The sequence below is a fragment of the Mobula birostris genome, chromosome 3, assembly GCF_030028105.1.
Source record: "Mobula birostris isolate sMobBir1 chromosome 3, sMobBir1.hap1, whole genome shotgun sequence".
Taxonomy (NCBI): Eukaryota; Metazoa; Chordata; class Chondrichthyes; order Myliobatiformes; family Myliobatidae; genus Mobula; species Mobula birostris.
Window position 1 is genome coordinate 181143074 of NC_092372.1, and position 144179 is coordinate 181287252.

General features: G+C 42.1%; 1 pseudogene; it reads left to right on the forward strand.

The window, feature by feature from the left end:
* Window positions 1-51037: 51037 nt before the first annotated feature.
* LOC140195718 (alpha-N-acetylneuraminide alpha-2,8-sialyltransferase-like) lies at window positions 51038-110934 on the forward strand (annotated as a pseudogene).
* Window positions 110935-144179: the final 33245 nt, after the last annotated feature.

Genomic DNA, 144179 nt, shown 5'->3' on the forward strand with positions numbered 1-144179 from the left:
TCTCTTTGCCAACATCAGGATGTCACAACAGGAGCGTTGGTGTGACCCAGATGCAAGTCACAGACATTCAAGTACTAGGGACAGGACTAGGCATGACAAGGAAGCAAGGGAAGGGGGGAAGAAATGACGCTGGGCATTGACGCAGACCCTGGACAAGACAAGGATTCAGGGCCTGGGCTAAGACTTGGACAAGAGACATGGGGCCTGGACGTGGAACTAGGAACAAGGAGCCTGAACTAGTGACACGGAACTCTGGAACCAGAGCCTGGACAGGGACCCAGAACCTAGGACTTGTTTGGGACTCAGAACCTGGGTCTTGACTCGGAACTGGAACCCGGGTCTAGGCTAGGACTTGTGACTAGGATCTTGGCAAGGACAGGATGTGTCTACAGAACAGGACGTGGAACTCCTGCACAGGACGAGGCACATGGACAGGACAAGAACATAAAGCCGTGGCTTGGACAGGACGAGGTGCTTGGACGTGACTTGGACAGTACAAGGTTCTTGAACGTGGCTTGGACAGGACGAGGTTCTTGAACGTGGCTTGGACAGGACGAGGTTCTTGAACGTGGCTTGGACAGGTCTAGAGAACCCCAGCACTGGGCTGGGCAAGGCACATGGACAGGACAAGAACACAAAGCCTTGACTTGGTCGAGGGAGAGACAGGAACACAGAACACATAGCCTTGGTCTTGGCAGACAGGAATGCAGAACACAGAGCCAGAACCCCTCCTTGGGAAACAGGACATAGGGCCGGGATTCATACACAGAACACAGAGAGACAGTTCCCAGCACAAGGTAGCGGCAAATGGCCAGACCTACCCAGCAAAGGTGTGGACACAGAGACGGTTATTAACACAAGGTAGCGGCAAACAGCCAGACCTACCTAGCAAAGGCATGGACACAGGGATGGTTCTCAACACAAGGTAGCAGCAAATGGCCTGACCTACCTAGCGATGGCATGGACACCGAGACAGTTCCAAACAACAAAAGACAGTTCCTTATCTAGGCACAGCAAGGCTGCGGTCATGCTCCAGCGGTAGAACTTGACAGTGACACAGGCGAGGACACAGGCAAGGCAAGGCTTCAGGCACAGGTTGCAGGGCAAGGCTTCAGAAGGCAGGGGCAGAAACAGAATTCATACAGGGGGTTAAGACAGGAACAATCCAGCAACTGAAGCTGAACCAAGGAGCTATTTATGTAGCCAGCCCAAAATGTGAATCAGCTGCCTCAATTAGAGTATTCAACAGAAAAAGGGAAAACCAGAAAACTTGGAATAAGGAATGATGGACCGGACCATGACACAGGAAGGAGTACAGAAGGCTGAAGGCACACACTCAATAAAACAAGAACAGCTTCTTCCCCTCTGCATCCGATTTCTGAATGGACATTGAACCCATGAAGTCCACCTACTTTTTAATTTCTATTTTTCATGACTTATTTAACTATTTAATATACTGTATATATACTTACTATAATTCATATTTTCCTTATTATTATGCATTGATTGTACTGCTGCTGCAAAGATAACAAATTTCACGGAATATGCCAGTGATCTTAAACCTGATTCTGATTCTGAAATCTCTTCTGCACCCTTTATAATGTCCTTCCTCCAAAAGAATGGCCAAAACTGTTCACAATACTCCATGTAACCTCACCAAGGATTTATAATTTATAATATCCCCCAATCCTAACCTTGCTGCCTTGATTGATTGAAGCCAGCATGCCATCATGTCTATTTGTGCAGCCACCTTGATTTCCTTTTCTACTCGACACTGCCCTGCCATTTCCTGTCTCGGCTCCACCCTGATTTCACTGTCCAAAATGCATCAGCTCACACTTATTTCGATAAAAATCCATTTGCCATTCTGTAGCCCATCTTGCTAATTGATCAAGATCTCCTTGCAATACATTATAACCTGCTTACGCCACTGATGTACGATTTTCGAATGAACAACTCGTTGGCGCGTACAATTGAAGGCTTTGCAGGAGATGGGTGGAACTACTTGCTGAAACACACTCAGTGAATTTTCTTATTATCAAACTATCACTGTTGTGGAAGGCGAGCGAAATGAAACTGTTACTGGCGTCTACAAAATCACCAGCGCAAATTTGGGTTTAGAATCTCTTTCTCAGACATTTGAAAGATTAACCATGCAAAGTATATTATATTTCATGATTCTACTAGTTTTTCTATTTTGCTTCAGCTGGATTTCCTGATTGGGATGACAGAAGACTAATTACTTAAGGCATGAATCCCAATATTTGCGAATATTTTATTGTTGTTGAAAACCTCACATGAACAATTTGAAAGTAAAATCCAAAACATAAATGCATTTAAGTAATTTGGCTTGACGGCTCTATGCTTCTCCACGAAGTAGTTGTTCGAGTGATGCTCAATCATTCTTGTTTTTTTCTAATCCCCTCAAATATTTTAATTCATTCCAATATTGTTTCCAATACACATGGTCCTTTCTGACCGTGGAGTATAAGCGAACAGAGCAAAGAGTTACAATACAACAGGAGATCATGGAAAGAGTCAATACGTTTTTCATTATCATGCAACCCATAGGTTCAGACTTAAGTGTTTAGTACTGTGCCAAACTAACATATAAATAAAGTTCCCTAGAATATAAACAAATGTTTTCTGTGTCGATATTACACAAAATTGCAAGAAAGCACGGCAATAATAATCGGGGAACATTGGAAAAGGAAGCCGAGTTTCCTTGTTCATGGGCCGCTTTGGAAGGGTTACTGTGATTGGGTAGAGAAGCACAATATGATAGGGTTAATAAATAGCGTCGTAGTGAGCAGCAACAATTATAATATTATTAAATTTTACATTCCGAGTAAGAAAGAAACAAATGGATACAGGAATAGCATTTCAAAGAGGATTAATGATGTAAGCCTATAAGCAGAGCTAGCTAAAATGTGCTGGCAAATTAAGTTGAGGCATTGGCAAATTAAAATGAGCGGGAGACATTCAAGATGATTTTTCAGAATACAAAATAGAGATAGCTTTCAGTGTTGATAAAAAGTTGTGGGGGGGGGGGAGTGGTGTTGGACGACCCACATCTGCTTTAAACGTACAAAAAGGTGTGTGCAATGTCAGAAGATAGCACAGGTTAGTAAAAAAAATCCTTAATGACTAGCTAAAAGACAGATACGAGACTATACAAGCTAGAAATATGAATTGAATTGACTTTATTACTTACATCCTACACATACATGAGTAAAAATTCAGTTCTTTTGTCTGTTTGTGCTGAACAGTTAATTGCATCTTACATAAACAGTACAAAATCCTTCTTACTCATAATTAGTGTAACCTTATTTATTATATTACAACCCTCACAGTTCACCGGTTTACTATTCCCTGTATTTGTTTGCTTGATAGCCTTCTTTTTTCCAGCAAATGCTTTCACTGCCTCGACGTAACTGATCTCTTGAGTTACTTTTACATATTGTATCTCAGCTTCTTTCTTGCTAATAATGCACCCTTGATAAGCTGCACTGTGTTCCTCACCACAATTGCAGCATTTCAGCCTAGCTCCGTCCTCACACTTCCCATATTCATGTTCTCCAGTGCATCTTCCACATCTTTGTCTCCCTCTGCAGACTGCCGCAATATGCCCGAATTTCTGACATCTAAAGCATGTTAAAGGCAGTGGTATATATATTCTGACCTCATAACACATATACTCTAAGTAAACTTTATTTAGGAGGAGGGGTGGCATTAGTGGTCAGGGATACTATTACAGCTACAGAAAGGGTGGGTAATGTAGCAGGATCCTCTTTTGAGTCAATATGGGTGGAAGTCAGGAACAGGAAGGGAGCAGTTACTCTATTGGGGGTATTCAATAGGCCCCCTGGTAGCAGCAGAGATACAGAGGAGCAGATCGGGAGGCAGATTTGGGAAAGGTGAAAAATAACAGGGTTGTTATCATGGGTGACTTTAACTTCCCTAATATTGATTGGCAACTGATTCATTCCAATGATTTAGACGGGGCAGAGTTTGTTAAGTGTGTCCAGGACGGATTCTTGTCACAGTATGTGGACAGGCTGACTAGGAGGAATGCCACACTAGATCTAGTACTAGGTCATGAACCGGGTCAGGTCACAGATCTCTCAGTGGGTGAGCATCTGGGGGACAGTGACTATCACTCCCTGGCCTTTAGCATTATCATGGAAAAGGAGAAGACAGGAAAATTTTTAATTGGGAAAGAGCAAATTATGAGGCTATAAGGCTAGAACTTGCGGGTGTGAATTGGGATGATGTTTTTGCAGGGAAATGTACTATGGACATGTGGTCGATGATTAGAGATCTCTTGCAGGATGTTAGGGATAAATTTGTCCTGGTGAGGAAGATATAGAATGGTAGGGTGAAGGAACCATGGGTGACAAGTTCGGTGGAATATCTAGTCAGGTGGAAGAAGGCAGCATACATGAGGTTTAGGAAGCAAGGTTCAGATGGGTCTATTGAGGAATATAGGGAAGCAAGAAAGGAGCTTAAGAAGGGGCTGAGAAATGCAAGAATGGGGCATGAGAAGGCCTTGGCGAGTAGGGTAAAGGAAAACCCCAGGGCATTCTTCAATTATTTGAAGAACAAAAGGATGACAGGAGTGAAGGTAGGACCAATTAGAGATAAAGGTGGGAAGATGTGCCTGGAGGCTGTGGAAAAGAGCGAGGTCCTCAATGAATACTTCTCTTCGGTATTCACCAATGAGAGGGAACTTGATGATGGTGAGGACAATGTGAGTGAGGTTGATGTTCTGGAACATATTGATATTAAGGGAGAGGAGGTGTTGGAGTTGTTAAAATCCATTGGGATGGATAAGTCCCCGGGGCCTGACGGAATATTCCCCAGGCTGCTCCCTGAGGTGAGGGCAGAGATTGCTGAGCCTCTGGCTAGGATCTTTATGTCCACGTTGTCCAGAGCAATGGTACCGGAGGATTGGAGGGAGGTGAATATTCTCCCCTTGTCCAAAAAAGATAGTAGGGATAGTCCCGCTAATTATAGGACAGTGACCCTTGCGTCTGTGGTGGGAAAGCTGTTGGAAAAGGTTCTTAGAGATAGGATCTATGGGCATTTAGAGAATCATGGTCTGATCAGGAACAGTCAGCATGGCTTTGTGAAGGGCAGATAGTGTCTAACAAGCCTGATAGAGTTCTTTGAGGAGGTGATCAGGCATATTGATGAGGGTAGTGCAGTGGATGTGATCTATATGGATTTTAGTAGGGCATTTGACAAGGTTCCACATGGTAGGCTTATTCAGAAAGTCAGAAGGCATGGGATCCAGGGAAGTTTGGCCAGGTGGATTCAGAATTGGCTTGCCTGCAGAAGGCAGAGGGTGGTGGTGGAGGGAGTACATTCAGATTGGAGGATTGTGCCTCGTGGTGTTCCACAAGGATCAGTTCTGGGACCTCTACTTTTCGTGATTTTTATTAACGACCTGGATGTGGGGGTAGAAGAGCGGGTTGGCAAGTTTGCAGACGACACAAAGGTTGGTGATGCTGTAGATGGTGTAGAGGATTGTCAAAGATTGCAGTGAAACATTGATAGGATGCAGAAGTGGGCTGAGAAATGGCAGATGGAGTTCAATCTGGAGAAGTGTGAGGTGGTACACTGTGGAAGGGCAAACTCCAAGGCAGAGTACAAAGTAAATGGCAAGATACTTGGAAGTGTGGAGGAGCGGAGGGATCTGGGGGTACATGTCCACAGATGCCTGAAAGTTGCCTCACAGGTTAGTTAAGAAAGCTTATGGGGTGTTAGCTTTCCTAAGTCGAGAGATAAAGTTTAAGAGTCGTGATGTGATGATGCAGCTCAATAAAACTCTGGTTAGGCCACACTTAGAGTACTGTGTCCATTTCTGGTCACCTCACCGTAGGAAGGATGTGGAAGCATTGGAAAGGGTACAGAGGAGATTTACCAGGATGCTGCTTGGTTTAGAGAGTATGCATTATGATCAGAGATTAAGGGAGCTAGAGCTGTACTCTTTGGAGAGAAGGAGGATAAGAGGAGACATGATAGAGGTGTACAAGATGATAAGAGGAATAGATAGAGTGGATAGCCAGCGCCCCTTCTGCAGGGCACCACTGCTCAATACAAGAGGACATTGCTTTAAGGTAAGGGGTGGGGAATTCAAGGGGGATATTAGAGAAAGGTTTTTTACTCAGAGAGTGGTTGGTTCATAGAATGCACTACCTGAGTCAGTGGTGGAGACAGATACAGTCGTGAAGTTTAAGAGACTACTGGACAGGTATATGGAGGAATTTAAGGTGGGGGGTTATATGGGAGGCAGGGTTTGAGGGTCAGTACAACTTTGTGGGCTGAAGGGCCTGTAATGTGCTGTAGTATTTTATGTTCTATGTTCTTTCCATTGTTTTGCTATCCTATTTTTTCCCCTGACTCCTTAGAATTTGACATCTCATACCTTTGATTCCTTTCCTCACTCTCTTCACTCCATTCCTCCATCTCATACTCACTTTCACAATCTGTCAACCTGTTCATCCTGCAGGATATTTGCTTCTTCAACTCAGCAGTTGCAGCCTCCATGCTCTTTTCCAACTCCCAGGCAGCCAGCAACCAGCCTCCTCTGGTGCTCTGGCTTCCTCCCACAATTTAAAGACATACTGGTAGATAGGTTAATTGATCATTGTAAATTGTCCCATGATTAGGCTAGGATTAAATCAGGGATTGCTGGGAGGCATAGCTCGAAGGGTCTATTCCATACAGTATCTCAATAAAGTTGTGATCCATGGGGTGGGGGATTGTCGACGGCCCGACCCTGCATTCCTAGTGGCAAGCGCTATTAATTGTTCTTGTTTTAAAATACTTCCGTGGAATTATGGTGGGATGTTCAAGCTCATTTATTGTTACATTTTAGCTTGGGTTATGCAGTTATTTACATGTGTGTTTGTGGGTCACCTTGACTGTAACCGGGAGAGGTTTGGAAAGGTCGACAAAGGCCATAAACAGGCTCCCGGCACTGTTCCTGAAGCTGTTGGGCTGTGAAGATCATGTCGATTGTACTTCTGTTCGTCCTAAGTCCACACTGCGATTCAGGTAGCATTGACTTAGTGATGTTGCTGATGAGTGTCTGAAGGATCACCTTAGCCTGGACCTTTCCAGCAACAGAAAGGGTGATATGCCCCTACTATTGCCACAGATGGTCTTGGCACCCTTGTCTATATCTAACTGAGTGGGTTCTCTCCCTGGGTCTGAGTGTTTGGTTTTCTTGTGTTTGTTGCAATAAAACCGGCAGTTCTGAATGAGCTTCTCTCATTTGTCTCCATGGACCAAATGCTCACCATTATAATAACATTATTAAACATAAGGAATATACGCCACTGAACTTAAATGAGACATCAAACCAGAAAAATGAAGACAATTTGAAAAAAAAGTTAACCAATGGAAGTGGATGACCCTCCTTGGAAGACATCCCCATGATCTGAGCAGACTAGATGTCGATGAAGGAGCGACCAACACCTGTCTCAGAGTTAGACTTCTTCTCAGAAATAAAGGGTTTCTTGGAGAAATACAAGACCAGGTGTTTAACACACACACAGTCACACTCACACTCAAAAATCTTCTTTGGTTGTCCATCAAAATCCAATGACAACGTTCACTCCTTTAATGGTGAGATCTTTGATGACTATCCTGAACCCACAAGCTCTATTGCAGGAGGGACATGTATATGTGGTAGTGGTGGCAACCATGGCTGCATTTCTCTTGGCTCTCTTCTGCTGTCTTCTGGTTGTTCTTTCCATCTCCAGAATATGAACCCCATCCCTACACAGCTGTCACCAAGTGGTACAGTCAGGAGCAACATCCTCCAGGTCCTCGGGTCTGATCTTGTATTTCCTTAAAGCATTCTTCATCTGATCCTTATAGCGCTTCTTCAGCCCTCCAGCTGAGTGTCGACCATGATGTAGTTGGCCGTATAACATTCTGTGCGGTAGCTGACATGGGGGCATCTTTATCACGTGCCCCAGCCACTGCAGCTGACGCTGGGTGACCATGGCCTCAATACTCCTGCAGTTGGTCTTTATAAGTATTTCAGTGTGAGGCACCCCCTCACGCCAGGTAATTCCCAGGATGTGCTGGAGGCAGCTTATGTGGAAGCGCTCCAAGGACTTGATGTGATGGCTGTAGGTTACCCAAGCTTCACAGCTATAAAGGAGGGTGGTGACAAAGACCGCTTGGTATATGGTGACCTTTGTGGAGGGACGAAGTCTCCTGTTCTGAAAGACTCTATGCCGAAGTCTCCCAAAGGCAGCTGATGCCTGTTTAATGCGGATCTGGATGTCATTGTCAATCTCCCTATCCTCTGAGAGAATGCTCCACAGATATTTGAAAGATAGCACTACTGACAGCTCTTCATTACCAACAGTGAAGGCAGGTAGACTGGGTGGGGCACTGGTACTCCATTGGCAAACAACTTCTGTCTTGGTGGCATTGACAGTTAAGCCTCATCCTGCTGTACACTCTCACCGCCACAGCAAGGACAGTCTGAAGATCCTCCGGAGTGTGGGCCACAAGAGCACAGTCGTCTGCATACTGCAGCTCCAGGACCCACTCTCTACGGAGTTTGGTGGTTGTGTGCATCCTCCTGATGTCAAAGAGGTTGCCATCTAATCTGACGTCCACTACCACACTGCTGCTGTCTTCAATCTCGTTGTGGAGAAGCTTGGTGACACACAGGAGGAAGATGTTAAAGAGTACTGGTGCTGGCACACACCCCTGCCTCACCCCTGTGCGTACAAGGAAGGGCTCAGACTCTTGTCCTTCTATGGTCACCCGAGCAGGCATCCCATCGTGGAATTGGTGGAGGATGTTAACAAAGTTATTGGGACAGCCAAATCTGAGGAGGACATCCCATAAGAGCTCTCCTTGCAGTGTCAAATGCTTTGGAGAGGTCGACAAAGGCCACAAACAGGTCCCAATGTTGTTTCCGGCACGTTTTCTGCAGCTGTTGAGCTGTGAAGATCATGTGAATTGTACTTCTGTTCTTCCTAACTCCACACTGCGATTCAAGCAGCATTGACTCGGTGATGTTACTGATGAGTCTCTGAAGGATCAGCTTAGCCAGGACCTTTCCAGCAACAGAAAGGAGTGATATGCCCCTACAATTGCCGCAGATGGTCTTGTCACCCTTGTTCTTATAAATGACAACAATGTTTGCATTTCTCCATTGCTGTGGGATGTTCTCATCAGTCCAGACCTTGGTGATGTACTGGTAGAGGGTGCACATACACATGTACCCTCCGTTCTTCAGCATCTCAGCAGGGATATTGTCACTGCCAGGGGACTTGTTATTCTTAAGGGAATGGACAGCTGATAGAACCTCCTGGAAGGCTGGTGGTAGACTGAGTTCATGGATAGGAGGAAGTTCAGGCAGTTCATCCAGGATGGTGGGGTCTGCGTCAGAGTCCTGATCAAGCAGGGTGTTGAAACGCTCAGCCTACCTCAGCAGCATGGAATTTTGATTCTTCAGAAGTGTTAGACCATCTGCTGTTTTCAGGGGAGTAATGTATCGATTTATTGGGCCTAAGATGGTTTTGACAGCATTATAAAAATTATGCATATCACTATCATCGGCAAAGGACTGGATTTCATGTGCCTTTTCAGTCTACCACTCAATTTGTATGGCCTGTATTGCCTTTTGCACTTTCTTCCGAGCAGCCTGATGCTGGTGGATGAAGGATTGTCTAAAGTTGTCCGGTGTGCTTTGTGCATGTCCTTAAACAAGTTGTGGACGATGTCTGAGTTACTGTCAAACCAGTCTTGGTGGTTCCTGCTCTTATGGCCGATGGATTGGGCTGCTGCCTCATAGAGCACAGAGCTGATATAGGTCCACTGTTGTTCCATGGTATTTTCTAAACTCAGACAAGGTACCAGCTCCCTTAGTTTCTCAGTTAGGATGCGTCGAAACTCACTTCTTGCTTCTGTGTTTCTCAGTTGGTTGCAATTTAGCTGCTTTTTATTGGGTTTTTGCAGCTGCAAGGGAGTACGCTCTTTCATATGGAGCTTGGCCACAATCATACGGTGGACAGTCCAGCACTCTGCACCTCTCATGGCACGGGTGATGAGAACATCCTTGATGCCACTACGTCTCACAGTGATGAAGTGAATCATATGCCAATGTTTAGAGCGAGTGTGAATCCACGAGGTCTTATATTTTGCCTTCTGCTGGAAGATGGTGTTGGTTATGGTATGCTTATGCTCAGAGCAGAGAGTAAGTAGCCTCATGCCATTTGCATTCACCTTGTCAATACCATGCTTACCTAGCACTCCACTCCATATCTTGTTGTTCTGTCCCAACCTAGCGTTCAAGTCCCCAAGCAAAAGGACCTTATCATTCTTAGGGATCCAGCAAAGAGCTTCATCCAATGTCTGGTAAAAGCATTCCTTGGCCTCATTCAGATGGCAAAGTTGGTGCATAGGCACTGGGAAGCGTGGCATAATGTTTCTTTGCCAGGGGATATAGAGGGTCATTTGTCTTTCACTAATACCAACAGGTGTTTCTGTGAGACTGGGTAGAAAGGTGTTTTTGATGGCCAATACTACTCCATGGAGATGTTGTCCACTTGGGGGGAAACCTTTCCAGAAGAAGGTGTAACCCATCCCTTCCTCTGTTAAAGAGCCTTCATCCAGGAGCCAGGTCTCACAAAAATACATAATGAAAGACCAACAAGTCCAAGATGATAAATGTAGAAAATGCCGAGAAAAAACAGAAACAATCCAACACATTACAGGATCCTGTAGCAGTTTAACACAATTTGATGTACTTACACAGGCACAATCAAGTATCAAACATCATTCATCAAAAACTCACTTTAAAATACAAACTCATTAACAAAGTCACACCTTACTATAAGTACAAACCTGATCCATATTTAGAGTCAGAATGCCACAAATTATATTATGGCTGACCAGTTATTACAGATAGGACAACCCATAATAACCATCTGGATATAATAATACAGGATAAACAAGCAAGGACAACTTATTTAATAGATACTGCCATTCCAAATACACATAACTTACAGAAATCATTAAGTGAAAAACACCAGGAATATGCTGAATTAAAATGTGGAAATTAAAAGACTTTGGAAAACAAACAGTGTATACATTATCCCAATAGCAATATCTACAACTGGTGTTATCCCAAAGGCATTACACAATAGCATTAAACAATTAGGGCTACACAGTAATATCTATGTAAATCTTCAGAAAGCCACAATACTAAACACTGCAGGAATAGTCTGAAAGTTCATAGTAATTGACAAATGAGTGTGCTTGGATATACTGTACCTCAGGTTTTACCAGCTTGAGCTGAGAAAAATTAAAAATGATAATAATAAAATGGAAGGAGACAGAAGGCAGCAGAAATATCAGAACATTTGTTGAAGATGTATCAGCAGGACACTCAGAATTATTGTATGCTGATCAGTCCTGATGAAGGGTCTCCGCGGAAATGTCCACTTTTTATTCCCCTTCATGGATGATGCCTGACCTGCTGAGTTCCACCACGTTCTAATCCTTATTTATCAATGATCCTTTTCATGTGTTTGTGAAAGAATAATTTTAAGGGAATTATTTAGAGATGTAACTTTACAATGGATAAAGGGGAACTTATTCATGTACAAGGAATGTCAATAGATGTTCAATAGATGCTGCATCAAAGGTTAATATGGAAAGTAAAAAACTAATCTAGAATCATGCAATGTTTATGCTACAGAAGGCAACCGTTATTTCCATAATGTCCATGCTGGTTCCTGACCACAGCGCTCCACCACCACTACTCCAGCCTTGCAAACTTATCTTCACCATAGACAGTCTTAACATTTCCCTCTGGAAGTGGATAATGAAAACTACTTCCACCACATTTATATTCCAGGTTTCAGGTGCACATAAAAAAGTATTTCCTCATTTTGCTTTCAATTTCGTTCCCACTTACTTTGAGTGGGTGGACTGGACATAATTCACAGATTCGTCTTCAAGTCTGAATGAATACACCACAGTTGTCACTGAGTTCATTAAGAACTGTCTGGCTGAGTGTGTGCCCATGAGAAAATGCTGTACATAACCAAACCAAAAGCCTTGAATGATCCAGGAGATTCGTAGTCCACTAGAACTGTAGCATTCAAATCTGGTGATCCAATACTATACAAAGAGGTCAGGTACGACTTATGGGGGGCTACTTCGAGAAAAAGAACAATTCCAATTGAGTTTAGAGGCAGAATCAGATGTATGCCAACTTTGTCAGGGTTTGCAGGCCAATACGTCCTATAAAACAAAACCTAATGTTATAAATGGCAGTGATGCTTCACTCCTAGATGATCTCAAAGCCTTTGAAAAGGAGAATAAAACTACAGCTATGAGGATCCCTGCAGTACCTAATGACCCTGTGATCACTGTCTAGGAGGCTGATGTCAGAACGTCTTTAAGAGGGTGAACCCTTGCAAGGTGACTGCCCTGATGTTGTACCTGGTAGGGCTGAATACAATAAGTCCACAGTGGATCTGATCTCAATAGCTCTTCTCAGAGCCTAGGATCACTCAGACAATACTAATACATATGTCAGGCTGTTGTATGTTTACTACAGCTCAGTGTTTAACACAATCGCTCCTATAGTTCTGGTCAAAAAGCTCCAAAACCCTGTGCCTCTGTACCTCCCTCTGCAACTGGATTATTGACTTACACACCAGAAGACCATAGTCTGTGTGGATCAGAAATAACATCTCCACCTCACTGATAATCAACGCTAGTGCACCTCAAGGATGCATACTTCGTGCACTGCTCTACTCTCTCTACCCTCCCAAAGCTGTGTGGCTAGGCACAGCTCAAACACCATCTTTAAACTTGTTGATGGCACAATTATTGGCAGAAATTCAGCCGATGGTGAGAAGGCATGCAAGAGCGAGACAGATCAGCTGGTTGAGTGGAGTTGCAGCAAAAACCTTGCACTCAATGTCAGTAAGACCAAAAAACTGATTGTGGACTTCAGAAAGGGTAAGACAAGGAAACACACACCAGTCCTCATCAAGGAATCAGAAGTAGAAACAGTGAACAATTTCACGTTCCTGGGTGTCAACGTCCCTGGGGATCTATAGAGGCCCCAACATATTGATGCAGTTATAAAGAAAGCAGGACAGTGGCTGTATTTCATTTGGAGTTTGAGGAGACTTGGTTGTCATCAAAGTCACTCACAAATTTCTACAGATCTGCCGTGGAGAGCATTCTAACGGGCTGCATCACCATCTGGTATGTAGATGATGTGGTTGTTGCCACTGCGCAGGATCAAAATAAGCTGCAGAAATTTGTAAATTCAGTCAACTCCATCATGGGCACTAGTATCCCCAACATCCAGGACATCATCATGGAGCGATGCCTCAGAAAAGTGGCATCCATCATTAAAGGACCCCCATCACCAAGGACATTGCTACCATCAGGGCCCTGAAGGTTCAGGAACCTGAAGACTCACACTTAACATTTCAGGAATTGCTTCTTCTCTTCTGCCATCAGATTTCTATATGGACATTGAAGCCATGAACACTATCTTACGACTTTGTTTTTCTCTCTTTTTGCACTGGTTATTTAATTTTAACTTAAAAATACATATATATACTTCTTACTGTAATTTACAGCTTTTACTGTTATGTATTGCATTGTCCTGCTGCCGCAGAGCACCAAATTTCACAACGTATGCCAGTGACATTAAGCCTGTTTCTGGTTTAATTCTGATTCTGATTCTGATTGACTTATTTCATAATTTTTCATATCTGTGGCATCTAGCTGTTAACCCCTCTACCAAAGGGAGCAGCCTGTTCATGTCCACACTGCTTATACTTCAAAGGTTTCAATACGTACATTTAATGTCAGAGAAATGTATAAAATATACATCCTGAAATATTTTTTGCTCGCAACCATCCACGATAACAGAGCAGTGGCCCAAAGAATGAATGACAGTTAAATTTGAGATCCCCAAAGCCCCATCAGCTGCTCCCCACCAGCAAAAAATAAAGCATCCAAGCCCTCCACTGAGCACTGAAGAACCCTGAAAGGGAAAAATAGAGATATTAAAGATAGAAAGAGAGCTGTTTCTAAAGATTCAAGCGAAGGAGTCGCCGCTACTGTCTCTCCTAAGCTCCTTCTCAGCTAACCCTCTTGAATTAGGAGTTCTCAATCTATATTAGGGAAGTTGAAGTCACCCACTATGACAACACTGTTGTTTTCGCACCTTCCCCTAATCTGCCAGCATATCTGTCCCTCAGTGTTCTGATGGCTTCTTGGTGGGGAAGTGGGTCTATATATAACCTCTTCAGAGTGAAGTGACTGAATAATTCTCTCAGAGTGCAACTGTGATATTGTTTCTGACTGGTAGTGTAACTGCTCTCCCTCTTCCCTCTCTGTCTCTTCTAAAACACTGAAAGCCTGGAACATTAATCATTTAGTCCTGAACCTCTTTCAATCAAGGCTTTAAAATGGTCGGAACATCATAGTTCCCCGTACTGGTCCATGCTGTAAGTTCATCTCCTATATCCTCAATAGAAATAAGCTCACTTCGGCCTTTCTAGCCTATCATAAAGCCTGCCTGTCCTTCCTTACAGACTGAATCAAATGTTGATCCACATCAGTGATGGTAAATACCCATTATTCAGTAGAGGTAAAAATTGATATCTTATCCTATGATGTTCAGAAATAATCGTGTCTAGTTGTTTTAAGCATAGAACCATAGAACCATAGAAACTACAGCACAGAAACAGGCCTTTTGGCCCTTCTTGGCTGTGCCGAACCATTTTCTGCCTAGTCCCACTGACCAGCACACGGACCATATCCCTCCATACACCTCCCATCTATGTATCTGTCCAATTTATTCTTAAATGTTAAAAAGAACCCGCATTTACCACCTCGTCTGGCAGCTCATTCCATACTCCCACCACTCTCTGTGTGAAGAAGCCCCCCCAATGTTCCCTTTAAACTTCTCCCCCCTCACCCTTAACCCATGTCCTCTGTTTTTTTTTTTCTCCCCTTGCCTCAGTGGAAAAAGCCTGCTTGCATTCACTCTATCTATACCCATCATAATTTTATATACCTCTATCAAATCTCCCCTCATTCTTCTACGCTCCAGGGAATAAAGTCCTAACCTATTCAACCTTTCCCTGTAACTGAGTTTCTCAAGTCCCGGCAACAACCTTGTAAACCTTCTCTGCACTCTTTCAACCTTATTTATATCCTTCCTGTAATTTGGTGACCAAAACTGAACACAATACTCCCACTGGGCCTCACCAATGCCTTATACAACCTCATGATAACATTCCAGCTCTTATACTCGATACTTCGATTAATAAAGGCCAATGTACCAAAAGCTCTCTTTACGACCCTATCTACCTGTGACGCCACTTTTAGGGAATTTTGTATCTGTATTCCCAGATCCCTCTGTTCCACTGCACTCCTCAGTGCCTTACCATTAACCCTGTAAGTTCTACCTTGGTTTGTCCTTCCAACGTGCAATACCTCACACTTGTCTGTATTAAACTCCATCTGCCGTTTTTCAACCCATTTTTCCAGCTGGTCCAAGTCCCTCTGCAGGCTCTGAAAACCTTCCTCACTGTCTATTACACCTCCAATCTTTGTATCATCAACAAATTTGCTGATCCAATTTACCACATTATCATCCAGATCATTGATATAGATGACAAATAACAATGGACCCAGCACTGATCCCTGTGGCACACCACTAGTCACAGGCCTCCACTCGGAAAAGCAATTCTCTACTACCACTCTTTGGCTTCTTCCATTGAGCCAATGTCTGATCCAATTTACCACCTCTCCATGTATACCTAGCGACTGAATTTTCCTAACTAACCTCCCATTGCAGGACCTTGTCAAAGGCCTTACTGAAGTCCATGTAGACAATATCTACTGCCTTCCCTTCATCCACCTTCCTGGTAACCTCCTCGAAAAACTCCAATAGATTGGTCAAACATGACCTACCATGCACAAAGCCATGTTGACTCTCCCTAATAAGTCCCTGTCTATCCAAATGCTTGTAGATTCTGTCTCTTAGTACTCCCTCCAATAACTTACCTACTACCGACGTTAAACTTACCGGACTATAATTTCCCGGATTACTTTTCGATCCTTTTTTAAACAACGGAACAACATGAGCCACTCTCCAATCCTCCGGCACCTCACCTGTAGACAGCGACATTTTAAATATTTCTGCCAGGACCCCTGAAAGTTCAACACCAGTCTCCTTCAAGGTCCGGGGCAAGACCCTGTCAGGTCCCGGGGATTTATCCACTTTAATTTTCCTCAAGACAACAAGGACCTCCTCCTTTTCGATCTGTACAGTTTCCATGATCTCACTACTTGTTTCCCCTAATTCCATAGACTTCATGCCAGTTTCCTTAGTAAATACAGACGCAAAAAACCTATTTAAGATCTCCCCCATTTCCTTTGGTTCCGCACATAGGTGACCACTCTGATCTTCAAGAGGACCAATTTTATCCCTTACAATCCTTTTGCTCTTAATATACCTGTAAAAGCTCTTTGGATTACCCTTTACTTTGACTGCCAATGCAGCAACAGATGAATGAGCAACAGATGAGCTGAGGCAAGGGCATATGTGGTGAAGGTGACATGGCAATAACATAGAAATGCAGTACAGTAATAGCATCAATTGTTAATTTACTAGTCTATTGTTCAATGCCTTGAACAACTAAACCAGCAATCCATGTTTTCACCTGGAAACCTAGTTCCTTGATAAATATTGCAAAACAAATTTAGAGTTTTGCTCAGTATAATTGCAGTAAGATTCAACATTAATGGCCATAATAATGTAAAATATGATCCTAAAAGCTCTGCAAGTCCATGTTTTATTGGTTGACTCTTTTTTTTTCTTAACCGGACTTTTGTAGAATCTCAAAACAGACAAGAAAGCAACAACCGAAGCGTATTTCACCAGAATGTATGGAACTGAGCAAAATCTTTACTCTTAAACCAAACAGGTAACAGTTCTTGCAACACACATCAAAGTTGCTGGTGAACGCAGCAGGCCAGGCAGCATCTCTAGGAAGAGGTACAGTCGACGTTTCAGGCCGAGACCCTTCGTCAGGACTAACTGAAGGAAGAGTTAGTAAGAGATTTAAAAGTGGGAGGGGGAGGGGGAGATCCAAAATGATAGCGGAAGACAGAAGGAGGAGGGATGGAGCCAAGAGCTGGACAGGTGATTGGCAAAGGGGATATGAGAGGATCATGGGACAGGAGGTCCGGGGAGAAAGACGCGAGGGGGGGGGGACCAGAGGATGGGCAAGGGGTATAGTCAGAGGGTCAGAGGGAGGAAAAGGAGAGTGAGAGAAAGAATGTGTGTATAAAAATAAATAACGGATGGGGTACGAGGGAGAGGTGGGGCATTAGTGGAAGTTAGAGAAGTCGATGTTCATGCCATCAGGTTGGAGGCTACCCAGACGGAATATAAGGTGTTGTTCCTTCAACCTGAGTGTGGCTTCATCTTTACAGTAGAGGAGGCCGTGGACAGACATGTCAGTTCTTATTCTGTAAGAATTTCTATCTTTACTAATTATACAAAATATGCCATTGTGTTGCAAAGGGGTGAAACAAGCTTTTGGTGTATTGATAGCACTCTCATGTCAGGCGAAGTTTGAGTACTTGCCTGGAACTGAGATAGAATCATCAAGATTGAAATCCAATTAAACACAGAGTCTAATGTCTTAGGATGGGAACCCCTCATGGGGTTCCAGCCCAAAACTTTGACTGATTGTTTCCACCGTTGCTGCCCGACCTGCTAAGTTCCTCCAGTGTGTTGTGAGGGTTGATTAAAGATAATCAGTATGGCTTTGTGCAAGGGAAATCATGTCTCACATATTTGATTTAGTTGTTTTTTTTTGAAGAAGTAACCAAGAAGGAGGATAAGGGCAGTGAAATAAATTTAGTCGGGACCGCCCCTGTCTGCTAATGGAGTAGCAGTATTTTTCTGCTGCTCTTAGTTTCCTTTCTTTCCCCCTAGTTTAAGCTTTGAATTTAAAATTTTTACTTGTTGATTCTTGAGGGTGATCAATATGTCTATGTCTACAAGGAGTGGAAAGAATTTACCTGAACCTAGTGATAAATGTGATGGGAAAGGTGCGGAAGGAAAGATCTGATGAAATGCCATCGTGGGCTGAAGATATCGTTCGGACACAATTTAATTAAGGATCAGAATGGATCAATTAAAGACCATCTGGAAAAGAATAGTAGTGAAATGGAGTCATTTCTGGAAAAACTTAAATACCTGGAAACTCAGGTTATTTCACATGAAGAGGAATTGAAGATAACTAAGCAAAAGCTGTCTGAAGCTATAACGCGTTTGGAAAGATATCAAAATAAGATTATAGACCTGGAAACTAGGTCTCAACGAAGGAATATAAGAATTGTTGGGCTGCAGGAAGAAGCTGAAGATGCAGATCTAACAGCTTACTTTGGTAAGCTTTTCCACACTTTATTTCCTCCCATTCTAACAAAGCCGCCTGCTATAGAAAGGGCACACAGGGCGTTTATCTCAAAATCGAAGGACTCTAGTAAACCAAGATCTATTCTGGTTTGCTTTCATCAATTTAAAATTAAAGATCAAATAATACAACAGGCAAGAAAACAGATACTTTTTAGATTTATGGAATCTGAGCTCCACTTCTATGAAGATTATCCAAGAGAGATAATGGAACAAAGATCAAAATTTGCCCTGGTAATGAAACAAGCACATGATAAGAATCTTTTCCCGTCTCTGAGGTATCCAACAAAACTTAAATTTTTTCCTCCTAATTCCCCTCCTCGTACTTTTTTTGATCCAAAAGCTGCACTAGATTTTGTTCAGGCTTTGCCTGCCGCTGTCACCGACACCACTGTTACCGACACCGCTGTTGAATGATCCATCTGAAAGGCTGTTTGGCTATTTCTATATTATTCGCATTTTGGAAAGAAGATTTATGAAGGTCACTTGTATATTTCATTGACAGACTAATTAAAGAACACGGGAGTGGTTTTTTATTGCATATTATTGGTTTTCCTTTGGAACGATTTATGGTTTAAGCATCTCTGCTCAAATGATCTCTGGACATTTTATGACTGAGGGAAGAAGATAAGGCGATTTGTTCCTTTAATTTAATACTTCGTAGCTAATTGGTAGTTTTTCCTACTAATAGGGCTTTTTATATATTTTTCTGTTCTATTATAACATTTTGTAACTGAATTTAAAGCTTTTTTAGGGAATTAATATTAAACTTAAACATGGTGCTGGTTTTTCTCTCTAAGAGATAATACTATTTTGGTTCTTTCTTGTTTATCAGTCAATGGGATGTAAATACCTTTTTTTCCTGAGACTTTATTGTCTTTCTCACAAGGTCACTCTACTTTTTTACTAACTGGGGGAGGGAAAGAACACAGACAGAGCAGTCAGCAGCTTTGAATTCTGTCGTAGATCGCTTGCCTTTTTCGGGTTTCCGGGTGTGGGTGGGTGGGTTTAGAGTTAGTTTTTTCCCATTGGGTGGTTCCGGAGCATGCATGTTTTTTATTTGGTTGTATTCTTCATCGCCACCATCTTTGATCATCCTGCATTGGTATGTGCTTTGTGCATGTATATAGTAGAATGAAATTATAGTATGCTGTTCAAATGGATTAATATAATAAGTTGGAATGTACATGGTTGGAATCATCCTATTAAGTGAAAGAAGACTTTTAAAATTATTAACCGATTCCAACCTGATATAATTTTTGCTCAAGAGACACATATCAGGGCGGGAGATCAAAATAGATTTTTTAGCTGGTGGAATGGTTTGCAATTCCACTCCACTTCTCAGAGTAAAACAAAAGGCATGCCTGTTTTCATTAAATCTAATATGTTTATTCAAGAGGATATTCAATCAGATTCCAATGGTAGATTTTTAATTGTTAAAGGAACAATCTGTAATAGAAAAGTTGTTTTGGTTAATTTGTATGGTCCTAACTTAGATAATCCTTTTTTTTTTAAAAGGTATTCACTTTACTGCCTGACTTAAATGAATATATGCTCATAATGGGTAGGGATTTTAATTGTTGTTTAAATCCTATGATTGATAAGAGCTCAACCAATCAGTGACTTCCAAATCGATCCACGTCATTTATTAATTCCTTTTTGATTGATTTTGGGTTGATTGATTTGTGGAGGTATCTTCATCCTGACAATAGAGAATATTCTTTCTTCTCACACATTTATAAAAAATATTCAAGGATCGATTATATTATAATCGATCCCCATTTCTTGCCTAGTGTTAAAACCTGTGAATATGACGCTATTGCTATATCTGATCATGCGCCTCTGAGTTTGTCTTTTGAATTTGATGATGTCACTCTTGCCCGCCCACCTTGGCGCATGCCTCAGACATTATTGCAAAACTCTGACTTTGTCACTTTCATTGAAACCCAGACAAAGGATTTTTTTTTTCTTTTTAATGATATAGGGGGTATGTCTAAATTAGTTATATGGGATACATTTAAAGCATTTTTACGCGGTCAGATTATTTCTTATTCAGCTAAACTTAAAAAACAAACTAAAGCAGAATTAGATAGAATTTCAAAACAAATTAAAGATTTAGATAATATTTATGCAATGTCCCCCAATACTGATTTATTTAAACAAAGGATGGAACTTCAATCACAATATAACCTGTTATTAACTCATCCCATTGAAGGTTATTTGCTTAAGTTAAAGAGCAAATTTTATATGTCTGGAGATAAAAATAATAAACTGCTTGCATCTCAATTAAAAATGGCTGCAGTCAAAAGGCAAATCATGAAAATTCGTAGGAAAGATGGTACCCTAGCTCAGGAATATGAGGAAATTAATAAGATTTTTCAACACTTTTATGCTGAGCTATATAAATCTCAATGTCCGTTAGATTCCTCTAAAATGAATGCTTTCTTATGAAAGGTTGTTTTTCCTAAAATCTTGGCTGAGGATCAAAAGATTCTCGATGCTCAAATTACTGAAGCCGAAATTCATAAAGCTATTTTTCAATGCAATCTGGTAAGTCCCCAGGACTTGATGGCTATCCCATAGAATTTTATAAAAAATTTGGAAAGTTGCTCTCTCCGTATATGTTGGAAATGTTTAAGGATTCTTTTGTGAAAGGTGACTTACCCTTTACTTTTTATGAGGCCTCTATTTCTTTAATTCTTGAAAAAGATAAAGATCCTACTGACTGTGCTTCATATAGACCTATTTCAGTACTGAATGTTGACGCTAAGATTTTGTCAAAGATAATGGCCAATCTGTTGGAGAATATTTTGGGTAAAATTATTTGTAAAGATCAAACAGGCTTCATAAAGGGTCGTTATTCCTTTTCAAATGTTCGGAGACTACTTAATATTATATATTCATCCTCTTCTAAAATTCCAAAATGTGGATGCCGAAAAAGCATTCGACTGAGTCGAATGGAAATATTTATTCAATGTTTTAGAGAAATTTGGCTTTGGTGTTAATTTTAATAATTGGATTAAAATGATATATAAACCCCATATTGCTACTGTTGTTACTAACAATTGTAGGTCTCCTTTTTTTCAGCTTTCACGGGGGACAAGGCAAGGCTGTCCATTAAGTCCTTTGTTGTTTAATTTAATATTAGAACTCCTTGTTATTACTCTTCGTGAGGCTAAAAATATACATGGGATATTTGTGAATGAGACCATGCATAAGGTCTCTCTTTATGCTGATGATTTATTGGTTTATATATCTAATCCTGATGAATCCATTCCTGCCCTGTTAAAATTATTTAATGAATTCAGAGGTTTTTCAAGATATAAAATTAATTTTAGTAAAAGTGAATTATTTCCTTTAAATGATTCTGTTTCTATATATGATAATACTCCTTTTAAAGTTTCAGACTCTTGTAGATATTTAGGTATTGTAATTACTAAAAAAATATAAAGATCTTTATAAAGCAAATTTTGTTCCCTTCGTAGACTCTATGATGTATTTATTTAGTAGATGGAATCCACTTACATTTTCACTTGTCAGTCGTATTTATATAGTTAAAATGATGATTCTACTGAAATTTTTATATTTATTTCAGAATATTCCTGTTTTTTAGACGAGGAAGTTTTTTGATGGGATTGATTCTATTATTTTATCTTTTATTTGGAATAATAAAAGACCAAGGATTAGTAAATGTCATTTACAAAAATTGAAAAAGGATGGAGGTCTTGCTTTGCCTAATTTTAGAATGTATCATTGGGCTGTTAATCTGCGATATATGTCTTTTTGGTTATACTGGGTTGATAAGACTGATCGACCAATTTGGGTAGATCTGGAACTAAAAGTTGGAAAACAGTTTTATTTAACTTTGTTATTGGGGGCTCCTTTACCTATGTAATTAGGTAAAGTTGTTAATTTAAACTTATATCCTGTGATTCTTTACAAATTTGGCTCCAGTTCCGCAATTCTTTTGATCTTAAAAAATTTAAACTTTGTAGTTTAATTTACCGAAATTACTTTTTTAAGCCTTCTTTGAGTGATCCAATTTTTCTCCTTTGGAAAAATAAAGGTATTAATCTTTTTTGGATTTATTTAAAGAAGATACATTGATGTCCTTTGAACAATTAACTGATAAATATTCTCTTTCATATTCACACTTTCTGCAATACCTTCAAGTTAGACATTTTTTACAAAAATATTTAATTTCCCTTACATATTGGAGGCTGACCTGTTAGATATTATTATGAGATGAATCCTTTGATTAAGTGTTCTATTGGAAGAATTTATAATTTATTATTACAATGGGATAAGCGTCCTTTATCTAAGATTAAACAGGATTGGGAAAAGGAACTTAATTTGACTTTTATGACGGAGGATTGGATGCGGCTATTGAAGTTGGTTAACTCTTCTTCAATTTGTGCTAGCCACTCATTGATTCAATTTAAAATTGTACATCATTATCATTTGACAAAGGAGAGACTTTCTAAAATCTTTCCTAATATTGATAGTCATTGCGATAGATGTAAAACCGAGATAGCTACACTGACACATATGTTTTGGTCTTGTTCTATATCGTAACAGTTCTGGAAGTCAGTTTTCTCAACAATTTCTAAAGCATTTAAAATTAATTTACAACCTAATAAATTAACTGTGCTTTTTGGAATAATTCCTCAAAATATTCATGGTATTTCTGTGTCTGACCAACATGTTATTGCATTTGTTACATTGATAGCTAGGAGGGCCGTTTTGTTGAAGTGGATGGATACATCAGTTCCTACTTTGTCACAATGGTTTTCTCAAGTGATGCTATGTCTTAGTTTGGAGAAAATTAGAAGTCAAACCTTTGAACCTTTATTTTGATTTTGAGAAAAGGTGGGGCTCATTTGCTTGTTATTATCATTTGAGTTAATTGATATAATTTTTCCACGATCTAATTGTAAATTCTTTTAGTATATTTCCTTTTCTTGCTGGTAGTTTGACGTTTATTCTTAGAAGCTTTTTGTATGATGCATGGCTCCGGGGTTGTACACCTAATGGGTTCTCTTTTTTTTTTCTCACTTTTCTGCTCAGTAGGTTTTATTTTGTTATCACAAAATTTTGTTTTCAATCTTTAAGATGATGGGTTTTTTTTTGAGGCATGTTAATTGTTGTTACTTCGATGTACTCAAGTTATTTTTCCTATATATATATATATATATATATATATATATATATATACTGCTGCCCCAGCACACAATGGCAAACATGATCGCACTGGCCACCACAGACTCATAGAACATCCTCAGCATCATCCGGCAGATGGTAAAGGACCTCAGTCTCCTCAGGAAATAGAGATGGCCCTGACCCTTCTTGTAGACAGCCTCAGTGTTCTTTGACCAGTCCAATTTATTGTCAATTCGTATCCCCAGGTATTTGTAATCCTCGACCATGTCCACACTGACCCCCTGGATGGAAACAGGGGTCACCGGTACCTTAGCTCTCCTCAGGTCTACCACCAGCTCCTTAGTCTTTTTCACAATAAGCTGCAGATAATTCTGCTCACACCATGTGACAAAGTTTCCTACTGTAGCCCTGTACTCAGCCTCAATTCCCTTGCTGATGCATCCAACTATGGCAGAATCATCCGAAAACTTCTGAAGATGGAAAGACTCTGTGCAGTAGTTGAAGTCCGAGGTGTAAATGGTGAAGAGAAAGGGAGACAAGACACATGGCCAAACTTCCCTGGGTCCCATGCCTTCTGACTTTCTGAATAAGCCTACCATTTGGAAAATGTCAAATGCCTTACTAAAATCCATATAGATCACATCCACTACACTACCCTCATCTATATGCCTGGTCACCTCCTCAAAGAACTCTGTCAGGCTTCTTAGACATGATCTGCCCTTCACAAAGCCATGCTGACTGTCCCTGATCAGACCATGATTCTCTAAATGCCGATAGATCCTATCTCTAAGAACCTTTTCCAACAGCTTTCCAACCACAGACGCAAGGCTCACTGGTCTATAATTATCTGGACTATCCCTACTACCTTTTTTGAACAAGGGGACAATTTTCACCTCTCTGCAATCCTTTGGTATCATGCCCGTGGACAACGAGGACATAAAGATCCTAGCCAGAGGCTCAGCAATCTCTTCCCTCGCCTCATGGAGCAGCCTGGGGAATATTCCGTCAGGCCCCAGGGAATTATCCGTTCTAATGTATTTTAACAACTCCAGCACCTCCTCTCCCTTAATATCAACATGCTCCAGAACATCAACCTCACTCATATTGTTCTCATCATCAAGTTCCTTCTCATTGGTGAATACCGAAGAAAAGTATTCATTGAGGACCTCGCTCACTTCCACAGCCTCCAGGCACATCTTCCCACCTTTATCTCTAATCGGTCCTACCTTCACTCCTGTCATCCTTTTGTTCTTCACATAATTGAAGAATGCCTTGGGGCTTTCCTTTACCCTACTCGCCAAGGCCTTCTCATGCCCCCTTCTTGCTCTTCTCAGCCCCTTCTTAAGCTCCTTTCTTGCTTCCCTATATTCCTCAATAAATCCATCTGATCCTTGCTTCCTAAACTTCATGTATGCTGCCTTCTTCCACCTGACTAGATTTTCCACCTCACTTGTCACCATGGTTCCTTCACCCTACCATTCTTTATCTTCCTCACCGGGTCAAATTTATCCCTAATATCCTGCAAGAGATCACTAAACATCGACCACATGTCCATAGTACATTTCCCTGCAAAAACATCATCCCAATTCACACCAGCAAGTTGCAGCCTTATAACCTCATAATTTGCCCTTCCCCAATTATATATTTTCCTGTCCTCTCTGATTCTATCCTTTTCCATGATAATGCTAAAGACCAGGGAGCGGTGGTCGCTGTCCCCCAGATGCTCACCCACTGAGAGATCTGTGACCTGGCCCGGTTCATTACCTAGTACTAGATCTAATATGGCATTCCCCCTAGTCGCCCTGTCCACTTGCTGCGACAGGAATCCATCCTGGACACACTTAACAAACTCTGCCCCATCTAATCCCTTGGAACTAATCAGGTGCCAATCAATGTTAGGGAAGTTAAAGTCACCCATGATAACAACCCTGTTATTTTTGCACCTTTCCAAAATCTGCCTCCCAATCTGCTCCTCTGTATCTCTGCTGCTACCAGGGGACCTATAGAATACCCCCAATAGAGTAACTGCTCCCTTCCTGTTCCTGACTTCCACCCTTACTGACTCAAAAGAGGATCCTGATACATTACCCACCCTTTCTGTAGTATCCCTGACCAGTAATGCCATCCCTCCTCCCCTTTCCCCTCCTCTCTATCCCTTTTAAAGCACTGAAATCCAGGCATATTGAGAATCCATTCCTGCCCTGGTGCCAGCCAAGTCTCTGTAATGGCCACTACATCAGAATTCCATGTATGTATTCAAGCTCTCAGTTCATCACCTTTGTTCCTGATGCTTCTTGCATTGAGGTACACACACTTCAGCCCTTCTGCCTTACTATCTTTACACCATTTATTCTGCTTCTCTTTCCTCAAAGCCTCTCTATATTTTAGATCTGGCTTTACTCCATGGACTTCTTTCACTGCTCTAGTGCTCTGGGTCCCATCCTCCTTGAAAATTAGTTTAAGCCCTCCCGAACCATGCTAGCAAACCTACCTGGAAGCACGGAAACAGGCCATCTCGGCCCTTCATAAATCTTTCCCTTCTTCCCTTAAACATATGTCCCCTAGTTTTCAATTCCCTTTTCCTGGGAAAAGACTGTGACTCTCTACCTTATCTATGCCACTTATAATTCTTTTTTGAAAATTTTATTTTTATTGAAGGAATAACACAATACAGAATATATAATGGATTACATTTTCCTCCATTTTGCTTTTATATTGTACCCCCAAACAAACCTCCCCCCACCTGCCCTCCCCGAACATATTATGGCAGCTAATATATTTACAACACAACAATTCACAAATACAAGTACGGACATTTCACAACCATACCCCCACACTACTTCAAGTTGACGGCTCACATGCATCTGCAATATGTCAGATGATCCAAAATATACTCATATTTACAATTCATCAACCACCCTGTGAGGGAAATTATAAGCGTGTTAAATGGCAGGCAACTTCCCAAGTACAATCAAATGCCCTCAACTGGTAGGTAATTCCTTAAGACTCCCGAAATATGATAAGAAAGGTCCCCATTTTGAATAGAACTTTTTCATAGACCCCCTCAAAGTGAATTTAATCTTTTCTAATTTCAGAAAAAACATTACATCTTCTAACCAAGCAGCAGCAGTTGGGGGATTGGCACATTTCCAAACTGGCAAAATTCTCCTACGGGCCAATAGCGATGTAAATGAAATGATATCTGACTGGCTTGCATTTAAACCGAAACCATTATCTGCCACATCAAATACAGCTTTAAGCGGGCAAGGTCTCAGTGTCACCCCCAAAACCTCACTGATCATTTTAAAAACCAGTGCCCAATACTCATCAAGCCGAGGGCATGACCAAAATGCATGTACTAAACCAGCCGGAGAGAAGGAACACCTGTCACAGCCAGCGTCTGTCCCAGGGTATATGTCTGCAAGTCTGGCTTTACTTAAATGTACCCTGTGTAAAACTTTAAATTGTATGAGCCCCAGTCTAGCACATGATGATGAGAAATGAACCCTATTCAATACTTTTGCACAATATTCCTGAGCCAGACCCATACCGAGGTCATCCTCCCACCTACTCTTAGTTTTGTTTAGATCTTAAACTCCCAAAGACATCAGCTGAGAGTATAGTTCAGAAATCAGCCCTTTATTGTTAAAGCTAAGGGTAAGTTTTTCCCATAACATAGCAGGTGGTAGATCAGGAAAAGAGGGAAATTTTTCCTTGACAAAGTGGCGAATCTGCAGGTATTTAAATAAATGAATATGCGGAAGGCCATACTTACTGCGCAGGTTATCAAAACTATCAAATATGTTATCAGTATACAATTCCTTAATGTGCATAAGACCGTTCAAACCCCATTGTCTGAAAGCTGATTCGAATGTGGAGGGAGGAAATAAATGGTTTTTATGAATGGGGCCCAAGACTGAAGCTGATATGAACGTATAGTGGCAGCGAAATTGATTAAAAATTTTGAGGGTGGAGAGCACGACCGGGTTAGATGTGAATTGAGAGGATTTCGATGGTAAGGAAGAATACACCAAAACTGGGAGAGACAAGGAGTGGCAAGACCGTGACTCAAGCAGGCACCAGATTATATCTGGACGATGGAGCCAAAATAATACTTTTTGAATGTTCAATGCCCAGTAATAATGAATAAAGCTGGGAAGTCCCATTCCACCTACGTCACAGCCTCTTTGGAGAGTGTGCTTATTAACCCTCGGGACCTTATCATCCCAAATAAAGGAGGTTAGAGCTTGGTCAACTGATTTTAAAAATAACTTAGATAAGAAAACTGGCAAACACTGAAACAAATAAAGAAATCTAGGAAGTATAGTCATTTTCACTGATTGAATTCTCCCAGCTCTAGTAAGGGGTAAACTGTGCCATCTCTCGAAATCAGCCTTCATTTGGCTAACCTGAGGCCTGTAGTTAGCTTCAAACAGAGATGTAAAAGAGCGAGTAATATGTATTCTGAGGTATTGTGATGAAAAACCAAGTTATCAGAAGATTGATGCTAATGAGAGAGAGATAAGTGAGACAATGGAGAAACATTCAAAATGCTAATAAGAGAGAAGAGCGAGATTAACGAGAAAGAAGCACATTTCAGAATATTGACAGACTGGTTGCTTTGAACCTGAACTGTTTGAAGTTTGATGGACAGGCGATACCCCAGCAGGGTGATAAAAAGAACAGGTTCACTAAGGCACGAGACACCACGAGATCACAAGATAACAAGACCCTGGAAGAGCGGTGTGCCCCCACAAGTTGGTGGAAGTTTGGAGGTCTGGTTCGAGGGAACCGACCATAGACTGACAGGGTGAAAAGGGACGATTGGCGGGTACCTGGTGTGTGTGTCCGCCCTTGCCTGAGTGCCGGCTTCACCGCGGAAGAACGGTTGTATCCAGAACGGAGGGGTCACAGTCGGTGACCACAGAAGACATAAAAGGGTTCGCCAGAAAGCTAACTGCAAAGAACATCAAAGATCTGTTTGAATCAAAATTTGCACTGTCTCTCTCTCTCCAATGACACAACAGCGATTACTGCGAACTGTACTAAGCTGACCTGAACTCTGCATCACTTGAGACTGATCATTTTATCTCTAGACTGCAATCGAGCTTGGTTGATTCCTATTACCCTAGTTCTGTGTACATGTGTGTTTTATCATTGCTAACCTGTTGCATTTATATCCTTACGGTTGGAGTACAATGTTACTTACTTCTTTAATAAAACTTTATTAGTTTCTGTTAAACCAGACTCCAACTAAGTGGTCCATTTCTGCTGGTTTGGCAATCCAGTTACGGGGTACGTAACATAAGTGGGGATCTCGTACGCGATTTTGAACGCTAAATTTGAGACTGGGCAAATTGATTGGGTTAAAATTCCCGAAAGAAAGAAAGGGCAAACAGCAGAAATGGAAATTGAGGAATTTCTAAAGGCGCCAACCTTGGAGGTATTAGAGGATGCCAGGAAATCAGAATTGGCAACTGTGGCCAAACGGTTGAATCTTTTTAAGGGGAAGTCGACAATGAGGAGAGCGGAGATGCACAGAGCTATCATTGAGCATTATGTATCTAAAGGTGTGATTCCCCAAGGGGAGCTGGAGGTGGTATCTATGGGCAAACCTGGTGGAGAAGCAGTACAGCTGCAGATGGAAAAATTGAGACTCGAGCACGAGTTCCGGGTAAAACAGCTGGAGCGAGAAGAGAGGGACAGGCAGTTAGAACGTGAAGAGAGAATAAAACAGCTGGAACAAGAAGAGACGGAGAAACAGAGGGAAAGGGAATTTGAGCTGGAGAAGTTAAGGATGATGCTAGCGCTGGGGCCCATGCCGAACCAAGGTGAGAGTTCAGGGCGACCCAAGAGGTTAGGCTGGTTCCCCCATTTGAGGAGGCCGATGTTGATCGGTACTTTATACATTTTTAAAAAGTCGCTGCAAGTCAGGACTGGCCGAGGGATAAGTGGGCTGTTTTGCTTCAGTGCGTACTTAAAGGAAAAGCCCAGCAAGCTTACTCGGCATTGTCCGCAGCAGATGCCCAGAGGTATGATGTGGTGAAAGAGGCTATACTCAGGATTTATGAGTTGGTCCCGGAGGCATACCGGCAGAGGTTCCGGAGTGCGAGGAAGGAGTGGGGCCGCACGTATTTAGAGTTTGCCCGTGAGATGCAGATGTATTGTGAGCGTTGGTGAGCCTCGAAAGAGGTCAATGGGGATTATGACAGACTGCTACAGCTAATACTGATTGAGCAGTTTAAAGGTTGTGTCCCTGAAGGTATGAGACCCTACCTAGATGAGAAAGAGGCAGACACTTTAGCCGCATTAACACACAAGGCGAAGTTTACCCCTAGTAAAAGCTACCACAAGGGTAGCCGAGAGGGCAGAGAGAGTCTGTAGGGAAAGTCAGAAAGTAAGCCAGGGACTAGTGAGAAGGATAAGGAACGCAGGAAGCAGTTTGGTAGGAAGGCTCCTGGGGTCATATGCTATAATTGTGGGAAAGCCGGTCACTTTGCGTCCAGGTGCTTTGCCCCAAAGAAGGAGACAGGAAAAGGAAAACCGACGGTTTCCACTGGCTGTATTGAGCTCACAAACAAACCGCTAGGGGAGAAGAGGTCTCACAGAGTTCAGGAAGGGCGCGAGAAGTTTATTTCGGCCGGATTGGTGTCGGTGAAGGAGGGGTCAAACCCAGTTCCAGTGTGGATCTGGAAAGACACTGGAGCTTGTCAGTCACTGATCTTAAGGAGTGTTTTAGACCTTAGTTCAGAGACCGAGACTGGGGAGGTCAGTGTGATAAAAGGCATTGGGAAAAGGACTGAAGCAGTACCTTTGCACCAGATACACCTAAAAAGCAACTTGGTCTCCAGATCAGTCACGATTGGGATGAGGCCCGAACTACCGATGGAAGACATGGAGGTCTTACTCGGTAATGACCTCGCCAGTGGAAATGTGTACTCATCAGTAAAACTGACAAGCCAGTCCGCCAGCATTGAGGCCCTGCCCATGGACTCACAGGTTTATCCCGTTTGCGCAGTGACTCGGCGTATGTCCAGGAAGACTGCCGAAGTGAAAGTAGATTTAGCTGAGACGTTTTTACCAGCCTTGTACCAGGAGGGGTTAGAAAGTGAGAAGAAGGGGCGTAGTGAAACGGAAGTTGAGGTAGACTTATCATTAGCAAGGAAGGAATTTATACAGGCACAGGAACGAGACGAGAAGCTGATGGTTTTGACGGAGACAGCTCTCTCCAAAGCAGAATTAAAAAGGGAGCCAGTGGGCTATTATGTGAAGGAGGGAGTACTAAGGAGGAAATGGAGACCAAGTACCGTGCCCGCAGATGAGGAATGGGAGGTGGTACACCAGGTGGTAGTGCCGAAAATTTATGGGGATGAGATTTTTAACCTGGCCCACAAGATACCCCTCGGTGGACATTTTGGGGTGAGGAAGACAGTCGATAGAATCATGAAAGAGTTTTACTGGCCGCACAGGAGGAAGGATGCTGTGACTATTGTAGACGTGAGCTAACACAGTTACAGGCTATTGATGTGCTAACAGCTTGCCACAATTAGCGAGCAGACCTAGTCGGTGTTATCACGAAAATTATTGAGGCTAGGGTGCCACCTGATAAGGGGAAAACCCATTTTGAAAAGATAAATATGGTGCTGACCAGATGGGACAAATATAAACCTCAAAATGTCTATTGTTCTGGCCAGATGGGACAAATATAAATCTCAAAACCTCTATTGTTCTGGCCAGCTTTGCTGATCAGGTCTCTCCTTTAACCCCCGAACAGAGCGAGCCACTGAGAAAGCTAATTCACCAGCATGCACACGTATGTCCGGATGTCCCGAGGCGATGCAAAGAGCGGTACATGGTGTTGTTGTCACATCAGGTCGGCCTAGTAAGCAACGCCCCTATAGCATGATATAATTCAGTGATAAAAGGGCTAAAGAACGCAGAAGCGTACATTGACGATTTAGTGGTCTGGGGTGACACGCGGGAGGAGCACATTGTGGAACTGCTTAAACGGCTGTTTGAAGCCAACCTGACAGTGAACCTTGCAAAAAGTGAATTTGGCCACACGAAGGTCACTTATCTGGGATTTGTGGTAGGACAGGGGCAGCCGGCTCCGATGCAGGCTAAGGTGCGGGCTATCTCTGAAGTCCCCGCCCCGACACACAAGAGAGCCTTGAGAAGGTTCTTGGGGATGGTGGGGTACTATCGGAAGTTTTGCAAAAACTTTGTGGATATTACCCTCCCTCTTACTAAGCTCTTGCCAAAGAATGCGAAGTTTGTGTGGAACGACCTTTGTCAACAAGCCTTCGAGAGTCTGAAGGCGATTCTGTGTCACCATCCTGTGCTGAATGCGCCTGACTTTTCAAAACCCTTTTCCCTAGCAACAGATGCTAGCGACGAAGCAGCCGGGGCGGTGCTGTTGCAGACAGACAAAGAGAGGGTTGACCACCCAGTAGCTTATTTTTCTAAGAAATTTAATATCCATCAGAGAAATTATTCCACTGTGGAGAAAGAGTTACTGGCCATCATCCTAGCATTACAACATTTTGAGGTTTATATTTGTCCGGCATGGAAACCACTGGTAATTTACACTGCTCACAACCCATTAGTGTTTTTGACCACTATGAAGGATAAAAACAAAAGATTGCTAAATTGGAGCCTGGTCTTACAGGAATTTGATATCAAAATAAAACATATAAAAGGAAAGGAAAATGTGATTGCTGACTGTCTGTCAAGGTGTTGAAAATTTAAAGTTCTCTGTATTAGCTGAATAGCTGATGACCATGTATATTAGTGTGTATCTAATAATGTATTCATGCCCATAATTTTTAACTTGGTAAAAATCCTTTGAAGGATAGGGGTGTGACGAAAAACCAAGTTATCAGAAGATTGATGCTAATGAGAGAGAGATAAGTGAGACAATGGAGAAACATTCAAAATGCTAATAAGAGAGAAGAGAGGGATTAACGAGAAAGAAACACATTTCAGAATATTGACAGACCGGTTGCTATGAACCTGAACTGCTTGAAGTTTGATGGACAGGCGATACCCCAGCAGGGGGATAAAAAGAACAGGTTTGCTAAGGCACGACACACACCACGAGATCACGAGATAACAATACCCTGGAAGAGCGGTGTGCCCCCACAAGTTGGTGGAAGTTTGGATGTCTAGTTCGAGGGAACCAACCACAGACTGACAGGGTGAAAAGGGACGATCGGCGGGAACCTGGTGTGTATGTCCGCCCTTGCCTGGGTGCCGGGTTCACTGCAGAAGAACAGTCGTATCCGGAATGGAGGGGTCACAGTCGGTGACCACAGAAGACATAAAAGGGTTCGCCCGAAAGCTAACTGTGAAGAACATCAAAGGTCTGTTTGAATCAAAATTTGCATTCTCTCTCTCTCTCTCTCCAATGGCACAACAGTGATTACTGCGAACTGTACTAAGCTGCCCTGAACTCTGAGTCACTTGAGACTGATCATTTTACCCCTAGACTGCGATAGAGCTTGGTTGATTCTTATTACCCTAGTTCTGTGTACATGTATGTTTTATCATTGCTAACCTGTTGCATTTATATTCTTACGATTAGAATACTGTGTTACTTATTTCTTTAATAAAACTTTATTAGTTTCTGTTAAACCAGACTCCAACTAAGTGGTCCATTTCTGCTGGTTTGGCAACCTAGTTATGGGGTACGTAACAGTATACAAAACCACCTTGAGATAAAGGAAAAGGCAAAGATTCCTGTCGGATCTGTAGGGCCAAGTTATTAATGAGAAAGCATTTGCTTTTTTGAAAATTCAGTATATAGCCAGAGAAGGCTCCAAATTGACCTAATAATGACAGAATAGCAGGACTGCTACGACTAGGGTCACTACCATAGAGTAAGAGGTTATCAGCATAAAGGGATACATGGTTTTCCATGTCCCCTTTTCTAACACCTTGAAATAATGTAGTTGACTTACGTGCAATAGAAAGAGGCTCAATTGCAATTGCAAAAAGAAGAGGGGACAATGGGCAGCCTTGGTGAGTGCCACGTGTTAATGGGAAATAATCAAATCGAAAATAATTTGTCTGTATACATGCTAAAGGCGAGCGGTATAATAGCTTAACCCAAGCTACAAATATTCTGCCAAATCCAAATTTCTCCAAAACACTAAACAAGTATACCCACTCCACTCTATCAAACGCCTTCTCCGCGTCCAAGGAGATAACAACCTCCGGACTTGGAGAATCACTGGGTGAATAAACCACATCAGCCAGTTGACGGATATTAAAAAAAGAATGGCGAATTTTAATAAAACCTGTTTGATCGTCTGAAATTATCTTGGGAAGGGGATGTTCTAAATGGCATGCAAGCACTTTAGCCAAAATTTTCACATCTACATTCAAAAGTGAAATGGGGCGATATGATCCACATTGAGTCGGGTCCTTGTCCTTTTTAAGAAGTAGTGAAATAGCTGCCTGAGAAAGAGAAGGGGGTAAGGAGCCGTTCTCCAAAGATTCCTGAAACATTTCCAGAAGGACCGGTATGAGCTTATCCTTAAATTTCTTATAAAATTCTATTGGATAACCATCAGGACTTGGGGACTTACCACTCTGCATAGCCATAATGGCATTATTAATCTCTTCCTGCCCAAGAGCCCAAACTAGGTTCTCCACCTCCTCTGGTTCAAGAGTTGGTATTTCCAAATTATCTAAAAAATGTTCCATATTTGTTTTATCTGAGGGGAACTCTGAGGCATACAGAGAGGAATAAAAAGTTGCAAAGGTGTTATTAATCCCTTTTGGATTGCTTGTCAAGTTTTGGTGCATGGCTCTTATCTGGGGAGTAAGTCGTGATGCAGTTTGACATTTCAACTGATGAGCCATAAGCCGGCTTGCCTTGTCACCATATTCATAATAGAGGCCACGTGTCTTAAGAATTAATTGTTCTGATAGGTTTGTAGATAGAAGATTAAACCTCGCTTGCAAATCAACCCGGCTTTTATATAATTCTGCAGTGGGTGCCTCAGAGTATTTTCTATCCAGGTCCAAAATAGATTGCAATAACACTTGCATTTCCTTTCTACGCTCTTTATTGGCTGTGAAGTATAAGATATTATTTGACCCCTCAAGTAAGCTTTTAATGTTTCCCAAAGTAAAGAGAACGATACCGACTCAGTTTTGTTAATCTCGAGGAATGTGTCAATGTTAGCCGATGCATAACTACAAAATTTCTCATTAGAAAGCAAAAGGGGATTAAGTCTCCACAGAGGCCATTCTCTAACATTTAAAGGAAAACATAGGTCCAGTTTCACGGGCGAGTGATCAGATATAACTATAGCAGTGTACTCAATTTGTCTAATCATAGGTATCAAGGAGTTATCTATAAAGAAATAGTCTAACCTGGAACAGAAGTGGTGAACATGAGAAAAGAAAGAGAATTGCCTAACTGATGGATTCAGAAATCTCCAAGGATCCATATCTGTGGTGGCCAGTGCTATCATGTTTGCTGTTGTGTGCTGGGGCAGCAGGCTGAGGGTAGCAGACACCAACAGAATCAACAAACATATTTGTAAGGCCAGTGATATTGTGGGGATGGAACTGGACTCTCTCACGGTGGTGTCTGAAAAGAGGATGCTGTCCAAGTTGCATGCCATCTTGGTCAATGTCTCCCATCCACTACATAATGTACTGGGTGGGTACAGGAGTACATTCAGCCAGAGACTCATTCCTCCAAGATGCAGCACAGAGCGTCATAGGAAGTAATTCCTGCCTGTGGCCATCAAACTTTACAACTCCTCCCTTGGAGGGTCAGATACCCTGTGCTGATAGGCTGGTCCTGGACTTAATTGATAATTTACTGGCATAACTTACATATTACTATTTAACTATTTATGGTTCTATGACTATTTATTATTTATGGTGCAACTGTAATGAAAACCAATTTCCCCCGGGATCAATAAAGTATGACTATGACTACTATGACTACTATGACTATATGACCATTTTGTTGCATAAACATCAAGAAGGCCTTTGCCATACCAGAAAATGTTCCCCTAGGGCAAGACCTATCAAGCAGTGGGTCAATAGCACAGTTCAAATCTCCCAAAAAGATTAGCTTATGTGTATTTAGGTTAGGTATTAATGACAAAACCTTATTTGCAAATTGGACATCATCTCAATTAGGGGCATAAACATTTACCAAAATAACAGGTATCTGGAAGAGAGAGCCAGAGACTATAATAAAGCGACCATTAGGGTCATTGATTACATCAGATGGTGTTAATTGCATTCTTTTGGTGATTAATATTGCCACCCCTCTGGTCTTACTATTAAATCTGGAATGAAAAACCTGACTAATCCATGCTTTACGAAGTCTATTATGGTCCTCCACTCTTAAATGTGTTTCTCGTAGAAATAGTATATCTGCTTTTAATTGTTTCAGATGAGAGAAAACTTTAGCTCTTTTAACCATTGAACCCCTTTACATTCCAAGAAATAAACCTCACAGGGTGGCCTCCATCAGCAGCACTCATGTTAACCATATCAAAAGACACACAGGGCCTACAATCCAAAACAGTGCGAGGGCATAAGTTGCACACAATAACGCACAATGAAAAGATAGTCTAATCAATCCGTAACAGACAAAAGAATAAACTGCCATGGTAATCCCCCAAAACACTCCCCCCACCCCTTTACATAAACAACAAAAAAACCCAATTAACCCCCGAAACCGAGATCTACCTCCCCAATTGAGGATGATTGCAGGCAGTACCCAACAAAAAACTTCCAAGGCATTCCCCATACAGCCCAACTTTCAATCTAATCTCGGGTGGCTCCCCTCCTTAAAATTTATCCTATCACTTATACTACCTTTAATATAACATATAGGCTAAAGATGACACAGGTCAAGCTAAGCATTAAAACCAAAAAAAAACACACTGGGCAACTTAAACGCCCGAGATACAAACCCCAAATATTTACATTTTGCTGGTTCGAAGTTTTTGTTAATCAGTTTTGGCAGCATAGCAGTTCGACCTGATCGCGTTCGACAAATTAAACTGGAAAAAATGAACAAAGAAGTGGATTGTGAAAATTAACAGTTTGCCTTGGCATGAGGCCCCTTCAATGCTGCATGAATAACCTAAAAAAAAGTCATTGCTCTTCTCGTTCTTCTTCTCCCCAGCGCGAATGGTAAAAGTCTTCGGCCGCCTCTGGTGTATGGAAATAATGCCTTTTACCTTCATGGGTGACCCGGAGCCGGGCAGGATACAAGAGGCCAATCCTGACCCCTTTCCCGTAAAGCAGGGATTTCACCTCCTTGAAAGCTGCTCGTTTTTTACCCAGCTCCGCACTAAGATCTTCATTAAAAAACACGCGGTGTCCACGGAAAGACAGCTCCTGCTTCCGTCTATTGATGATGCGTTGCTTATCTTGAAAAGAGTGAAAGCAAACCAGGAATGTTCTTGGTCTTGTTTGCTTGGCTCCAGAGACACTGGATGGTTTACGTCCGACTCAGTGAGCATGCGAAAGTACGAGAGGCCTTGGGAAAAAATTTGTCCCTAGCACTTCATCAAAAAACTCGGTCATTAATTTAACAGGGTCCGAACCTTCCAAATTTTCAGGAATGCCAAATCGGATCTCCGCGACCGATTTTCGAGGTCATCTAGCTTTCCCTTCAGAAATGCGTTTTCGCTCTGCAACACTGCAATGGCGGCTTCGGCACCCACCAGTCGGTCACTGTAATCATTCAGGCCGTCTTCAACCTCACGAATGCGTTAGTCGTGCGACATGTAAGAAGACATAATTTGTTCCATGGTAGCATTCACTGGTGATAATGCATCCTCATGTTCTCTTTTTAGGGCAGAATGCACCGCTTGCGTCATGTCAGTAATAAGTACCAAACAAAGTCTCTCCAAGTCATCGGATAGCGCAGGTCCGGGGCCAGGTCCAGCAGCGTGCAACGCCGCCATTACTGTAACATCTGCCTTCTTGCTCGAGGCTTCGCTATCTTTTTCCCCAGTTTTACTTGGAAGGTACATTCTACTTGCCATTTCAATGTCCAGCTTTGTCCCGCGTTGTTCACAATGGTAAATATTCAGTTATCTCGAGCATACAGCAAAGATAAACAGGTAGATTTTCAATAAAAATCGGGAGCCACACTCACACACACCGACTCACGCCATACTCAACCCCGGAAGTCCCACTTATAATTCTATAATCTTTGAAAAGCCACTTTGTTTACTCTAGGGAAAACAGTCCCAATGTTCTCAGCTCTTCAAAGTCAAGCCCTCCAGTCCAGGCAATATCCTTGTGAATTTTCTCCTTCCCCCCCTGTAGTGTTCTTGTGCAGTGTCTTGAAACTCTAAACACCAAGTTAAACCGGAGCCAATGAAGACAGTCGTAGTAAGGTTAAGCATTTACTGTGCACTCTTCCACATTAACATTGTATGGTGAAAACTGTTGATAAAAAATACAAACATATATAGCGTCTGTTTCATTCTGGAGACCAGGCGCTCTCTCGTCTTTTAGCGAGTGTCTCCAGCCGCCCCGAGTCGCGGGTGAGGGGTTCACGTCAAACCGCCATCGGGCTCGAGCACACCCCGCGTTTGACCCCGCGTTTGAAATTGAAAAGCCGACACGTGCGTCGCCCCAACCGCCACTTCCTTAACAGAAACCGCGTTAATATCTTTACTTCAAATATTTTCTTATGAACTTACGGCGATGCTTTTATAATGTTTCTTTGTGGGTAGAAACGGAGCTCTTCACAACCATGCCGCACGCATGGCACCCACCTTCACACCTTCCCGAGGTGACACACAAGACGCGGCGAAACCGGAGGTGACGTCATCACATGCCGTGATATACCATAGACAATGAATTTACCTTTGTTAAACTGTAACATAATTATCAATCTTTAACTTTAACTAGAAAATAGTTACAAACAAATCATTTAAAGCATAGACCCAACAAAGTCAAACAAATACATTAAGGGCAACACACTCCCCGCCTGACCTTTGTAAGGTCACTATAAACATGGTATAGAACTTTAGTCTCTAGATCAGTCTTTAGGTAGAAGTAGACTGACCTCTGTAACTGGTCTCAGGTTTCTTTTTCAGAGTTTGTTGTAAAGATGTGAGTCGGTTGACTGGCTGCACTTTGTTGTTTGGCAAGCGCTGACGTGGTTGTCTGAATGGTGGTGGGGTGACCCAATTGTTTGCTTTGTCTCTAAAGACCTTTGTGTTCATTATTTTTAAGGAGATGGGGTTTTCCACAGATGGAGCAAGTGCTTAGTTTGAGCGAAGACTGACTGTCCCAGTGTCTTCTCAGTTCCTTTACTATGCTTGTGCCTTTGTTGTGCTTCCATGATACATGTAACACTTGTGGAGGGCTGAGAAATTGAATCACGGCCTCTCTCTAGCATGTTAGTCTTGAGCATGTTAACTGTCGGTTTGTGTACGTTGCCAGGGCACACCTCTCCTATCACCGCCCAGCCCAGATCCAGACGTTGGGCGAAGGAGGCGTTGTATGGTCCATTAACCTGCTGCCTGACTTTGTGCACCCTAAGAACGTCTCTTCCGAGTATCAGGAGTATTTCTGCTTCCACATCGAGTTCTGGGATGTGCTTGGCAAACTAGTGGAGATGGGGCTGGTGTAGCACTGCGCTTGGCGTCAGAATCTCGGATCAGTTAGTTAAGATCTCATTGCACTCTAAGTGTGGAGGGAGACTGATGACGACTGTGCCATCCAGCGACTCGAACTGGAAGCCTTCTGCCTTCCTGCCATATGTTTCTGCGATGCCAGAGCAAGTTCTGAGGTGGTATGGGAATGGATTACCCTTTACGCTGAACAACTCAAGGAACTCTGATCTCACTAGTGAGCGGTTGCTGTGGTTGGCAGAATTACGTCCACTTTGATGCCCTTGTCTTTGGCTCTCTGAGGGTATACCTTAGTGAGGCAGATCTTTGAGCACGAATGGCTCAACCGACCTGGACTGCAATCTTTAGTGAGGTGGGAGGTAGACCAACAGCACTTAAAACATATTCTTTTTTCCTTGAGAAGGGCCTTTCTTTCGTCAAAAGGCTTGTTTAGAAATATTCTGCATTTTTGAGGGGGTGGAGTTTGTTGTGCAATGGACAATTCTTGCTAGGGTCATCGTTGATTGCGGAGACTTTGGTTTTATGCACTGAGACAGGTTTATTGATGACAAAATTGTTCAAAATGGGTTTGACTGGCTCGGTGTGAGTTGTGCTGCCTTGATTCATGAAGCTAGGGTCATTTCGCCTCTTCACCTCCTTGCGCAAAAAACCTACTGGAATACTCAAAAGGAGGGAATCGACCACCGTTCTCTTCCTTGTACTCTGAGCCAATAGACACCCATCTTTCCTGCACCCCAAAAGGAAGTTTGTCCACAATTGGTCCAACTCCACGTGAAGTATCCAGATCCGACAGGCCAGTTAAATAGCTGTCTTCCTTAGCACCTTGAATCTCCATGAGTAAATCTCCGAGTTCTCGTAATTTAGTGTGGTCCTTGGCTGACACCCTAGGAAAATTGTCCAGCCGTTGAAATAGCGCCCTCTCAATAATTTCAGGGGCCGCATAGCAGTCCTGAAGTCTCTCCCATGCTTTGAGTAAGGCTAGCTTTGGGTTGTTGACGTACACTGAGTGTATGCGTTTCACCTGTTCACTTGATTCCTTTCCCAGCCATTTAATCATAAGGTCTAACTCTTGGGTTGCTGTGAGCTGGACTCTACTGGTGGCACTGGTGAATGAGGAGTACCACGCTCGGTAATTTTCAGGCTTATCGTCAAACTGGCACAGTCCTGAAATGATGAGGTCTCGTCGCGCTAAATACTGTGCCAAGGGTTCTGCTGCAGGTGGTGTGGTAACTGGGGGAATATGTTGGAGAACATATGAATGAGCGTGTACGTACATGATGGGATTTGATGTTCTGACTTTAGCCTTTGTCTCTGATCTCGCCAGATCTGGAAAGTTTGGTGTCGGGAAGTATTTGTAATCAGCCCTTTCATACTTGGGTTTGTGGCAGGGTTGCAATTGTGAGTTGTTTTCCCCAGGTGGACGTGATGCAACAAAGCTTCCCAGTGATTTCACACATGATGGGACGCCAACAGGCAAGTATGGAGAGGGAGAATGAATCTGCAGGTCAATTTGAGATTGGACATATTCGCTGGTGCGTTCCAATTTGGCCCTTTCTGACATAGATTTTCCTGCTTCGTCTAGAACGTGCATTTCTTCAGCGTTTTCCAACACTTGTGCTTCCACCGCCGCCGCATCAGCTTCTCGTTGTAGCGTCAGCACTTCTAACTCTGTATCTATCCTTGCCTTTTCCAATTGGTTTTCTGCTTCTCTGGCAGCTTTTTCCATTTTCAGCTTTGCTTCTTGGTTAGCGTATGATGCTCGCATCTTGGCGGTTTCTGCTTTAGCTCTTGCGAGGGCAGCCACACTTGTCGACGTCCTACTGCTCTTGGCGCTGAGTGCAAGCGACTTGATGCTTGATCGCGAAGCCATCATACCACTTGTCGAAACACCGAATGATTTCACCTTTTCACTGTAGTATTCTCATGCAGTGTGTTTAAACTCTTTGCCTAAACACCAAGTTAAACCGGAGCCAATGAAGACAGAGTCGTAGTAAGGTTAACCATTTACTGTGCACTCTTCCACATTAACATCACATGGTGAAAATTGGTGATAAAAAAATACAAACATATACAGCATCTGTTTCATTCTGGAGACCACGCACACTCTTTTCTTTTAGCGAGTGTCTCCAGCCACCCCAAGTCGCGGACAAGGGGGTCATGTCAAACCGCCATCGGGGTCGAGCCCACCCCGCGTTTGAAATTGAAAGCTGGCACGCTGCCACCCCAACCACCGCTTCCTTAACAGAAACCGCATTAATATTTTTACTTCAAATACATTCTTATGAACTTACGGCGATGCTTCTATAATCTTTCATTGTGGGTAGAAACGGAGCTCTTCACAACCATGCCGCACGCATGGCACCCACCTTCTGAACTTTCCCGAGGTGACACACAAGACGTGGCAAAACCGGAGGTGACGTCATCACATGCCGCGGTATACCATAGACAATGAATTTACCTTTGTTAAACTGTAACATAATTATCAAACTTTAACTTTAACTAGAAAATAGTTACAAACAAATCATTTAAAGCGTAGACCCAACAAAGTCAAATAAATGCATTAAGGGCAACACACACTCTCTTCCTTTAGTCACACCTGTCTTGTAGTGTGGAAACCATAATTACACATATTACAACAAGTATAACCATAGAAACCATAGAAACCATAGAATCTACAGCACAGAAACAGGCCTTTTGGCCCTTCTTGGCTGTGCCGAACCATTTTCTGCCTAGTCCCACTGACCTGCACACGGACCATATCCCTCCATACACCTCCCATCCATGCATCTGTCCAATTTATTCTTAAATGTTAAAAAAGAACCCGCATTTACCACCTCGTCTGGCAGCTCATTCCATACTCCCACCACTCCCTGTGTGAAGAAGCCCCCCCCCCAATGTTCCCTTTAAACTTTTCCCCCCTCATCCTTAACCCATGTCCTCTGTTTTGTTTTCTCCCCTTGCCTCAGTGGAAAAAGCCTGCTTGCATTCACTCTATCTATACCCATCATAATTTTATATATCTCTATCAAATCTCCCCTCATTCTTCTACGCTCCAGGGAATAAAGTCCTAACCTGTTCAACCCTTCTCTGTAACTGAGTTTCTGAAGTCCTGGCAACATCCTTGTAAACCTTCTCTGCACTCTTTCAACCTTATTTATATCCTTCCTGTAATTTGGTGACCAAAAGTGAACACAATACTCCTACTCGGCCTCGCCAATGCCTTATACAACCTCATCATAACATTCCAGCTCGTATACTCAATACTTTCATTAATAAAGGCCAATGTACCAAAAGCTCTCTTTACGACCCTATCTAACTGTGACGCCACTTTTAGGGAATGTTGTATGTATATTCCCAGATCCCTCTGTTCCACTGCACTCCTCAGTGTCTTACCATTAACCCTGTATGTTCTACCTTGGTTTGTCCTTCCAACGTGCAATACCTCACACTTGTCTATATTAAACTCCATCTGCCATTTTTCAACCCATTTTTCCAGCTGGTCCAAGTCCCTCTGCAGTCTCTGAAAACCTTCCTCACTGTCTACTACACCTCCAATCTTTGTATCATCAGCAAATTTGCTGATCCAATTTACCACATTATCATCCAGATCATTGATATAGATGACAAATTACAATGGACCCAGCACTGATCCCTGTGGCACACCACTAGTCACAGGCCTCCACTCGGAGGAGCAATTCTCTGCTACCACTCCTTGGCCTCTTCCATTGAGCCAATGTCTAATCCAATTACCACCTCTCCATGTATACCTAGCGACTGAATTTTCCTAACTAACCTCCCATGCGGGACCTTGTCAAAGGCCTTACTGAAGCCCATGCAGACAATACCCACTGCCTTTCCTTCATCCATTTTCCGGGTTACCTCCTCGAAAAACTCCAATAGATTGTCAAACATGACCTACCACGCACAAAGCCATGTTGACTCTCCCTAATAAGTCCCTGTCTATCCAAATGCTTGAAGATTCTGTCTCTTAGTACTCCCTCCAATAACTTACCTACTACCAACGTTAAACTTATTGGCCTATAACTTCCCGGATTAGTTTTCGATCCTTTTTTAAACAACGGATCAACACGAGCCACTCTCCAATCCTCCGGCACCTCACCGGTAGACAGCGACATTTTAAATATTTCTGCCAGGGCCCCTGCAATTTCAACACCAGTCTCCTTCAAGGTCCGAGGGAACACCCTGTCAGGTCCCGGGGATTTATCCACTTTAATTTTCCTCAAGACAACAAGGACCTCCTCCTTTTCGATCTGTACAGTTTCCATGATCTCACTACCGATCACATCTTTGCCAGAGAACAACCTGTCCCAATCCACGCTTTTTAGATCCTTTCTCATTTCTTCAAATTTGGCCTTCTTCCAGTTCAGAATCTCAACCCTAGGACCAGATCTATCCTTGTCCATGATCAAGTTGAAGATCTATCCTTGTCCTTGATCAAGTTGATTGTGGTTGTGATTGTGGTTGATTGTGATTTTGGTTAGTTCACCTAATCAAAGATTTGTACAGTTGTATTTCTTCCAGAAACTAGTTTCAAATTTTGTACTTTTAAGAAAATGCTTTCGTCACTCACCTCATTGGATAATCTTGTTTGTTTTTACCATTGAGATTTTACCTTCTAAGGTCATTAACTGATTTAACAAATATCATAATCTTGAAAGTTGGACACTCCTTTCAGTCACTCTCAGAAAAAAAAATGAATTTAATAATTATTCTGGGTTACACTCCATTGATTAAATCTTATTACAAAGCCACCTGCATTTGGGTTCACCCTCTGTACTAATGACACCTTCCCATCCATCAATCCCCAAACTCCCAGCTTGACACAAGTCTGAAACTCCTGCATCTTACCACTGTCCCAAACCAACCCCAGCAACATCCGTCTGTCATTATGCTCCATATTATTTATATAAGCATCCGTTAGTCTCGTGAGACCATGGATTTGTGCCTTGGAAGGTTTCCAGGGTGCAGACCTAGGCAAGGTTGTATGGAAGACCGGCAGTTGCCTATGCTGCAAATCCCCCCTCTCCACGCTACCAATGTTGTCGAAGGGAAGGGCAGTAGGGCCGATACAGCTTGGCACCAGTGTCGTCGCATAGCGATGTGTGGTTAAGTGCCTTGCTCAAGGACACGACATGCCACCTCAGCTGAGGCTTGAACTAGTGACCTTCAGATCACTTGACCGACGCCTTAACTACTTGGCCACGCGCCAACACATATATGCTCCATACCTCTGAGTTCTGACCCCAGTGCCCAACATAGTAGTTTCATGTAAAAGTTCCTCACAGCATTCCATGATATGTTAACTTGCCTTGTATGGCAAATGTCAATTTGTAGGGATGGTTAATTATCCCTTTGCTTCCACAAATGCTGCTTAACCCATTGAGTTCCTCCAGTAGTTTGTCTAGACGTTCTGGACACCCAGTAATTTCAAAGCAAAGTTTTATGCAACTCTAACAGGATTTTCCACCTTTTATATTCAATGCCCCAACTGATGAAAACAAGTATTCCCTATCTTTTTTATTTATTGCACCATCCCACCTACTTGCAGGGAGGTATGGTCTAAGCCAAGATTACTGTCCATATCACTGCTCCCACAGGAGCATTTACTGAATATTTTGCTCTTGTGTTTGACCTCTGAATCTTCAACTCCATCTGCTATTTTTCTGCCTAATTTTTCCAACTGATCTATATTCCTTGACTACCTTCTTCACTATCCACAATTTTCTCAAATTGCTGATCTCTTGGGATATTCACACTACAGTCTGTAGATTTGAAAGAGCATAGTGTGAAAACAAGAGAAAACACTGAGTGAGTGGCAGCTTTGCAGGTGAAAATACCTTGTTAATGAGAGAAGTCAGAGGAGAATGGCCAGACTGCTTCAAGCTGTTAAATAACCATGCGTTTTAACAATACATGGGAATTTACAGCACATTACAGACCCTTCTGCCCACAATGTTGGGCCGACCATGTAACCTAATCTAGAGACTGCTTAGTTTTTCCCTAACACAGAGCCCTCTATTTTTCTAAGCTCCATGTACCTGCCTAAGAGGCTCTTAAAAGACCCTGTTGTATCCGCTTCCACCACTACTGCTGACAATGCATTCCAGGCACCCACCACTCTCTGTGTTGTGACAGGATCCTGAATTACCCCTACGAAGTGTGCTTTTGAAAAGAGAGAGAGAGAGTTATTTAACACTGACATGTTTCTTTTGAAGAGAGAGAGAGAGATGAAGACTAACTGTGGGACTGTCACTTTAAGGCACTGGAAGTAACTTTGGATTTCTACTGCGTTGGAGTTGGAGACAGCACCGAGCAGCTCATAAGTTGCTATGGTGATCAAAGGTGGTGTTATTTAATGGACACTCGATGTTATGAATTTTGGCAGGTTGTTGATACTTCTCCAAGGACTTAGCCTGCTTGCATTTCTTTCACAGAGAGGAAGGAGGAGTTATTTGAATGATAGTTGATGCTCAGCACGGGAAGATAAAATAGGAGGTCAGGTGATAAACTGGAGACACATCTTCTGGACACTGAATGAGCATTGTTGTGCCTGCAGGAAAAGTGGGATTTGGAGGATCTATCAGGTGGATTGATCCATCGCTCTTGCAGTGCAAAGAGGAAAGGGGCTGAGTGGTGGGGAATTATCCATGTGTCCACCCTCACCTGGGGGATAGCTCCACCACAGAAAACCGATCCTCTTTGTTAAAGTCACAGTCGGTGACTTTTAAAGGGCTTCGAAGTACAATGAGAACATTGACCGTGCCAGCTCACCTGAAGACTCAAATCTCTCCCTCTCTCTCTCTCTCCATCACTACTGAACTCAATGCCACGAACTGAACTGAACTGAACTTCACTCATCATAGTAAGACTATCTTTTTACCCATAGACTTACAGAAGCTTGGTTTTTCATACATATATTTACCACACTTACTGATATACTTACTTATATATATAATCATTGCTAACCTGTTTGATTTATCTACATTTATATTACTGTATTGCGTAGTTACTAATAAATATTATTAGTTAATGACAATACTGGATTCCGAAGTGTTTTTTATTTCTGTTGGTTCTTTATTCCCGTCACGGGTGCGTGACAGCAGTGTTCATGGGTTCAATGTCCATTTAGAAATTGGTGGCAGAGAGGAAGAAGTTGTTTCTGAATCGCAGAGTGTGTGCCCTGGGAGAAATCTCTGGCTATCTACATGATCAATGTCCCTCAACATCTTATACAACTCTATAAGGTCACCCCTCATCCTCCGATGCTCCAAGGAGAAAAGGCCAAGTACACTCTACCTAGTCTCATAAGGTGCACACTCCAATCCAGGTAACATCCTTGTAAATCACCTCTGCACCCTTTCTATGGTTTCCACATCCTTCCTGCAGTGAGGTGACCAGAACGGAATACAGTACTCCAAGTGGGGTCTGACCAAGTTCTTATATAGCTGTAACATTACCTCACAGCTCTTGAACTCAATCCCACAGCTGATGAATGCCAACATGACATACGTCTTTTTAACAACATTGTCAACCTGCGCAGCAGTTTTGTCTGCCCTATGGACATGAACACCAAGATCTCTTAGATCCTCCACACTGCCAAGTGTCTTACCATTAACATTATATGCTATCCTAAGATTAGTCCTACGAAAATGATCCACTTCACACTTATCTGGGTTGAAGTCCACCTGCCACTTCTCAGCCCAGTTCTGCATCCTATCGATGTCCCGCTGTAACTCTGACAATCTTCCAGACTATCCACAACACCTCCAACCTTTGTGTCATCAGCAAACTTACTAACCCATCCCTTCTACTTTCTCATGCACATAATTTATAAAAATCACAAAGAGAAGGGGTCCCAGAACAGATCCCTGTAGAACACCACTGGTCCCCAACTTCCATGCTGTATGACTCTATCTCAAACTGAAGTCTCAGCACCAATCTATACTGAACAGTCCTGGTCACAGAACTCCAATCAGAATAACATCCCTCCACCACTATAACTAATCTATCCACTCTACATAGATCTCATGTGCCTTAAACTTCTGTCTTGGCCTACCATGAGGGACCTTTTCTAATGTTTTATTATTATCAGTGTAGGCATTGTACACTGTCCTACCCTCATCAATCATCTTTGTCATCTGTTCAAAACATTCAATCTTGTAAGGCATTGGTATGTTTATTCTTAATAAAGAAAAACTTGGCATGGGTGTGCGTTAGAGAGTTTTATAACTAAACTAATGCTCAATAGAGAGCACGTTTGACACCCGCCCCCCACCCCAGCATCATAGCTTCTGATTCCAGGTGAATCCCATTGCCCACCGGAACTGAAGTTCCTTATTACGTACACACATAATAACACACCTTCCATATAACCATGTAACAATTACAGAACGGAAACAGGCCATCTCGGCCCTTCTAGTCCATGCCAAGCACTTACTTTCACCTAGTCCCACCAACCTGCATTCAGCCCATAACCCTCCATTCCTTTCTTGTCCATATAGCTATCCAATTTAACTTTAAATGACAATATCAAACCTATCTCAACCACTTCTGCTGGAAGCTTGTTCCACACAGTTACCACTCTCTGAGTAAAGAAGTTGCCCCTCATGTTTCCCCTAAACTTTTGCCCCTTAATTCTCGACTCACGTCCCCTTGTTTGAATCTCCCCTACTCTCAATGGAAAAAAGCCTATCCACGCCAACTCTTTCCATCCCCATCATAATTTTAAACACCTCTATCAAGTCCTCCCTCAACCTTCTATGCTCCAAAAAATAAAGACCCAACTTGTTCAGCCTTTCTCTGTAACTTAGGTGCTGAAACTCAGATAACATTCTAGTAAATCTTCTTTGTACTCTCTCTATTTTTTTGACGCCTTTGCTATAATTCGGTGACCAGAACTGTACACAATACTGCAAATTTGGCCTTACCAATGCCTTGTACAATTTTAACATTATATCCCGACTCCTATACTCAATGCTCTGATTAATAAAGGCCAGCATATCAAAAGCTTTCTTCACCACCCTATCCACAAGAGATTCCACCTTCAGGGAACTATGCACCATTATTCCTAGATCCCTCTGTTCTACTGCATTCTTCAATGCCCTACCATTTACCATGTATGTCCTAATTTGATTAGTTCTACCAAAATGTAGCACCCATGTAGCATTAAACTCCATCTGCCATCTTTCAGCCCACTCTTCTAACCGGCCTAAATCTCTCTGCAGCCTTTGAAAACCTACTCCATTATCCACAGCTCCACCTAACTTGGTATCGTCTGCATACTTACTAATCCAATTTACCACCCCATCATCCTGATCATTAATGTATATGACAAACAACATTGGACTGAGTACAGATCCCTGAGGCACACCACTAGACACCGGCCTCCAACCTGACAAACAGTTATCCACCACTGCTCTCTGGCGTCTCCCATCCGGCCACTGTTGAATCCATTTTACTACTTCAATATTAATACCCAACGATTAAACCTTTCTAATTAACCTTCCATGTGGAATCTCGTCAAAAGCCTTACTGAAGTCCATTTTGACAACATCCACCACTTTACCCTTGTCAACTTTCCTAGTAACCTCTTTAAATAATTCAATAAGATTTGTCAAACATGAACTTCCATGCAAAAATCCATGTTGACTGTTCGTAACTGTTTACTGACCCTGTCTATCCAGATAATTATATATACCATCACTAAGAATACTTTCTATTAATTAACCCACCACTGGTGTCAAACTTACAGGCCGATAATTGCTAGGTTTACTCTTAGAACTCTTTTTAAACAATGGAACAACGTGAGCAATATGCCAATCCTCTGGCACCATCCCCGTTTCTAATGACATTTGAAATATTTCTGTCAGAGCCCCTGCTATTTCCACATTAACTTCCCTCAAGGTCCTAGGGAATATCCTGTCAGGTCCCAGAGACTTATCCACTTTTATATTCCTTAAATGCTCCAGTAGTTCCTCTTCGTTAATCGTCATAGTTTCTTTAACTTCCCTACCTGTTTCCCTTACCTTACTTAATTCAATATCCTTCTCCTTAGTGAATACCCAAGAAAAGAAATTGTTCAAAATCTCCCCCATCTCTTTTGGCTCCACACATAGCTGTCCATTCTGATTCTGTAAGGGACCAATGTTATCCCTCACTATCCTTTTGCTATTAATATAACTGTAGAAACCCTTTGGATTTACTTTCAGCTAACTTGCCAAAGCAACCTCATATCTTCTTTCAGCTTTTCTAATTTCTTTCTTAAGATTCTTTTTACATTCTTTATATTCCTCAAGGACCTCATTTACTCCATGTTGCCTATATTTATTTTAGATATCTCTCTTTTTCCGAACCGTTTGCAATATCCCTTGAAAACCATGGCTCCCTCAAATTTTTAACCTTTCCTTTCAACCTAACAGAAGCATAATAATTCTGTATCCTCAAAATTTCACCTTTAAATGACCTCCATTTCTCTATTACATCCTTCCCATAAAACAAATTGCCCCAATCAACTCCTTCTAAATCCTTTTGCATCTCCTTAAAGTTAGCCTTTGTCCAATCAAAAATCTCAACCCTGGGTCCAGACCTATCCTTCTCCATAATTATATTGAAACTAATGGCATTGTGATCACTGGACCCGACGGGCTCCCCAACACATACCTCCGTCACCTGACTTATCTCATTCTCTAACAGGAGATCCAATGCTGCCCCTTCTGTAGTTGGTATCTCGATGTATTGCTGCAAAAAACTATCCTGCAACATTTTACAAACTCCAAACCGTCCAGCCCTTTTAAAGTATGAGCTTCCCAGTCTATGTGTGGAAAACTAAAATCTCCCACAATCACAACCTTGTGCTTACTACAAATATCTGCTATCTCCTTTCAAATTTGCTCCTCCAGTTCTCGCTCCCCATTAGGTGGTCTATAATACACTCTATAAGTGTTACTACGCCTTTCCCATTGCTCAATTCCACCCAAATAGCCTCCCTAGTTGAGCCCTCTAATCTTTCCTGCCAGAGCACCACTGTAATATTTTCTCTGGCAAGCAATGCAACACCTCCATCTCTTGTCCTTCTGATTCTATCACTCCTGAAGCAACGAATTCCAGGAATATTTAGTTGCCAATCACACCCCTCCTGCAACCATGTTTCACTCATAGCTACCACATCAGACTTCCAGGTATCAATCCATGCTGTAAGCTCATCCACCTTTCTTACAATGCTCCTAGCATTAAAACAAATGCATTTAAGAAATTTTCTACCTCTTATTCTCTGTTTATCACTAAAGGTGCAAACAACTTTACTATTTTCTTTTTCTTCCTTCTCCCCTACATCTGTTCCTATTCTCTGGTTCCCCTCCCCCCCTTGTATCCAGTTTAAATCCACTGGAGCCTCTCTAGCAAACCTACCTGCAAGAATATTTCTCCCCCTCCATTTCAGATGTAAACTGTCCCGCCGGAACAAGTCCCACTTGCCTTGGAAAACTGCCCAATTATCTATAAATCTGAAGCCCTCCCTCCTGCACCATGTTTTCAGCCGCATGTTGATCTGCGCTATCTTACTATTTCTAAACCCGCCTGCACGTGGTACTGGTGGCAACCCTGAGATTGCTATCCTGGAGGTCCTGTCCTTTTACTTGGTGCCTAACTAACTAAACTTGCCTTTCAGGACCTCCTCACTCTTCCTACCCATGTCATTGGCCCTTACATGGACCGCGACATTCAGCTGCTCACCCTCCCTCTTGAGAATACTGAGAACTCGATCCGAGCTATCGCGTACCTTGGCATCAGGGAGACAACAGACCATCCGGGATTCTCGATCTCTTCCACGGAACCTCTTATCTGTCCCCCTAACTATCGAATCTCAATATCACTACTGCTTTCCTCTTTTCCCTCCTTCCCTTCTGAGCTGAGGGTCCAGTCTCAGTGCCAGAGACGCAACCACTGCAACTTACACCTGGTAGGTCGTCCCCATCAACAGTATCCAAAATGATATACTTATTATTGGTGGGAACAGCCACAGGGGTGCTCTGCTCATTCTGTCTATTCCCCTTCCCTCTCCTGACAGTCACCCAGCTACCTGTCTCCTGACTCTTAGGGATGACTATCTCCCTGTAACTCCTGTGTATTTCTGCCTCTGCCTCACGAATGATCCAAAGTTCATCCAGCTCCAGCTCCAGTTCCCTAACTCAGTTTGTCAGGAGCTGCAGCTGGATGCACCTTTCACAGGTTTAGTCATCAGGGACTATTGTGCTCACCCTGACTTCCCACATACTGCAAACAGAGCACTCAACTGCCCTAACTGATGCCTCCATTACCTACTCCTAAGGTAATTAAATTAATTTAAGGAACTTACCTGGCCTTTCCTCACTTGGAGTGAAGCTGGTCCTCAGCCTCTGCTTGTCGAAGCCTCTCGAGCCAAGGTCTTCCTACTCTGTCTCCCACTACTCCATCACCCGCTACAATGTCGCCTGCTCCATTAATCTGCTCACTTTTTAAAACTCCCACTGCCTCATGGTTCGACGTCCACACGCTTGTGCAGTCGTGTCCCCTTCAACTGCCAAAGAAATGACCGATCCTTCTCAATCTGCTCGCTTTAAAAATCTTCTGCTGCCTCACGGTTCAACTTTCACGCCCTTGCACAGTTGTGCCCCGTTCAACTAAATAGCGGAGTAACTTCTGCAATTTTCCAGTCAATCCGTAAAATGCCAGAATCTATTGATTCTGGCAAGATCATTGTTAATGCCTCCGCAATCTCTCCGGCTCCTTCCTTCAGAACCCAAGGGTGCATTCCATCAGGTCCAGGAGACCTATCCACCCTCAACCATTAAGCTTCCTGAACACCTTCTCAGTCAAAACTTACACTGCACATACTTCATTTCCCTGACACTCTTGAATGTCCGGTATAATGCAAATATCTTCCACTGTGAAGACTGATACAAAATACGCATTCAGTTCCTCTGCCATCTCTGCGTCTCTCATTACAATATCTCCAGCATCATTTTCTATTTGTCCTATATCTACCCTCAACTCTCTTTTTTCCTCTATATGCTTAAAAAAGCTTTTAGTATCTTCTTTGATATTAGTTCCCAGCTTCCTTTCATAATTTAACTTTTCCTTCCTAATGACCTTCATTTCCGTCTGAAAATTTTTAATAGCTTTCCATTCCTCTATCTTCCCACTAGCTTTGGCTTCTGTTTTCCTCCCACTCTTTTACTTTTACTTCAGGAGGATTACAAGAGGAGAGCTTCCATCCTCTGCCACCAACCTCATAGTTCACTACCCCCACACTGCTCGTTCTTACCTCATAACCAAGCTCCACAAATCTAACTCTTCAGGTAGGCTCGCTGTTTCTGTTTGCTTCTGCACTACTGAACCCATGTCTGAATGTCTCAACTCTGTTGTATTGCCCTTGGTTCAGTCCCTTCCCACCTACACATGTGACACTTCACATGCTCTTGATTCATTTAAGCACCTTCAGTTCCCTGGCCCTGATCAGCTAATTCCAGTCCCTATACACCTCTATCCTCCATCAGTCTAAGATAAACGTACACCTCCCACTTTATGTCAACATGTCAATCTTCAGATCATACCATGCAAGGACTTGTGTTAATATTATTTTGTGACTGTACAGTATGTGCTGGTTCATAATTATATGTGCTGTGTCTAACTATGTATATTGTTTTTCGCACCTTGGCCCCAGAGGAACAATGTTGCATTTATCTATATATATGTGTATAGCTGAATAACAATAATTTTGAACTTGAAGGTATAGCCAATGGCACCTGCATCAGTTCCAGCTATGTTTGCTCTTTTGTTGGTGTGTGGAACGGTCCATATTCCAAGCCTTTCCTGGTGATGCTTTCCAACTCTTTCTTCGCTACATTAATGACTTGACAAAAGCACAAGTTCCTGAGTGGCATGTCTGAAGATGCTGAGCTTGTCATCAACTTTGCCTCCAACTTGTTTGCATCAACGGCCAACACAGTTGAAGGATGGTGCTGGGGGCCAGCCCACAAGTGTTACCACACTTCCTGTGCCAACATAGCATGTTCCCTTTAATATTATCTTTTATTATATCTACCTGATATGTTTTATAAACCTACTGACTCTCAATGCTATTTTGACAAGACTTCTTCCCCAACCTGTCACTTGTAAGAATGTTGTTCTCTTTTCTTAGTTCCTCCATCTCCATCTTCACCTCTTCTCTCAACATTATTCAGGACCCCAAACAGTTCTTCCAGGTGAGGCAACACTTCAGCTGAGAGTCTGTTGGGGTCATCTACCATATCTGATGCTGCTGGTGTGTTCTCCTCTACATTGGTGAGACCTGACATTGATTGAGGGACAGCCTTTGTAGAGCATCTTTGCTCCATCTGCCTCAAGGGGCAGAATTTTCTGGAGGCCACCCAATTTTATTCTACTTCCCACTCCCATACCTCATATTCTGTTTGAGTAGCCTCCAACCTGACAGTATAAACAGTGATTTCTCTACTTTCCGATAATTTCTACCCCTCCCCTTCTCCCTTTTTTAATTCACCATTCTGACTCTTCTCTTCTCTTCTCCTCACTTGCCTATCACCTCCCTCTGGTGTACCTCCTCCTTATCTTTCTTGCATAGTCCACTCTCCTCTCCTAAGGTGGTGTGAGGAGCCATTGAGATTGCATCTGCCTTTGACCTATTGTGGCGATGGGCAAATTGCAGTGGGTCCAGGTCCTTGCTGAGGCAGGAGTTCAGTCTAGTCATGACCAACCTCTCAAAGCCACACATTGTTCTTCTTAGGCACTGGTATAATTGTTGCTTTTTTGAAGCTAGTGGGAACTTCCGTCCATAGCAGTGAAAGGTTGAAAATGTCCTTGAATACTCCCGCTAGTTGGTTGGCACAAGTTTTCAGAGCCTTACCAGGTACTCAGTTGGAACCTTCCACCTTGCAAGGGTTCACCCTCTTGAAGGTCAACCTAACATCGGCCGCTGAGACAGAGATCACAGGGTCACCAGGTGTAGTAATGAACTTCACAGCTGTATTTATATTCTCCCTTTCGAAGTGGGCATAGAAGATATTGAGTTCATCTGGTAGTGAAGTATCCATCCTCCTTTCCACCTAATCTACCATAGTCTTCAATGCCAGGATCATGAGGCCCAATGCATACTGATCTACAGCACCTCAGCTTCCATCTGTATATGTTGTAGCTTTCTGGGTTCTACAGCAAGAAACAATCTGGTGGAGGAACTCAGCAGGTTGAGCAGCATTTGTGGGAGGAAGTGAGGTGTTGACATTTTGGCTGGCACTGGTTAATCTGATCTCTCTCTACCTTACAATATTACACCGTACTTTGTTTATGCGTAATTCATCTCTCAATTTTATCCTTTTGTAACCATCCATCCAAACTTGGCACGTTAGCAAAATCGGCTAACAGCCACGTGAGTCAGCGGTGAGAGGGCCACTTTTCATAAGCAAAATGTCTACGGTCAGTATGATTTGGGTTTAACGAAACAGGAAAATAAGGATGATCTGATTAAGGAACATTGATAGTAGCAAATGCTGTGTAAATACCGTTCCATACACAATAATCATTTCCCAGGAAATAACAGATTGGAGAATGGCATAAAATTGAAAAGAAATTATATTTACCAAATTTTTAATGTTAGCAAACAGTTACAGAAAAATAAAATAAAATTAAAAGGGCGCATTAGGGTTAAACCATTCCAATATGCACATAAACGTTGGAGCTCATTTTTGGAGTAGTTGGGTATTGCTTTACTCATGCGCTGAACCCACATTCTGTGTGAAGGACTCTTTCCACAGTTTGAATTTACCTTGAAGACAATCTCAAATGAACTGGCTAACTCAGGAGCATTGGCTCTTTCTCACAATACACTTCTTCAAGTGGGATCTTCTGCACTTCCTCAGAAAAGACCCCAAACCAGACTGGTGTCCTTCAGAAATCTGACCCATCCAACTCTCTGGAATGACCCATAAAAAAATGCTCCTTATCTTTAGCTGAAGCCAAAACAATAGTCTATGAAGCTCACTAACAGGACACATTGCGTTTGCAGAAAATTACTAAAATAAATAAGTACCTCACAGCATATCAGTAGAAATCTTAACCAGGACCTTACACTTACTGTCCTTAGTTATTGTGTGTTATATGTGTGTTATGTGTACTACCGTGCTTTACACCCTGTTTTGTAGAAACTTTGCCTCGTTTGACAGTAGACATGTATATAGTTCAATGACAATAAACCTGATTGGACTTGAGATTGTGCATCAGGACTGAGAATGAGGAGGGCAAGTTGGCAGAATGGATGCGGTGAGAAAGGAGTCTGGGATTGATTGCCTGAAGAGAAATGTAAAATGACAGGCAAGTTTGCCATGCAAGGGAGGAGAGAAGGGTGGAATTGGGAAATATGGCACATGAATGATAGACTGAGGCAGAGGGAGAAGGAGAGAGAAAGGGGGGGAGAAGGAGAGGGAAAGAGGGAAAATGGAAAACAGATAGAGCAAGGCAGTGGGAGGGAAGAGAGAAGATTGAATGTGGTTATGGGAGAGAGATTTGCATAAACAGTGATGACTCCCAGCACTAGACTCCAATAAATAGCTTTGAATGTAGCTAATTTTCTAATTGAATCATATTTATTTTGTTGAGACAAATCCATTAACAAACTTAAACATTGCTCAGTTGTTGGAAGTACTGGAATTCTAATTAAGAGCAGCTGTGAAGCTGAAATCAATGAGGCTGACTTTGTATTCAGGTAGGAAAAGAAAGAATGAAAAAAAAATCTACTCCAAGGTATCTCAAAGGTTTCCACAGCGAAAGAAATATATTTAGCCATTCTCAATGTAGGAGCCACTTTGATAACAATACACACCCACAGGCTATTATTATGTGATAATTCCTTCATAATCTGGTTTGCCAGAGTCAGATTCATCCATCTTGGAATCAGGCCCTTCGGCCAAAGAGTCCATGATGACCATCAAGCACCTATTTACACTAACCATACCTCACTCTCCCAAACTTTCCCCTACATCGTACCACTTGTGACTGCCAGAATCTGGATCAGAGATAAAGGGTCAAGATGAAGATTCTCCACCGGAAACATCAACTGTCCATTCCCCTGCACAGATGCTGCCTGACCCACCCAGCTTGACCAGCAATTTGTTTCTTCTTCATTTGTCTTGTTGAAGGGATAAATTTTGACCTGGGATCTTCAGAAAAGATTGAACTAGATCACCTAAACTTCTCCTCCTTGGTTCACCTATATTGTTAAGCATGTTGGTGGTTTAAAGAGGTGTCGTTCTTTTCACCTTAAAGAACACGTAACAGTTTATTCAAAAGAATGTATTTCTTGCTTGGTTATGTACCAGATTTTTTGCATTAAAGTTTCCAGAATAGGACTTCAATCCAAAACCTTCCAATCCAAATCATATCAACGTAGCTATAAAGAAGGCAAGACAGTGGCTATATTTCATTAGGAGCTTGAGGAGATTTGGTATGTCACCAAAAACACTCATAATTTCGACAGGTGTACTGCGGAGAGCATTCTAACTGGCTGCATCACCTTCTGGTGTGGGTGGGTCCGGGGGGGGGTCTGTTACTTCGAAGTAAGCTGCAGACAGTTGTAACATTAGCCAGCTCCATCATGGACACTAGCCTCCGTAGTATTCAGATCAACTTCAAGGAGCAGTGGCTCAGAAAGGTGGCGTCCATTATTAAGGACCTCCACCACTCAGGACAAGCCCTCTTCTCACTGCTACCATCAGAGAGGAGATACAGAAGTCTTAAGGCACACTCAACAATTCAGAACCAGCTTCTTCCCCTCTGCCATCTGATTTCTGAATGGACATTGAGCCCATGAACACCCCCTCACACCTTTTTTATTTCCTATTTTTGCACTACTTATTTAATTTAACTATTTAATATCTATTTACTGTAATTTACAGTTTACTTTTTTCTCTCTCCATCGTCATGTATTGCATTGGACTGCTGCCACAAAGTTAACAAATTTCACAACAAATGCCAAGGATATTAAACCTGATTCTGATTCTGATTAATAAGAGTAAGAGAGGAATCCCTAAGAAATTCTTAGTCGAGCAGAAAATGTTCACATCAATGGTTGAATGGTAATTACAGGCAGAGCCACATTCCTAGACTTTAATGTGGAAAAGAGATTAGGTTCAAATGATTTTCTGGAACTGACCATTTCTGATAAATAGGTAGAAATTAATAAGCAGATGCCTTCTGACCAACTGAGCACTGAACAGAAAGCTTTTTGTAAAGTAATGAATCCTAGAGATTCATTGACCTAGTGACAGGATAACCATGTTCCTGCATCTCATTAGGTACAATTCTGGACTAATTCCATTTTCCATCGCTTAGCTTGTAGCTTTCTGTGTCCTGGCATTGTGTTTTATTCCTTTAGGCAGTGTGTTCCAGATTCCCACATCCTCCAGGTGAAAATATTCTCGGTTACTGCCCTTCTTAACCTTTTAACACTTACTTTAAACTTATAACCTCCTGTTTTACACATCTCTGCTCTGGGGAATTATTTGTGAACATATTCCATCTATGCTCCCCAATCATGTCCTCTCTCATTCTCCTCTATTCCAAGGAATATAAACCCAGCCTATATCCTGGTGAGTCTCTTTGCACACTGTGATTCTGTGCTTCAATTATACACTTTGTTAATTAGGTATTGATGTTACTTTGCAATTCATACAGTAAATAATATATTATAGACCAGCAACTGGTTCACAATATTGTAAATGTACTCAACGCAGTGTAACAGCATAATTGCATATATGAAGCTTTATAGTTTGTGTCACTGCCAAGGCCACAGATGCTTTACAAGGCAGCTAATATGATGCACATTCACCATGTGCAGAATGTACTGGTGATTGGCAAATTAATTTCATAAACATACTGCAGATCATAAGGAGATATGTCTTTGGCAGGGAATATATCATTGAGAGAATAATCCTGTAGTATTGAAACAATAAACAAGAACATCCAGGAATTTATATAATGCAGAATTATAGATCTGTAGGAAATTACACTACAAATTGTAAATGACCACTTTTTAGGCTGATAAGTAGTAATGCTATATTTTGTTCATTTGTTGCTTTTCATTAGTGCTTATCATTAGAATAATGATTATGTTTCTATTGTGCTCTATTAAATGGAAAAAAATATTTCTAAAATTTATTTGCAGATGCAATATTCTACCAATCAAGGATTATAAAGATGATGTGGGAACCAAAACAGACATGGTGACATTAAACGCAAGTATTCTTAGACTCAGGTGATAATGTATAAACATCTAAAATTAAACCAAAAGTAGATATGGAGAGAAAGACAATGTTAAGAATATTGAATGAAAAAAGGTTTAGGAAATAAGTACATGATGTATTTTTCAACAATGCATTTTCAGCAATCTTACCAATTTTCTTTCACTCTTTGCCAGCTGTGATTTTCCTCTTTCTATTTGAGTGCCAGAACTTCTATCCATTGCTTAATCACCCCTCTGATCCCGATTTGTTGAGTTCTGCCTCATTCACAGACTGCTTTACATCGGGTGACCCATCTTTCACAGAAGGTCACCTGTGACAGGGTGAACCATGCCGTGTTGCTGCTGGGGATTGCTGATATGTTCAAAGCGGTGGAAAGATTCTCCAAGGGGACCTGAGAATTGGAAATTATTTGAATTTAATCTTCTCACCACCAAATATTTCCTGAACTAATAATCTATTTGAGCAAAGGATCAATCTTAAAAGGGCTTGAGTGTACCCAGCCGCTTAATCAGTATCGATCGTTACAAGCGGGTAACAGAAGCTGGTGTAACATGGCTGACTTCAGTCCATCAGAATGCAACTCCTGTTTCTGCATTGCTGAGCTATGCCTAAGTCCAGCCTTTGATCAACTTGAGACAATCTGAAATCTTCGCTTCAAATGAAAGAATTTATTATATGATGCAAGATCCTGGTTTAATTATTAAATTCAAAGAAGTTCAAAGTACATTTATTATCAAAGTATATATACATTTTATATCCTTGAGATTTGTCTCTGAACAGGGAGCTGTGAAACATAAAAGAACCCATTAACGGAAAGAATTGGCAAGAACTGGTGAGCATGTAAAGCACAAACTGTATTTGCATGGTATCATGAATTGAAATGGCAAGGTTAGTTAATGTAGTTTGAGACTTGTCAAGTACTGTGAAGATGTCATCGGTCTGGGACAGAACATGTGAGGGAGCATGGAATCGAGAATAAGAAATAAAGACATATTCAGGGCATGAAGCATCGAACCATGATGTATGCAGTGTCTAATTAAATATTAAGATAGGTAATAAATACACAACAGTGGCATCAAGGATACAGACATTTCAAGTAAGTTTAACGTTAATGGATGAGAATGGAGAAATCTAGGTTGCAAAACTTCCAATGATTTATGAGCCAGCTACGCTAGGTCTGAGATTGAAATGGTGGCTCTCCTCATTTGAACTTTAAGCTGAGAGTAAAACACAGTCTCTATGAAAAAGAGGTACCGTCTTGCGGAGCGGTCCTCGCGGGAGCAATCGTCGTCTGAGCTGTCTGTGTCAGAGTTGGAAGGGGGACAGATAGGCAATTTGGTGGATGCAATAAGGGAACACAGTTGGTAATTTACCTCCCAGGTGCCAGGATCCGTGATGTTTCTGAACACGTCCACAATACCCAGAAAAGGAAGGGTGAGCAGCCAGAAGTCATTGTACATATTGGTTCCAGTGACACAGGAAGAAGAAGGGAGGAGGTCCTGATAAAAGAATATAGGGAGTTAGGAAGGAAGTTGAGAACCAGGACCTCAAAGGTAGTAATCTCGGGTTTAAAAACGCAAACACGAGGAAATCTGCAGATGCTGGAAATTCATGCAACACACACAAAAAATGCTGGTGAACGCAGCAGGCCAGGCAGCATCTACAGGAAGAGGTACAGTCAACGTTTCAGGATGAGACCCTTTGTCAGGACTAACTGAAGGAAGAGATAGTAAGAGACTTGAAAGTGGGAAGGGGAGGGAGAGATCCGAAATGATAGGAAAAGACTATCATCCGAAATGATAGAGGGGGAGGGATAGAGCTAGGAGCTGGAAAGTTGATTGGCAAAAGGGATATGAGGCTGCAGAAGGGAGAGGATCATGGGACGGGAGGGCTAGGGAGAATGAAAGTGGGGGGGACCCAGAGGATGGGCAAGGAGCTATGGTGAGAGCGACAGAGGGAGAAAAAAGAGAGAAAAAAAGAGAAAATATAGGGGAGGGGGTAGAAAGAGAGAGAGAGAGAAATAAATAAATAAATTATGGGGTACGAAGGGGTGGTGGGGCATTAACGGAAGTTACAGAAGTCAATGTTCATGCCATCAGGTTGGAGGCTAGGGCCTTACCTTTGTCCTCCTTCGCCCACACATCAGCGAGTTCCACGTTTGCCATGACACTGAATTCTTCTTCCGCTCTGGTCTTCTGTCTGCTCTGGATCTCTTTATTGCTAACTGCCGACGGGACATCAACCATCTCGACTTCCCATTCCAACCTCACTCCCTCTGAACGCTCGGCTCTCCACTCCCTCCGCACTCATCCTAACACTATAAAACCTGCCGATAAGGGGGGTGGTGTTGTAGTCTGGCGTACTGACCTCTACCTTTGCAAGGCACAGCGAATACCTCCTCTTATTTACCCCTCGATCATGACCCTACTAAGGATCACCAGGCCATTGTCTCCCACACCATCACCAACTTTATCAGTTCAGGGAATCCCCCATCCACTGCTACCAACCTTATAGTTCCCACACCCCGCACTTCCCGTTTCTATCTCCTACCCAAGATCCACATACCTGTCTGTCCAGGTAGAACCATTGTCTTAGCTTGCTCCTGCCCCACCAAACTCATTTCTGCATACCTCGACACTGTTTTATCTCCCCTTGCTTAATCCCTTCCCACCTATGTTCGTGACACTTCTCACTCTCTGAATTTTTTCAATGATTTTAAGTTCCCTGGCCCCCACCGCTTTATTTTCACCATGGATGTCCAGTCCCTATATACCTCCATCCCCCACCAGGAAGGTCTCAAAGCGCTCCGCTTCTTTTTGGATTCCAGACCTAACCCGTTCCCCTCTACCACCACTCTCCTCTGTTTAGCGGTATTAGTCCTGACTCTTAATAATGTCTCCTTTGGCTCCTTCCACCTTCTCCAAACTAAAGGTGTAGCCATGGGCACCCATAAGGGTCCCAACTATGCCTGCCTTTTTCTTGGCCTTGTAGAACAATCCATGTTCCAAGCCTATACTGGTATCTTAAACACAAAATAATCTGCAGATGCTGGGGTCAAAGCAACACTCAGAACAGTTCTGACGAAGAGTTCCAGCCCGAAACGTCGACTGATCTTTTCCACGGATTCTGCCCGACCTGCTGAGTTCCTCCAGCTTGTTGTGAGTGTTGCTATACTGGTATCTGTCCCCCATTTTTCCTTCACTACATCGATGACTGCATTGGCGCTGCTTCTTGCACGCATGCTGAGGTTGTTGATTTCATTAACTTTGCCTCCAACTTTCACCCTACCTTCAAGTTTACCTGGTCCATTTCTGACACCTCCCTCCCTTTCTTGATCTTTCTGTCTCTGGAGACAGCTTATCTACTGATGTCTACTATAAGCCTGCAGACTCTCACAGCTACCTGGACTATTCCTCTTCTCACCCTGTCTCTTGCAAAAATGCCATCTCCTTCTTGCAATTTCTCCGTCTCCGCCGCATCTGCTCTCAGGATGAGGCCTTTCATTCCAGGACGAAGGAGATGTCCTCCTTTTTTAAAGAAAGGGGCTTCCCTTCCTCCACCATCAACTCTGCTTCCAACCACATCTCTCCCATTTCACGCACATCTGCTCTCACCCCATCCTCCCGCCACTCCACTAGGGATAGGGTTCCTCTTGTCCTCACCTACCATCCCACCAGCCTCCGGGTCCAACATATAATTCTCCGTAACTTCCACCATCTACAACATGATCCCACCACCAAGCACATCTTTCCCTGCCCCTCCCTTTCTGTTTTCTGCAGGGATCACTCCCTACGCGACTCCCTTGTCCATTCTTCCCCCACATCCCTTCCTACCGACCTCCCTTCCGGCACTTATCCTTGTAAGCAGAACAAGTGCTACACATGCCCTTACACTTCCTCCCCCCTGCCTCCATTCAGGGCCCCAGACAGTCCTTCCAGGTGAGGCGACACTTCACCTGTGAGTCGGCTGGGGTAATATACTGCGTCCGGTGCTCCCAATGCGGCCTTCTATATTTTGGCGAAACCCGACACAGGCTGGGAGGCCATTTCGCTGAACACCTATGCTCTGTCTGCCAGAGAAAGCAGGATCTCCCAGTGGCCACACATTTTAATTCCACGTCCCATTCCCATTCTGTTATGTATATCCTTGGCCTCCTCTACTGTCGAGATGAAGCCACACTCAGGTTGGAGGAACAACACCTTATATTCCGTCTGTGTGTGTTGTTGTTCGTCCATCGTTGACGTCGATGAGGACCTCGACACCATTATGATGGTGTCGAGACTAGCGCGTGATTTGGATTTAAGTGAGGGAGAGTTGCGCAGCGTCAGCCTCACTCTCTCTTCCCAATTCCCATCTGGATCCAGTGGCAAGAGAGAGTCTAGACGGTTGGAGATGGGATTAGGCGCAGTGGATGACCAGGACGTCTTCTGTGTCTTGTCCTGCTCTACACGTCTGTGTAGCCTCCAACCTGATGGCATGAACATTGACTTCTCTAAGTTCCGTTAATGCCCCACCACCCCTTTTTACCCCACCCCTTATGTATTTATTTATTTATTTTTTTCTTTTCCATTTTTTTCCCTCTCTTTTTTCTTTCTCTGTCCCTCTCACTATAACTCCCTGCCCATCCTCTGGGTTTCACCCCCCCCCTCTTTCTTTCTCCCATGCCATGATCCACTCCCTTCTTCAGCGTCGTATCCCTTTTGCCAATTGACTTTCCAGCTTTTAGCTCCACCCTCCCCCTCCTGTTTTCTCCTATCATTTAGGATTTCCCCTTCCCCCTCCCACTTACAAATCTCTTACTATCTCTTCTTTCAGTTAGTCCAGATGAAGGGTCTTGGCCTGAAACGTCCACTGTAGCTCTTTCTATAGATGCTGCCTGGCCTGCTGCGCTCACCAGCATTTTTTGTAATCTCGGTTTTGCTGCCTGTGCCACGCGATAGTGAGGATAGGAATAGAATGAGGTAGCAGATAAATGTTTGGCAGAAGAATTGTAGCGGGGGGCAGGAATTCTGATTTTTGGATAATTGGGATCTCTTCAGGGGCAGGTGGAACCTGTACAAAAGGGACCATTTGCACTTGATTCCAAGGGGGACCAATATTCTTTTGGGTAGATTGACCAGAGCTGTTGGGACTGGTTTAAATTAATTTGGCAGCGGGATGGCAGCCAAGGTGATGGAGCTAAGTATGAGCCAGCAGGTTTACAAGTAGATGAAGAGTGTAACATGAATGTAACGAAGGACAAGTCGATGAGTGGGTACAAATGCAGACAGAGCAAATAGTTAAATTGTGCCATAGAGGCAAAATTCAAAAGGACGAAGAATGCAGGACTGAATGTGCTGTATTTAAAATGCACGTAGCATTTGGAATAAGATGGACAAACCCATAGAACCATAGAACATTATAGCACAGAAACAGGCCTTTTGACCCTCCAACCTGGATTGGAAGAGGATACTGGCAGGGATGACGGCAGAGCAGAGACTGTTGAAGTTTCTGGGAGTAGTTCACAAGGCTCAGGACAGATATGTCCCAAAGAAGAAGTTCTCGAATGGCAGGTGTAGGCAACCATGTTAGACAAGGGAAGTTGAGGACTGCATAAAAGCCAAGGAAAGGGCGTATAAGGAATAAAAAGTGAATGGGAATTTGGATGATTGGGAAACTTTTAAAATCCAACAGAAGGGAACAAAAAAAGCTATAGGATGGAAAAAGTTGAAATATGAGGGCAAACTAGCCTATAATATAAGCATGATACCAAAATAAAGAGTAAAAGGGAAATGAGAGTTAATATTGGACCACTGGAAAATGATGTTGGTGTGGTAGTAAGAAAAAACAAATGAACGCAATAAGTACTTCACATCAGTGTTCACTGTGGAAGACACTAGTAGTGTGCCAGAGGTCCGTCAGTGTCAGGGAGCAGGGGTGACTGCCATTGTTATTTAAAGGAGAAAAAGTGCTAGGCAAACTGAAAGATCTGAAAGTGGATAAGTCACCTGGACCAGATGGACTACATCCCAAAGTCCTGAGAGAGGTTGCTGAAGAGATAATGGATGCATTGGTCATGATCTTTCAAGAATCCCTTGATTCTAACATGGCCGTAGAGGACTGGAAAATTACGTATGTCACTCCACTCTTTAAGGAGGGAGAAAGGCAAAAGTAAGGAAATTAAGACCAGTTAGCTGAATTTCAGTGGTTGGGAGATTGTTGGAGTCTGTTACTAAGCATGAGGTTTCGGGGTACTTGGAGACTAATGATAAAATAAGTCAAAATCAGCATGGTTTCTGTAAAGGGAATTCTTGCTTGACAAATCAGTTAGAGTTCTTCAAGGAGATAACAAACAGGGTGGACAAAGGAAAGGCAGTGGATGTCATTTACTTGGATTTTCAGAAGGCATTTGATAAGGTGCCACACATGAGGCTGCTTAACAAGATAAAATCCTTTGGTGTTACGGAAAGATAGTGGCATGGGTAGAGGAATGGCAACAGGCAGGAGGCAGAGAGTGGGAATAAAGGAGTCCTTTTCTGGTTGGCTACCGTTGAGTAATGGTGTTCCTGAGCGGTCAGTATTGAGACCGCTTCTTTTCACATTGTTTGTCAATGAATTGGATGATTGCTTTGTGGCAAAGTTTGCTGAAGATACAAAGATAGAAGGAGGTGTACGTAATGCTGAGGAAGCAATGCAGTTGCAGCTGGACTTAGACAAATTGAAAGAATGGGCAAAAAAATGGCAGATGGAATACAGTGTTGGGAAATGTATGACAATGCATTTTGGTAAAAAGAACAACAGTGCGGGCTATTATCTAAGTGGGGAGATGGTTTAAACATCAGAGGTGCAGAGGACTTAGGAGTCCATGCGCAAGACTCCCAGAAGGTTAATTTACAGGTTGAGTCTGTGATAAAGAAGGCAAATGCAATGTTGGCATTTATTTCTCAATGGGAGGAGAAGATGGTGGCGTGATGCAGCTCACAGTGGCCACTCCGGTGATGAGGTCTGTTATTTGTCTAGTAGGGTGCTGTGCACAATCCTGATTTGATGGAGACAGGCGTGAGAGCACGGAGGAACATTTGAAATGCCTGCTTCGCTGCTGCTGCTGCCGTGTGGTCCAGGATCTCTGGAGGAGAAGGCCCCTATTCCTCGGCTTTGCTTGTTGCTCAGCGGCTGGGATGAGGTGGAAGTGCTCGGCAGAGGATGGTGCTCGGAGAGACTGTGTCGGAGGGGCTGGTCAGAGGCTTGAAATTTTCAGACAAACCTCGAGTCTGCTGCGGTCAGGTGTTTCCAATGGTGCTGCATTGGCAAGTTGGCAGCGCTTGGAGGTTCATGGCAGGGAAAGTTTCTCCCTTTTGCCGCCTACGTGAGATGATGAGTCTATCGGGACTTTGAGACTTTTTTTTTACCGTGCCCACGGTCTGCTCTTTATCAAATTATGGTATTGCTTTGCACTGTTGTAACTGTATGTTATAATTATGTGGTTTTGTCAGTTTTAGTCTTGGTTTGTCCTGTGTTTTCTTGTGCTATCATTCTGGAGGAACGTTGTATCATTTTTTAGTGCATTCATTTCTAAATGACAATAAACGAGGACTGAGTGTCCTCATAATCTAACCTATTTCAAGGGGAATAGAATATAAAAACAAGGAGATAATGTTGAAGCTTTGTAAGACACAAGTCAGGCCGCACTTAAGAGTATTGTCAACAGGTTTTGGCCCCATATCTCAGAAAGGATGTGTTGTCATTGGAGGTAGTCCAGAGGATGTTCATGAATATGATTCCTGTGGTGTGGTATCCAGAACTAGAAGGCACAGCCTGAAAATTGAGAGCAGCCATTTAGAATGGAGGTAGATCAGAATTTTTTTAGCCGGAGAGTGGTGAATCTGTGGAATGCTCTGCCACAGACTGTGATGGAGGCCAAGTCTGTGGGTATATTTAAGGCAGAAGTTGATAGCATCCTGATTAGTCAAGGCATCAAAGGATATAGCGAGAAGACAGGTGTATGGGATTAAGTGGGATCCAGGATCAGCCATGATGGAATGACCCAATTCTGCTCCTATGTCTTATGATCTTATTGTCTTTAGGAAGGCATTTGACAAGGTCCCGCATGGGAGGTTGGTCAAGAAGTTTCAGTTGCTTGGTATTCAGGATGAGGTAGTAAAGTGGATTAGATGTTGGCTTTGTGGGAGAGCCAGTGAGTGGTCGTAGAGAGCTGCCTCTTTGACTGGAGGCCTGTAACTAGTGGAGTGCTGCAGGGAATGGTGCTGTGTTATCTATATCACTCATTTGGATGATAATGTGGTTAACTACATTAGCAAATTTGCGGATGACTCCAAGATTGGGGGTGTAATGGACAGCGAGGAAGGCTATCATCACTTGCAGAGGGATCTGGACCAGCAAGAAAAATGGGTGGAAAAATGAAAGATGGAATTTAATGCACACAAGTGCAAGGTATTCTACTTAAGTAGGACTAACCAGTGTAGGCCTTACACGGTAGGGCACTGAGGAGTGTGGTAAAACAAAAGGATCTGGGAATGCAAGTCCATATTTCATTGAAAGTGGCATCACAGATAGAAAGGGTCATAAAGAAAGCTTTTGGCACATTGACCTTCATAAACCAATGTATTGAGTACAGGATTTGAAATGTTATTTTTAAGTTGTATAAGAACTTGGTGAGGCTTAATTTGGAGTATCGTGTGTAGTTTTGATCATTACCTACAGAAAAGATATAAACAAGGCTGAAAAATTACAGAGAAAATTCACAAGGATGTTGGGGTCTGGAGGAACTGTGTTATAAGGAAAGATGGAATATGTTGGGACTGTGTTCTTTAGAAGATTGAGAGGAGATTTGATAGAGGTATACAAAACTATGAGGGTTATAAACAGGATAAACGTAAGCAGGCTTTTTCCACTGAGATTGGGTGGGACTACAGCTAGAGGTCATGGTTTAAGGGTGAAAGGTGAGAAGTTTAAGGGAAACCCAAGAGGACCCAAGGGGGAAGTTCTTCACTCAGAAGGTCATGAGAGTGTGGAATAAGCTGCCAGCACAAGCGTTCCATGCATGCTTGACTTAAACATTTGAATAGGTACCTGGATAGCAGAGATATCAAGAGCTCTAGTCCTATGCAGGACTTTGAGAGTAGACAGTTTAATTGGTTTTCCACATGGACTAGATGTGCTGAAGGGCCTGTTTGTGTGCTGTATTTCTCTATGACTCTATGACTGTACCAGGCCACGATGCAGCTAGTCAGGATACACTCCACTGTGTATCCACAGAAAGTTTTAGATGACATGCCAAATCTACGCTAATATCTAAGAAAGTTGAGGCACTCTTGAGCCTTATTTTTGATGGCATTTACGTGCTGGTCCCAGGACAGCTACTCTGCTATGATAATTCCAAGGAATTTAATGTTACTGACCCTCCCCAACTCTGAACCTTTAATAAGGAGTGACTCATGGACCTTTGGCTTCTTCCTCCAGTAGTTAATAATCAGCTCTTTGTTTTGCTGACCTTGAGTGAGAGGTTGATTGCGTGGCACCATTCAATCTCCCTCCTGTATGCCCATTCATCACCACCTTTGATTCAGCCAACAACAATGCTGTCAACAAAAATATTTAAATATGGCATTGGAGTTGTATTTAATCACAAAGTCATAGGTATAAAGTACGTAGAGCAGGTGGCTGAGCACCTGTACTGATGCTGATTGTGGAGAGAATGCTATTGGCAATCCGAAATTACCACAGATGCAGACTACTCCTCTTATCAGCCAGTTTTATTCTGCCTTATCAAACTGTCATCCCACAAATAACTCCTTATTTAGAAATTATCTCTGATTGCCTCTCGTTAGGGCTTTGATTATGCAACTTCCAAGTGCTTCATTGCAAAAAGGTTTCACATGAAATTTATTAGTCCACACCTCTTATATTCATGTCAAATCATAACATATACTAACAGCATCAAAACTTAAAAGACACTTCTCATCATAGGCATCTAATCACAAATACAATCCTTTTCCATCACCTCTGTTTCTATTAGCAAGTCAATTTTAGATTTAATTTGTTATATGGCCCTGAAACTTTCTCGGAGGCCTTAATGAATTCTCTGTAGATTACATCACCCACACTGCCCTCACAGTTAAGAGATGTTTCTTCTTCGTCTGTCCATCGATTTTCGATGTTGACTGAGGCCTGGGCAAAGTTGAATGGAAGACCGGCAGTTGCCCATGCTGCAAGTCTCCCCACTCCATGCCATCAATGTTGTGCAAGGGAAGGGCACTAGGACCCATATAGCTTGGCACTGGTGTCGTCGCAGAGCAATGTATGGTTAAGTGCCTTGCTCAAGGACACAACACGTTGCCTCAGCTGAGGCTCAAAATGGCGACGTTCAAGTCACTAGACCGATGCCTTAACCACTTGACCATGCACCACACAAGAGATGTTGAGAGGATGATGGACCAAATGTGGGCAGATGGGACTGACTCACTGAGCAACACAGTCAGCATTGATGAGTTGAGCTCAAGGGCTTGCTTCTAGGCTGTCTGATTCTAATGCCTCAGAGATTATAATACACCATTACCTCTTTGGAAAATACATGGCATTGATCAGACAGTATCTCTGCAAGAAATTCAAACTAGTGATTCCTCAATAATCCCTGGCTTTCCAAGTATAGAATAAAACTGTTCTTAAGTTTTTTTCTCCCCAATAACTCACTAGTTATGATATTAGATTTATCATCATTGTCATCATGTGACATATCGTGACGTGGGCGATCATGGACTTTGACCACAATAGTTCCTGACAAATTTTTTGACAGAAGTAATTTGCCATTGCACTCTGCTAAGCAATGTCTTTACAAGACGGGTGACCCCAGACATTATTAATACTCCTCATAAATTGTCTGCCTGGCATCAATGGTTGCATAACCAGGACTTGTGATATGCATCAGCTGTTCATACAACCATCTACCACCTGCACCCATAGCTTCACATGACCCTGATCTTCTTTGTCTCTATTAAGGAAGAAGATGGAACAGTACAGTGCGGGGACAGACCCTTTGGCGCACAATGCTTGCATAGTTTATGAGGCAAACTTAAAATGTTCCCATCATCCTGCATACCATCTATGCCCCTCCATCACCTCATCTACCATTCTCTGTGTATAAAATCTTGCCTCGTAGATCTCTTTTAAACATTCCCTTTCTCAGAGTAATGCTGTGCCCTGTAGAATTTGAAATTTTCACGCTGGGAAAAAGACTGATTATCTGCCCTATCTATGTCTCTCAGTATTTTAGGTACTTCTAACATGTTGCTCCTCTGCCTTCAGCAATCTCCATATAGCTATAATACTCTATCTCAGACAAAATCCCAGTGAGTGCCCACTGTGTCCTCTCTAGTATAGTCGTATTCAGTACGGGGCAATATTTAACAAGAAAACAAAGGTGATGAAGATGAAATGAAGCAGCTTTTGTTTCTCTGTCTGATTTAGTGCTGTAAATTTGTCTCAAATACAGTGTGAAAGCCTCTTGGTCCTCGAGACAGAGGTCTTGGAGAAGTGACATGGAAGATTGTAACATTGGAAAAGTGAGTCCCTTGTCTCTGTTCTCATTGTTGCAGGAGTGACCTCTCTCTCCCTCACTGGTGAGAGAAATCTGGAAAGCATGCAGCAAAGCTTCACAAGGAAAAGTTAAGTGGACTGGAGAGCTTTAGTTATAAATAGAGGCAGGATTGGATGGAGCATCTTTTTCTATAGAGTGTAGGAGTCTGAGATGTAATTTTAGAGAGGTTTTTAAAGGTAATGAGGGACATAGATAGGGTGAAAGGTCACAATCCTTTTCCCAGCATCAAGGAGTTTTAAGTTGAGGGCATAGATTTAAGGTGGTAGCAAATTTTTCACACAGAAGGTAGTGGACATATAGAATGAGCTACCACAAGATGTGGTAGAGGCAGGCAAATGGCATCATTTAAGACATTTCGAGAGGTGGTGGACAAGAAAGGTTAAGAGGAGATGGGCTGAACACAGGCAACTGAGACTAGCTCAGGTGGGCAATTTGATTGGTATGGACAAGTGAAGTGACACAGAAATCTTCTATCTGTGTTCTATGACTAACCACTCTGACTGTGCAATGGGTATAGATATGTATATTGAGCGAGTGGGCAAAAGACTGGGAAATGGAATTTAACGTGGGAAAGTATGGAAGTCATGCAGAGCGGGAAATCGAAAAGCAGATATCTATCTAAATGGAAAGTGATAGCGAGTGAATGAACTGAAGAGGAATCTAGGTGTTCCGCTGCATGAACAACAAAATGCTAGCAGGCCGGATTTGCAAAAGTCTCGGCTTAATTTAAAAACTCCAGTTGTGGACACCACTGAATCATGACTGAAGAATGGTTGTAGTTGGGAGCTGAATGTCCAAGGTTACATGTTGTATTGGAGGAATAGGAAGGTAAGCAGAGGGGGTGGCGTGGCTCTACTGGTAAATAATGGCACCACATCAGTAGAAAGATGTGGCATAGGATCGGAAGATGTTGAATCCTTATGGTTTGAGTTAAGAAAATGCAAGGGTAAAAGGACCCTGATGGCAGTTACATACAGGCCTCCCAACAGTGGCTGGGAGGTGGACCACAGATTACAACAGGAAATAGAGAAGGTGTGTCAAAGGGGCAAGGTTATGATAGTCATGGGAGAATTTAACATACAATTCGATTGGGAAAATCAAGTTGGTAGTGGATCTCAAGAGAGTGAGTTTGTTGAATGCTTAAGAGATGGCTTTTTAGAGCAGTTTGTCATTAAGCCTACTAGGGGATCAGCTATACTGGATTGGGTGTTATGTAATGAAACGGAGGTGATTAGGGAGCTTAAGGTAAAAGAACACTTAGGAGCCAGAGATCACAATATGACTGAGTTCAGCTTGAAATTTGAAAGGGAGAAAGTAAAGTCTGAAGTAGCAGTATTTCAGTGGAGTAAGGGAAATTAAAGTGGTATGAGAGAGGGGATGGTCAAAGTAAATTGGAAGGAGCTGCTGGCAGGGATGTCAGCAGAGCAGCAATGGTGTGCGTTTCTGGGGAAAATGAAAATGGTGCAGGGCATGTGTATTCCAAAAATGAAGAAATACTCAAATGGCAAAACAGTACAACCATGGTTGACAAGGGAAGTCAAATCTAATGTAAAAGCAAAAGAAAGGGCATACAGCAAAGCCAAATCTAGTGGAAAGATAGAGGATTGGGAATTTTTTAAAAACCGACAGAGAGCAACTAAAAGAATCATTAGAAGGGAAAAGATGAACTATGAAAGCAAGCTAGCAAATAATATTAAAGTAGATAGTAAAAGCTTTTTCAAGTATTTAAAAAATAAAGAAAGAGATCAGAGTCGATATAGGACATCTTGAAAATGAGGCATGAGAAATAATAATGGGGGACAAGGAGATGGGGCAGATGAACTAAATGAGTATTTGCATCAAATTGTCCTGTTTAATCTATATGGACCTAATGTAGATGATCCTTCTTTTTAAAAAAATGTATTTGGCTTATTGCCAGATTTAAATAAATATATGTTGTTAATGGGTGGTGATTTTAACTGTTATTTAAATCCTATGATTGACAAGAGTTCAACCAATCAGCGACTTCTGAGTTGTTCAGCATCACTTATTAACTCTTTTCTGATTGATTATGGTTTGATGGAAATCTGGAGAAATTTACATCCTAATGATAGAAATTATTCTTTTTATTCACATGTTCATAAAAAATACTCAAGAATTTATTATTTTATAACTGATTTCTGATTTTTATCCAAAGCCCAGAAATGTGAATATGACGCTATCATTGTTTCGGATCATGCGCCTTTAAGCTTAGCTTTTGAATTGAATGATGTCAGTATTGTAAAATTGCCTTGGCGTTTTCCAGATAATTTATTACAAAGTTCGGACTTTGTCAAATTTGTTGAGACTCAGATAAAAGATTTTTGTCTTTTTAATAGTATGGGAGATGTGTCGAAATTTATTATATGGGATACACTTAAAGCATATTTGCGAGGTCAGATAATCTCCTATTTGGCTAAGCTTAAGAAACAGACAAAAATAGAGTTAGATAAGATTTCAAAACAAATTAAAGACTTGGATAATATTTATGCAGTCTCTCCTAACATTGATTTATTTAAACAAAGTGTTGAACTTAAATCACAATATAATTTACTATTAACTTATTCTATTGAAAGAAATTTGCTTAAATTAAAAAGTCAATTTTATATGTTTGGAGATAAAAATAATAAGCTATTAGCATTCCAATTAAAGGCAGCTGGAGTTAAAAGACAAGTTTTAAAAATTTGTAAGGGAGATGGTAGTTTAGTTTGTAATTATGAAGGCACTAATAAATTTTTCAGGACTTTTACAGTGAACTCTATAAATCTCAGTTTCCAGCTGATCCTTCTAAAATGAATGCCTTTTTACAAAAGATTGATTTTCTTAGAATATCTGTTGAAGATCAACAAACTCTTGATGCTCCTATTACTGAAAAGGAAATTCAGAAAGCTATTCTTTCAATGCAATCTGATAAAGCTCCTGGATTGGATGGTTTTTCTGTAGGATTTTATAAAAAAAATTGAAGAATTGCTTTCTCCATATATGTTGGAAATGCCGAAAGATTCTTTTTTGTTAGGAGAGTTACCTCCCACATTTTATGAAGCTTCTATTTGTTTAATTCTTAAGAAAGATAAAGACCCTACTGATTGCACGACCTATTTCACTATTAAATGTGGATGCTAAAATTCTTTCAAAAATAATGGCTAATCAACTGGAGAATATTCTAGCTAAAATTATTTCTCAGGATCAAACAGATTTTATAAAAGGCTGTTATTTCTTCTCTAATACTTGGAGATTGTTAAATGTTATATACTCATCCCTTTCTAAGACTCCTCAATGTGTTGTTTCTCTTGATGCTGAAAAGGCATTTGATAGAGTTGAATGGAAATACTTATTTAATGTTTTAGAGAAATTCAACATTGGTACTCATCTTAATAAATGAATTAGAATGATATATAAAAGCCATATTGCCACTGTTATTACTATTAATTGCAGATCTCCTTTTTTTCGACTTTCACGGGGTACGAAACAAGGATGTCCGTTAAGTCTCCTGTTATTTATTTGATGTTGGAACGTTTGGCTATTGCACTTCGTGAAGCTAAAGATATTCAAGGAATTTCCATAAATGGAACTATTCATAAGATCTCCCTTTATGCTGATGATCTCTTAGTTTATGTTTCGAATCCTGAAGAATCCATTCCTAGTTTATTGAAATTATTAAATGAATTTGGAAAGTTTTTGTGATATAAATTAAACCTCAATAAAAGTGAATTATTTCCTCTAAGTGATTCTGCTTCTATATATGATGACATTCCTTTTACAGTTATGGATTCTTTCAAATATTTAGGTATTATCATCACTAAAAATTATGGAGACCTTTATAGAGCTAATTTGGTTCCCTTAGTGGATTTTATGAAGCAAATATTTTGTAGATAGAATCCTCTTACACTTTTGTTAGCTGGCCGAATTCATGCAGTTAAAATGATGATTTAACCAAAATTTTTATATGTATTTCAAAATATTCCTATTTTTTTAACTAAGAAGTTTTTTGATCAGGTTAATTCTATTATCTCATCTTTTGTTTGGAATAATAAAAGACCAAGAATTGGAAAATATCATTTACAAAAATCAAAGAAGGATGGAGGTCTTGCCCTGCCTAATTTAAGAGTGTGTTATTGGGCGGTTAATATATGTTATGTGTGTTCTTGGTTATATTGGACTTATAAAAATGACAAAATGACTGACACCTTGGGTTGATTTGGAATTGAAAGCTGTGAAACAATTTTACTTAACTTCGTTATTAGAAGCCTCTTTACCTGTACAGCTAGCCAAAATTTTTATTCTAAATTTATATCCTATGATTAAACAGTCATTACGAATTTGGTACCAGTTTCGTAATTTTTTTTAATTTAAAAAAATTTAACCATCTTAGTTTAATTTTTCGAAACTATTTACTTAAACCTTCACTTAGTGATCCTACCTTTTTACTTTGGAGGAATAAAGGAGTTTATTCCTTCATGGATCTGTTTCAAGAAAGTTGATTGATGTCTTTTGAAAAATTAGTAACTAAATATTCTCTCTCACACTCACATTTCTTGCAATATCTTCAGGTCAGACATTTCTTATAAGAATATTTAAGTAGATTTCCATATATACAAGATTCTGACCTATTCAACATTATTTTAAAAATGAATCCTTTCGTGGAAGGTCTTATTGGGAACATTTATAATTTACTATCACAACAGTATAACTATCCTTTACTTAAGATTAAGCAAGATTGGGAAAGAGAGCTTAACATGACCTTGATAACAGAGGATTGGTTGCAAATTTTGAAGTTGGTTAACTCTTCTTCGATTTGTGCCAGTCACTCTCTAATTCAATTTAAAATTGTACATTGTTACTATTTGACAAAGGAGAGACTGTCTAAAATATTTCCTAATGTTGATAGTGTGATAGATGTAAAAATGAGATGGCTACATTGACACATATGTCTTGGTCGTGTTCTGTATTGAAACAGTTTTGGAAATCTATTTTCTCTATAATTTCTAAAGCTTTAAAAAATAATTTACAACCTAATAAATTAACAGTTTTGTTTGGTATAATTCCTCAATGTATTCATGGTATTTCTATATCAGACCAACAAGTAATTGCATTTGTCATATTATTGGCCAGAAGGGCTATTTTATTAAAATGGAAAGATGTCTCTGCTCCCACTTTCATACAATGGTTCTCTCAGGTGATGTTATGTCTTAGTTTGGAGAAAATTAGAAGTCGAACTTTTGATCCTCGATTTGACTTTGAGAAAAGGTGGGGTTCTTTTGCCTGCTACTATAATTTGATTTGAGTTAATTAGTATAGCTACTAGGACTTGATGTTTCAATCTCTATGGTAAGTTGGCACTCTTGATGTTGGCAGTGGGTTTGGAGTGGTGACAAGGAGGGAGGGTAGGTACGTCATCGGGGTCATCAGATGGGCACCCTCCTTCTTTGACGTTTCGTTGATAAGCCCATGACGTCTCCAGAGGGCTCAACGGTGCTACCTGACGTCCCAGATACACCCCCCTCAGTTCCATACCTTCCTGTCTTCATTTTGCAGCCCAGTTGTTGTCTTTCCTTTTAATCCAAATCCAATTGCTGCTTTCTTCTGCTGCATTTGACAAGGACTTGATTGCTTGTTGGAGGGAGTGAGCCCTCACCCCCATCTTCTTCAATAGACTGGTCATAGATGTAGCAACGAATCCCCTGCATCCCACTTTTACAGGGAAAATCTTGGTCTTCTGGCCATTCCGGGCAGCTTCAGTTGCCAGTTCAGAGTACTTGGACTTTTTCCTCTCATAAGCTTCTTCAACACCATCTTCCCATGGCACTGTCAATTCCACAACATATGCCAGCTTGGCTGTTGTGGACCACAGGACCATGTCTGGCCGGAGTGTTGTAGCTGCAATGTCTGGGGGAAACACAAGCTTTTTTTCCAAGTCCACGTCCATTTTCCAATCCTGATCAACCTGCAGAATGCTTTCATCTCTTGATGTTATCTGGTGCTCTGGAGGTTGGCCTGCTGGTACAAATCATGTAATGTGGACATTTCCTGCCGAAGTTTGTGGGAGAGCATTTGTGATGATTGGCCTCTATTCCAAGATTGATGCCAGCTGGCTGAGAACTTGGTTATGCTGCCAAGTGTACCGCCCCTGGGTGAGGCTCGTGGTGCATCCTGTTAAAATGTGTCTTACTGATCCGGGTGCTTGACAAAGAGAGCAAGCGAGGTCTTCTCCCCACCACTGGTTTAGGTTCTGGGGTGTGGGTAGGAGGTCATAAGTGGCTCTGATAACAAAACTTAGCTGAGATCCCTCCTTCTTCCAGATGTCACGCCAGCTAAGTTTCCTCTTTTCCAGGCTCTCCCAAATAGTCCAGTGGCCCTGCTTGGCCATTGAGACGGCCCTGGCATGTCGCTCTGCCTCCTCCTGTCTTCTCAACTCCTCCACCAGGAGTTATTTCTTCTGCTCTGATGTTGCCTTGTGCCATTGAGGAGCTTTTGGGACGAGCCCGAGCCCGTCTCTCCCATGTTGGACTTGGCCAACCATATCCCTGAAGTGAAGAGCAGACTTAGCACTCTGAACAGCTTCAGATGGGGTCCACTTCCTCCCCGTTGCCAAACGGGGGACCACTGTTCAAATAACAGTATCTTCAGATTCAGTGAGGGTCATGACCAACCTTGCTTTGGTGCATTTGAATTCTTCCACAAGACTTGCAATTGGTAATTCCAATTTGCCATTCCCATACAGTCCAATAGGACTTAAGCATTTTGGAAGTCCAAGCCACTGTTTCACATGTGTGCTGATCATTCTTTCAAGCTTTTCAACCTTGCCGATGGGGATTTCATACACTGTTAAAGGCCATATGAGTCTTGGGAGTATGCCGAACTGGAAGCACCACAGCTTGAGTTTTCCTGGCTGCAAGGTCTTGTTGATGCAAGCTATGTACATGATGGTATCTTTTTTGAGTTGTTCAAACTGCTCAGTGTCCTTGAGCTTAGCATCATACCATCAGCCCAAGCTCTTCCCTGGCATTTCTGAAACAGTTGTGACAGGTGCCCTGTCAATTTGAAATCTTTTCTCCGTGACATGACCTTTGACAATGGAGATGCTTCTGCACTTGCTGGGCTTGATCTTCATCCTCGCCCATGTGATGTTTTGATGAAGCTTTTCCAGAAGTCTCTTGGTGCAGGGGACAGTTGTCGTCAGTATCGTTATATCGTCCATATAGGCTTGTATCGGTGGTAACTGTTGACCAAACTGTAGCCCTTTTCCTCCCACAACCCATTTTGAGGCTCTGATAACGAGCTCCATTGCCATAGTGAAGGCCAATGGGGAGATGGTGCACCCCGCCATGATGCCTACTTCCAGTGGTTGCCACACTGTGGTGAAGTCTGATGTTGTGAGACAGACTTGCAGATCCTGGACATAGTGTTTTACCAGATTTGTTATTGTTGCAGGCACCTGAAAGAATTCAAACACAGTCCACAGTAGGGAATGAGGAACTGATACGTAGGCATTGGCCAGGTCGAGGAACAAGACATGTAGATCCTTTCTTTCTTTCTTAGCCATTTGGATTTGATGTCATATGACGCTGGTATTTTCAAGGCATCCCAAGAAACCCGCTATTCCAGCCTTTTGGATTGACGTATCAATGAAATGGTTTTGTTTCAAATACTTTGTGAGTCTTTGCGCCAACACGCTGAAAAAGACCTTGCCCTCTATGTTCACAAGGTTTATTTGGCGAAACTTCTCGATGGTGGACAAATTCTTTTCTTTTGGGATCGGAACTCCCCCCGCTCTTCTCCAGGCTTTGGGGATAATTTGCTTTTCCCACGCAACCCTCATGTTTTTCCAAAGGAATTTCAGAACATCTGGGGTATTCTTGTAGACACAATACAGAACACCGTTAGGTCCTGGCGCTGATGCTGATCTTGCCTTCTTCACTGCCTCTTATACCTCGCTCAGCTTGGGAGGGCTGATGTTAAATTGACGTTGTGTGGGTGCGATTGGTGAGATATCAGCTGGGACAAGTATCGGTTCATCTTTTCGCTTATCAGTGTGGATGATTCTGAGGTGTCTTTCAACCTCCTCTTTTGATACTTTCAAGTATCCGCTTTTCTCTTTTGTGAAAGTGCCTTTCACATATTTAAAGGGATCTTTGTAGAAGTCTGTTCTCGCTTTTTCCTTCTTTTTGTGTCGTTTCCTTAAATTCTCTGCTCTGCGCAGCTTCGAGAGCCTCTGCTTTAGGTCCTCTTGAAGGAGGTTGATGGCCTCCCTTTCTTCTGCTCTTGCTTTTTTCCACACCTTCCTCAGGCCTCTTCTCTCTTTAACAAGTCGTTGGATTTCCTGGAGACAATGGGATTTGGGGGGAGGAGGCATATCTTTCCTGCTGACTTGTTCCTTCACTCCAAATTTCTCCTTTCCGTAGCTGTAGATCAGGTCACCCATCTTCTCCAACTTCTTTTCTGCTGATTCCTTGATGCCACTTAAGATCAGGCTCACATCTGCATTGATGGTTTCCCACTCCTTGCTGTTAGACTTTGGCCATTTCACCAACGGCTTACATCCTTGCACGTTCTCCACTTTACGATGTGCCTGGCTGTGCCTTGGACTGCTGCTTGTGCCTGAAACTTCTTCCACATCCCGTAGGGTGGTGTTACTCTGTGGACTGTTGGTTTCTTCCTGCCGCTGAGTTTCATCCAACTGATTTGACCTTCCTCTTAACAGAATCTGGTCAATGCAGGGCTCTGGGTTGGAGATTTTCAAGCATTTCTTCCGTCCTTGATGAATTTTTAGACCACGAGTTGATGGTACTTTAGTCCAACCACACCTACAGGTCTGAAGAACATACCCAGCTGCCTGTTTCCCAAGAGTATTGCCACTTTTTTGATTCATTGTCGTGTCCATGCCAAGGTTTGTTACCAGGAGGTTAGTCAGAGAGTCTTCTTGCACCCCCGCTCTTGCAGACTCTGGGGATATTTTTCTTTTAAAAACTTTCTGTAGCCAAGTGAGGGTGGCTCTTGCGCCCTGACAAGGTGACGGAGCCTGCTGTTATGGGTAGCTAGCCCATAACAGCCCCGTTGGGGTCTATTTCCTCCTGTCAGCTGTCTCTCCAGCTGTCACACAGTCTTTCCCTTGTCGTCAGCTGCACTTTCACAGCAGTCACTGGTTTTCTTCCAGAAGATCAGTAGAGCTACTAGGACTTGATGTTTCAATCCCTATGGTAAGTTGGCACTCTCGATGTTGGCAGTGGGTTTGGAGTGATGACAAGGAGGGAGGGTAGGTACGTCATCGGGGTCAGCAGGTGGGCACCCTCCTTCTTTGGCATTTTGTTGATAAGCCCACGACGTCTCCAGAGGGCTCAACGATGCTACCTGGCGTCCCAGATTCACCCTACTCAGTTCCATACCCTCCTGTCTTCATCTTGCAGCCCAGTTGTTGTCTTTCCTTTTAATCCAAATCCAATTGCTGCTTTCTTCTACTGCGTTTGACAAGGACTTAATTGCTTGTTGGAGGGAGTGACCCCTCACCCCCATCTTCTTCAATAGGCTGGTCATAGATGTAGCAACGAATCCCCTGCATCCCACTTCTACAGGGAAAATCTTGGTCTTCCAACCATCCTGGGCAGCTTCAGTTGCCAGTTCAGAGTACCTGGTCTTTTCCCTCTCATAAGCTTCTTCGACACCATCTTCCCATGGTACTGTCAATTCCACAACATATGCCAGCTTTGCTGTTGTGGACCACAGGACCATGTCTGGCTGGAGTGTTGCAGCTGCAATGAACTGGTCCCCTTCTGGTTCTTGGGTAATTGGATTTGGTTCGCGGTTGATGTCTTTTTTTTATAGAAGCTTGTATGGTGTATAGCTCTGGGTTTGTGCTCCAAATGTTTTTTCTCCTCTTTTTTTTGCTAGCTGTTTTTTTTTTGTTTTAGTTAGTAGGGTTCTTTTTTCCTTCTTTCTTTTTTCCAAAAAAAAAAGTTTAAATGTTTTGTTTTTTCTTCTTATTATTGGTATACTGTTTAGCTTGGTTAATCAGTTATTTGATAGTTCAACTCTTATTGTACATATTGATATGTTGATTTGACTACTGTAATGCATTTTTTGTTGATTTTCAATAATAATTAATAAAAAGATTTAAAACTGAGAAATAATAATGGGGGACAAGGAGATGGGGAAGATGAACTAAGTGAATATTTGCATCAGTCTTCAGTGTGGAAGACACGGGCAGTGTGCCAGATGTTGCAGTGTGTGAAGGAAGAGAAGTGGGTGCTGTTACTATGACAAGGGAAGAAGGTACTCTAAAAGCTAAAGGACCTAAAGGTACATAAACCATCTGGACCAAATAAACTGCATCCTAGGGATCTGAAAGAGGCAGCATTATATATTGTGGTGGCATTAACAATGATCTTTCAAAAATCATTGGACTCTGGCATGGTGCCAGAGGAATGGAAAATAGCAAACGTCACTCCACTCTTTAGGAAAGGAGAAAAGCAGCAGAATGGAAATTATAGACCACTTAGCCTGACCTCAGGGGTTGGGAAGATGTTGGAGTCAATTGTTAAGGATGAGGTGATTGAGTACTTGACGACACGGGACAAGATTTTAGATTATGAAGGCACGCAGTCCTCTTTTATTGTCGTTTAATAATGCATGCATTAAGAAATGATACAATATTTCCTCCGGTGTGATATCACAAAACACAGGACGGACCAAGACTGAAAAAAAACTAACAAAACCACATAATTATAACATATAGTTACAACAGTGCAACAATACCATAACTTGATGAAGAAGTCCATGAGCACAGTAAAAGTTCAAAGTCTCTCAAGAAAGTAAAACGCTCCCTGCCATACCCGACCATAGTCCGACATCTGAGTCATCTGAAAACTTTGAGCTCTGATCAGCTCTCCAACACCGAGTACTGAGTGCTATCTCTATCTGAGCAATTCGACTTCCATCTCGGTCGCCAACAGCAGGCAAAGCCAGGGATTTGGAGGCCTTCCCTCTGAAAGATTCCCGACCGCACAGTAACGACAGCAGCGAACGAGCGTTTCAGAATTTTTTCCAGATGTTCCTCTGTTCTTTCACATCCGTCTCCAGCAAATCAGAATTGTCCACGGCCCCTATTTAACGGACACAATATCATTTTTCACCGGAGGGCTGCGCACGCGTGGCGCGCTGCTCTCTCTCCTCCCGCTGATAGGACAAAGTCAACATGGTTTCCTTCAGGGAAAATCCTGCCTGACAAAGTTATTGGAATTCTTTGAGGAGATTACAAGTAGGATAGATAAAGGGGGTTCAGTGGAAGCTGTACTTTTGGTCTTTCATAAGGCTTTTGACAAGGTGCCACACACGAGGCTGCTAACCGAGGAATTAGAGGAAAGCTACTAACATGGTTAGAGCATTGGCTGATCGGAGGGCGTAGCGACTGGGAATAAAAGGATCCTTGTCTGGTTGGCTGCCAGTGTCTAGTGGTGTTCTGCAATGGTCGATGTTGGGGCCACTTCTTTTTGTGCTGTATGTAAATGATTTAGATGATGAAATATATAGCTTTGTTGCCAAGTTTGCAGATGATAAAAAAGATTGGTGGAGGAATGGGTAGTGTTGAGGAAACAGATAGGATGCAGATAGAACATTACAGCACAGAAACAGGCCTTTTGGACTTCCTTGGCTGTGCCGAACCATTTTTCTGCCTAATCCCAGTGACCTGCACCTGGACCATATCCCTCCATACACCTCTCATCCATGTATCTGTCCAAGTTTTTCTTAAATGTTAAAAGTGAGCCCGCATCTACCACTTCACCTGGCAGCTGGTTCCACACTCCCATCACTCTCTGTGTGAATGAGCCCCCCCACCGATGTTCCCTTTAAACTTCTCCCCCTTCACCTTTAACCCATGTCCTCTGTTTTTCCCTCCCCTAGGCTCAGTGGAAAAAGCCTGCTTGCATTCACTCTATCTATACCCATCATAATTTTATATACCTCTATCAAATCTCCCCTCATTCTTCTATGCTCCAGAGAATAAAATCCTAACCTATTCAACCTTTCTCTGTAACTCCTTGTAAACCTTCTCTGCACTCTTTCAACCTTATTAATATCCTTCCTGTAATTTGGTGACCAAAACTGTACACAATGCTCCAAATTCGGCCTCAACAATGCCTTACACAACCTCACCATAACATTCTAACCCTTATAATCAATACTTTGATTAATAAAGGCCAATCTACCAAAAGCTCTCTTTACGACCCTATCTACCTGTGACACCACTTTTAGGGAATCTTGTATCTGTATTCCCAGATCCCTCTGTTCTACTGCACTCCTCAATGCCCTACCATTTACCTTGTATGTTCTACCTTGGTTTGTCCTTCCAACATGCAATACCTCACACTTGTCAGTATTAAACTCCATCTGCCATGTTTCACCCCATTTTTCCAGCTGGTCCAAATCCTTCTGCAAGCTTTGAAAACCTTCCTCACTGTCCACTACTCCTCTAATCTTTGTATCATCAGCAAATTTGCTGATCCAATTTACCACATTATCATCTAGATCATTGATATAGAAGACAAATAACAATAGACCCACCACTGATCCCTGTGGCACACCACTAGTCACAGGCCTCCACTCCGAGAAGCAATCCTCTACTACCACTCTTTGGCTTCTTCCATTGAGCCAATGTCTAATCCAATTTACTACCTCACCATGTACGCCTAGCGAATGTATCTTCCTAACTAACCTCCCATGCGGGACCTTGTCAAAGGCCTTACTGAAGTCCATATAGACAACATCCACTGCCTTCCCTACATCCACTTTCCTGGTAACCTCCTCGAAAAATTCTAATAGATTGGTTAAACATGACCTACCATGCACAGAGCCATGTTGACTCTCTCTAATAAGTCCCTGACTATCCAAATACTTGTAGATCCTATCGCTTAGTACTCCTTCCAATAATTTACCTACTACCGATGTCAAACTTACTGGCCTATACTTTTAGAGCCTTTTTTAAACAACGGAACAACTTGAGCTATCCTCCAATCCTTCGGCACCTCACCCACAGATACTGACATTTTAATTACATCTGCCAGGGCCCCTGCAATTTCAACACTAGTCTCCTTCAAGGTCCGAGGGAATATCCTGTCAGGTCCTGGGGACATCTACTCTGATTTGCCTCAAGATAGCAAGCACCTCCTCCTCTTCAATCTGTATAGGTTTCTTGACCTCACTACATGTTTGCCTTATTTCCATAGACTGCATGCCAATTTCCTTGGTAAATACAGATGCAAAAAACCCATTTAAGATCTCCCCCATTTCTTTTGGTTCCATACATAGCCGACCACTCTGATCTTCAAGAGGACCAATTTTCTCCCTTACTGTCCTTTTGCTCTTAATATACCTGCAGAAACTTTTCAGATTATCCTTCACCTTGACTGCCAAAGCAACCTCATGTCTTCTTTTAGCCCTCCTGATTTATTTCTTAAGTACTTTTTTTGCACTTTTTATATTCCTCAAGCACCTTTTTTGCTCCCTGTTTCCTATACATGTCATACATCTCTCTCTTTATCTTTATCAGAGTTCCAATATCCCTTGAGAACCAAGGTTCCTTATTCTTATTCACTTTGCCTTTAATCTTGACAGGAACATACAAACTCTGCACTCTCAAAATTTCTCCTTTGAAGGCCTCCCACTTACCGATCACATCCTTTCCAGAGAACAACCTGTCCCAATCCACGTTTTTCAAATCCTTTCTCATTTCTTCAACTGTGGCCTTTTTTCAGTTTAGAACCTCAACCTGAGGACCAGATCTATCTTTATCTATGATCAAGTTGAAACTAATGGTGTTATGATCACTGGAACCAAAGTGTTCCCCTACACACATTTCCGTCACCTGTCCTAATTCGCTTCCAAATAAGAGATCTAATATTGCACCCTCTCTAATTGGTACCTCGATATATTGATTTAGAAAACTCTCCTGAACATATTTTACAAACCTTAACCTGTCTAGACCTTTAACAGCATGGGAGTCCCAATCAATACGTGGAAAATTAAAATCCCCTACTATCACAACTTTATGTTTCCTGCAGTTGTCTGCTATCTCTCTGCAGATTTGCTCCTCCAATTCTTGCTGACTATTGGGTGGTCTATAATACAACCCCATTAATGTGGTCATACCTTTCCTTTTTCTCAGCTTACCCATATGGCCTCAGTAGACAAGCCCTCTAATCTGTCCTGCCTGAGCACTGCTGTAACATTTTCCCTGACTAGCAATGCCACCGCCCCCACCCTTCATTCCTCTGCCTCTATCATGTCTGAAACATCGGAACCCTGGAACATTAAGCTGCCAGTCCTGCCCTTCCTGCAGCCAACTTTCACTAATGGCTATAACGTCATAATTCCATGTGTCAATCCACGCCCTCAGCTCGTCTGCCTTCCTCACAATACTCCTTGCATAGAAATAGACACACCTCAGAAGATTATTACCATCACACACAACCCTTCTATTTGTGACTTTGCATGAACTTTTAACATCATTTATTTTCAACCCCGCTCTACTATCTGCTCTGGCACTCTGGTTCCCATTCCCCTGCAAACCTATGGTGCAATTAGAGATCATCTGTATGACATTGTGGGCATCGCTGAATCGTGGCTGAAAGAAGGCGATAGTTGAGAGCTTAACGTCAAAGGATATACTTTGTAGCAATAGGACAGGCAGGAAGGCATAGGCAGTGGTGTGGCTCTGTTGGTAAGAGATAGAATTACATCTTTAGAAAGAGGTGGCATATGCTCAGAGAATGTTGAATCTTTGTGGGTGGAGTTAAGAAATTGCTAGAGTAAAAATATTATAAGAATCATATATAGGCCTCCAAATAGTAGGTAAGGTGTGGGGTTGAGATTTCAAAGGGAGTTGGGTAAAGGCATCCGTTAACCTTACGAGACCATGGATCTCCGCCTGGAAAGTCTTCACTCTCCAGGGCGCAGGCTAGGGCAAAGTTGTATGGAAGACCAGCAGTTGCCCATGCTGCAAGTCTCCCCTCTCCACGACACCAATGTTGTCTAGGGGAAGGGCATTAGGACCCATACAGCTTGGCACCAGTGTCGTTGCAGAGCAATGTGTGATTAAGTGCCTTGCTCAAGGACACAACATGTTGCTCGGCTGGGGCTCGAACTCACAACCTTCAGGTCACTAGTCCAATGCCTTAACCACTTGGCCACGTGCCTACAAAGCAAGCTGGGAAAGGCATGTGAAAAAGGTAATGATGCAATTGTAATGGGGAACTTCAATATGCAAGGGGATTGAGAAAAGCAGATTGTTTTCAGATCACAAGAGAGAGAATTTGTTGAATGGCTATGAGATAGCTTTTTAGAGCAGCTTGTGCTTGAGCCTACTTGAGGAAAGACTATCTTAGATTGGGTGTTGTATAATAACCCAGATCTCATAAGAGAGCTTAACATAAATAAACCCTTAGGAGGCAGTGATCATAATCGAATTTGTACTGCAATTTGAGAGGGCAAACATAACTCACGTTATCAGTATCGCAAAGGAATAAAGGAAATTACAGAGGCACGAGAGAAGAGCTTGATCAGATGGATTGGAGGAGGATACTGCTAAGCAGTATTGCACCCATATTGTACTGTTTCAGTACTTTATATTTGTGTGCTGTAGCACTTACTTCTTATTCGCAGTTATTTTGTAAATAACACTATTTTTTGCATTTCTGGTTAGATGCTAACTGCATTTCATTGGCTTTGTACCTGTACTCGGCACAATGACAATAAAGTTGAACCTAAAAAAAATACTGCCCAGGGATGACGGCAGAGCAGAGATAGCTGAAGTTTCTGGGAATAGTTCACAAGGCACAGGGTAGATATGTGCCACAGAGGAAGAAGTTCTCAAATGGCAGTGGTAGGCAACCGCAGCTGACAAAGGAAGTTAAAGACTGCATAAAAGCCATGGAAAGGGCATATAAGGTATCAAAAGTGAGGGGGAAGTCGGATGATTGGGAACCTTTTAAAATCCAACAAAAGGAAACAGAAAAGCCATAAGAAGGGAAAGGATGAAATAAGAGGGCAGACTAGCCAATAGTTTAAAGCAGGATACCAAACATTTTTTCAGTTATATAAAGAGTAAAAGGGAGGTGAGAGTTGATATTGGACCACTGGAAAATGATGCTGCTGACGTAGTAATGGAGGACAAAAAATGGCAGATGAACTTAGTGGATATTTTGCATCAAACTTTACTGTGGAAAACATTAGCAATGTGCCAGTGGTCCATGAATGTCAGGGAGCAGGAGTGAGTGCTGTTGCTATTAGAAAGGGAAAAGTGCTTAGCAAACGCAAAGTTCTTAAGATGGATAAATCACCTGGGCCAGATGGATTACATCCCAGAGTCCTGAGAGAGGTTTCTGAAGAGATAACTGATGCACCGGTCATGATCTTTCAAGGATCACTTGATTCTGCCATTGTCCCAGAGGACTGGAAGATTGCAAATGTCACTCCACTCTTTAAGAAGGGAGGAAGGCCAAAGAAAGGAAATGACCAAAACCCGACAAGGACATCAGAATGCGTCTAGACACGAGAAGGGAAAGTGAAGCAATTGTGAGGGAGAGATATCCCATTCCAACTGTAGATGAGAAACTACAGGGTATGAATGGAGCTGCAGTGTTTAGCAAACGAGACTTGAAATGGGGCTATCACCAGCTAGAACTAACTCCAGGATCTAGAAGGATAACCACATTTACTGTGCATAATGGCATGTGTAGGTAGAAGAGACAGGTATTTGGTGTGTCATCAGCCAGTGAACAGTACCAGCATGAGACAGCAAATGCTTTAGTTGGAGTTGAAGGAGTTGAGAACATCTCAGATGATGTGATTTTACATGCACCTAACCAGAACTGCATGATGAAAGACTGCATGCTGTCTTAAAGAGACTTGTTGAGTGTGCACTGATCTGAACCTGGAGAAATGTCAATTCAATATGGACAGACTAATTTTCTTTCTTTTTAAATCTTTTTATTGAATAAGTATACAAAAAGGTAAGCCATAAAGGCACTAATACACTGTTAGAATATAATAAAATTACAGGAGATATTAATACAAAAAAAATGATACAAACAATGTCATTTAAACATAACATAATAAGGTAACATAATAGTACACTAATTTTTATATATATATATCAATAGAGAAAAGGAAAAAAAAACCCCAAAAACCCACCGTGCAACTAACTAAAGGCAAAGCAAAGCAATGGGCTAACTTGGAACCAAGCAGAGTTAAAAAACTTAAAATCACGTCCTCAATCCCGACCTCCATTAAAAACAGTAAAAAAAACAAGAAGGGTATATAAATATGGAGCAAAAAAAGAGGAGAAAAAAAATAACATTAAATGAAAATATTGAATAAAAGATCTCCAGGTCTGTTCAAATTTAAGTGAGGAATCATAAAGATTGCTTCTAATTTTCTCCAAATTCAAGCATAATATCGTCTGAGAAAACCAAAAAAAGGTAGTTGGAGCATTAAGCTCTTTCCAATGTTATAAGATACATCTTTTCGCCATTAAAGTAAGAAATGCAATCATTCTACGGGCTGAAGGGGAAAGATTACTGGAAATTTTAGGTAGTCCAAAGATAGCAGTAATAGGGTGAGGAGAGAGATCTATATTCAATACCTTGGAGATAATATTAAAAATGTCTCTCCAAAAAGTTTCCAGAGTAGGACAAGACCAAAACATATGAGTTAAAGAGGCTATCTGCCCCGGACATCTATCACAAAAAGGATTAATATGAGAATAAAAGCGAACTAATTTATCTTTGGACATATGTGCTCTATGAACAACTTTAAATTGAATTAGGGAATGTTTAGCACAAATAGAGGAAGTATTGACTAATTGTAAAATCTGCCCCCAGTCATCCACGGAAATGATAGACCCCAATTCCTGTTCCCAATCTACCCTAATCTTATCAAATGGAGCTTTCCTAAGTTTCATAATAATATTATAAATCATAGCCGATGCACCTTTCTGACATGGATTAAGGTTAATTATAGTATCTAAAATGTATGTAGGAGGAAGCATTGGAAAAGAAGAAAGTATAGTACTTAGGAAATTTCTAACTTGTAGATATCTAAAAAAATGTATTCTTGATAAATTATATTTATTAGATAATTGTTCAAAAGACATAAGGTAACCATCTAAAAATAAATCCAAAAACCGTGAAATACCTTTAGTCTTCCAAATTTGAAAAGCACGATCCGTAAAAGAGGGAGGAAAAAGTATGTTACCTAAAATAGGAATCGCTAGCCCAAATTGGTTAAGATCAAAAAATTTTCTGAATTGAAACCAAATACGTAAGGTATATTTAACTATCGGGTTAGATACCTGTTTGAGGCGTTTCAAATCAAAAGGAAGAGAGGAACCTAAAATAGAGCCAAGTGTATAGCCCTGAACAGATTGTAATTCCAATGCTACCCATTTAGGAATGGATAGTATATCCTGGTCGAATATTAATTGCCCAATAATAAAATCTAAAGTTGGGTAATGCTAAACCTCCATCTCTCTTAGCTTTCTGTAAATGTATTTTACCCAGTCTCGGGTTTTTATTTTGCCAAATAAATGAAGAAATTTTTGAGTCAACTTTATCAAAAAAAGATTTTGGAACAAAGATTGGTAATGCCTGAAATATATATAGAAATTTTGGCAGAAAAAACATCTTAACTGCATTAATACAACCAATCAAAGTTAAATATAAAGGAAACCATTTAGATGAAAGTTGAGTAATATGGTCAATTAAGGGTAAAAAGTTAATCCAAATAAATCTTTGTATTTACAAGTAATTTTAATCCCAAGATATGAAAAATAATTATTAATCAATTTAAATGGAAAGTTATGATATAAGGGAAGTTGTTTATTAATCGGGAAAAGTTCACTCTTACTAAGATTTAATTTATAACCTGAAAAGAGACTAAATTATGCTAATAACTCTAAAACAGCAGGGATGGATTTTTGAGGATTAGAAATATATAAAAGTAAGTCATCAGCATAGAGTGATATTTTATGGGACCTTAAGCCCCGAGTTATCCCAGTAATATTTGGAGATTCTCGAATGGCAATTGCAAGAGGTTCTAATGCAATATCAAATAATAAAGGACTAAGAGGACAACCTTGTTGAGTGCCTCGAAAAAGAGGGAAAAAAGGTGAGCTTAGAGAGTTAGTACGGACCGAAGCCACAGGAGAATGATATAACAGTTTGATCCAGGATATAAATTTTGAGCTAAAATTAAACATTTCAAGCACCTTAAATAAGTAGACAGACTAATTTTCATAGGAATTCTCTTGTCACAGAAAGGCATCGGTCCAACTGAGGAGAATGCGAGCAGTAATGGATGCTCGTGAACCACAACACGCCACAGAAGTGACACACAGTCAAGTTCGGAGAGAACAGAAACAAGCATTCAAAGACCAAAAAGAGGAGCTAGCCAGAGCAAGTACAGTGGCCTATTTTGATAAAGATGCACCAACTAAATTAATAGCAGATGCCAGCCCAGTCAGACTGGGGACAGTACTCATACAAAAACAAAATGAAGAACTGGTGCCTGTCTGCTATGTGTGCTGTGGTCTCACAGACTGTGAACGAAAAAACTCACAAACAGAGCGAGAAGTATTAGCACTAGTATGGGTCTATGAAAAACTTCATCCTTATTTGTATGAGTGAGAACTTAACCTGATCACAGATCATAAACCTCTGGAGATGACTTACAGCTCAAGATCTAAACCATGTGCACGTATAGAGCAGTGGGTTTTGAGACTGCAACCATATGATGACAGAGTCATACACAGGCCAGGAAAGCAGAGCATTGCAGGCGCACTGTTGAGACTACTGGGAGAGACTGCTCAAAGAGAGAGACACAAGCATGATTCAGAGGGATATGTCAGGTTCACAGCTGTGAGTGCTCTGCCTACAGCCCTGACAACACGAGAGGTAGAGAGAGTGTCAGACACAGATCCCGAGATGCAGGAGGTGTGTAAAGCCATCATGAATAGACACCTTGAGAACTGTGAGGCAGATACACCCATTGCAAGTAAGCTGTGTGTTGTGGGTCATAGAAGCATAGAAAACTGCAGCACAATACAGGCCCTTCGGCCCACAAAGCTGTGCCGAACATGTCCTTACCCTAGAACTACCTAGGCTTAACCATAGCCCTCTATTTTTCTAAGCTCCATGTACCTATCCAGGAGTCTCTTAAAAGACCCTATCTTTTCCGCCTCCACCACCGCCGCCGGCAGCCCATTCCACGCACTCACCACTCTCTGAGGTCATCTTATCCTCAGAGGCACAGATTGTGTTACCCAAAGTCTTGCACACACGGGCGCTTGCCCTAGCTCATGAAGGACACTTGGGAATAGTGAATACAAAACAACATCTCAGAACTGAAGTTTGGATAAAGCAGCTGAAAAATACTGCATAATTTGTCACGGCTGTCAAACTGTATCAAGACCCAACCCTCCAAAACGACTAAAACTGACACTGTTGCTGGATGGTCTTTGGTGGGAGGTAGCTTTTGATTTGCTTGGACCATTCCCAACACATCATTCCATTCTAGTCGTTGTTGATTACTACAGCTGATTTAATTAATTTGACCTCTACGACCGCAGGGAGAGTTAATCTGGAGTACATTTTCAGTAGATGTGGACTGCCTGTATCTGTCAAATCAGATCATGGATCTCTATTCAGATCTGAACAGTTCAAGGAATATTGTGAGAGTAATGGAATCAAGCACCTGAAAACAACACCAAAGTGGGCTCAGGCAAAATGGTGAAGTGGAGCACCAAAATGCGTCACTGATGCAAAGGATTAGGAATGCTCAAGCAGAAGGACTTGACTGGAAACGTAAGCCGTGGATGTATGTGACTGCGTACAGATGTGTGGAACATGCTTCTACAGGGAAAAGACTTGCCGGACTTCTCTGCAACCACAAAATGAGGGGAGGTTACCAGAGTCGACTGTAAAAGTTGGGGACACTGTGCTTATCCAGCAAGAGAAAGTGGACAAATTCACCACACCTTTCAACACAAAACTACACAGGGTGAGGAAAACAGGAAATCAAGTGGCAGTTGAATCTCCATCTTGAGTGCCCTAGGCAAGGAACACAACCAACACAAGAGAGACTTCTGACAAACAGGAGGAAATTCAAAGATTTAACAATAAGGTACCAGGTCAGGAGGACAATATGATGGATGGTTATGGACAAACTCAGGTTCACAGTGAGCAAAAGCCATTACCAGACATTGAAAGCAAAGAAAAACCAGTAGAGAGACCTCAAAAGGTTAGAGAACAACCTCTGAAGTTTAATTACTGTGTATTGAAGTAGAGCTTTAAGTTGTGGGTTTTGAAACAATGAAAACTGTTTGTAAATTAAAGTTAAGCTTTTAGCTCCACTTGAAACAGAAAATGTGTTAGTTAGAGCCATGCATATTAGGCAATTTGTGTTGAATTGAAATGGTTAAATCGGTGAGTTGAATGTATTCCAAAACACTGAAGTTCATTTCTCAGGAAAGGAGGGATGTCATGTATTGAAATAGTAAGATCAGTTAATGTAGTTTGACACTTGTCAATACAGTGATGATGTCATAATTCTGGGACAGAACAACACGTGATGTGAGGGAGCATGGAAGTGAGAATGAGAAATAAAGACACAATCTGCCAGCTTTCGTATCTAAGTCACACTTAACAGCCAGGAGCTGGACTTAGCTGTCAGAGGCTACTTCAGGCGCACTCCATAGGGAGCATTTAATAGGCAGAGGAGCCTGTCCCCACTACCACCCCAAGCTTTAACAACATAAAGAAACCTAAATATGAGAATGCAAGAAATACCAGAATGAGGCCACTTGGTACATTAGTCTGTCATACGATAAAATTGTACGATAGACTGTCTTGACTCCCTTTCTCTTCACCGTATACACCACGGACTTCAACTACTGCACAGAGTCTTGTCACCTTCAGAAGTTTTCAGATGACTCTGCCATAGTTGGATGCATCAGCAAGGGAGATAAGGCTGAGTACAGGGCTACGGTAGGAAACTTTGTCACATGATGTGAGCAGAATTATCTGCAGCTTAATGTGAAAAAGACTAAGGAGCTGGTAGTAGACCTGAGGAGGGCTAAGGTACCAGTGACCCCTGTTTCCATCCAGGGGGACAGTGTGGACATGGTGGAGGATTACAAATACTTGGGGATACGAATTGACAATAGACTGGACTGGTCAAAGAACACTGTGGCTGTCTACAAGAAGGGTCAGAGCCATCTCTATTTCCTGAGGAGACTGAGGTCCTTTAACATCTGCCGGACGATGCTGAGGATGTTCTACGAGTCTGTGGTGGCCAGTGCTATCATGTTTGCTGTTGTGTGCTGTGGCAGCAGGCTGAGGGTAGCAGACACCAACAGAATCAACAAACTCATTCGTAAGGCCAGTGATGTTGTGGGGATGGAACTGGACTCTCTCACTGTGGTGTCTGAAAAGAGGATGCTGTCTAAGTTGCATGCCATCTTGGTCAATGTCTCCCATCCACTACATAATGTACTGGGTGGGCACAGGAGTACATTCAGCCAGAGACTCGTTCCTCCGAGATGCAGCACAGAGCGTCATAGGAAGTCATTCCTGCCTGTGGCCATCAAACTTTACAACTCCTCCTTTGGAGGGTCAGACACCCTGAGTCGATAGGCTGGTCCTGGACTTATTTCACAATTTACAGGCATAATTTACATATTACTTTTTAACTATTTATGGTTCTATTACTGTTTATTATTTATGGTGCAACTGTAACGAAAACCATTTCTCCCCGGGATCGATAAAATATGACTATGACTAAATAATGGCTGATGGAATCTTAGCCTGAACTCCACTTTCTGTCTGTTCTTTGTAACATGCAACTCCTCAAAATTTGTCCAATTCTGTCTCCACGGCTTCCAAAGAATTATAACTTTCTGACAGAAGATTTTTTTCTTCATCTATGATAGCTAACCAGATAAACAGTTGAAAACATTGAAAGAATTTGATGGAGTGGACGCAGAGAAAACGTTCCCAGTTCTGATGAAGAACATGGTCAAGGAATGTCAATAGTGGACATCAGTAATTCAAATCAAGAATTTATAAGAAACTTCTTTACCCATAACTGGTGAGAGTGTGGAACTTGCTATCACAGAGATCAATTAGAATGAATAGAATCAAGGCCGAGTGGATAAGTGGATGGGACCTATCCCAGGTTTGTGAGAATGTCTAAAGGGTGCTGGTGCTGGTGAGGTCCCAGAACACTGGAGAGTGGTTGATATTGTACCTTTATTTAAAAAGGGCAATAGGGGCAAACAAAGAAAATTGTTGACCAATGAGCCTTCACACCTAGGCTGTCGGAAGCAGGTCGTTGGGTGACAGTCAGAGGGGGGAAAGCGAAGGTGAGCAGACAGGTAGTGAAGAGCACCCCTGTAGACATTCCCCTGAATAATAAGTTTACCGTCCTGGATACTGTTGGCGGGGACAACCAACCAGGTGTGAGCCACGGTGGCAGGGCCTCCGGCAAGGAGTCTGACCCTGTGGTGCAGAAGGGTCGGACGGAGAAGAGGAGAGCTGTCGTCATTGGAGACTCTATAGTCAGGGGAGCCCACAGCAGATTTTGTGGACGTGAGAAGGATACCCGCGTGGTTTGTTGCCTCCCGGGTGCCCGGGTCCGGGATGTCTCTGACCAGGTGCACGACATCCTGGTACGAGAGGGAAAGCAACCAGAAGTCGTGATATACGTTGGGACCAATGACATAGGCAGGAATAGAGATGAGTTCCTGAAGTGTGAGTTTTGGGAACTAGGCAGAAGGCTGAAGATCAGGACCTCAAGGGTGGCGTTCTCAGGATTGCTGCCAGTGCTACGTGACAGTGATGGTAAGAATTGGGGGAGATGGCAGTTGAATGCGTGGTTGAGGAGTTGGTGCAGGGAGCAGGGTTTTAGATCTTTAGATCATTGGGATCTCTTCTGGGGAAGGTGGGACCTGTACAGATTAGATGGGTTGCACCTGAACTCGAGGGAGAGCAATATCCTTGCAGGTAGGTTTGCTAGCATGGTTCGGGAGGGTTTAAACTAATTTGCGAGGCAGATGGGACCCCGAGTGATAGAGCAGCGAAAGAAGTGATTGGAATAAAGCCAGATCTAACATACAGAGAGGCTTTGAGGAAAGAGAAGCAGAATAAACGGTGTAAAGACAGTAAGGTAGAAGGGCTGAAATGTGTGTACCTCAATGCAAGAAGCATCAGGAACAAAGGTGATGAACTGAGAGCTTGGATACGTACATGGAATTCTGATGTAGTGGCCATTACAGAGACTTGGCTGGCACCAGGGCGGGAATGGATTCTCAATATTCCTGGATTTCAGTGCTTTAAAGGGATAGAGAGGGCAGAAAAAGGGGAGGAGGGGTGGCATTACTGGTCAAGGATACTATTACAGCTACAGAACGGGTAGGTAATGTAGCAGGATCCTCTTTTGAGTCAATATGGGTGGAAGTCAGGAACAGGAAGGGGCAGATACTCTATTGGGGGTATTCTATAGGCCCCCTGGTAGCAGCAGAGATACAGAGGAGCAGATTGGGAGGCAGATTTTGGAAAGGTGCAAAAATAACAGGGTTGTTATCATGGGTGACTTTAACTTCCCTAATATTGATTGGCACCTGATTAGTTCCAAGGGTTTAGATGGGGCAGAGTTTGTTAAGTGTGTCCAGGATGGATTCCTGTCACAGTATGTGGACAGGCCGACCAGGGGGAATGCCATACTAGATATATTACTAGGTAATGAACCGGGTCAGGTCACAGATCTCTCAGTGGGTGAGCGTCTGTGGGACAGTGACCTCTGCTCCCCGGCCTTTAGCATTATCATGGAAAAGGATAGAATCAGAGAGGATAGGAAAACTTTTAATTGGGGAAGGGCAAATTATGAGGCTATAAGGCTAGAACTTGCGGGTGTGAATTGGGATGATGTTTTTGCAGGGAAATGTACTATGGACATGTGGTCGATGTTTAGATATCTGTTACGGGATGTTAGGGATAAATTTGTCCCGGTGAGGAAGATAAAGAATGGTAGGGTGAAGGAACCATGGATGACAAGTGAGATGGAAAATCTAGTCAGGTGGAAGAAGGCAGCATACATGAGTTTTAGGAAGCAAGGATCAGATGGGTCTATTGAGGAATATAGGGAAGCAAGAAAGGAGCTTAAGGAGGGGCTGAGAAGAGCAAGAAGGGGACATGAGAAGGCCTTGGTGAGTAGGGTAAAGGAAAGCCCCAAGGCACTCTTCAATTATGTGAAGAAAAAAAGGATGACAGGAATGAAGGTAGGACCGATTAGAGATAAAGGAGGGAAGATGTACCTGGAGGCTGTGGAAGTGAGCGAGGTCCTCAATGAGTATTTCTCTTCGGTATTCACCAATGAGAGGGAACTTGATGATGGTGAGGATAATATGAGTGAGGTTGATGTTCTGGAGCATGTTGATTTTAACGGAGAGGAGGTGTTGGAGATGTTAAAATACATTAGGACAGATAAGTCCCTGGGGCCTGACAGAATATTCCTCAGGCTGCTCCATGAGGTGAGAGAAGAGATTGCTCAGCCTCTGGCTAGGATCTATATGTCCTCGTTGTCCACGGGAATGGTACCGGAGGATTGGAGGGAGGCGAATGTTGTCCCCTTTTTCAAAAAAGGTAGTAGGGATAGTCCGGGTAATTATAGACCAGTGAGCCTTACGTCTGTGGTGGGAAAGCTGTTGGAAAAGATTCTTAGAGATAGGATCTATAAGCATTTTGAGAATCATGGTCTGATCAGGGACAGTCAGCATGGCTTTGTGAAGGGCAGATCGTCTCTAACAAGCCTGATAGAGTTCTTTAAGGAGGTGACCAGGCATATAAATGAGGGTAGTGCAGTGGATGTGATCTATATGGATTTTAGTAAGGCAATTGACAAGGTTCCAAACGGTAGGCTTATTCAGAAAGTTAGAAGGCATGGGATCCAGGGAAGTTTGGCCAGGTGGATAGAGAATTGGCTTGCCTGCAGAAGGCAGAGGGTGGTGGTGGAGGGAGTACATTCAGATTGGAGGATTGTGACTAGTGGTTTCCCACAAGAATCTGTTCTGGGTCTTCTACTTTTCGTGATTTTTATTAACGACCTGGATGTCGGGGTAGAAGGGTGGGTTGGCAAGTTTGCAGATGACACAAAGGTTGGTGGTGTTGTAGATAGTGTAGAGGATTGTCAAAGATTGCAGAGAGACATTGATAGGATGCAGAAGTGGGCTGAGAAGTGACAGATGGAGTTCAACCCGGAGAAGTGTGAGGTGGTACACTTTGGAAGGACAAACTCCAAGGCAGAGTACAAAGTAAATGGCAGGATACTTGGTAGTGTGGAGGAGCAGAGGGATCTCAGGGTACATGTCCACAGATCCCTGAAATTTGCCTCACAGGTGGATAGGGTAGTTAAGAAAGCTTATGGGGTGTTAGCTTTCATAAGTCGAGGGATAGAGTAAGAGTTGCGATGTAATGATGCAGCTGTATAAAACTCTGGTTAGGCCACACTTGGAGTACTGTGTCCAGTTCGGGTCACCTCACTATTGGAAGGATGTGGAAGCATTGGAAAGGGTACAGAGGAGATTTACCAGGATGCTGCCTGGTTTTGAAAGTATGCATTATGATCAGAGGTTAAGGGAGCCAAGGCTTTACTCTTTGGAGAGAAGGAGGATGAGAGGAGACACGTTAGAGGTGTACAAGATAATAAGAGAAATAGATAGAGTGGATAGCCAGCGCCTCTTCCCCAGGGCACCACTGCTCAATACAAGAGGACATGGCCTTAAGGTAAGGGGTGGGAAATTCAAGTTCAGGGGGGATATTAGAGGAAGGTTTTTTACTCAGAGAGTGGTTGGTGTGTGGAATGCACTGCCTGAGTCAGTGGGGGAGGCAGATACACTAGTGAAGTTTAAGAGACTACTAGACAGGTACATGGAGGAATTTAAGGTGGGGGCTTATATGGGAGGCAGGGTTTGAGGGTCGGCACAACATTGTGGGCCAAAAGGCCTGTACTGTGCTGTACTATTCTAGGTCTATGTCTTAAATCAGTCAGTAGTAGAGAAATATTGCAGAACATTAGGCACAGAATTTACACACATCTGGAAAAGTATGGATTTATTGGGGATAGTCAATATGGCTTAATTTGAATGGGGGAGGAGAAGTCATGCATGTGCATAATAAAGAACTTCAGTTTCCAATGAGCAATGCGGGCGGTTCCCCCAGAACCGGAAGCTACGATGGTGAGAGGTTGCACATGCTCACTGTTGATCGGCAGTTCAGTAATAAAGTGTTCTAATGTGAACCCACACCAAGATTGTCTTTAATAAAAACAAACATAACATGCTGTAAGAAGATGGCATGAGGTCTAAAGATGGAAAGTAAATAAATGCAGTGCGTGACTGTGAAAGAAACTGCATGAGTATGGAAGGTGCTAGAAGCAAGTAAGGGTGGATGCTAGTTACATTGGAGAGAAGCTGCCTGGCAAGGTGAGAGAGCATGTTGTTCCCAAAGTTTAGCAGCCACCAGATTCACCAAGAGGGATTCAGATGAGAGGCCAAGAGTTCCCCTCATGGTTAAGCTAAGTCCTCCCGCACTTACACAGTTTCCCAGCAATATAACTGATAACTGGAAACACTTCAAACAGCCATTCAATACATATTGAGCTGCTAGCAGAGCAGGAGGGACCAATGGAATATTGAGAGTGTCTATTTTTCTGCATGTATTTGGTGAAGATGCTTTGGACATCTATAACAGCTTTCAAATTGATGAGACATCTTTTATGTTGGACACTCTGATGACAAAATTTGAAGAGCATTTTGTCCCAGTTAAAAGCATCATGTTTGAGAGATATCAGGTCTTTTCCCCTCTGTGTCCAGAAACAAAGTGTTAGCTTTGGCCAATACTTAGCTGAGCTTCACACACTGAGCAAGTCTTGTGAATTTGGAAATTTGAGAAACTCATCAGTTAGAGACAGAATGGTTAGTGGAATTCCAGAAAAAGGTCTCAGAGAAAGACTGCTGCATGAAAAAGTTTTGACACTGGATAAGTCTGTGAATATGTGTAGGGCAGCAGAGACCACATGAGCACAAGTTAAGGAGCTGCACAGGGCAGACACAGCAGTACATGTTGTGAAAACAGAGGGGCAGCACACAAGGCATTTCCCAAAGCAACCACAAAGCAAAGAGCAGGGCTCAAATTGCAAATGCAGTAAATGTGGAGGTAGTCACATTCCAAAGGTGTGTCCTGCTTCTGGAAAGTCCTGCAATAATTGTAGGAAGAAGAATCATTTTGCAAATTGCTTCAAAGCTGGGGCTACCAAGAGAAAGGTGCACATGGTTGATGAGGAAATGGAGAAATTGTTTGTCAATTCTCTATAGACTGCTGGTGCTGGTAAATCAGAATGGACCATTCCAGTGACTGTGAATGAGACAGTAATTCCGTTCAAGCTTGATACCAGACTCAGGTGAATCTGTTATCTATGGATCATTACAAGACTCTCACAATAAAGAGCAAGATTTACCCAGTTAAGTTATATGTGACAGGCTTCACTGGAGAGAACATTCCAGTAAAAGGGGGCTGTATAGTGACATTCAAGCACAAAGGGCAGCAGCTAAAGTCATGGCTAATTGTAGTAGAGAGAGTTGAGCCCATGTTCATGTGCAAAGCTCAACTTGCTGAAAAGAGTTTGAACAGTGGCATCATAAACCAAAGATGACCGCGCAACATTCATAGAGGAGTACGCAAAATTCATATAAACGAGACAGTGGTTCCTGTTGTCCGTACATACAGAAAAGTTCTGTTTCCACTTAGAGACAAAGGTTAAACAAGAGCTAGCATACATGGAACAGATAAATGTCATCCAGAAATTTGAAGAACCAACAGATTGGGTGAGCTGAGTGGTCTCTGTGCAAAAGGAAAATGGACCATTGTGGATATGTCTAGCTCAAGAGATCTAAATAAAGCTATCAAGAGAAAGCATTTTAAGTTGCCAACACAGGCAGAAATTAATGTCTCAGTTTCTAGGCGCCAAGTGGTTTAGCAAGCTCGATGCATCATCTGGGTTTTGCAAGATAAAGCCTGATGAGGCAAGTTCGAGCCTGTGGACTTTTAACACACCACAGGGAAGATCTCACTTTCTTTGCCTACTGTGTGGAATCCTGTCTGCACCAGAAGTCTACTACAAAATGATCCATGTGATCTTTGAGGGCTTATCTGGTGTTGAGACCATGATGGATGACATCATCATCTGTGGGTCTGTCAAGGATGAGCATAATGCATGACTGAGACAAGTGCTTGACATGACATGGAATGTCAATTTGAAAATAAATAGAGAAAAATTTGAGTTTGGAGTACATTTGCTTGCTTGTAATGGGGAAAGTCATATTATTGTAACAGATTATGTTTTCAATTACCCAGAGTTGCTACATTGCAATCAACATCCAGCAAAGTGGTCGTCACCTTCCTGAAAGCTGTGTTTGTGAGGCATGGAGTTCTATGTGAAATGGTATCAGACAACGGTCCACAATTTTCAAGCTGTGAATTTGACTCCTTTGTCAATGTTTCGGGGGCTTTCAACATAGAATTTCAAGCCCACGTCACCCAAAATCTAGTGGTCTCACAGAGAGTTTGGTCAAGGCAGTGAAGGGCCTCTTGAAGAAAGCGCAAGATGGAAGAGAGGATTTCCACAAAAGTCTAATGATCTACAGAAGTGCACTACTGAAGAATGGCCTTTCACCAGCCCAAATGCTGATTGGTCGATGCATATGCACTGGGCTTCAGGGGTTGCAAACCTGTTGACACCTAAAGGAGCATAGAAGGTCAAATGGGCAAAAGTGAAAGGGAAAGAGAAACAGAAACAGTATCACAACAAGACTCGAAAGCCTACCAGTCATGAAGCCTGGAGATCAAATGCAAATCTGTGATCATGGTTCTGATACATGGTTCATGCAAGGACATCTGCAAGAGGAAGTTCCTCTACTAATCCAGACAGAGCGATGAACACCTCTGAAAAGGAACCACATGGATTTAGAACCACAAACTCCAACCTATTACCGTGACACCTCACCTGTCAGTAAACCAAAGGAACCAGCAGATGTAAAAAATGAACATGTTGATCAGAGTTCTCAGAAAGACACAGATATTAACACAGCAAATGAAAGCAACATACCGGTAGAAACAAATAACAGACCAAAAAGGACAATTAAACCATCTCAGGGACTGATTGAAAGTAGCTGAGTGGTAAAGGACTTCAATACAATTGAAGTTCAAAATATAATAAAGAAAGAGCCCAGCTACAGAATGAGGATATAGTTGCAGAAAAGGATTATTGTTCCTTGCAGGTTTATGAGGTCATGATCTTGTGTTTATTTTTCTTTAAAGAAGGAAGATGTGTTATTAAGTGTGTATATAATGAAGAACTTCAGTTTCCAGTGGGCAATAGGATTCACCTGGAATCGGAAGCTACAATGCTGAGGGGGTCACATGCACACAGTATTGAGATCAGTTCAGTAATAAAATGCTCTAACACACATCCACGCCAAGTTTGTCTTTATTAAGAATAAACATACCAATGGCTTACAGGATTGAATGTTTTGAACAGATGACAAAGATGATTGATGAGGGTAGGGCAGTGTACAATGCCTACACCGACACCAGTAAAATATTTGAAAAAGTCCCTCATGGTAGGCCAAGACAGAAGTATAAGACACATGAGATCTATGTAGTGTGGACAGATTGGTTATAGTAGTGGAGGGGAGTGTCATAATTAGGCGATGGTGGCAGACCCAAATGCAAGACACAGACACTGAAGGACTAGGAATGGGACTAGGACTAGAGTTTAGCAAGCAAGAGAAGTGGGGAAGAAGGGATGCTGGACATTAACACAGGCCCTGGACAAGACTAGGATGCAGGGCCTGGGCTGGTACATGGACAAGAAACATGGAACCCGGACAGGTAACTGGGGACTAGGAGCCTGGGCTTGGACTCCGAGCCAGAGACTGGACAAGGACCCAGAACAAGGACAAGTAGAAGGGAAGGGTTAGTAAGTTTTCTGATGACACAAAGGTTGGGGGTGTTGTGGATATATTCTGGAGGTTTGTCAGAGGTTACAGCAGGACATTGATAGGATGCAGAACTGGGTTGAGAGGTGGCAGATGGACTTCAACCCAGATAAGTGTGAAGTGGATCATTTTGGTAGGTCTAGTTTGAAGGCAAAATATAATATTAATGGTAAGACCCTTGGCAGTGTGGAGGATCTAAGAGATCTTGGGGTTCATGTCCATACGGCACTCAAAGCTGCTGTGCAGGTTGACAATGTTGTTAAGAAGGCGTATGGTGTGTTGGCATTCATCAACTGTGGGACTGAGTTCAAGAGTTGTGAGGTAATGTTACAGCTATATAAGAACTTGGTCAGATCCCACTTGGAGTTCTGTGTTCAGTTCTGGTGCAATCCGGGTCATATTATGATCGAGGAAAGTGTTTGTAGCCAGGATATTGAACTTCTTACTGTTGAACTTCGGCCATATTCCACCGAGATACAACACTGGGTGGCACGGGAGGTCGTTCCAGCCTGTGGCCATCGAACTTGCAGCTCCTCCCGTGGAGTGTCAGACACCCTGAGCCAATAGACTGGTCCTGGACTTATTTTCCATCTGGCATAGTTTGCATTTTGTTGTTTGATTGTTTGTGGTTTTTGTATTGCTATATTTATGCTCTATACTTGGTTGGTGTGGCTGTAACGAAACCCAATTTCCCTCGGGATCGATAAAGTATATCTATCTATCTATCCATCTATCACCTCACTACAGGAAGGAGGCAGATGCTTTAGTGAGAGTGCAGAGGAGATTTACAAGGATTTTACCTAGATTGGAGGGTGTCCCTTATGAGATAAGGGAGAGTGAACTCAGCTTTTTCTCCTTGGAGCAACGGAGGATGAGGTGTGACCTGATAGAGGTGTATAAGATGATGAGGAACATTGATCGTGGAGACCGCCAGAGGCTTTTTCCCGGGGTTGAAATGGCTCACACAAGGGGGCATGGTTTTAAGGTGCTTGGGAATAAGTAGCGAGGGGATGTCAGGGGTACATTTTTCACACAGAGAGTGGTGGGTGCCTGGAATGCACTGTCAGCAGTAGTGGTGGAAGTGGCTACAACAGGGTCTTTTAAGAACCTCTTAGGCAGGTACATGGAGCTTAGGAAAATAGAGGGCTATGCGCTAGGGAATATCTAAGCAGTCTCTAGAGTAGGTTACATGGTCGGCACAACATTGTGGGCAGAAGGGCCTGTAATGTGCTGTAAATGTCCTATGTACTGTTAATATGCGTGGTTACTTAACAGCTTGAACCAGTCTGGCCATTCTCCTCTGACTTCTCTCATTAACAAGGCATTTTCACCTTCAGAGCTGCCACTCACTCAATGTTTTTTTTGTTTTTCACACTATTCTCTTTCAAATCTACAGACTGTAGTGTGTGAACATCCTAGGAGATCAGCAATTTGGGAAAATTGTAGATAGTGAAAAAGGTAGTCAAGGATATTGTGGAATATAGATCAGTTGGAAAAATAGGCAGAAAAATGGCAAATGGACATGGAGAGGCAAGTTGAAGATTCAGAGGTCAAGCACAAGAGGAAAATATTCCGTAAGTGCTCCTGTAGGAGCATTGGGATAGACAGTAATCTTGGCTGAGACCATACCTACCTGCAAGTAGGTGGGGGTATGTGATAAAAAAAGATAGAGAAAACTTGTTTTTGTCAGTTGGGGCATTGAATATAAAAGGTGGAAAATCCTGTTACAATTGTATAAAACTTTGCTTTGAAACTGCTGGATGTCCAGAACATCTAGACAAACTACTGGAGGAACTCAATGGGTTAAGCAGCATCTGTAGAAGCAAAGGGATAATTGACAACACAAAATACTCTTCAGATGCTGGGGTCAAAGTAACACTCACAAAATGCTGGAGGACCTCAGCAGATCGGCAGCATCCGTGGAAACGTCAACTCATCATTTCCACGGCTGCTGCCCGACCTTCTAAGTTCCTCCAGCATATTGTAAGGAATAATTGACCATCCCTACAAATTGACATTTGCCATACAAGGCAAGTTAACATGTCGTGGAATGCTGTGAGGAACTGTGAAACATAGAAACATAGAAAATAGGTGCAGGAGTAGGCCATTCGGCTCTTCGAGCCTGCACTGCCATTTATTATGATCATGGCTGATCATCCAACTCAGAACACCACCCCAGCCTTCCCTCCATACCCCCTGATCCCCATAGACACAAGGGCCATATCTAACTCCCTCTTAAATATAGTCAATGTACTGGCCTCAACTGCTTCCTGTGGCAAAGAAACTACTATGTTGGGCACTGGGGTCAGAAATCAGAGGTATGGAGCATATTGACATCTGCATGTTGCTGGGGTTGGTTTGGGACAGTGGTGAGAAGATGCAGGAGTTTCAGACTTGTGTCAAGCTAGGAGTTTGGGGATTGATGGATGGGAAAGTGTCATTAGTATAGAGGGTGAACCCAAATGCAGGTGGCTTTGTAATGAAATCGTTATTAAAATCGTTTTTTTTCTGACAGTGACTGAAAGGAGTGTCCAATTTTCAAGATGATGATATTTGTGGAATTAATTAATGCCCTTTGAAGGTAAAAGCTCAATGGCAAAAACAAACAAGATCATCCAATGAGGTGAGTGACTAAAGCAGTTTCTTAAAAGTACAAAATTTGAAACTAGCTTCTGGAAGGAATATAGCTGTACAAGTCTTTGGTTCGATTAAACTTGAAGCAATATGTGTAATTATGGTTTCCACATTATAAGACTGGTGTGATTAAAGGAAGAAGGGGTGAATGAGAAAATTCACAAGGATATTGCCTGGACTGGAGGGCTTGAATTATAAAGAGTTGGGAAGACTGGGACTATTCTCCCTGGAGTAAACAAAGCTGAGGAGTGCCTTTTCAAAGATTATAGAATTATAAGTGGCATAGATAAGATATAGAGTCACAGTCTTTTCCCAGGAAAAGGGAATTGAAAACTAGACGACGTATGTTTAAGGGAAGAAGGGAAAGATTTACGAAGGACCTGAGGGGCATGCCTCTCACACTGAAGCATCATGGGAGAAAGAACATCAGGATTTTGTGGCAGCGGATGGTGTGGATGGAGGTCTCTTCTCATGCAATCGCTTTCACTTTCTCTCAATGGTGGGGTCAGTTTGCTGCTAATTCTTGAGTTGGAGAATCTCGGAATAAAAAGTGATGAGGCAGGCTATAACATCATAACAGCGACTGTTTGTTGGTCTCCCCTTTTGCTGTGAAATGGGAAATATCTCTCTTTCCCTTGTTAGTGAGAGAGAGTGTGTCGAACTGTGTGGTAAACAATCGTTTGTTGTTGACTGCAGATCATGGTCTCTCTCAGGGGGCTTTGCTATTTTTTGGTGGGTGGTGGGCACTGACTCTACTGAACTGAGTGGGGGCTGGGGGGAAGTTGATGCTTTGCTGTTGCTTGTGCAGGAAGGAGAGAGAGGGGGCTTTGGGGTTCTAACATTTCTCTGTCATGCGTTCTTTTTTGGGTTCTGTTTTTCATGGCTGTCTGCACAAAATAAGAATTTCAGGTTGTATACTGCATACATTCACCAATAATAAATTGAACCATTTGAACAATTTATTGGTGGGTATATGAAATAAACTACCAGATAAGGCGATAGAAGTAGGTACAATTAGAACATTAAAAACAAACGTTTTGACAGTTTTGTGGACTGAAAAGGAACATGAGCCAAATGCAGGCAAATTGGACGAGCTTAGTTAGATATCTTGGTTGGCATGGATAAATTGAGCAAGGGGTCTGTTTTTGTGTTGTGTGATCCTATGAATCTTTGAAAATGCAAATAACAACATAACTTGATTGAACAAGTAATCATACTTATGAAAGGGAAGCTAAAATAAAATGTCAATAAATGTCATTAAGAGTACATTAGTCAAAAGAGAGTTACCTGAACTAATATGGTCACGTGAAAAAGTAATGAATAGTTACTTTATTCCAATATTTACAGTAGGGAAATAGAATGGAGTCCCTCACTTTCAGATAAAACTAATGTTAAATCAGGATCAACATATTCCGATGGATTTCAAATCATTGTTGAGAATTTCAACAAAGCTCGATTGAAGAAATCCCTGGCCAAATGCTATCAGCATATAACCTGTGGTACTAGAAGTCCAAACACACTAGCCTACAGATATACTAAGTTAAGGAATGCCTACTATTCCATGCTCAAGTGTATTTTGGTAAACCTGATCACTTGGCTGTCCTCCTACCTGTGTACAAGCAGAGAGCTCCAGAGATGAGGACAAGAGGTGGTCATTGGGACAGAGGAACAGCTATGGGATTGCTTTGAGTCAGTGGACTGGGCTCTGATCAAGGACTCATCTGTGGATCTGAATGAATACACCATAGTTGTCAGGGACATTATTAAAACAGCTGGAGATGAGTGTGTCCATACAAATACTTTCAGAGTCATCCCCAGCTAGAAGCCCCGGATGAACTATGAGATTCACAATCTGCTGAGCACCAGTTCAGATGCATTCAAGTTTTATGACCAATGAAGTTACAAGAGGTCCAGGTACAATCTTCAGAAAGCCATTGCATGGGCAAAGTAGCATTCCTGGATCAAACTTTAATCAATGACAGATACTAGAGAGTTGTGGTAGGGCTTGAATGCTCTCACCTCTTATAAAGTAAAATCAATCAACATAAGTGAAATCAAGGCTTCACTTCCAAATGAGCTCAATGCCTGTCCTCGCTATGACCGTAAAAACATAGAGGAACCATCAGAAACTCACACAGCCCCAATAATTCTGTCATTTCAGTCTCTGAGGCTGACATGTGAGTACCCTTCAATAGGATAAACCTACAAAGATTATCCAGTCTAGATAGTATACCTGGCCAAGGAACCTGTGCTGATCAACTGGCTGGAGTGTTCACTAAGATCCTTAACCTCTCGCTTCGGCATTCTTGAGTACCCACCTGCTTCAAGCAAACTTCACTTATACTGGTGGCTAAGAAAAGCTTGGTGCCCTGCCTCAATGACTATTGTCCACTGGCATTTACATCCACAGTGATGATGAGTTTTGAGGTTGGTGATGAAGCATATCAATGCTTGCCTGAGAAGCATCTTGGATCCACTCCAATTTGCCTGTCGGCACAACAGATGCCATCTCATTTGCTCTTCATTCAACCCGAGAACACCTGGACAACGAAAGTGCATATGTCAGGATGTTCTTTATCAACCACAGCTTGGCATTCAGTACCATCATCCCTAATCAATAAGCTTCAAGATCTTGGCCTCAATACCTCTTTGTGCAGTTGGATCCTCAGTTTCCTCACTAGCAGGCAGTTTGAATTGGCAAGAACATCTCCTCCATAATCTCCAATGGCAAAGGTGCACCACAAGGCTATTTGTTTAGTCCGCTGCTCGACTCGCTTTACACTTATGACTGTGTGGCCAAGCACAGCTCTAATGACATGTTCAAGTTTGATAATGACACCACTGTTGTCCAGGCTGAATCAAAGGTGCTGATGAATCAGCATATAGGAGGGAGATTGAAAATCTGGCTGAGTGGTGCCACAACAACAACCTTTTACTCAATGTCAGCAAAACCAGGAGCTGATTATTAACTTAAGGAGGAGGAAACCAGAAGCTCCGTGAGCCAGTCCTCATCAGAGGATCAGAGATGGAAAGGGTCATCAGCAAATTTAAATTTCTCAGTGTTAACATTTCAGACGATCTGTCCTGGGCCCAGCACCTCTACTTACTTAGGAGTTTGCAAAGATTTGGTATGACATCTAAAACTTTGACAAACTTCTATAGATGTGTGGTGGGTAATATATTAACAGGCTGCATCACAGTCTAGTATGAAACAGCAATGCCCCTGAATGAAAAATCCTACAAAATGTCATGGATATGGCCCAGTCCGTGACGGGTAAAGCCCTCCTCACCATTGAGCACATCTACATGAAATGTTGTCACAGGAAGCAACATCCATCATCAGGGACCCCCATCACCCAGGTTATGCTCTTGTCTCACTGCTGCCATCAGGAAGAAGGTACAGAAGTCTCAGGACTGACACAACCAGGTTCAGGAATAGTTAATATTTCTCAACCATCAGGCTCTTCAACCAAAGGAGATAACTTCACTCAACTTCACTTGCCTCATCACTGAACTATTCCCACAAATTATGAACTCACTTTCAAGGACTTTTCAAGTCTTCTCGATATTTTTGTTTATTTATTTATGATTGTTATTAATTTATTTTTGTATTTGCACAGTTTGTTACTTTTTATACACTGGTTGAATGCCCAAGTTGCTGCCATCCTTCGTTGATTCTATTATGGTTATTATTCCAGTATGGATTTATTGGAATATTATTTGAGGAGGGAGGAGAAGATGGCAGCGCGACACATTGCGCATGGCCATTCCGAATGATATCGTATGTGTAACTAGGACCGTGCACAATCCTGATTTGATGGAGACAGCCGTGAGAAGCAGAGAGGAACATCTGAAGAAACTTCTGCAATGCCCGCTTCGCTGCCGCTGCTACTGTGCGATCGAGATTCTCTGGAGAGGAAGGCCCCAAATCCCGGCTTTGCCTATTGCCTGTTGCCGGGGCCGAGTTTGAAGGGTTCGGCAGAGATGGTGCTTGGTGCCTGGTGTCAGAGAGTTAGTCGGAGGCTCAGAGTTTTCGGACGGACTCGGAGTCGGACTGTGGTCGGATGCTTCCAGGATGCTGCATCGGCAAGTTTGCGGCGCTGGAGGTTCACCGTCTGCGTGAGGTGATGGGACTTTCGAGAGACCTTGAGACTTTTTACCGTGCCCATGGTCTGTTCTTTATCAAATCACGGTATTGTTTTGCACTGTTGTAACTATATGTTATAATTATGTGGTTTCTGTCAGTTTTTTAGTCGCTTTGTCATCTGTTTCTATGATATCATTCTGGAGAAACATTGTATCATTTCTTAATGCATGCATTATTAAATGACAATAAAAGAGGATTGTGTGTCCTCATAATCTAATCTAAATTCATAATGCCCACAAGAATATGAATCTCAGGGCTGAATATTGTAAGATACTGTGTGTGTACTTTGATAATCAATTTACTTTGAACTTTGAACTTTGATGGGTCTAGCCAGCACTAGCAGAACAAAATAAGCATTTAGAAGTAAATACCATTTGTGCAGTGACAAATGCTGGTGTCAGAGATATTCCATTCCTGTTAATAAAACAATGCCTAAGAGGCATTGAGAACAGCACATGAATAGGCAAAAATGAAGTGATTTAGACCATGGTCAGCTCATGATACAATGGTCCAAAAGACCTGCTCTTATTCTGTGCTGTTCTATCTTTTAAAGGAAATTGTTAAGAAAACAAAGACCCCCGCCCCCCCCCCCCCGATCACTCAGTACATACCTTCTTCTCATTGCTACCATCAAGGAGGAGGTACATGAGCGTGAAGGCACACATGCAGAGTTTCAGGAACAGTATCTTCCCCTCTGCTATCAGATTTCTGAATGGAAAATGAACCCAGGAACACTACCTTAGTATTCTTTACTCTCTTTTGCACCACTTATTTAATTTTCTTTTCTATATATAAACTTATTGTAATCTGTATTTTAATTGTTATGTGTTGCAATGTACTGCTGCCACGAAAGAACAAATTTCACAAGATATGCCAGTGATATGATACCTGATTCTGATTCTAAAATTGCAGATTCTCTAATTATTATTATTCTCTTAATTTAAGAATCATTCCTTCAGATTGTAAAATGTGCAAGAGGAAAGTCAGGGTGTTTTATATCAGTTAATTCAATTTAACTAGGAGGGCAAATTAAAGACAAAGTGACTGCCCACTATGATAGTCTTCAAACGATATCTTAAATAAGGAAAGAGTCCTTCATGTCTGATGAGGTGTGGCTAGAGTAATGGGCAGGGCAATATCTATAGCCTTCCAGAGGGCACTCAGTGAAATTCTTCATAAGAGATCATCAGCTGAAGTTGGCACTCTTGAAATTGAAGGCATGTTATTCGCTTCACTAGGAAATTTGCTGGATATCAGGAGACAGAGGGTAAGGAAATGAAGAAATACTCAAGTTGACTTTGGTAGCCTGCAGAGACCTATGTTGGGGCCACAGATACTGTATTTCCAACTGATTATGGAATGTATCCAAGCTTGGAGATGTCTTGATATTGGAATCAGGGAAACATTAAATTATGAAGTGACATTGAGATCGTGAAAATTGAAACATGCAGGCAAATTTGTAAAGGATTTAATGATGTTTCCAGTTTTAGTAAGGAAGCAATTTTGCTGCTGCTAACAGAATGATAGTACCACACATTCCAACAAAGCATATGTTTGCTTTGAGAATGTAATTTTGTGTCTACTGGGGCTGTGAAGTTGTCACTCTTTGATATTGTAAACAGCAGAAGACTATTTCAAAGAGAAGATAGAGCAGATGGGACTGGGTCGCATTGCTGTGGATGTGTGATCATTCTGGGTGAGGATGGTAGATATCTTTTTTTAATGGGCATTAGTAAACAAATATTTTTATCAATACCATGTCTGCCGACACTGGTTAAAAAAGCAAAACGGTTAATGAATGGAACACTCAACAGGTCAAGACACATCTGTGGAGGAAGAAACAATATTAACATTTCAGGTCAAACATCCTTTATCAGAACTAGAAAAGTGAGGAAATAGTCTCTCTCTCTACACCTGCTGTCTTGTCTATTGAATATTTACAATGCTTTCTGTTTTTGTTCCAGATCTCCATTATCTTCAGTCTTATCTAATTTTTGAATGTCAATGTTAACTTTGCATGTGTGTTAATTAACTAAATTTAATATTTAAATTTAAATTAGGCTGATGTGGGGATCCCAGTGAACATCCTGGATTCATTATTCCAGATCCCTGGATTTACCCATCCAGTAACAAGAAGTCATGCATGTTAATAGATTCCAAGATTATTTTTGCCAAGTTAGAATTGCATTCTGAAGCTGTGGATGGTATTATAAACACCTGTTTCATGGCCAGTATCGAGATCACCCAATTTATTTAGCCTCAGACTGCCTCCGCAACTCCCTTAGGTTGTGTTGATTATTAAAGTTACTTTGACAGACTGATAGTATTCCTATAAACAACACTGTTTATATTACAGATTTCAAAGTCTGGATTCAAGGCGAAAGCCAATTATGGACTACGTATCCATCTATGAAAAAGCATTGATTCTGCTGCCTGCATTTTCTTATTCATCTGACACTTCAATTCATTTAAAGTGTCCTTCACACTGCAAGATTTTGGAGTCAAACAACAGGTGATATTTTTAAATCCATCGTACCTGAAATCACCTACTCAATTCTGGAAAGATCAAGGTATAAGAGAAATGTCTCTTTTGACTGGACACATACTCTTAAGTGCAGCGTTGGAAATGTGTGAAGAGGTCTTGGTATATGGGTTCTGGCCCTTCTCCAAAGATGTACAGGGAAACCAGTTGTTCCATCATTACTTTGATAATAAAATGCCAAAGGCAGTTCACTCATTTCCCAGTGAATTTTACAAACTACTACTGCTTCACATGAAAGGGGTTGTGAAAGTGCAAGCTGGTCAATGTGAAAAATCCTCTGTGTAAGTCACTTCTTGGAATTTATTTTTCAAAAGGGGTTATAACTGACATGTATGTTGGTAAATCTTCCCTAATGGTGAGTGATGTAGACAGAAGAAATAAACACAACTCAGTTATTCAATGCTTGATAACCAATCACCATTTCTCTGCAGTAATCTAACATGTTATGATTCCCTTAAAATCCAAAAATCTTTGATCTCAGAATTTTGTAAATGTTTAGAACTCTCCATACATGGGAACCATGAGTATACTTTATTATGACAAAATTGGATGTCCTAAAAGTTTGGGAATTTTGATATGGGGAAAGTAATAGATGAGCCACAGCTTCATTGAATAGAGAAGCAGACTCGAGGGTCCATGAGGTCTTCACCTGTATGCTGTTCTTGTTTCCATATGCTTCAGTTTTCAGAAGGGCTGTAACTGGGGCTCGGTTCCTATGGTAAGGGATTTATAACTGGATAACCAGAAATGGATCTATTAAGACATACCTCAGCAATACATTTAAACATGGGGTCTTCTATGAACATTATGGCTTTTTTCTTAAGACCTGAAGTTCCTGATAAGATCACATGTTATACTTCAGGGTGTACAGTCAAACTTATGTAATTGAAAGTTAAAAATAAACTACGGACATTGGAAAGCTGAAATAAAGATTGAAAATGTTGGAAACAGTTAGCAAGTCAGGCAACACTTATGGAAAGAGAATCAGAATTAATAGCTCAGATAGAAGATTCTTGGCCAGAGCTCAAAAAGAGAGAAAACATTTATTTGAAATTTCAGGGAGAGTTCGGATAACCCCAATGAGCTGAAAGGCCTCCCAGCCACCAATGCTGCAGAGAAGTCTGTCCAATTAATCTGTATCGCAGATACTGTCTAATCCAAGCAACATCTTTGTGAACATGTTTTGCACCTTCTCCAAAGCCTCCATGGTGATAAGACTCGAACACAATACTCCAAATGTGGCCAAATCAAAATTTTATACAGCTGCAATGTTCCTTCCCAACTTTTATACTCAATTCCTTGATTAATAAAAACAAATATGCCTTATTTACCACCCTATCCACCACTTCCATAGAAACATAGAAACATAGAAAATAGGTGCAGGAGTAGGCCATTCGGCCCTTCGAGCCTGCACCACCATTTATTATGATCATGGCTGATCATCCAACTCAGAACCCCGCCCCAGCCTTCCCTCCATACCCCCTGACCCCCGTAGCCACAAGGGCCATATCTAACTCCCTCTTAAATATAGACAATGAACTGGCCTCAACTGTTTCCTGTGGCAGAGAATTCCACAGATCCACCACTCTCTGTGTGAAGAAGTTTTTCCTAATCTCAGTCCTAAAAGGCTTCCCCTCTATCCTCAAACTGTGGCCCCTCATTCTGGACCTCCCCAACATCGGAAACAATCTTCCTGCATCTAGCCTGTCCAATCCCTTTAGGATCTTATACGTTTCAATCAGATCCCCCCTCAATCTTCTAAATTCCAATGAGTACAAGCCCAGTTCATCCAGTCTTTCTTCATATGAAAGTCCTGCCATCCCAGGAATCAATCTGGTGAACCTTCTTTGTACTCGCTCTATGGCAAGGATGTCTTTCCTCAGATTAGGGGACCAAAACTGCACACAATACTCCAGGTGTGGTCTCACCAAGGCCTTGTACAACTGCAGTAGTACCTCCCTGCTCCTGTACTCGAATCCTCTCGCTATAAATGCCAGCATACCATTCGCCTTGCTGTACCTGCATGCCCACTTTCAATGACTGGTGTATAATGACACCCAGGTCTCGTTGCACCTCCCCTTTTCCTAATCGGCCACCATTCAGATAATAATCTGTTTTCCTATTTTTGCCACCAAAGTGGATAACTTCACATTTCTCCACATTAAATTGCATCTGCCATGAATTTGCCCACTCACCCAACCTATCCAAGTCGCCCTGCATCCTCTTAGCATCCTCCTCACAGCTAACACTGCCACCCAGCTTCGTGTCATCCGCAAACTTGGAGATGCTGCATTTAATTCCCTCATCCAAGTCATTAATATATATTGTAAACAACTGGGGTCCCAGCACTGAGCCTTGCGGTACCCCACTAGTCACCGCCTGCCATTCTGAAAAGGTCCCATTTATTCCCACTCTTTGCTTCCTGTCTGCTAACCAACTCTCCACCCACACCAATACCTTACCCCCAATACCGTGTGCTTTAAGTTTGCACAGTAATCTCCTGTGTGGGACCTTGTCAAAAGCCTTCTGAAAATGCAAATATACCACATCCACTGGTTCTCCCCTATCCACTCTACTAGTTACATCCTAAAAAAATTCTATGAGATTCGTCAGACATGATTTTCCTTTCACAAATCCATGCTGACTTTGTCCGATCATTTCACCGCTTTCCAAATGTGCTGTTATCACATCCTTGATAACTGACTCCAGCAGTTTCCCCACCACCGACGTTAGGCTAACCGGTCTATAATTCCCCGGTTTCTCTCTCCCTCCTTTTTTAAAAAGTGGAGTTACATTAGCCACCCTCCAATCCTCAGGAACTAGTCCAGAATCTAACGAGTTTTGAAAAATTATCACTAATGCATCCACTATTTCTTGGGCTATTTCCTTAAGCACTCTGGGATGCAGACCATCTGGCCCTGGGGATTTATCTGCCTTCAATCCCTTCAATTTGCCTAACACCACTTCCCTACTAACATGTATTTCGCTCAGTTCCTCCATCTCACTGGACCCTCTATCCCCTACTATTTCTGGAAGATTATTTATGTCCTCCTTAGTGAAGACAGAACCAAAGTGATTATTCAATTGGTCTGCCATGTCCTTGCTCCCCATAATCAATTCACCTGTTTCTGTCTGCAGGGGACCTACATTTGTCTTTACCAGTCTTTTCCTTTTTACATATCTATAAAAGCTTTTACAGTCCGTTTTTATGTTCCCTGCCAGTTTTCTCTCATAATTTTTTTTCCCTTTCCTAATTAAGCCCTTTGTCCTCCTCTGCTGAACTCTGAATTTCTCCCGGTCCTCAGGTGAGACACTTTCTCTGGCTAATTTGTATGCTTCTTCTTTGGAATTGATACTATCCCTAATTTCTCTTGTCAACCACGGGTGCACTACCTTCCTTGATTTATTCTTTTGCCAAACTGGGATGAACAATTGTTGTTGTTCATCCATGGAACCTTTAAATGCTTGCCATTGCATATCCACCGTCAATCCTTTAAGTGTCATTTGCCAGTCTATCTTAGAGGAGGTATGGACTTACACCTCAAGTTGTCTCCATACGTAAATGTTCCAAATGTTCCAGTATAAAAATGGATTAATTTTAAGTTTTATACATACAAAATATAATTGATTATTGTATTATTGATATTTGTATGACTAGACTCAGGTTTTGAAAAGCATTTTGGTGTTTAATAATGAAGTGTAAAGAATAGTAATTTTCAAAAACTGACAATCAATAAGTGTTCATCTATTGTTTGCCTGACCTCTGCATTCTGAGTGGCTGGAATACTACACAAAACTCCAGCTATGGCCTAACTAATATTCTATTTAGTTCAAAAATAATTTCTCCATTGTCTTTCAATAAATTATCCAATATATCATCAATATTCAACTATCATCAGGGATCTGTGGACATGTTCTTGTACAATATATAACATAAATACCGCATTCCTCTGTCCTCCACTGAGATCTGTGGACAAAGTTTATCTATAACAAGCCTAATATGCTTCTCTCCTATTTCCTTTCAGGACATCCCACTTCACTTTTCAGCAGATACTTTTAACGTGTAGCAACTGTTGTAACAGAGGAAACTAGCAGACTTAGTTAAATGGAGTCACACACACAAAATGATGGAGGAACTCAACAGATCAGACAGCATCTATGGAAACAAATAGAGTCAACAGATTAGGCTGAGACTTTTCAGTGTTTGTGTGTGTTACTCTGGATTTCTAGCAGCTACAGATTTTGCTGTGTTCTGGATAAAGGTTGCAGATTCAAAATACTTTAATATCATTTCCTGTACACAAATGTAAGGAGAATGAAGCAATTGTTACTCCCGATCCGAAGAACAAAAAAAAACCCGCAAAAGATAAGGAACAAAAGTAGTAATAAAAGCACACACACAATGAATATAAATATATAGAATAGCTTATATAAACAGTTTGATTGTATGTCCATAAAGTGAATCTAGGCTGTACATAAGGTGACGACGGGGCAATAATAAAGTATTGGTGGAGTTAGTGGGTGGACATGTTGATCAGCCTTACTGCTTGGAGAAAGTGACTGTTTTTGAGTCTGGTGGTCCTGGTGTGGATGCTATATAGCCTCCTCCCTAATGGGAGTGGACAGACAGTTGATGAGCAGGGTGAGTGGCATCCTCCACGATGTTTCTGGCGCTTTTCTGTTACCTTTCTATATATATATATATATATATATATACACTTGATAGCAGGTAGGCTGGTGTTGTGATGTGTTGGACAGTTTTGACTGCCTGTTGTAGAGTCTCCCTGTCTGCCACAGTGCAGATACCATACCAAGCAGTGATGTTATAATGTTCTACTGCGCATTTGTAGAATGACATGAGTATGAATGTGCAAAGTACAACTCTCTTTAGCCTCCTCAGAAAGTCTAGTCATTGGTGAGCTACTGTGACAGTGTAGACTGTGTTCTGAGACCATGAGGTGTTGTATGTAATGTGCCCTCACAGAAAATTGAAACAAACAGTGGCGAAGATACATCTGCTCTGTGGAATGTTTCCTTTCAGCCTGCCTCAGTGAGTAAAAAAGCACCTGTTCCCTTATCCACATACCGCTGTCATGGTTGTTCGGTCCCTAAGGTCCTCCACTGAATATCAGAGTGTTGGAGCTTTTCTACTGAAAAGCTAAATCCCATTCTGAGGCATGTGTGGAAAGCCTGTTCTATCCCTGGGCCTGCTGGCAGTCAAGTTACTTCAAGCTCTGAATGGCTGCCAATTAAATGAACTCAACTAATACAAAAACAGTGGAAATGACCAAAAAGCTCACCTATTTTTTTTTCCCAAAGCCGCACTTCCCTGTGAACAGCTAAACCTGCAGTGTCCAACCTAGGATTCTTACAAAAATCCAGATCCTCTCAGGAAATTTGGATCTTTCATGTTTGCAATTCAGAACATCTCCCCCTGTAAAATAGTCTCAATTTTCTAAGTGCATTTAGTAAGGAGCCAGACAACAGTAATGGGATTAATAAAATTGCACAGTGGTTAAGGGAGCTTGTGCACTGCAAGTATGCTTTAGCGCTGTGCAAATCTGTTTTTACCTCTCTCTGCTCTACTAATAAATTTAGCATTTTTATTACAGTTGTATTGGCAAAACCAATTAGACAAAAAAATTATTTGCACATTGAACATTTCTTTTATAGATTCCTATATTATATCTTTAACTAATATCAGTTAAATAGGCATTTTTCTCATTCCAGAATGTGCTTTGACATGATTATAATTCAGTGCAAAATAGCAAGTTGACTTTAATGAACCTCTGGAAAGGCAAATAAAAAACAATTTGACACATTCTTTGCCATAAATTTTATTAGTCTTTCTTTACCCTGTTCATTGCCTGATGTGAAAATTTATAGTTTAATATCTAAAATGTTATGTATTGATCTAACACCAAGAGCACCTCCTTGCACCTATACTGCATAGCACAACCAGACACCCTCCCTTTTTAAATATATCTGCTGTTTCCTGGATGCATGCATGCTCCTGTTACTTCCAGAACCATGTATTCCAATGTCTTCCACATTTTTTGGTGGACGAAAGTATGAGAACAAGATACCTAAAGTGAGTACCCCTTTTTGTAATTGTGATCTTTTCACCTGATGTCAATTAAAATCAGTTGGCTGAGTTGGAGTCGATGAGTGGACTAAAAAGGGGAAGAGAACTTGCAGTGGATTTTAAAGTACGAGTGCTAGGAAAAATAACTGATGAATATTTATACCTTAGAGACACAAGAGATTGCAGATGTTAGAATCTGCACTCCAGGGAAGGAGAGAAGACCCTGAGTGCCATTGTGGACAGATTAGGAGGAACAGTTAGGTGTTTCCGGTATCTGACCATCATCCTCCCCACTAACATCGACCAATCACCTGCCAGCTCTTACTTCCATCCACTTTTTTTATACATCTCCTCTCTTTCTTTCCTGTCCAGATGAAAGGTCACCACCCAAGATGCTGATTGCTCATTTTCCTCCATAGCTGCAGCTCAACCTGCTGAACTTCCCCAGTGCTTTGCGCATTGCTTCAGTTTCTGACACCTGCAGTCTCTTGTCCCTCTTCAATAGTATGTTCCTTCCCTGGTGCTAGGTCAGGGTGACTCAGAGCTGCAGCAGGAATTCTAAAAAGGGATAAATATCCAGAGGTTATAGTCCAGATTGGAACTCATGACATGTTTTAAAATAAAATGATGAGGTGCTGCAATAAGTATTTAAAGGGTTAGGCTATAGATCAAAGTGCAAATATCCATTATTATCATCTCTGGATTACTTGCGTTTCTATGTGCTCATAAATAAAGAAATAGGTGGTTAACCCAGATGGAGACACAAGAGACCTCAGGTGCTGGAATCTGGAGCAAAACAAAACAAACTGCTGGAAGAAATTACCGAGTGGAGCATCTTCTGTCGGGGCGGAGGGATGAGGGATAGTGATGCTTCAAATCAAGATCTGTATCAGAGTTTGGATGTCTGGAGAGAGTGGATATGGGAAAGGGACAGAGAGGGAATACAAGAAATAAAGGTTACTTAAAATTGGAAAACTCATTGCTCATTCCATTGAGTTGTAGAGCAACAAAGCAGAATATGAGGTGTTGTTCTAGTTAGTTGGACCTCACTCCGGCAATGGAGAAGGCTGAGAACAGACAGGTGGAAATGGGAGCGGAGTTGAAATGACAAGAAGCTGGGCAGATGGGATGGCCATGGTGGAGGGAGAGTAGGTGATCTGTAAATAAGTGTCCAATTCTTTGCTTGGTATTTCCAACGTAGAGGAGGCTACATTGGAGGCACTGAATGCAGATGATATTAGAGGAGGAGATCATCAAACTTTACCTCAGCTGAATGACCTGTCTGGGTCTTTGGATCACAATGACAGTGCAAGGGAAAGTGTTGCACCTCCTGTGATTACAGGCAAATTTTCCAGGAGTCAGGGTGGGTTGAATGGGCAAGGGAACACAAGAGGGAATGAACCTGCAAAAGGCAGAAAGTGGTAGGAAGGGGAAGATATGGCTTGTGGTAGAATCCCATTGCAATAAGCGGAAATGACAAAGGATGATATGTTAAATTGTAGGATAGGGGAGTGAAACGTGATGACTAAGGGAACTCTATCTCAGTTCTGTTTGGAAGGAGGAGTGAGAGCAGGTCTGAGAAATGGATTAATCGTAAGAGAACTTGTTTAGGATAAGAACATGTTCATCCAGATACTTGAGAATACTGGTCGTGGGAAACTGGTTCGATCTACATTACAGAAAGAAGCAGAGTGATTTAGGATATTCCTAATTGAGGATTGGAGTGTACAAAGGCAGATGCAGTGGGTGCCAAGAAGAGTATTGTTACCACATAACACCCTCGAATCCAGGTAATGGTTAGCAGCAGTGGTCCCACAGGATATTCCAACAAAAATCCATGTGTGGATTATACGAAGTGACAGTCCCACATCCAATTCACCGTGTTCTGTTGAGCAACCCAATCTTTTGGTCTTTTGGGCATGGGAAAGTATCAGACTTTTCCCATTTTAAACAAGCTCCGACTGGCAGCTTGCAGTCCAACGCCTGTCTCTCTCTCTCTCTCTCTCTCTCTCCTTACAACACTGAAAATCTCAGCAGTCTGTCGCAGCTTGTTATACTGATATCATAGTCCCGCCTCATTCAGGCGTCTCTTAAAGAGACAGTCCACAGTGAATGAAACTTGTGGTCACGTAACACAGCCTCAATTGCCTGTTGTCGTAGAGAACTCCTTACATTATTTTTGTAAAATTAACTCTTAATACCTTAAAGAAATTACAAAATTAATTTCAAATATTATCTCAATCTGGATCTTTTAAGCAAATTTCATATTTATATTTAATAATGCAACTACAATTTCCTCAGGCAAGTTATGTTCCCTCCACCCCCCCACCAGTCCAACCATTAACTTAATAGATCAAATCACTAAGTACCTGCTAAAATTGGAGGGTTAACTTGAGAGCTAACTTTACAGCAGACAACATAAAAATCACTTGTGACACAAATACTTTTGTTCAAAAATTCCAATATTGAAAATCGAAATTTAATTATTTGTATTTAGTAAAAATGTTTCTACTTTAAATTAGCAAATTATGATACAATTAGTGTTAGATTCTACTACAACCAATATTTTTATACGATCACATGTGTTGTGCTGAACTAGATCCTGTGTGATCCATAACCTTCTTTAACATTTCAAGAATGATTATGTTTATACTGGTGATAGAAGTCAATCAATATTTTACATATGTATCTACATGGCTCAAAAAATAAAAAAAATTAAGATATGAAATTATTCTATCTAACTGTAAACAAAGGATAAACTTAGAAACTACTGATTAAATAAAAGATTTCTAAAAATCCCTCAGAAGTACCAGTAGGATTAAATTTAGGTTCTGCTTTTCTTTTAAAATTAAAATAATCAGTCAACTATGCAAAAAATACTTACGTGGTATATATGAAATAGAACATAAAACATAGAACATAGAACATAGAACATAGAATAGTACAGCACAGTACAGGCCCTTTGGCCCACAATGTTGTGCCGACCCTCAAACCTTGCCTCCTATATAAGCCCCCCCCACCTTAAATTCCTCCATATACCTGTCTAGTAGTCTCTCAAACTTCGCTAGTGAATCTGCCTCCACCACTGACTCAGGCAGTGCATTCCACGCACCAACCACTCTCTGAGTAAAAAAAACCTTCCTCTAATATCCCCCCTTGAACTTCCCACCCCTTACCTTAAAGCCATGTCCTCTTGTATTGAGCAGTGGTGCCCTGGGGAAGAGGCGCTGGTTATCCACTCTATCTATTCCTCTTATTATCTTGTACACCTCTATCACGTCTCCTCTCATCCTCCTTCTCTCCAAAGAGTAAAGCCCTAGCGCCCTTAATCTCTGATCATCATGCATACTTGATATGCTGGATCTCTTTAATAGGCAGAGCAGCATAAATTGTAAGGAGTTCACCAGCCACACCAACAGGTTACAAGATGATGAAGAGGTTGTATCTGCGAACAATAACAACAATTTATTCAAATCCATCATTTACAATACATCCACCCCTTTTAAGATGTGGGAAGAAGCCAGAGCATTCAGAGGAAGGCCCTGCAGTCACAGGGTGAGTGTGCAATTTCAACACTGACAGCACCAGAGGATATGATTGAACGTGGTTCACTGGCACTGTGAGGCAGCACCTCTACTAGCTCTGCCACCCATCGTTTTGTCCGGACCCTTTGTCTGTGACTGATGGTCTCCTGATCTAATGATCTCAAAATTTAAAATTCAAAAAGTTCCAAGTAAATTTATTGCCAAAATAGGTATATGTTACCAAATTAAACTTTGAGATTCATTTTCTTGCTGGCATTTACAGGAACATGTAGAAATGCAATTGGACTCGTGAAAATCTATGTGTAAACAAAAACTGTCAACCAATGTGCGAAGTTTAGTGCGGACCAAATCAACGCCTTTCAAACATTCTGTAACCCACTTACTACATACATTTTTTAAAGCCGTAGAGTATGTCATTAAACAAAAGCGTTTTCCTGATGTGTAACTTGAACTAATTATGTTTTGTTCATGTGTGACTTTCTTGATTTTCTCAAGGTATTGTTGCTTCTTGCTGGAAACGCGTATCTAAATTCTTTGTTTCAAATGATGCCTGAATGTTGCTAGGTTTCCTTATTCTAAAGTGGAACTTTATTGATTCCTGGGATGGCAGGACTTTCATATGATGAAAGACTGGATTGACTGGGCTTATACTCTCTCAAATTTAGAAGACTGAGGGGGGATTTTATTGAAACGTATAAAATCCTAAAGGGATCGGACAGGCTAGATGCAGGAAGATTGTTCCCGATGTTGAGGAAGTCCAGAACGAGGGGTCACAGTTTGAGGATAAAGGGGAAGCCTTTTAGGACCGAGATTGGGAAAAACTTCTTCACACAGAGAGTGGTGAATCTGTGGAATTCTCTGCCACAGGAAACAGTTGGGGCAAGTCCGTTGGCTATATTTAAGAGGGAGTTAGATATGGCCCGTGTGGCTAAAGGGATCAGGGGGTATGGAGAGAAAGCAGGTACAGGGTTCTGAATTGGATGATCAGCCATGATCATACTGAATGGCGGTGCAGACTCGAAGAGCCGAATGGCCTACTCCTGCACCTATTTTCTATGTTTCTATGTTAACTGTAGAGGTGGATGGTAAAAGGGGTACAGTTATGGCTGAGGTGACAGAAAACTGCCCAGTGTGAGATAACAAAGAAAATCAGGACTTGCTGTAGCTACTTCGGTTACGTGGAGAAATATATCCCAAAATCACTTTTGATCACATTTTCACCTATCATGCACTGTTTTAGATATGCTTCCTGAGATTAGGAAACTTTGTGCTCTGGAACAAATGTGGGACAAATCCACAATTCTGTTCCAGCATTGTGATTTTTGTCCCTTCTGTGTTTTTTTTTTGCTGTTTAGGATCCCAGCCAGGTAAGCTAGAACTTTTGTTTTATGCTCTGCCAGTCCTTTGTCCATGATAAATATCATTGATAGTAGTACTGAAGTATGAATGTACCCGAGTCCAAGACTTGTAAAGCTGCTCTGAAATGCAGTGCAACACCCAGTTCTTTGAAAAAATATTTGAAAGAGATAGTAGGAGAAATCTCTTACTCTCTCTTCTCTCAGTTAGTCCTGACGAAGGGTCTTGGCCTGAAACGTCGACTGTATAGATGCTGCCTGGCCTGCTGCGTTCCACCGGCACCTTGAATGTGTTGCTTGAATTTTCAGCATCTGTAGATTTCCTCATGTTGGAGTACTATATATAGTTTTGATTGCCCTGTTATAAGAAAGATATGGCCAAGATAGGGAGAGTGCAGAAGAGACTTATGAGCATTTTGTCTGGACTAAAGGGTCTGAGTTACAGGTGGAGCTTGGCCACGTTGTATCTTTATTCCCTGGAGCGCAGGAGAGTGTGGGGTGACATCAGTAGAAGTTTATAAAATCATGAGGGATGTGGATAAGGTGGACGGTCATAGTCTTTTCCTCAGGGTCGGAGAGTTCAAAACAAGAACGCACAGATACAAGAGGGGAGAGATTTAAAGCAGACCTGAGAGATAACTTCTTTACACAGAGGGTAGTAGGTACTTGGAATGAGCTGCTAGAGCAATTTGTTGAGGTGGATGCAATTGCAAGATTTAGGAGGTATTTGGACAGATACAGGGAGGCGAAAGGGTTGACGGGTTATGGGCTGAACGCTGGCAGCTAGGACAAACAGGGAGGATAATGTAGTCACCATTTACCAGTTGGGTTGAAGTGCCTATTTCTGTGCTATGCTATGACTCTATGACATACATGTAAATGGCTTCTTGGTTATTGGTGCAAGCCAAAGGGTCTGTTTCCATGCTATACGACACTAAGAACTCTACAAAACCTATCTGGAAGGGATTAGCATAAGCATTACAGGACAGTAAATGATCAGAGGATTCCATATACATTCACAGATTCAATATTCTATGACACAGGGGTTGCACAATGTTAGATTTTGTTTAAAACTAAATTAGTACAATTAAAATGGTAGCATCACATTCCAGCAGTCATGCTTAATGTCAATAAATAAATAATTTTTCCAAATATTTCTGGGCTGCTGAAAGACAACTTGTCACAAAAAAGTCAAAGTAATTTTCGCTATCAGAGTACAGACATGTCACCACATACAACCCAGAAAATCTATTTCTGTAGGCACACTTAGCAAATCTGTAGAAAGTATAGAAATCTATAGAAATCATAAGGAACTGTACATTGCAAACAAATTGTGCTAATGCAGATATAAATAACTTACAACAAAATATGCTGCAGTAGGTATTGTTACATACTATTATCCATCGTTAAAATAATTACTAGCCATCTGCATAATTTTAATAATAACACAGAAAACACAACCAATATTACAACAAAGTCCTTTACATGAATGCCACATTCTGTAAACTTCTCTCCATTCTGAACTGATGATTCTCCATCAACAAATATTCTTATAGACAAGCCTTTTGGCTACTTGAATTTAAGATGGGCATGAATGGTCCCTTCTATTCTTGTGCTATTATCACCTGGTACTTGAGGAGTTCACTTTGATAGATCAGGTTGTCAGCAAGACTGGCTGTACTATCCACTCTTTTCACCATGACATTATACCTCTGTAAAAGCCATGTCCACTGATCCATTCGATTTTGACTGACCATCTTTAGTGTGCCCATCTAGTAAAAGTTGAATAGGGTTATGCGCTGCTAAAATGGTTGGTGGATTAAGTCCTACAATAGAAACAAAATCTAACTGTCGAAAAATCTGCCAACAGATGTCATTTACATGTTGTATATCCTTGCTCTACTGGAGTGGGCATTTGAGATGTGTATTACACCGGCTTTAGTTGGCCATACATCTCCTGGACCAACACGGTTGCAAATTCTATTACTAGTGGCCGGCAGCTACCTCCAAAAGAAAATAGCACAAATGGCTTTGGGGCTGTACGAGCAGGTGTTTCTCTGAGACTAATTTTAAGATCTGGTAAATGCTGTGCGTTCTACTTCCATTCCCATGGGTAACTTTTCTTCCAGAGTTCTATAAATAGGGTCTCCTTAGTGTCAAGGCCATCTATCAGGTTCCTACAATACCCCACCAACCAATAAATTACCTCAGCCCTCTCACATCAGTGAGGAGAGGTATATTTGCCATTCACTCAGAGAATGTTTGTTAATATTTCATCTCCCAATGGTTATGACTATTCCTAAGTGACTAATTTGTCTGTTCATAATTTTAATCTTTTTTTAGGGTGAACCTTAAAACCCCACCTTTGTGACAGAGTATCAGATCATTCAACATTTCATAGTGCTCCTCCTGGGTTTCTGTCTCTAGCAACAAATCATCTGCGCGTGATATAGGCACCAAGGTGCTAAAACGCTTACAGGCCATTTGCCAATCACTGATGGAAAATGGAGATTGAGTTATGAAACCTTTGTGGCAAAACTGTCCATGTGTACTGTTCAGCCTTCCAAGTGGAAACACATTTATATTGACATTCCCTTTACAAGGGAACAGACTGAAATCCATTACTTATGTCCAATACCGTGAACACAATCACTAACTTACTTTGCTTAATCATGATTTGTGGACTCATTGTTACCACAGACCATCAGGAAGTGAATAAAGTTACTCCTTCAACTGCTTAAAAGAGAAACTTTATTCAGTTCCTGGTAGTCTGTGGTAAGTCTCCAACTTCAGTCAGGTTTCCAGACTGGCCATATTGGTGAATTATTCATAGATACTATTTCCTGAAGGACTGTCTGTGTTAACAAGGTCTGACCAATTTTCTATCTATCTTCCCCTGCCTGTTTCTAAACACATGTGGCCTCTGGAATTTTGGATCAAGGCCTTGCACATGCACCTCTCCTTGCATCGCTCCATATTCATGTTTCATAGCAATGAATCAGATAATTTCATGCTGACTATAGTCAGGTCAAGTCACACACTGACTTTGACCTTTGACCTGAGCTCAAAGTCAAAGTTAAAGTGAATGTATTATCAAAGTGCATACTGTATATGTGACTATATACTACCTGGAGATTCATTTTCTTGCATGTACTTACAGGAGAATAAAGAAATACAATAGAATTTATGAAAAAATACATATAAACCAAGACCTGACAAACAACCAATATGCAAAAGCAGGCAAATTGTGCTAACAAACAAATAAATAATACTTAGAACATACACAAGTTGTCGAGTCCTTAAAAGATGTATGCAGTATGGCAAGTTTGTAGATGACACAAATGTTGGTGGTGTTGTTGTGGATAGTGTAGAGGATTGTCGAAGATTGCAGAGAGACATTGATAGGATGCAGAAATGGGCTGAGAAGTGGCAGATGGAGTTCAACCCAGAGAAATGTGAGGTGGCGCACTTTGGAAGGACAAAACCAAGGCAGGGTACAAAGTAAATGGCAGGATACTTGGTAGTGCGGAGGAGCAGAAGGATCTGGGGGTACATGTCCACTGATCCCCGAAAGTTGCCTCACAGGTAGATAGGGTAGTTAAGAAAGCTTATGGGGTGTTAGCTTTCATAAGTCGGGGGATAGAGTTTAAGAGTAGCGAAGTAATGATGCAGCTCTATAAAATTTGGTTAGGCCACACTTGGAGTACTGTGTCCAGTTCTGGTCACCTCACTATAGGAAGGAAGTGGAAGCATTGGAAAGGGTACAGAGGAGATTTACCAGGATGCTGCCTGGTTCAGAGAGTATGCATTATGATCAGAGATTAAGGGAGCTAGGGCTTTACTCTTTGGAGAGAAGGAGGATGAGAGGAGACATGATAGAGGTATAGAAGATAATAAGAGGAATAGATAGAGTGGACAGCCAGCGCCTCTTCCCCAGGGCACCACTGCTCAGTACAAGAGCACATGGCTTTAAGGTAAGGGGTGGGAAGTTCAAGCGTGATATTAGAGGAAGGTTTTTTACTCAGAGAGTGGTGGGTGCGTGGAATGCACTGCCTGAGTCAGTGGTGGAGGCAGATACACTAGTGAAGTTTAAGAGACTACAAGACAGGTATATGGAGGAATTTAAGGTGGGGGTTATGTGGGAGGCAGGGTTTAAGGGTTGGGACAACATTGTGGGCCAAAGGGACTATACTGTGCTGTACTATTCTATGTTCTATATGAATCAGTTCAGAGTTGTGCTGAGTGGAGATACCTGTACCGGATCAGGAGCATGATGAATGTAGGCCAATAACTGTAAATGTCCTCAGTGGTGGGGAGGGAATTGCCTGATGGATAGGACTTGGTCTTCCACTTTCTGAAGACTTTCCCATTCCTGGGCACTGGTGCTCCATACCAAGCCTTGATTCAACCAGTCAGGATACTCTGAAATTTGCATCTAAAGAAGTTTGCCAAAGTTTTCAGTGACATGCCAAATCTCTAATAAAGTACAGGCACTGTTGTGCCTTCTTTGTGATGATGCTTATCTGCTGGTCTCAGGACAGCTCCTCTGAGATAAAGCTTGATCTGCTTCATTTGTCCAGAAGAATCCTGCAGATGACATCTGTTCTTCCTGCTTGCATTAGACTCGCTGCCCTGAAAGTAGTTGTCACACTGCATGAGCCATTTTTGTCAACCCAGTCTCTACTACTCCTCCATCTGACCAATGAGCTTTAGTTTGGGCTGGGTTTGTCATTCTGCGAGTAGTTGTCATAATGCATCAGCCACTTCTGCTGATCCAGTCACCACTGGCTCTAACTTCTTGCCTACCTGACTCGTATTGGGGGGTAAGGTATTGATGTGGATAGAGAATTGGTTGGCAGACAGGAAGCAAAGAGTGGGAATAAACGGGACCTTTTCAGAATGGCAGGCAGTGACTAATGGGGTACCGCAAGGCTCAGTGCTGGGACCCCAGTTGTTTACAATATATATTAACGACTTAGATGAGGGAATTAAATGCAGCATCTCCAAGTTTGCGGATGACACGAAGCTGGGCAGCAGTGTTAGCTGTGAGGAGGATGCTAAGAGGATGCAGGGTGACTTGGATAGGTTAGGTGAGTGGGCAAATTCATGGCAGATGCAATTTAATGTGGATAAATGTGAGGTTATCCACTTTGGTGGCAAAAACAGGAAAACAGATTATTATCTGAATGGTGGCCAATTAGGAAAAGGGGAGGTGCAATGAGACCTGGGTGTCATTATACACCAGGCATTGAAGCTGGGCATGCAGGTACAGCAGGCGGTGAAAAAGGCGAATGGTATGCTGGCATTCATAGCAAGAAGATTCGAGTACAGGAGCAGGCAGGTACTACTGCAGTTGTACAAGGCATTGGTGAGACCACACCTGGAGTATTGTGTGCAGTTTTGGTCCCCTAATCTGAGGAAAGACATTCTTGCCATAGAGGGAGTACAAAGAAGGTTCACCAGATTGATTCCTGGGATGGCAGGACTTTCATATGATGAAAGACTGGATCGACTAGGCTTATACTCTCTGGAATTTAGAAGATTGAGGGGGGACCTGATTGAAACATATAAAATCCTAAAGGGATTGGACAGGCTAGATGCAGGAAGATTGTTCCCAATGTTGGGGAAGTCCAGAACGAGGGGACACAGCTTGAGGATAAAGGGGAAGCCTTTTAGGACTGAGATTAGGAAAAACTTCTTCACATAGAGAGTGGTGAATCTGTGGAATTCTCTGCCACAGTAATCAGTTGAGGCCAGTTCATTGTCTATATTTAAGAGGGAGTTAGATATGGCCCTTGTGGCTAAAGGGATCAGGGGGTATGGAGGGAAGGCTGGTACAGGGTTCTGAGTTGGATGATCAGCCATGATCATACTGAATGGTGTTGCAGGCTCGAAGGGCCGAATGGCCTACTCCTGCATCTATTTTCTATGTTTCTATGTTTCTATGAATGTCAGGACCATGGTCTGCTGTTCTCTCGCCGCTGGGTCCATTGAGATGTTTACGTCTTGCTGACACTGTGTGTGGTGATGGCCCAAGTGCAGAGGCAGAAGCATTGAAGCGCAATGAACATTCATAAGAAATGTACCGAAAAGAAAAATAATAAACGTTATACCAACAGAGCCGTTAACGAAAATCTCAAAACAAAAGCAAATGCCAACACTGCAGTTCTGATGCAGTAACTTAATACTAAATTAATGCTACTCTTTTATGGCATCAATCTGAACAGTAGTCTTCTTTCCCAGAATGAAGACTAAGGTAAGAGGAAGCTTTGTTGTCCATTTATGAAAGACTTTTATGCCAAGCAAGAGAAGTGAGTTCCACAAGGAGCAGGTGTCATTCTTGGGCTACATTGTCACCGCTTCCAGTGTTCACATGGACTCATGTAAAGTTCAGGCAGTCATGGAGTGGTCCGAACCCTCTATGATCAAATGGGTGACTGCTTCATGGGGTTTGCAAAATTTTACCACCTTTTCATCAGAGACTTCATCTCCATTGCTGTTCCCATAAACGCATTCATCAAGAAGACCTCTGCAGGATTCTCATGGAGAAGTGAAACAGACCAAGCCTTTGCAGAGCTAAAGCAACACTTCACCACTGCCCCAGTGCTACAAAATCTAGACACCTGCCATCCATTTATCATCAAGGTCGTTCCATCAGATGTCGGCATTGAAGCTGTATTCTCCCAGTGCTCATCTGTAGATAATCAGCTACACCCCTGTCTGTTGATTCCTGCAGGGTGTAACTGTGATGTCAGGAACTGAAAACTTTTGGCTGTTAAGGAGGCCCTGGAGGCATGGTGACACTGTCTGGGGGGATCTGAGCACCCCTACTGGTATTACAGATCACAAAACCCACTCCTAAATTCCTGTCAGGCCTATTAGTCACTCCTCTTCATCCGGTTTAATTTCACTCTCACTTACCGTCCTGGTATCAAGGATAGGAAGGCCTACGCTCTGTCCTGCTAGTTTGTCACTGCTGAGGACAATTCTGCTCCAGAAATTATCCTTCCTCATTCCTGTATACCTGCTCTGGTGTTTTAGGAAATAGAAACTAAGGTGATGACTTGAGAGATGGTTTTTCAAAGGATATTGGAAACTTGGTTCAGAAAAAGAGAGATATCTACAATAAATATAGGCAGCATGGAGTAAATGAGGTGCTGGAGGATTATAAAGAATGTGAAAAGAACCTTAAGAAAGAAATTAGAAAAGCTAAAAGAAGATTTGAGGTTGCATTGGCAAGTAAGCTGAAAATAAATCCAAAGGGTTTCTACAGTTATATTAATAGCAAAAGGATAGTGAGGGATAAAATTGGTCCCTCACAGCTATGTGTGGAACCAAAAGAGATGGGGGAGATTTGGAACGATTTCTTTTCTTCAGTATTCACTAAGGAGAAGGATATTGAATTGTGTAAGGTAGGGGAAACAGGTAGGGAAGTTATGGAAACTATGATGATTAAAGAAGAGGAAGTATTGGTGCTTTTAAGGAATATAAAGGTGGATAAGTCTCCGGGTCCTGTCAGGATGTTTCCTCGGACCTTGAGGGAAGTTAGTGTAGAAATAGCAGGGGCTCTGACAGAAATATTTCAAATGTCATTAGAAATGGGGACGGTGCCCGAGGATTGGCGTATTGCTCATGTTGTTCCATTGTTTAACAAGGGTTCTAAGAGTAAACCTAGCAATTATCGGCCTTTAAGTTTGACGTCAGTGGTGGGCAAATTAATGGAAAGTATTCTTAGAGATGGTACATATAATTATCTGGATAGACAGGGTCTGATTAGGAACAGTCAACATGGATTTGTGCATGGAAGGTCATGTTTGACAAATCTTATTGAATTTTTTGAAGAGGTTACTACGAAAGTTGACGAGGGTATAGTGGTGGATATTGTCTATATGGACTTCAGTAAAGTCTTTGACAAGGTCCCACATGGAGGGTTAGTTAGGAAGGTTCAATCGTTAGGTATTAATATTGAAGTAGTAAAATGGATTCAACAGTGGCTGGATGGGAGACGCCAGAGAGTAGTGGTGGATAACTGTTTGTCAGGTTGGAGACCGGTGTCTAGTGGTGTGCCTCAGGGATCTGTACTGGGTCCAGTGTTGATTGTCATATACATTAATGATCTGGATGATGGGGTGGTAAATTGGATTAGTAAGTATGCAGATGATACTAAGATAGGTGGAGTTATGGATAATGAAGTTGGATTTCAAAGCTTGCAGAGAGATTTAGGCCAGTTAGAAGAGTGGGCTGAAAGATGACAAATGGATTTTAATGCTGATAAATGTGAGGTGGTACAGTTTGGTAGGACATAGATGGTAAATGGTAGGGCATTGAAGAATGCAGTCGAACAGAGGGATCTAAGAATAATGGTGCATATTTCCCTGAAGGTGGAATCTCATGTGGAGAGGGTGGTGAAGAAAGCTTTTGGTATGCTGGCCTTTATAAATCAGAGCATTGAGTATAGGAGTTGGAATGTAATGTTAAAATTGTACAAGGCATTGGTAAGGCCAAATTTGGAGTATTGTGTACAGTTCTGGTCACCGAATTATAGGAAAGATGTCAACAAAATAGAGAGAGTACAGAGAAGATTTACTAGAATGATACCTGGGTTTCATCACCTAAGTTACAGAGAAAGGTTGAACAAGTTGGGTCTTTATTCTTTGGAACATAGAAGGTTGAGGGGGGACTTGATAGAGGTATTTAAAATTATGAGGGGGATAGATAGAGTTGACGTGGATAGGCTTTTTCCATGGAGAGTAGGGGAGATTCAAATAAGAGGACATGAGTTGAGAATTAGAGGGCAAAAGTTTAGGGGTAACACGAGGGGGAACTTCTTTACTCAGAGAGTGGTAGCTGTGTGGAACGAGCTTTCAACAGAAGTGGTAGAGGCAGGCTCAGTATTGTCATTTAAAGTAAAATTAGATAGCTATAAGGACAGGAAAGGAATGGAGGGTTATGGGCTAAGTGCGGGTTGGTGAGACTAGGTGAGAGTAAGCATTCAGCACGGACTAGAAGTGCCGAGATGGCCTGTTTCTGTGCTGTAATTGTTATATGGTTATATGGTTATATGGTTATATTGAGTCTGCGCCGCCATTCAATCATGGGCTGATTCAATTCTTCCAGTCATCCCTACTCCCCTGACTTCTCCCCATACACTTTGATGCCCTGACTAATCATGAACCTATCTATCTCTGCCTTAAATGCACCCAATGACTTGGCCTCCACAGTCGCTCATGGCTACAAGTTCCACAGATTTGCCAACCTCTCACTAAAGAGGTTTCTCTGCATCTCTGTTCTAAATGGATGTCCTTCTATCCTGAAGTCGTGCCCTCTTGTCCTAGAATCCCCTACCATGAGAAACAACTTTGCCATATCTAATCTGTTCAGGAATTTTAACATTCAGAATGTTTGAATGAGATCCCCCTCATTCTCCAGAACTCGAGGGAATACAGCCCAAGAGCTGCCAGATGTTCCTCATATGGTAATCCTTTCATTCCTGGAATCATTCCCGTGAATCTTCTCTGAATCCTCTCCAATGCCAAAATTGCATTTGCCTTCTTCACCACCGACTCAACCCAGATGTTAACTTTTAGAGTATCCTGCACAAAGAATCCCAAGTCCCTTTGCATCTCTGTATTTTGAATTCTCTCCCCATCTAAGTAATAGTCTGCCCATTTATTTCTTCCACCAAAGTGCATGACCATAGAATTTCTAACATTTTATTTCATTTGCCACTTCTTTGCCCATTCCCCTAAACTACCTAAGTCTCCTTGCAGGCTCTCTGTTTCCTAAACGCTACCCGCTCCTCCAAATATCCTTGTATCTTCTGAAAATTTAGCCCCAAATCTATTAATCCCACAGCCCAAGTTATTGACATACATCATGTCTTATCTTGTTAAGCAGCCTCATGTGTGGCACCTTGTCAAAGACCTTCTGAAAATCCAAGTACACCACATCTACTGCAACTACTTTGTCTACCCTGCTTGTAATTTTAGGAAACCATGCTGGCTTTGGCCTGTCTTGTCATGTGTCTCCAGATACTCCATAATCTCATCCCTAACAATTGAATCCACCAACATCCCAACCACTGATGTCAGACTAACAGGTCTAAAGTTTCCTTTCTGCTGCCTCCCACCTTTCTTAAATAGTGGAGGAACATTTGCAATTTTCCAGTCATCTGGTACAATGCCAGAATCTATCACCTCTTGAAAGATCATTGTTAATGCCACCGAAACCTCTCCAGCTACTTCCTTCAGAAGCTGAAGGTGCATTCCATCAGGGAGAGAGGGAGAGAGGGGGAGAGAGAGAGAGAGAGGAGAGAGAGAGAGAGAGAGAGAGAGAGAGAGAGAGAGAGATATCATTTGAACACAGGAACCTTTCTCCAGGAGCAGCGGATGAAAGGGAGAGAGAGGGAGACCATCACATGCACCCATCTTCTTCTGGCAGCAACGAGCGAGATAGAGAGAGACTGGTCTCCTGCTGGAGATGGTGCTGAACACCCGCTTGCCTTCTGCTCTCACCTCAATTATTTCAAACTTCCTCGATGCTTTTATAGGTGCGATCGGTGAGAAATGGAGACGATTATGGGCTCGCACCCTGTCTCCAGACCTCTTGGCCTCCAGGCCACACTCTTTGGTTGAAACCTCATGGAACTCCCTTGCAGACAGCAAAGCACCAGATTGCTCAATCGGCCCGAAAACACACCACCAAAATGAAGTCCACTGGCTCCAACAGTAACAGAAACACATCTGAAAGAAAAGGAAGTGATGGAAGTAGTTTCCTAAACTGTCTGATGAATGTTGCCCTTGGTTACACTGTTTGCTGGCGTCATTTTCCATGTAATGTCCTCTCTCAAAACTCATATCAGATGGGGATTAATATGAATTAATCTGGTGAAGGGTTATTGAAACTTCATTGTGTTTCTCTCTCCACTGATACTTCCTCACCTCCCAGCACCTCCTGTGTTTATTTTAAAATTCTTCCAGTGCTTGACTGGACAGCAGCAGAATCCACACTTCCTGACCGGGGTGTTTGAAGAAGGGTCAATGTAATGGAGTAATCGTTGAACCAGTGGGCTGTGAAGATTTGATGTTCTGCACAAAACAGGTGTAGAATTTCAGATATTGAGAATACTCATGAGAAAGTTCAGCAGTTTGTAGATACAAAGAGATTAAAGGAATGACGCAGCCATTGGCAATGAATGCTACACAAGCTATATCTCCTACCTACCTTCCGTCTTCCACAGGGACTGCTCGCTCCATAATTCCCTGGCTCACTAATCCTTCCCCACTCACTTCTTCCGGACCCCTGACACTTACCTTTGTGATCGCAAGAAGAGTAACATTTGACCTTACATCTTCTTCCTCATCACCATCCATGGGTAGGAAAGGCAAAGGGCCTAAGAGGAGAGTGACAAGTTCCCAGGGAGGATGCATGGCTATGGTTATCGCAGTGAGTCTGGGTGAGCACATGCTGATAGAGTTGGAGAGCAGCTGAGATCACAGAGGGGGAACAGTGAGAGAGGATCTCACTGAACTCTTGTCAAAGAGAAGATTTAAACTTCTTCAGGGTAGGCATCCCTCAAAGACACTTCACAGTGGAGCAGCAAATCATGAACATGAGAAGTTCTACAGATGCTGGAAATCCAAAACAACACACATAAAATGCTGGAGGAACTCAGCAGGTCAGGTAGCATCTATGGAAATGAATAAACAGTTGGTTCTCTGCCTCTCATAGATGTGCTTTTTCTTTTTCTCACAACCCTGATTCACCAATTAACTTGAGACTTAAAGAACTGTGCCACCTGGAATACATTGGCCTTGCCCTGGCCACTGACATTCCTTTGTTCTCTCCACCCTCTTCCTCTTTGCAACTTCAAACATGCTGCTAATTCACTTCTGCAGTTCTGTTGAAGGGTCATTGAAACGTAACCATGTTTCGCTCTGCACAGGTACTTCCCAGCACTATCTGTGCTTGACTGAATAACAGGAGATTCGACATTTCGTTGATGGGGGTGTTTGAACAAGGGTCAACGTAATGGAGTGATCATTCAACCAGTGGCTTGTGAAGCCTTGGTATGTTCTGCATATTCCCAAAATGTCCACCCACCATCAAGTCTGTCACATGATTTTCCAAATCTTGGTCCAGTATGTTCGCTCCTTCATTTGGACTCTCCATATATTGTTTCAAGAATCCTTCTTGGAGGCACTGAAGAAATCCTGCCCCATCTGAACTTCTTGCATTAAGAAAGTTCTAGTCGAAACTGGGTAAGTTAAAGTCCACCACTCTGACAACCCTGTTGTTTCTGCATCTTTCCTTCGGTATGCCCCCTCTGAGTGCTGCTGAGACATTCTCACTTATTAATAGTGATAACCTTCTACCACCCCCACTCCCACCACCTCCATCACACGGAAAGCACCAAACAGCCAGTCTTGTCGATCATGCATCGAGGTCTCTGTAATAGCAAATACATCATCATTCCATGTGCTGACCAGGCTCCATGTTCATCTTCCTTCTCCATAACACTCCTAGCATTGAAATAAATAGTTCACAGCTCCCCGGTCACACCATGTTTATTAAGCTGTCCTTTGCTCTCCTTTCAGTCTTACTTGTTATACCATCTTGCACTCAACCTTACCACCTATTGCCCTGCTGTCGTGGTTCCCATTCCCCTGCCACTCATCCCCCTTCTTTTTATGAGCAAAATACAGTATGTGGCAGCTAAGCCAATCAGAAATAACTTTGTTAAAGTGCTGGCTCCTTCCTCTGTTGCTCTCTGGCTGCTGCAACGACAGAAAACTAAGTTCTCAACCTAAAACATTTTTTCTGAATTCTGTCCAAGATGCTGCATTGGTCTGAAACTAGCATCATAGCTGTTGGAATATATTGACTCTCAGTACTTACACCGAGGCCAAAATACCCATTGGATTTATTTCAAAAGCTGATAAACATTCCTGTAATTTTATCAAAGACATTTATTGGTGAAATTGAATGGCTGGTGGAATTTAGTTTTGGAAAAAGTGAGATGATATAATTTGTGAAAAAAAATAAGGCCAGGATACATATAATGAATGGTAGTACTATAGGAAACAGTGAGGAATAGATCGACTTTGGAGCACATGGGTCCCTGAAGGATAGAGCAATGGTAGTTAAGACCACCAGGAAAGCACATGAGATATTTGCCTTAAGGAGCTGGGCCAATGAATATAGAGATCAAGCTGAAAGAATGAATCCTTCAGCCTAACTTGTCTATGCTGACCGCGATGACTATGTGTGTGAATTCCTATGTTTGAGATGTATTTTCCTCTGGCAGCTTTCTCCATATAAATACCATGTGAAAAATTTCATCTCAGACCTCCTTTAAATTTCTCCATTCTCACCTTAAAAACAATGCCTTTTGGTTTTAGAGAACCCATTGTCAGAAAAAGATTGTATCCCTTCTGATCTTGTAAACCTTAATACATTCATCCCGCAGCCTCCTAGGTTGCAAAGAAAATAAAACCAGTCTATCCAATCTCTACTTGTTAACCAAAACTCTCTGATGATATTTTTCTACTGTTTTTAATGCTGTAATATGTGGCGACCAGATCTATACACAATAGTTCAAATGTAACTTGACCAATGTTTTGTAGAATGGCAAAATTATATTTCAGTATTTACATGCAGTGCCTCAGCTTCTGAAGTCAAGCATGCGAAATGCCACCTTCATGACCCTGTAGAACTATCTTGTAATTTACAGGGAGTTATGAACTTGCATCCTGAAGTTCTGACATCAATACTCCTGTGCATCCTGCCAGCTAATGTTTTTAATGTTTGCACCATCCTGAGCAGGGTGAATGTATGGAAGGCAGCTGATCTGGATGGAAAACCTGGTTGTGTGCTCAGAGTCTGTGAGGGCAGTTGGCCGGGGTCTTCACGGACATTTTTAACCTGTCCCTGGCCCAGGCAGTTGTCCCCACAAGCTTCAAGATCGCCATCTTCGTACCAGTGCCAAAGCATTCCACTACCACGGGACTGAACGGCTTCCGCCCAGTTGCACTCACCCCCATCATTGCAAGGTACTTTGAGAGACTGGTTCTATCACATCTGAAATCCTGTCTGCCCACTACCCTGGACCCCCATCAATTTGCCTATTGCACCAACAGGTCAACAGAGGACGCCATCTCCACAGCACTTCACTCTGTCCTGACACACCTGGACAGTTCCAACTCTTACGTCAGAATGCTGTTGATTGACTTTTGTTCGGCTTTCAATACTGTGATCCCCTCCAAGCTAATCTCCAAACTTTGCCAGCTTGGTATCAGCTCATCCCTCTGCAATTAAACCTTGGACTTTCTGAGTAACAGACCCCAATCAGTTAAGTTAGACAACTTCTTCCTCTTCCACTCTTACCCTGAACACCGGCATGCCTCAAGGCTGTGTGCTGAGCCCTCTTCTGTACTTCCTTTTCGCCTTTGACTGCGTTCCTATACACGGCTCTAACTCCAGAATCAAGTTTGCAGATGACACCACGGTGGTTGGCCTGATCAGAGGGGATGACTAGATGGCCTACAGGGATGATGTACAGGATCTGGCCGCATGGTGTGCGGACAACAATCTGGCCCTTAACACCCAGAAGACCAAAGAGATCATTGTGGACTTCAGGCATGCTAGGAGCCACACTCACATCCCCACCTACATCAACGGAGCAGTAGTGGAGCATGTATCAAGCTTCAAATTCCTTGGTGTCCACATTTCCGAGGATCTCACCTGGACCCTGAACTCCTCCATCTGGATCAAAAAGGTGAAACAGCGACTTTATTTCCGGTGGAGCATCAAGAAAACTCACCTCTGTCCCAGAATACTGACGGACTTCTACTGCTGTATTATTGAGAGCATACTCATTAACTGCATCTCAGTGTGGTATGGCAATTGTCCTGTATGGGACCGCAAAGCACTCCAGTGTGTGGTGAAAACTGCCCAGTGGATTATCAGCACTCAATTGTCCACCATTGAGAACATCTACCATAAATGCTGCCTGAGCAGGGTGAAAAGCATTATCAAGGATGCATCTCACCCTAACCATGGACGTTTTACACTCCTCCCATCCGGTAGGCACTACAGGAGCCTCCGTTCCCCTGAAGATTTGCTACATTTCTTCCATACATTTCCTTGAAAACCTCTGTTCCCAACTTATGCTTCCACGTTTCTGCCTGATAGCTTCATATTTTTCCATACACCAATTCAATGCCTTCCTAACTTGTTTGTTCCTATCCCTCTCCAATGCTACGGTAAAGTTAATAGAATTGTGATCATTATCTCCAAAATGCTCTCCCACTGAGAGACCTGACATCTGACCAGGTTCATTTCCCAATACCAGATCAAATACAGCCTCTCCTCTTATAGGCGTATCTACATATTGTATTAAGAAACCTTCCTGAACACACCTAGCAATCTCCACCCCATCTAAACAACTTGATCTAGGAAAATGCCAATCAATATTTGAGAAATTAAAATCTCCCACCACAACAACACATTTCCAGGATTTATCTTCTTATCTGCTCCTCAATGTCCCTGTTACTATTGGGTGGTCTATAAAAAACACCCGGTAAAGTTATTGACCCCATCTTGTTTCTAACTTCCACCCACAGAGACTCAGTAGACAATCCCTCCATGACTTCCTCCTTTTCTGCAGCCGTAACACTATCTCTGATCAGCAGTGCCACGCCCCCAGAATTTTTGCCTCCCTCCCTGTTTTTTTTGAAACATCTAAAGCTTGGCACTCTAAGTAACCATTCCTGCTCCAGAGCCATCCCAATCTCTGTAATGGCCACAACATCAAAGCTCCAAGTACTAATCCACACTCTAAGCTCATCTTTGTTCATGATGCTTCTTGCATTAAAATAGACACATCTCAAACCATCAGTCTGAGTGCATTCCTTCTCTATCATCTGCCTATCCTCCCTCTCGTACTGTCTCCAAGCTTTCTCTATTTCTGAGCTAGCAGCCTCTGTCTCTTCAGTTCAGTTCCCACCCCCCAGCAATTCTAGTCTAAACTCTTCCCAATAGCCTTAGCAAAACCTCCGTGCCAGGAAATTGGTCCCCCTTGGATTCAAGTGCAACCCATCCTTTTTCTACAGGTTTTGCTTGCCCCAAAATAGGTCCCAGTGATCTAGAAATCTGAATCCCTGCCCCCTGTTCCAATCCCTCAGCCAAACATTTATTCTCTACTTCACTCTATTCCTATATTCACTGTCCTGTGGCACAGGCAATAATCCTGAGATTACTACCTTTGAGGTCCTGCTTCTCAACTTCTTTCCTAACTCCCAGTAGTCTGTTTTTAGAACCTTCTCCCTTTTCCTACCTAAGTCGTTGGTACCAATATGTACCACGACCTCTGGCTGTTTACCCACATCAGGATATTGTGTATGCAAGCAGAAACATCCCAGAACCTTGCAGCAGGGGGCAAACTACGATTCATGTTTCTTTTCTGCATCCACAGAATCACCTGTCTGACCTCCTAACTATAGAGTCACCCATTACTGCTGCCTTCTTCTTTTCCCTACCCTTCTGAGCCACAGGGCCAGGTTCTGTGCCAGAGGCACGACCATTTTTGCTTCCCTCAGGTAGGCCGACCCCCACCCAACAGTACTCAAACAGGAGTACTTATTGTTAAGGGGACAGCCACAGGGGTACTCTCTAGTATCTGACTCTTGTCCTTCCCTCTCTTGACTGTTACCCACTTAACTGTCTCTTGAGGCCCCGGTGTGAATACTTGCCTGTAGCTCCTCTCTATCACCTCCTCACTTTCTCTGACCAGATGAAGGCCACTGAGCTACATCTCCAATTCCCTAACACGGTCCCTAAGGAGCTGCAGCTCGACATACCTGATGCAGAAATGGCCTTCTGGAAGGCTGGGGGTCTCCTGGACTTCTCTCATCTGACACCCAGTGCAGAACACCGGCCTCACAGACATACTTCCTGTTTCTATTCTTTACAGGTAACCAACCTTGCCGCGAGCCGTTATCGCCCAAGCCCCGTTGAGCTAATACCCTCCTGCTCTGTCTACCTCTACTTCGTTGCCCGCTCCTCCCGCGCCCAGTTTATAAAGCTGTCTCCTTTTAAACTCTTCACGCTGGTCTAACTCACTGACATCAACACGCTTGTGTAGTGGTCCCTCCATCAAACTGCTGAAGAAAGAACTGCCTCCTTTTAAACTCCTCACGCCAGACTAACTCACTGACATTCACGTGTTTATTCAGTCTTCCCTCAAGCAAACCGCTGAAGAAAAAACTGTCTCCTTCTAAACTCTTTGCAACAGTCTAACTCGCTGACGTCCATGTGTTTGCTCAGCCGTTCCTCAATCAAATTTTAAAAGCTTTGATCTTAGATTAAAAGGTCAACAGAATATTGTGGGCAGAATATTGTGCTATTCTTCAACTGGAAAATAAAATGACAGGTTTAAGAAAATGTATGGAAGTACCCCTAAAGAGGTACACTAGAGAATATGCTAAGTGAAATTTTCTGAAATTAAAGACACATTGAAGAGTGAAAATTCATTTTTTAAAATGTTGGTTTGGTTTAATGCAGTGCTGACCTTTGTGTCAGAGCTTAAATATGTGACTCTCCTGCCACCCAGTGGCTAATGATTTTCCTACTCTCTTGATTTACCTCATCCTGACTCATGGTTTGGAAAACCCAACTTTTACCCTCATTTTCCTGATGTTCTTATCTGTTGGTGCAGAGTGAAACAACATCTAAGATTAACACTTGTTTACCAAAAGCCTCCAATTCTTGACCTTTCACTAAACAGATGCTCTGATCTCTCAATGCAAAAATGTTTCAGGAGTTCTGCCGTATGTGACAGTGGCAATCTTCATCAAACTATAAGAGCCTAAGACCATAAGATATAGGAGCAGAAGAAGATCATTCGGTGCATCAAGCCTGCTCCGCCATTCAATCATGGGCTGATCCAATTCTGCCAGTCATCCTCACCCCCCGCCTTCTCCCCATACCCTTTGATGCCCTGGCTAATCAGGAACCTATCTATCTCTGCGTTAAAAACACCCAATGACTTGCCCTCAACAGACGCTCGTGGCAACAAATTCCACGGATTTACCACCCTCTGACTGAAGTAATTTCTCCGCACCTCAGTTCTATGTGGACGTTCTTCAATCCTGAAGTCGTGCCATCTTGTCCTAGAATCCCTTACCATGGAAAATAACTTTGCCATATGAAATCTGTTCAGGCCTTTTAACATTCGGAATGTTTCTATGAGATTACCCCCTCATACTCCTGAACTCTAGAGAATTCAGCCCAAGAGCTGCCAGATGTTCCTCATATGATAACCCTTTCATTCCTGGAATCATTCTTGTGAATCTTCTCTGAGCCCTCTCCAATGTCAGCATATCCTTTCTAAAATAAGGAGCCCATAAATGCACACAATACTTCAAGCATGGTCTCACAGGTTCCTCAACACTACCCGCCCCTCCATCTATCTTTGTATTTTTAACAATTTTAGCCACAAATCCATTCATCCCATCATCCGAATCATTGCCGTCCATCGTAAGAAGCAGCTGTCCCAACACCGACCCCTGTGGAACTCTACTCGTAACTGGCAGCCAGGTAGAATAGGATCCCTTTTGTCCTGCTCTCTGTTTTCTGCCGACCAACCAATGCTCCACTCATGCTAGTAACATGCTTGTAATTCCATGGGCTTTTATCTTGCTAAGCAGCCTCATGTGTGGCACCTTGTCAAAGGCCTTCTGAAAATCTAAGTACACCATGTCTACTGCATCTCCTTTGTATATCCTGCTTGTAATATCCTCAAAGAACTGCAGTAGGTTTGCCAGGCAGGATTTTCATTTCAGGAGCCCATGCTGGCTTTGGCCTATTTTATCATGTGCCTTCAGGTAATCCGTAATCTCATACCTAACAATCGATTCCAACAATTTGTTAACCACTGATGTCAGGCTAACAGGTCTATAGTTTCCTTTCTGCTGCCTCTTAAATAAAATAGCAGAGTAACACATGTAATATTCCAGTCATCCTTCTCCCGTTTGCATGAGATGTGGACATTTGAGAAACTTTGAACTTTACTGTGCTCATAGACTTCTTCATCAAGTTATGGTATTGTTGTACTGTTGTAATTATATGTTACAATTATGTGGTTTTGTCAGTTTTTTCAGTCTTGGTCTGTCCTGTGATTTGTGTTATCACACCGGAGTAAATAGTGTATCATTTCTTAATGCATGCATTACTAAATGACAATAAAAGAGGACTACGTGTCTTCATAATCATATATATAGCACCTTCTCAGTCATAATTTTCACTGCACAAACTTCATTTCCCTAACACTCTTGAATGTCCAGTATACTGCAGACATCTTCCACTGTGAAGATTGATGTAAAATACGCATTCAGTTCCTCTGCCATCTCCGCATCTGTTATTAGAATATCTCCAGCGTCATTTTGTATTGGTCCTATATCTACCCTGGACTCTCTTTTACCCTTTATATACTTTAAAAAAAGCTCTCAGTATCTTCTTTGATATTAGTCACCAGCTTCTTTTCATAATTTATCTTTTCCTTCCTAATGACCTTCTTAGTTTCCTTCTGCAAGTATTTAAAACCTTCCCAATCTCTTCACACTAGCTTTGGCTTCCTTGTATGCTCTCTCTTTTGCTTTTACTTGGGCTGTGACTTCACTTGTCAGCCAAGGTAGTGTCTTTGCTCCATTCAAAATTTCTTCTTGTTTGGAATATGTCTGTCTTGCACTTCCCTCATTTTTCACAGAAACTCGAGCCATTGCTGCACTGCTGTGCCTCCTGCCTTCCTGCAAGTGTCCCTCTCCAGTCAACTTCAGCCAGTTGCCCTCTCATGCCATTGTAATTTCCTTTATTCTTCTGAAATACCGACACATTGGATTTTACTTTTTCCCGCTCAAATTTCAAAGTGAACTCAATCATATTGTGAGCACCGTTCCCAAAGGGTTCCTTAACCTTAAGCTCTCTTATCACCTTAGAAGGCGGAGCTTAGGGGGGTAATGGCGCGTAACGGCGACTCCTTTGCTTGTATCTTCGGAAACAGCTCTATTTCTACCTTTAATATCCTTTTTTCCCATTTCAGAGTTCTTTTGAAGACCCTGACCTGGAGTTACACGCAGGCTTCTGTTTTTTGCGGGAATGGGACCTGTTCTCGGGGTTGCATGACTGGCCATTATTCGACATGCCAAGGGTTTGGCCTGAGAGTCTCGATCGTGTTCAGAAGCCTAAGATCTCAGAGCTCTGGAGACAGGCAGATCAAGGGTCGGTGTCACGGCAAGAGACTCGTGTGTCATCGGGGAGGCCAGAAAATCTTTTGCTGTGGGCCTGAAGACCCAAGGTCTTTGCGATCTTCTGACACAGAGCTCGAAAAAAAAATGAAATGGACTTTTAACATCGTAAACCAGCGGGTTGTTGTTATAAGACCATAAGACAAAGGAGCAGAAGTCGGCCATTCAGCCCATCGAGTCTGCTCCGCCATTTTATGATGAGCTGATCCATTCTCCCATTTAGTCCCACACCCCGCCTACTCACCATACTCTTTGATGCCCTGGCTACTCGGATACCTATCAATCTCTGCCTTTAATACACCCAATGACTTGGCCTCCACTGCTGCCCGTGGCAACAAATTCCATAGAATCACCACCCTCTGACTAAAAAAATTTCTTCGCATTTCTGTTCTGAAAGGGCGCCCTTCAATCCTTAAGTCATGCCCTCTCGTACTAGACTCCCCCATCATGGGAAACAACTTTGCCACATCCACTCTGTCCATGCCTTTCAACGTTCAAAATGTTTCTATGAGGTCTCCCCTCATTCTTCTAAACTCCAAGGAATACAGTCCAAGAGCAGACAAACGTTCCTCATATGTTAACCCTCTCATTCCCGGAATCATTCTAGTGAATCTTCTCTGTACCCTCTCCAACGTCAGCACATCCTTCCTTAAATAAGGAGACCAAAAGTGCCCACAGTACTCCAAGTGAGGTCTCACCAGCGCCTTATAGCGCCTCAACATCACATCCCTGCTCCTATACTCTATTCCTCTAGAAATGAATGCCAACATTGCATTCGCCTTCTTCACTACCGACTCAACCTGGAGGTTAACCTCAAGTGTATCCTGTACGAGGACTCCCAAGTCCTGTTGCACCTCAGAACTTTGAATTATTTCCCCATTTAAATAATAGTCTGCTTGTTTATTTCTTCTGCCAAAGTGCATAACCATACATTTTCCAACATTGTATTTCATTTGCCACTTCTTTGCCCATTCTTCCAATCTATCCAAGTCTCTCTGCAGTCTCTCCATTTCCTCAGCACTACCGGCCCCTCCACCTATCTTCGTATGGTCAGCAAACTTAGCCACAAAGCTATCTATTCCATAATCCAAATCGTTGATGTACAATGTAAAAAGAAGCGGCCCCAACACCGATCCCTGTGGAACACCACTGGTAACCGGCAGCCAACCAGAATAGGATCCCTTTATTCCCACTCTCTGTTTCCTGCCAATCAGCCAATGCTCTATCCACGTCTGTAACTTTCCCGTAATTCCATGGGCTCTTAATGTGTTAAGTAGCCTCATGTGTGCCACCTTGTCAAAGGCCTTCTGAAAATCCAAATATACAAATCCACTGCATCTCCCTTGTCTAGCCTACTGGTAATTTCCTTAATGTCTCCTACTTGCTGTGAAAACGGGGGACAACTCCCTCTTCTTTGCCAGGGAGAGAGAGAACCTGTGGTTTGTCAAATGTCAGATGAAATGCAAAGCCTTTGGTGTAACTTTGGTCTGTGTCTTTGCTATTGCTTAGCACACGCTTGGGCTCCGTGATGGTACTGATGTGCTTTTGTTTTGCCTGTGGAGGGTAGGGGATATCGTTGCTGCTCACGCATGGGAGAGGGGAGTTGGGGATGACTTTGGGGTTCTCACGTTGAACTGTCGTTCATTCTTTGGGGCACATTTTCTGTTTTTGTGGATGCTTGCAAAGAAAGAGCATTTCAGTATGCATATTGTATACGTTTCTCGGACATTAAATTCTACCTTTGAATCTTTGAATCTCCAGATCATTGTACAACACCCAGTTCAGCACAGCCAATCCCCTAGTGGGCTCAACACCAAGCTGTTCTAAAAAGCCATCCCTTAAACATTCTACAGACTCTCTCTTGAGGTCCAGTACTGTCCCGGTTTTCCGAATCCACTTTCATGTTAAGTATGACATTGATACTGAGAAAAGCCATCAAGGAAATGATTTTTATTTTCTGTTTAAAATTAAACAATTTATATATGCAGCTAAATTCTCCTAAATTTGTCATTCAAAATTGATGCAAGTGCATCAGACTGCTGAAATTAATATTCTGAGCTCTCTTCCATAAGAAATAAAAAGAGAGAACAATTTAAAGATGTGTTCAAATCCTCCTTGTAAGCAAGGTAACATTCCTACTGACCCATTATCATCCAGTAGCACTCACATCCCCTGTAATGAAGTGCTGCAAGAGATTGGTTTTGAATAGAATTATCTCCTGCCCAATCAAGAGCTTTGACCC